The sequence below is a fragment of the Pogoniulus pusillus genome, chromosome Z (assembly GCF_015220805.1).
Source record: "Pogoniulus pusillus isolate bPogPus1 chromosome Z, bPogPus1.pri, whole genome shotgun sequence".
NCBI lineage: Eukaryota > Metazoa > Chordata > Aves > Piciformes > Lybiidae > Pogoniulus > Pogoniulus pusillus.
This window is the reverse complement of record NC_087309.1, coordinates 76,114,780-76,232,863: the sequence shown is the minus strand read 5'-3', so window position 1 is coordinate 76,232,863 and position 118,084 is coordinate 76,114,780. Positions and strand designations below refer to the sequence as shown.

General features: G+C 41.0%; 1 protein-coding gene across 4 annotated transcripts; it reads left to right on the top strand.

The window, feature by feature from the left end:
• The first annotated feature begins 7,184 nt into the window (after positions 1 to 7,184).
• Positions 7,185 to 68,763, top strand: AGTPBP1 (ATP/GTP binding carboxypeptidase 1). Of its 4 annotated transcripts, XM_064176420.1 has the most exons (29): positions 7,185 to 7,328; positions 12,856 to 12,993; positions 15,152 to 15,277; positions 16,300 to 16,370; positions 18,609 to 18,739; positions 19,263 to 19,330; positions 19,732 to 19,795; positions 20,138 to 20,284; positions 20,548 to 20,679; positions 22,509 to 22,602; positions 23,996 to 24,033; positions 25,528 to 25,736; positions 26,187 to 26,364; positions 30,358 to 30,455; positions 31,473 to 31,589; positions 32,178 to 32,887; positions 36,288 to 36,371; positions 38,184 to 38,270; positions 38,356 to 38,504; positions 39,442 to 39,529; positions 41,448 to 41,592; positions 43,904 to 44,057; positions 44,864 to 45,044; positions 46,448 to 46,577; positions 46,912 to 47,043; positions 48,421 to 48,486; positions 48,659 to 48,835; positions 54,589 to 54,749; positions 68,062 to 68,763. In XM_064176420.1, exons 4-29 carry the CDS (start codon positions 16,339 to 16,341, stop codon positions 68,237 to 68,239), a joined length of 3,750 nt encoding a protein of 1,249 aa, XP_064032490.1. In that variant the 5' UTR covers positions 7,185 to 7,328; positions 12,856 to 12,993; positions 15,152 to 15,277; positions 16,300 to 16,338; the 3' UTR covers positions 68,240 to 68,763. The 4 variants fall into 4 exon arrangements, with proteins under 4 accessions (XP_064032490.1, XP_064032491.1, XP_064032492.1 ...); XM_064176421.1 differs by lacking the exon at positions 48,421 to 48,486; XM_064176422.1 differs by lacking the exon at positions 54,589 to 54,749 and having other exon boundaries at positions 68,062 to 68,179.
• The last annotated feature ends 49,321 nt before the right edge of the window (positions 68,764 to 118,084 follow it).

The following is a 118,084-nucleotide window of genomic DNA, read 5'->3' as shown; positions in this document are numbered from 1 at the left end:
TGAGGTTGAGTTTGGTACTGATTTTACACGAATTTTATTATTACTACTTACACTAAAAAAGTAGTTTTCCAATCCTTAAGTCTCCCTCCCTTACTTTCCCTTTCTCTTCCCATTCTAGAAGAGGAAAGGGATTAACAAAGAGTGTCATTTTTGTACTGGGTGGTCCTGCCCAACCCTTGACAGAGGAACTTGCTTCGGTATTAGTTGTGGAGTATCTTTGTTCCTGTAACAACTCATTGTCAAATTTGACTTAAGTAGGTTGCTCTGTCTTAAGAATCTTATCTTCAGCTAACTGTATACCAATTCTGGGTGTTGTCAGTTGACTGCCTTCTGTTTCTGTCTTTTCAGCCTTCTATTTCTGTCTTTTCAAAATACTATGTTAATTTTGAAGGTACTGATGTATTTTGTATGAGTTTGTAATAGCATCTATTTTTACACGGCAGAAACTCATGGTAAGGTATTTTAATTTTTTTTCCTGAGGAAATGAGCAAACTTGTCCTCTACTGTTCAGCTTAAGAAAAAACAGCATTTTGACTAGCATAAGCAAAAGTTGTCTGCAGTCTTAGAAGTACTGTGTACAAAGAAGTAAATATCAAATAGAGAAATGTAAGCTACCCACAAGTTTTATCTGATTATAATACATTCTTTTTTTTGAAACATGTTAAATAAATAGCAGATTCAAGAGTGAAGTCTCATTTGTTTGCTTTAAGGATCAAGAGTCTTAAATGTGTAGCATTAGATACTGACCCATTTGTACATAATTACATTATCTGCTTATGATTTTCTGAATAACGGAGAACCCACTTTTCCCTCAGGAAGTGTCTGAAATCCATTGTGGAAGGAGATCACCTGCTACAAGTTACTTTCAGTTTGCTTTCCTCCAGGAAATAAGCACCTCACAGTAGCACTTCATAGTAATTAAAAAAATTACTTTGCCTTGCTTGAAGTATGGCTGATTTTCCGGAAACTTACTATTGCCTTGAATGCCCTTGTTAATGGAAGCAGTTGGTGCTGGGAGAAAAGGAAAATGGAGATATGTAAAAACATGCAAATACTTTCATAAACAGAAAGAATGTGACCTTCATCCAGACCAAATTCTATTTTAATTCATGCTGTTCTTTAGTGTGCTTGTATATGAAGGAATTTCCCACAGGCTGTTCCAGACCAAAAGCCTGAAAAACTACCCCAGTTTGTTTGCAGCCTCATAGTATTTAGACGACAGTTTTGTCCTCATACAAGCTGCAAAAATCTGGTGCACTGATAAAAATAAAAATACCTATAACAGTAGTCAGGATATGAAGAAGTGTCAATGTACTACCTGCAGTGCACAAGTTAAATCGCATACATGAATTCTGTGTGTTTTTGTTTTTTAACTATCAGTATGGAGGTTCTTGTTTGCCTGTAACACAAGATTTCCTCTTGGTTTTGTCAAGCATTTTTTTTATTGTTAATATGTGATTGTCAGCATATGTAAAAAAAGTGGCTTAGTAAGAGCATTTGAAAGCGGATGATTTGTATAAGCATTTGAAACATGGTGCATCACTTCAGAAATTTCTGCCCTGAAAATCAACATCCAATCTTTGCCGCCCTCAATCCCCACAGCATCTAGATTAAAATATCCACCAGAATACAGACCTATGTGATCTGAGTTACTCTGTGTTGATGATTTTTTTTTTATTTTTTAGAATTTCATAAGCAAGAGTAGTGGAATGAACCATAGATGTGAAGTTGAACTGAAATGCTTCTGGATCCATTGAAATACATGTAACAGAACAGAGATCATCTAAAAGGTGACAAGAAACAGAGGCTATATTGGAAAACTATCAAGTGTTTTAGTGGTTAGGGAGAAATGCCATATCTTGGAATCATAGAATCATTAAGGTTGGAAAACACCTTAAAGATCACCAAGTCCAGTCAAAACCCAGCTACCACTGAATGACATCCTCAAGTGCTACATCTATATGCTTCTTGAACACTTAAAGGTGTGGTAACTCCACCACCTCCCTGGTTCCAAAGCCTCATTACTTGCTCGGTAAATAATTTTTTCCTAAGGTCCAATATAAATTTTCCCTGGCACAACTTAAGCAAATTTCCTCTTGTCAAATTTCCTCTTGTCCTGTCGCTATTTACTTGGGATAAAAGACCAACACTGGTATCACTAAAACCTTCTTTCAGGTAGTTGTGGAAATTAAGTGAGATTCTCCCCTACCCTTCTCCAGCCTAAACAACCATGTCTCCCTCAGTGGCTCCTTGTATAACATGGCCTCCGAACCCCTCACCAGCCTTGTTGCTCTTTTATGGACACACTCCAGGCCCTCAATGCCTTTCTCATACTGTGCTGCTCACAACCAAACCCAGTACTCAAGCTGTGATCTCACCAGGGCCCAGTACAGGGGCACAATCATGTCTCTGCTCCTCCTGGACACATTGGTTTTGATACAGGCCATCATGCCATTGGTCACATTGGTTCATTTTCAGTCAGCTGTCCACCAGCACCCCCAGATTGTTTTCTACCAGGCTGCTTTCCAGCCACTCTTCCCTAAGCCTGTAGTATTGCTTGGAGTTGTGACCAAAATGCAGGACCCCACACTTGGTTTTGTTAAGCGTCATTCAGCTGAACTCAGCCCATTGATTTAACCTGTCCAGGTCTCTGTGCAGTGCCTTCCTACCCTTGAGCAGATGAACACTGCTGCTCAATTAATCTGCAGACTTGCTGAGGGTGCACTCAATCCCCTCATCCAAATAATTTATAAAGATATTAAACAGAACTGGCCAAAATACTGAGCCCTGTGGACACCGCTCATGACCACATGCCATCTGGATTTAACTGCATTTACAGCTCTTTGGGCCCAGGCATCCTGGCAGTTTTTTATCAGAAGAGCAAAACCAAAATTTTCCATTGTGTTTGTAGAGATGAAGCTTGGCTTTCTAACGAAGGTGTGAGATTACTTCTGAGAGTCAGGGAGAGCTGGTAGCCATGTTCATTATCTGAAGCTGACCAGGTATATTCAGTAGGTAGAAATATAGAAACAGAAACTTAACAGGAAACAATAAGCCAAGTCACAATTATGAGGGAAGAAGATGGGATCTAATAATGCTTGCACTCTGCTACCCATTAAAGTAATTTGAAGAGCTTTTTCTTACTGCCTTTCCTGGTCCCAGGGGGGATAACTGTTAACTTTTAGAAGTATGTGTGATTATTTTAGCTGTATGTCTGATGCTAGAAGTCACATCATACTGCTCACATAGCAGTAAATGTTGATTTAATAGATTGCAAATGTACATTTTTGAGTGGGAAGCCTGTCTTTGTCTGAGAAGTTATATCTTTGCATAAATGACAGCAATCTACTTTTAAAATCATTGCCTATATTGCCTTATCAGAAATACTAAATGAATGCAATATGATTTATCTAAACATAGAAGCTGCTTTTTTAGTTTATGATGCTGGGCACCTCTGATGTCATCATCTTTCCATATTGTGTGTCTAGATTGACATATATTTGTTACTTTTTTTTCCTGAGCGCTTAGGTTGTCCTATTAGGTTGTATACCTATGATTGGATTCCCTACAAATATCAAAAACAAATACCTGCCCCGCCCCCCCCCCCCCCCCCCACTTTGGAAATCACCCAGACTAGACTTAGACAGCTCTGAAAATTTAATGAAGCTTAGTATTTACAGCTTAGCACAATACACAAGCAGATATTTACAATATATACAGTTATATACAGAAATATACAAGGTAAAAGGTAATACAAAACCACAACAGCCCTCCCAGAAACCTGAGTCCCCAGGAGGGGCTCCCAACCGCCCTTCCACCTTCTCCCTCCCCTCAACCTTACCCCAGACATTGTCTTGTGCCCCATGGAAGAATGAAGGGTCGGCCAGGGGGGTTAAGAAGCAAGTGGGTTAATCAGGGAGACAGAGGGTGAGGTTAGAGAGAAATGCAGCTCAAAGCCCAGGCAGTGCTTGAACGCCCGAATGCCCTATCTATGTTTATACTCTTGTTTTTATACATCTCAGCAAGCCTATGAGTGAAGTGGACATCACCATTGTTTCTGTTTCACAGACTGTGATCTAATCCCTCTCACCAAAACATTCTAGCTAGCTTCAAACTAGCACAATGTAGTATTTTGTAGAACCCATTTTGCTCCACAGAGCAGCTGCTGTTATTCCTGCTGTTTTCAGAGAAGTGTACCTGGATCTCAAATAAACTTTTACTTAATGGCAGTATAATTTGCCACCACCTTATGTTCAAAACACCACAATTTTTTAAAATTTCTCTAGCTAAATGAAATGGTAATTGCAATTCTTGCATGCCAAGTAAAGGATGTTACTTGAAGTGCTATAAATTTTGTGAAAATAATAATGAATTGTTATATTAATTTCATAGTATGATATAAATGTTTAGAACTGCATTCTGTTTAATGTGATTTCTAAGCATTTCTTTCCAAAAGATTCAGTGGATGAACTACCCACTTTTGCACAGTTACGTGATTGAAAACAAAGCAAGCTAGGGCAGCTTCCTGCAGTCTCATATAAGTAAATTGCATCTGAATTGGCAAGAATTATTATGTAAATATGAAAAGTGTGGCCTACTACTGCATTTGTACACCAGACACAAGTTTTCTAAAGGTAGTCTTGTTCTTTGTAGAATAAATCCTAAACTTGGAATTACTTTACTTGCCAAATAAAAAAAAAAAAATCAGTAAAATCTGGGTTTAATCAATCAATGACCCTTAACTTCCCACAAACAGATGTTTTGCTTGTGAAAATAGGAGTTCTGCACAGAACAAACTTTGAGTGAAATGACTGTCTTCTGCACTCTGTTTCCATCAGCAATGAGAAAAATGAATAGATTTCTATTATAACTGATACATGTATTTATATATGCAAGTTACTATAACTCATTTTTTCTTAAATGAAATTACAGTCTTTGCAAGTCTTAATTGGATCTACCCTCCTGTGTTCTCTTCATTCTCATTCAGGAGAGAATTATTTTTCATGGATTTTGCATTTTAAAAATATTATGTGCAAGGACACATATAGAGCTGTCCAAACCCATTATTTCCTTAACTAACTTAACTGACTTTGACTTCAGCTTTAAAAATTTGAGTGATTTTTATGTACACTCCCCCCACTTGCTCTTTACTTGCTAGAGCTGCCTGATCTATTTTTGTCTTTGCCTGAGTCATAGTTGAATTTGTCTCTTCTGCTTCACTTCAAAGTTATGCATTTAAAATAATTCCATGAACAGAACTTTACAGAACACTTAATGTATCTGTACAGTTTGCTGTTTTAAGTTTTCTTGCTTAATCGTTGTCCAACTGGACTGTTACAGAACAAGGGAAACTGTTCCTACTAGTTGCCAGTGTGCTGGTAAATTCCTGCATTCTGATTGTCTGCATTGCTCTCCTGTGATATGTGAGTGGAGAAACCTGTAAGGTAGGAGAGCAAGAAATCTCCTTCCAAATATATGTGTATTTTTTTATCTTAACCCATAGGTTTACAAGTTCTAGGAAGCACAGTTCATGTTAAATTATTTGCTGGAGAAAAAAAACATGTAAATAATAAAATCAAGGATGACTGGTTATGTGACTTACTCATTGCTAACCCATTCATGTTACTATGGTATGGACTTTAGAAAATGTAATCATTTATGTCTAAATTATATAATGAACTACCCACTTCAAACATGAATTAACACCACCAAAACACTGGGTTACTTTCTTGAGTGATGGGTAGAAATTGGCTAATGGTAAGTTGCTAGACACACTGTATTTAACCAGGCCCGGAAAGGAGGCCTGCTGTCATCTGGCATAGATACACAAAAGTAGTCCTTTGCTCCTAACTTGTGTAGTTTCTGCTGACTCGCAAGTAAAGCAGCTTTGTCATGTCCAGAATGTATAGATGCGTATGTCTCTGCACAGTTAATTTGTGGGCCACTGCATAGATGATAGACAGAATTTGCCTTTCTAACTTGATTTAAAAGTGTAACAAGAAGTAACTATAAGCAGTCTTTTCAGGATAATCAGCCCTAAGGAAGAGCTGCCAACTGTCACCCAAAATGCACAGCTACTTCCGAGCAAGTAGGAAAATTATTTGGTATCTTTGTTCTTGTCTATGCGAGTGCTGTAAGACAGCAGTTCTAGTGTGTTAAGACTGCAATTGTTAGTGCTGTAGCCAGATGAACTTAACTCTGAAAGGCAAGAAGAATAAAACTGTAATTAAAGGAACCAAAATCTGCTTTTTGTGGAAGAGCAATCACAAGGTGTAACTTGATGGTTACACAGTACTACTGGGAAATGAACTTTGCGTATTTATACTGGATATTGTGCCTTTATCATTAGCTGGTTTTGGTAGAAATTATTTGAACCTGATTTCAATTTATCAGCCTTCACTAAGGGGATGATTCTGCTTTTAAAGTTTTATTGACTATCAGCATATAGATTTGACCACGGAATTCTGAGCAGTTTTCTGTCTTCACTTGCAGAACTGAATGATAATGTTACTTCTTGGTTGTTACAAATTAACAGCTGTGGGGAGATTAAATTCCCCACTTCAAGAAGTCATTACCGATGCCATGTAGGTCTAATGCAGACACATAGAGGTTAATTTGCCGTAAAATATAATTGTTTTTAAGTGTATAGCGCATTGTTTCCTTTTTGCATGGGTCTAGAGGGCAAGAAAGAGGGAAAAGAGATGTGTTTCGCTTTTACAGAGCATTAACCTGACACTGCTTCCTCGGCAGTGGGGAACCTGTGGCTTCGCTGCAGCTGCCAGTACTTACCCGCCTAGAAAACTCGACTGTGAGAGGGGGACAGCTGGGGCGCGAGCGGCCGCTTCAAGGGCGACGCCGCCGGCGAGCCCCGTTCACGCGCTCTGTCACGCCGATCATGCAACCCTGTGATTCTCACACGCCTGCCAGAGGCAGCCCGCAGCCTCCCCCGCTGCCTGCCGACGGCAAAGCCCGCAGCAGTGTGTGAGGCGGGCCTGTGGCCAGGTGAAGACCTCACCGGCTTCCTGTCGCGGCTTCCCCGGCACTGCCGAGATACCCTGCCCGGCTGTGCCCCTGCGCCTCCAGGCAGCGGGGGGCGGGGGCGTGCCGCCGTACCACGCGAGCCGGGCACCGCGCTCCTTCCGGCGGCGCGGGGCGCCTGCGCGAGGCCGGGGAGCGGCGGGGCCGTGACGCGCTGCGGTGTGGGCAGGTTCCTGCTGCCGCTCGCGTGAAGACGCTGGGGCCGCAGCGCGGAGCCGCCGCCCCACCCTGAGCGCTGTGGGCTAGCCTGCCTGCCGCCTCGCCCGTCCCTTAGAGGGGCTACGGCAAAGGTGAAGTCCAGCGGACGGGTATCACCCTCGGTAGCGCGGGTCGGGCAGTAGCGGGGGCAGGGCTAGGCGATGTGAGGTGCGGCGAAGGTCCGCGGGGAGGGGCCGAATGTGAGCCGACAGGGGTGCCAACGAATCTCCCTTGTGCCGGCTCCCCCTTGCCAGGCGGCGGGCCCTTCTCTGCTGTCGAGCGACGGTTGTGCGCGGGGACACACAGCCACAGCAGCTCTCATCGGCAGCCGCACCCTGCCCGTCCCCACCTGCGGGGACGATTACGGGCCCTACCGTAGGAGCAGTGCATAGTTTCAGGGCCTGGCCGGATGGTCAGTCAGCCTCCGACGGAGCGGAGCCGATAGCTTGGCGGCGCGGAGCTCGCCGGTGCCGCAGGGTGCGTTTCTTGGTCGGCGCTCCGTACTGCGGACGCGTTACAGCAAAACTACGCTTCGCGAAGTGGAAAGGGGATGCGTGGCCCCTGTCATGCTGGCCTCGTAAAGCCCTATCGAGCGGGATAACCTTGTGTGGGAATTGCGTGGAAAACTCGGCGGCTGGAATAACACTTGCCGTGCTGTGCAGCTTAACGCTCCATGGGTACCAGTTTATTACAAATTGGTGGTTTTTAAATTTTTTTTTCCCCTCGGCTCTTGCCTCCTCTTCACAGTTGAAGTATAGCTTGGCGACTGTTTCTCTAGGTGTCAGTTCAAGTGCTTGGCACAGAATCTGAGAAATAGGATGCGTGTCGGGGGATGAAGGGGTGTTCTTAAGCATAAACTGTTTTCAGAGGCTTATCTTTGTCAGATGTTTAGGAATCTGACCTGAATGAACTTTTGTTACATGCAGTTGCAGCTGTAAGCTTTCTGTGGTATGTCGTAGACAGGTAAATTTTTTCTAGGTACCTGTATGGTGTAAAATCATTATGAAACTTCTGGATAGCCTTGTGCTGTGAATGTTGATTTTTTTTTTTTTTTCATTTTTTAAGAGAAATAAATGTGTGAACTACCTTTATGCGTTATGTTTAACCAAAACGGCTTCCCTGTGTTGCGGGTAGCTTTCAGTGTGTATTTTGCAGCTGCTTATATTGATGTGTAATAGGATGCTGCCGATAGGATAGCCCCACCTTCTGATTAATCTTTCAGTGAAATCGTGCCTGGCACCGGAGAGTTTTTACTGGAAATTATGGTGTGCGTTACGAGTGCTAATGCAAGTCTACACTGGAATATCATTTTTCTTTTGGGGGCTGAGAAGTGACTAGATGATCTTTTCTGGAGAATATTTCCTATTTAACATCAAGATAATTTTAGTACATGCCCCTGTTTCATCAGGACAAGATATTTTAATTGTCAGATTCTTATGTCTCAGTCCACTACTCTGATTTCTCCCCCCTCCCCCCACCCTCCCGATAAATAAAGGGAAGTGCCTTTTAAAAAAAATTTATAAAAATAAGCTTTTTTTCCTGCCCCCGCCCCTCCCCCCCCAAAAAAAAAAAAAAAAAAAAAAAAAGAAAAGGGGGAGGAAAGCATACCAAGCCAAAAAGTATTCTTAGTGGGTGAAATAATACCATATCCATGTTTGCATTAAGTGATTATTGGTCTCAGGGTTATTATTCAGTTCTCATGGCAATGCTCACTGTTTTCATATTGAAACAAATCACAGATTGTCTTCCAAATGAAAGCTTTTGAACCAGAAAAATATTCAGTTGTCTTTGTAGTAGATTTAAACATACAATCAGCAGATTTGTATTAATTACCTTGCTACTACTGGCAATAACTTCCTAAAATTATGTGTGAGAAGCTACAGTTAGAGAGTAAAAGCCTTGCCGGAGGCTTTTTAAAATCCTTTTGGCTTACAGAAGGAAATTGCTATTTGGCCTTGTGTTTAGGTTTTAATCTAGGGAAGACATTCAGCTTGTCACTCAACTTGGTGTATCTTACGATTAGAGACTTGTCAGGCTTTAAAATTATGGTGATACTCTGATGGACATACCTGGGAGCCACCTGTTTTTTGACTCTCAGTATGTTACTTGAAACTTTGTGAAGTATCTGTGGGGTGCCTGCACTTCAGAGGTGCTCCTATGATACTGATTTATAATGTCCAAAAGAACTGAATGTGGCTCAAGACACTCTGGCCATGGAGTATAATTGCAGTAATTAAAGACTTTGAACTCCTTAAAGAACTTAGAGAGGAAGTCAGGTTTCTTGAAATGTTGATCAAGGCAGCTGCTTGTACTGAGTGATTAGGAGGGATTTGCAAGCTGCAGTGTATCTCTGGGTATGTTTCAAGTGCTGCCACTATCCACAGCTTAACTGTCCAATATCCTATGCTAATCATGAAGAAGATTATGAGCTGTTCAGTGTGTGTCCTGGATACATGGATGATTCAGTATGGTTTACATTTGGAAATACTATTCTCTAACTCTTAAAGATATAAAGTTGTAGAGGAGGAGGGGAGCACCGAACATTCTTCTGTAGAGCAAACAGCCTTGAAGCTGTCATCCTAAAAGCTTAATGCATTTTAAAGCACATGTTCACTATCTCTTTAAAAAAACCTTACCGTTTTTGAGAGGCAGAATGTCCAGGGCTTTGCATATTGCAGGTAGGTAACACTGATTTAATGGCTTCAAGTATAATTCATAAGCTAAATGGAACAAATCAGGTACTGATATTTTATGGATTGTTAAGTAATTATATTTCTGACTACTAATGATGCTGAAGAGTTGGAAGTATATTTGAGTAGATAAAGGAGTCACAGATTTTTTTTTCCGCTGGATTAAAGCCAGACTTGAGGGTTTGGTTTAACTTAGCTAGTGAGTTAGCATATGGTGGAAAAAAAGGTTGAGGAGCAGTCAGCATGGATTCACCAAGGGGAAATTATGCCTGACCAATATGGTAACGTTCTGTGATGGTGTGACTGGCAGGGTTTATGAGGGGAGAGCACCTACCTTGACTTCAGCAAAGCTTTTAATTCTCTCTGTCATAGCATCCTCACAGAAAAGCTTAGGAAGTGTGAGTAGACAGTGAGATGACTGGAGAACTGTCTGAGAAATAAAGCTCAGAGGGTTGTTATCCGTGGTTCAGGGCCTAGTTTGAGGCCTGTAGTTGGTGGTGTTCTCCAGGAGTCAGTACTGGGTCATCTTGTTCAACATGCTCATCAATCACATGGGAAAAAGGGCAGAGTGTACCCTTAGCAAGCCTGATACCAAAGTGGGAGAAGCGACTGTCTCACCAGAAGTCTGTGATGTCATTCAGTGAGACCTGGACAGGCAAGAGAGTTGGGCAAAGGGGAATCTCCTGAAGTTCAAGAAGGGTCCTACATTAGGGGACCAGCAGGTTGAGAGAAGATGTCTTCCATCTACTCTGCCCTAGTGGGGCCTCTTCTGGAGTACTGTGTCCAGTTCTGGCTTCCCCAATTTGATAGAGACAGGAAATTACTGAAAAGAGTATAACAGAGGGACACAAAACTTTATGATTAGGGGAGCAGAGCATCTCTCTTACAAGGAAATGCTGAGACACCTGTGTCTATTTAGCTGGAAGAGAGTCCGAGGGATCTTGTGGATGTTTGTAAATATCTGAAGGGTCAGGCTCAAGGGAATGGGGCTACACTCTTTTCAGTGGTGGCCAGTGATGGAATAAGTGGCATATACTGGAACATGGGAATTTGCACCTAAACATGAGGAAACCCTCTACTCTGAGAATTGGAGAGCACTGTAACAGCCTGCCCAGACAGGCTATGGAGGGTTCTTCCCTCTAGATAGGTGGGTTCCCAGAACCCACCTGGATAACTTCCTATTCAGCCTGCTCTAGGTGAACCTGTTTTACCACGGGAATTTGACTAGATGATCTCCAGAAGTCTCCTTCCAACGCTTTTCATTTCTGTGTTATTAGCAAGTTTAGATGTTTTGATTTCTTCACAGACTGTCCTAAGCCATCAAGACAGTGTAAGTCAAAAGAGCTGTCACCAGAATAGGTGCTGGACATCACCTCTGACATTTAGCACTGCATCTGTGAAGCACTTCCAAGAGCTAAGGAAACTGTCTGGATTTCTGATTCAGTTTTTAGTGTAGGGAAATACTTTTCCTTCTGGCTGTTTTTACTGTGTCCTCTCTCCCTGTGACATTCACCTTCTACCAGATAAAAGGACTATACTAGGCAAGAATTGCTGACTTCTGCAATATTTCTGTCAATTCATAGAAGCTTTGAATGTGGTGCTCCATGAACCTGATGTCAGGTTTGTCATGTCTTACAGAGTAACCTTGTGCTTGCTGTACCAGCCCTTCCTTCCAAGCAAGAATTGGGGTGCTTTTTTCTTATTTTTCATTTTTCCTGATAAATCATTATTAGGTATTTACAGCTTATTTTTGCCTACTTATATCAGACTTTTTCTCACAGATGTGTGAGCTGGTGGTAATAAACTGCTTGATGTAATTGGCAAGCTGCTGAACAGGTTTTTGGTGTTTCTTCTACAAAGGTGTATGTGTGTAATTTTGAATGTCTGATCATACAGTGTGGTTTATCTGGTCAGGTCAAAAAGTCAGCACTTTGCTGCAGTGCAGCAATAGGTAAACTAATCAGCATCCTTTTTTTTGGCTTCCTGCTATAAACATTTTTAGCAGAGGGTACAAGCAAAAGGCAGCATCTGATTTTCAGAAGCATTTTTTCTTTTATTAGTGAATGTTGTTAGCCTTTTCATGTTATTTTGCATTTGAAGATTAGATTATTTCATAAAAGCTTAAATTTGTGGTTTTTTTTTTTTTTTGTTGGTTGGGTTTGGTTATTTTTTCTTTTCTTGCTACATAGAAGAATTGATCAGTTTTAGTCATTAGATAAAGGGTTATTTTCTGCCATTTCCACAGAAAGTTTTACAATTACTTTTGGAAGAAATGTATCACTATCTTTTGTATTATCTTCAGCAAAGTTTTTTTTTTTTTTTCTCATGAAATAAGTACCCTTAAGAGAGAGATACTGCCATTTTGCTGCATATTAAAGTATTGGTAAGGGATAACTGTTTAGCATGTACTCAAAACCATTCTGTCCTAATTTACAATTTAATTGAAGAAATAGCTGGTCCTCTCTGGGTTATTGACTCGGACTTTAATTCCTATGAAACTTCTACAAAGTGAGATTGGGGATGGAGTGAGAAGTCAGTGTTGTTTCCTAGTGCTTGTAGGAGCACAGATTTTTCACTGCCACTTTAGTTATAACTTTTCATGTATATGGATTCTGTTTACTAGGTTGTGATGAAGTATAATGTTGTTTGGGATTTGGGAGTGGGTGGAATGTGTTATGGAAAAAAAAAAAGCAAAGCTACCTTAAATTTTTTGGTTACAGTTTTACTTCCAAGACAGGCACATTCCTTTTTAAAGTATTGTGGTAAGTGAAGCATACAAATTCTGCTTATGTAAACTCAGAATGCCTTCCAGCTTCAGTAGGGGAAACATCATCCTTGTTTTCACTAACAGAGACTTCTAATAGCAGTGTTCTAGCATGAAAACTGTTTTTTTTTTTTTTTTTTTTTTTTTGTTTTGTTTGTTTTCCAGCCTCCTTTGTCTCAGGAGAGGCTTTATCTGAGGTGCCCTGTACAAGTTGCTTCTGAGTACATCAGGTTTTTTGTGATGAAATAATTTTGCCCTGACTAATGCTGCTTGCTTTGCTTGCCATGAACTTCCCAGATACTGGTAGGTGTATCTTTAATTTTTGTTTAAATTGTTTGAAGTCATACTTTTTAGGGAGATTTTCCATTACAAGAAAATAGGGTTGATGGTAAGACAGTGGTGACTATGTATTATACTTTATTTTACTGTGATTGTAAATTAGAGTAAGGATTGGAGTTTAGTTTTGCATCTCCTTCTTTACAGTGTTGATTAATGGGAGATTAAAGGGAAAACAACTTTGAGTGAGTATACTAAGCTGCAGGTTCCGATGCAGTTGAGGCATACAGAGTCACAGAAAAGATCTGGTTGGGAGAGACTACAAAGGTATTCAGTCCAATCTTTCACCCAGCACTGAAATGGCAATCCTAAAACCATGTCGCTAAGCACTAGGTCCACACATTGGTTAAACACCTTCCGGGATGATGACTGTCTGTCCTGGACAGACTATTCCAGTGTTTGATAACCCTCTCTGTGAAGAACTATTTCCTAGCATCCAGCCTGAACCTCCTCTGGCCCAGGTTGTAAGCATTTTCTCCAGTCCTGTCACTTGACACTAAGGACAAGAGGCTGCCCCCTCCTCGCTCCAATCTCCCTTCACGTAGTTGTAGAGACCAATGAGCTGTGGCGACATCAGCCTTCTCTAGACTGAACAACCTGAGCTTCCTCAGATGCTCCTTGTAGCCCATTTTTTTCCAGACTCTTCACCAGCCTTGCTGCCCTTCTCTGAACGCGCTCCAGCACCTCAAGTGTCCTTCCTGTAATGAGTGGCCCAGAAATTAACACAGTACTCAAGGTGTGGCTGCACTAATGCTGAGTTCAGGAGGATGATCACCTACTTCTTCTGGCTGGCCACACTGATTTTGATACAAGCCAGGATGCCATTGGCTTTCTTGGCCACCTAGATGCACTGCTGACTCACAGTTGACTGTCAACACATACCCCAAGGTCCCTCCTAGAGTGGCAGCTTTACAACCACACATCCCCAAATCTGTAGCTTGCCGTGGGTTTGTTGTGACCCAGGTGAAGGACCTGGCACTTGGCCTTGTTAGACACCCTACAATTAGCATTGACTTGTTGGTCAAACTGTCCAGGTCCTACTGCAAAGTCTCCCTACCCTCTAGCAGATTGGCACAGCCAGCCAGCTTGGTGTTATCTGCAGATTTACTGAGTTTGCACTTAATCCTCTCATCCAGATCACAAAGATATTGAAGAGGACAAGCCCCAGTACTGAGCCCTGGGGGACACCACTAGTAACTGGGTGTCTGTCAGACTTGAATCCATTCACCACCACTTACTGGGCCCTGCCATCCAGCCATTTTTTAATTCAGTGCAGAGGACACTTAGTCCAAACCTTGTGCCATGAGTTTCTAAAGGAGAATGTTGTGGGAGACGGTGTCAAAGACTTTACTAAAGTCTAGGTAGATGATGTCCAAGGCACTTCCCTCATCCACTAGGCAGGTCTCCTTATTGTGGGAGGAGATGAGATTAGTCAGACAGGACCTGCCTTTCATAAACCCATGATGACTGGGCTTGACTGCGTAATTGTAAGTGTTGTGTGATGGCACTCAGCTCCATGACTTATTCAGGTTAGACTTCTTCAGGTTAGACGATGTTTTACATGCAGAAGAACTGGTGCTAATTTACCTTCAGACCACTGGCAGGCAAGTGACACTAAATGTATTTAAAAAGTATGTCTAAACTGAGACTAATGCACCTTCTGCCTTTAAAATTCTGTCAACTTGCTGAATTGCTGATTGATGTGTTTCTTTTTCTTTTTTCCCTCTGCTCATTCTCAGGTTTTTTGTGTTTTTTTTTTCCCCAGAAGGTTTTGTCCTTTTCATATATGTGCATCTTTTCCTTTGATGTGTAGCATTTGCACACTAGTGCTTACTGAAGTACTTTCTGACTAATTTAAAGCAATACAAGTTAAGACCTTGACGTTCAAGATACAGCTGGTTCCACTTGTGCAGCAATTCAGTGCTCCACAATATGTAGACACTACCGGCACTGGCAGGCTATTCATTATCTGTCTGACAGTACATCAGTGCTGCAAGCTAAAGGACACTTGGCAACTTGAATTGAAGAATCTATTTTCACACTCAGCCCCTCCAAGTAAAACTTGCAACTTGATTCTAGTGATCCAGATCTTATAACTACTTTAACTATTCATTTTCTTTTAAAGAAGTTTGTACTTGAAGGCTACTTGGACAAATTTTGGACACCTCTTAACTTGAGTCAAATTTGAATTCTTGTGAATACCTAAACATTTGCTTCCTGGCTGCTGGGGAAAAAAAAAATCTGTTTTCAGGTAAGGCTGGAAATAAGCTTGCTTCATACTTCATCTACTTTAGGCTTTTAGTAATTGCAGAGTGATATTTACGAGTAATAAAGACTGGATTTCTTCATACTGGAAAGTAGGAATTTTTGAGAAATCTTGCAAATTGTTCCTTGGGAAAATGGGGAGAAAACTGCCTGTGTGTGCTTGACTGAGTTTCTTGTCTACATTTCCAAAGATAACAGGTGCTTTATCTACTTCATAACTTCTTCATTCTCATCACTCATCTCTTTGACCATCTTTTTCCCCCATTATTCTGTTTTCTACCTTAAAACTAACCACGTACCCTTTGTGGACACTTTTTTTTCACAGTGGAAGTACGTATCACTCATACTAGATCTCAAATGTAAGTACTGAGGTTCAGTTAGTGGTCCTGTAGACCGCAACCTTAATTGCTTGGAGGCACTGTTTGAGGAAGCAGTGTGCTCTGAGGACACTATGCCCTTAAAAGGATAGGAAAATTGAGTCCTTAGCATGATGTGGTTTCTGTCCAAGAAGAGTATTCAGGTCTTGCTTAAATAGGAACACCAAACTCTCCATGTTTCTCAATGTGCCTCTCTAGTCCTACTTACCCTATAGATACTTATTTCTGGATGCCATTTCATGTATATTGTGGTTTATCACAGCACTGTCAAGTAAGTTTCAAGAAGTGTATTTAATGACTTCAAAAGTTTTGTTCAATGTAGTTATATCCTGGATGTGAAAATATTGTCTATTAAGTAACTATTTCTGTTTTATTAGGATTAGACTGACTGAGCTTAGTAAAACTGAATTATAATGCAGACTCCTAGTCCTTACTTAAACTGCAGTAGTTGTTTTAAAAGCTGGATTAGATAGATTGAAGCAAAAAGAACTTGTGTCAGTATTCAGAAATGCAATTGATGCAAATTGACTAACTTAGTATTTCTAATGTAGAGATACCCAACATGGTAATACCATTTTATCATTAAAGAACAGATGATGTTGATAACTGGTAGTTATTTAATATCTTCCAGGTTATCAGAGATGGTGATTTGAAGAATCAGGTTTCCGATATGAACAAAGTAAAAACATCATCTGAAAAAAGGTAAATTTAAAACTGTAGTGACTCTTCAACATCAAGCTATTTAAGATTTGTCAAAGACAGTCTTTATGTTAATAACAAGATAAATAAAATATACATTGTGGGTCTCTAGAAGGATGTATAAGTTGATGTCTTGAAACCCTGAATGAGTCAATATTGATTAGTCTAAAGTAGCTTCATGCTTAATCACTTCCTAAATTTGAAATTTTCAGTATGTTGAATCATAAAATGTCAGGGGCTGGAAGTGACCTCGAAAGATGATTTAGTCCAACCCTCCTGCCAGAGCAGGATCAATTCATTCAAATGTTAAACATATATTAAATTTAACTGGAAAAAGTATAATAGCATGATTTTTTTTCCAAAATAAAATTATTTTTGAGGAAACTGAAGGGCAAGTTTATCACACTGTATAAGAAGCCATGAATTCTTCATAAGATGTATGTCATTCTCCAATGGTTCTGCAATGCAACACACAGCCAGGACAAGCGAGAGTTAAATGACAGATTCCAAGAGTTGAAAAGTTGTTATTTTCATGATAATTTGTTTTATTACGTGTGACAGGCAGCAGGTCTGTTAAGCATCAGGAAACTACTGAAAGGCTTTCAGCCTAAAACAGGTTCAACCACCTCTTTATCAGATTAAAACCAGTTCTAAAGGTGGCAATACAGGGACTTACAGCTTCAGTCTTAATTCTTTGAAATACTAGTTATTTTCTAAATGAGTGGATGATTCTCTAAATGAGTGGATGGGTTTGCATGACGGATGTGTTCTACTGTATGGATTAATTTTATGTCTTGGGATGGATTTAAAATTAATTTGAAATGCTTGCATGTAGAATCACATTTACTTCTGCTGACTTTAACAGTGGAACATCTTACCAGAGACTGGTTGTTCCTATTTGTGTGAGAGATGGATAAAAATACTATGTTTAATTTTTAGTTCCTTGGGCATTGTGATAATCAATGTCAAACTCTGTCAGCAGCGGAAATCATGCTAAATCTAACACATAGTGTATACTGTAACAAAGAATATTGGATTTTTTGCAGAGTGAGGGAGAAACAATACAAAAAATTCCAAGTTAAGACAAAAAAAGGGAGATGAGAATTTACTGATCAAAGTCAGATAATCGTAATACAAATGCACAATTACCTTAGTGTTTTTTTCAGAAAAAGTGCAGAAGAAAGCAAACTAAAAATACAAGTCAGAGAACTACCCCTCCCTGTCCTGCTGCCATCTCAGTGGAAGACAGACAACACTCAGATCCACAGTACCCAAAAGCAGCAACCAGAACAGGAAGCCTCTCATGGTAGAATCGCAACTTCATGCCCCATAATACTTTGCTCCAGTCAGCACTTCGATCTTGAAGCTGGCATAAGGCTGAATGGTTTCAAGTAACAGCAGCAGATTAAAGCTCAGCCTATGGCAACGTGAAATACAAATCAATGAGCAACATTTCGTTGTTGTAATAAACAAAACTGACATTACTTATGAAACTAATGTTACACATTTTAGTTTTACTGCAGATAGAGAAATAAGTTTGTAAAAAGATTAATTGTTGATTGTTACAGGACTCCAAAGATACAAAAGGGGAAAGTTAAGGTAGTTAATCACTGGAAATCATAATTTCCTATAGTAAATGACATGACTATAGTTCAGATGTTAAACCTTTGTTAAACAGGCCAGAATAGTCTTGTGTTCAAAATTACTGTAAACTCTGATTATAGCTTTGGACAGCTTCTGAAGTTTTTTCTTCAAAATTATATTATTTTTCTTCATCTGATAGGTGCTAGTTTGTTCCCTTCAAGAACGATATTATTTTCTTTCTCTTGCAGAACACCAGCTGGCATAACAAAGAGTCTTTGGGACTGTAGCCAGTTTTTCCTTGAATGGCAGGCTTCATACAGTGTCTTGGCATTTAAATTCTGTTCAATAGAATTTAGTCTAATTGACATAAACAATTTTTGTACCTGTATCTCGATTTTATTTGATGCAACCAAACTCCCTGTTTACGGTTGCTCTTGGAGATACTGCTGTATATCATAAGTCTGCTGCAGTGCAAGCTTTACAAAATCTTTTAAATCTGCCAGAATTAAGGAGAATTACAACTGTTTTTCAATTGAGATAAAATACAAAGGTGTATTAGCTAGTTCTCCTACTTGGACATGGAATTTCTGTTACTAGTGTTTTTTTCAATGGCATCTAGATGGAAAAGTGGATCTAAAAAGATAATCTCTCTTGTAGTGTTTCCACCAGTTCTCGGACTGTGTCTCTGCTGTCACAGCTGGAGAAGATCAATTTGGGCTCTGTATTAGGAGAAGCAGACAGTGCCAGATATGTCACCTCAAAGATCCTTCATCTGGTTCAGAGTCAAGGTAAATGTTCTGTGGTTTTGGTAGTTTTCATTTTGAACTTTCCTTCTGGTGTTTCTTCCTTGCTGGAAGGAAATTCTCTCTTTTTTTTTTTTTTTCGTGTGGTGAATTTGAGTATCCATCCATTTTTGTCACTTTTTCTCAAAAGCACCTAAGGCCATATTTAGTGCTATTTGGTGTAGTACTGGTAATGCTGTGTGCATTTTGTATTGTCAAACAGCTATGATTTAAGTAATATTTCACAGTATATAGGGGGCTGTGTGTGTGTATGTGTGAGAAGTAGAAGCATCTGGAAGAGAGGGGCTTTTGTGTTTTTTTTTTTTTTTTCCTACGAGATGACAAGATTGAACAAATGATATAATCACTTAAATATTTTACTTAGTTGCTCTTAAAAATCTTTCTTTTTTATTAGGTTTTTGTGTTTGCAGTGTAAATTTTGTGATTAATCTGTATATGATCACTTCCCCCCCCACCCCCCCAACAAGCTAGTACATTAAAAGAGAAATGGTGTTTTTCTCACTGGCAGAAAAAACCAGGAAGGAGATGACTTCTAAAGGTTCCAATGGAATAGACATAATCCTGGCAACCCTAGAGGTAAAACATTCTAATATATGTGCCTATGGGTACATGGCAAGTTTTTCTTGTATTGTTAGGTCTGATGTTAGTAAATACTTCATTATCCTGCTTGCTTCCAAAACTTGCATAGGACTGTAATGATTAGGTACAGTTTTGAAGTACATAACCCAGTGAAAAATTCTCTTCATAATTTTCAAAAGTGTTAAGAAATTGTTTGTCAGCTATCAGTTCTAATTTATATGCCATCTTACAAACTAAATTTCAATTAGTTTTGTGATTAATTCAAGCTGCTCATGAGATAGTTAGCTGGGTGGTTATGTATTTAGTTCTATTTGATTTAATGGTCACAGTTTCTGTGAGCTTTAAGTGTCCAAACTGCTATATTCTAAATTAAATAAAGAATTCTTCTTTTATTGCAGAATACAAAGGATCCTCAAACTATTTTAAATATACTAAATATTCTCATTGAGGTAGTCTCAGTTGGTAAGTTCATTAAGGAGCAATTTGTGATTATATGCCTGTAGTCTTCTGCAGACTTTTATGGGTTGGGGGATTGGGTTTTTTTGGTGTTTATATGGTGTTTTTGTTTTGTTTCTGATGTTGGCTAAAGTTGATTTGGATGCCAAATGAAAAAAGCTGATGTTACCCTCCAAGTAATTATGCAAAAATAATTTTGTGCTGCTATAAGTCTAGCATATTCTTGCATAGTCAGTCACATGTGAAGAAAATGTTCCTATTCTAATGACTTTTTTTAATGATAGCTGTAGCTTAGATAACTAATTGTTCTTTTGCTTTTGGCGATATCAGTTGAATTCTAATTTCTAGGTGGGGGTCGGAGAGCAAATGTCTTAGTAACTAAAGGAGGGACACAGATCTTACTACAGCTGCTTTTGACTGCCAGCAAAGACACTCCACCAAATGAGGAATTGATGGTGCTTCTTCATACTCTTCTTGCAAAAGTTGGTCCAAAAGGTGATAATGGTGTACTTAAGTAATATATCTTAATGCTTCACAGTTTTGTAATTGAAACTTAAGAAAAAAAATTTGTATTGTATAAGCATCAATGTACTCAGAATTGGTAGGGGAGAACAAAAAGAGGAGTAGAATAGAGAGGGAAAAATGGTGAAAAAATGATTGGCTGAGTTGACATTATCAGTGAAAGGAATTAACTGTTAACTTTTAAAAATAATAGTTTCAATATTAATGTGATTGATCATGTATTTTTTTGATGTTAGACAAAAAGATTGGCATGAAAGCAAGAATTAATGGTGCCCTAAACATAACATTGAATTTAGTGAAGCAGAATTTGCAGAACCACAGGCTAATATTGCCATGTCTTCAAGTATTAAGAGTTTACTCAACCAACTGTAAGTATCACAGATAATTGCTTCCTTTCCAATATGATACATTTTTTTTTTTAACTTACATATAAATGTTGGATATAAATGCTTGTTTAATGTTACAATATTTGATTATTTTTAGCTACGAATTTGCTTTTATATCATTAGCTTAAATTCTAATAAAAGCTGTGTTGTTTGTACTTCTTGAGTATCTTTGTTTTTAATTTTGCGTGTGTGTCTGTTAAATAGTTGGGGGAGCTTTAACCAGTGTGATTAGATTTGTGGAATTCTGAGTCATCTTACTCGCGTAAATGCTTATGCTTTGAAATATAAACTAGAAGTGATAGCGTTTTGCTTGCAAAAGCAATTAGAATTCAATGTAAGCATTGCTACGCATGCTTATAGTTGGTGTGATTTTTTGCTTTTTGTTACTTCTTTCTTGCTAATTTAAAAGTTGGGTCACACTGGAAATACTTACTTACTTAAACTTCCCCTTATTCCTTGTGCTGAAGTGCCCAACTAATATTATTTCACAAGAGCCTAATTCGTTGTTTGTGCAGGCAATAGGAAGTCAGTGAAAATATTGTGATTCTTGCTCTGTCTCTGCTGCTGGTTGGATGCTCGCAAGTTTTCTTTCCCTTAAATAACTGAAATGGAAAATATAACCACATTGCTCCAAGAGAATTGATTTGATGGTCTGTAAGGTTATGTTTTCAGGGTGCTCACATGAGTACCTAATTCATAAAGTTGCAAATCTCTTAAATTGTGGAAGATTTATTTTTATTGAGCTGTTTGGTAAGGAAGTAAAATACTTCTAATTAGAAAAGTTAAATACAGAGTTAGATAGCTCAGCTGAAAACTTACTTCATCCTAAAAACAGAATATTGAGCAGAGCTCTGATTTAAATTCTGCTTAGATCAATTTTATCTTACCATATTTCCCTCTCCATATAAACAGAAAAAGGAGTAGCGTGTTACATTGTGGTAGGCAGTACTACTTAGATTTGTGTACAGTTGCTACTAGAATAGAGTCCAAACTTTTCTTAGATTCTAGCAGTGCAGTGTTGCTGCTGCTATTGAAATTGCAGCTTGGTTTCAAGTACAAATTGTATACTAATAACACCATTTGTTATGTTTAAGTCAGTTCTTATCTGCTCTCATACTGCTTTGTTGGAAGTGCATGTTGTTAAACTCAGTCAGGAATTGAGTTTCATTGCATGTTTCAGCAGTTTAACTTTTCAGTGACCATCAGACTTGAGCCATGTATACATCCAGTGAGTGTTTCTCAAGCAAGCTTAGGCCTTAGCATAATTTCTTTCAATTTGTTCCCTTTGAAATAGATTATTTTTGTAATTATTTTTCTGAGAACCTATATGCCTAATATGTATCTCAGCAAAGCTTATTCTTACTGGCATTTTCAAATTTTTACAGAGAATGCTTGGTGGACATAGCTGTTTATTCCTATAGGAAGGGCAATAGCAGGTCATGGCACTTCCTAGACTTGAAAGTTCAGAAACTTTCCTCTGTTGATAAACTGAGATATTTGGCCTTTTTTTTTTTTTTTTTTAAAAAAAAGGTATTTTAAAGATACATCTTAATACCAATGGAAGCAGAAGCATGCACTGGAAGTACTAAGTGATTCTATTTGTAACATAATACTTTTTCAATATTTATCAGGATCAGGTTATCACATTGTGTGCAAAGTTGTATCTGCTTGTCACTGTATGTCTTAAAGCACTGCTGTCTAACATTGCTTTGTACTTTGAAATTAATTCACATGGATTTTTAGTTTGAGCATATTGATATACTTATATCTCTTTTGCCTGCCTTAAAATGGATTGTTTTTAACTCTTCCAGCTGTAAATGCAGTGTCCTTGGGAAAGAATGGAGTAGTAGAACTGCTATTTAAAATCATTGGCCCTTTTAGTAAAAAGAACACAAGCCTTATGAAGTAAGCAAAGTCTCTTTAATACAGTATACCAGAAAACGTTAGATAAGTTTCAAAACTTTGAAATGAAAGCTAATGTTAGAGAAAACAAATAGAACTTGTGTTTGAAAGTTAAAATGGGTAGAGGTGGGAAGGAGAATCACAAATCTGACAGTTTAATTTTATGTGGTAGACTAATGCAAAATATTTGAATATCTAGTCACAGTACTGGTAAAAGAATATAAGGGCTATTTTTTGCCTTATATTCATGCATGGAAACTGTTCAGTGATTAATCCCCAAATCAAGACAAACAGATATAAGCCAATTTAACAAATTTAAAAATTACATCCTTTGTGTTTATAACCATATTATCTGTACTGTTATTATAGACTCAGAGTGAAAACATGTAGAAAGCACCATCAATACCTGTCTATCTACTGTGTTTAAAAAAAAAACTGTACTTTGAAGTGATGACATTAGATCCCCTCCCCACCCATGCTGTTTTCGTTTTCTTGCTTTTTTAAAGTGAGTTTAGGGATAAAATAGGTAAGTTGATCTAACTGCCACCTTTTTGAAGTACATACTTGTGGGAAACTGAACTTTTCATCTAGTTAGCAAAACAGTCTTGTGTTGTTCATATATTAACTTCAATCTACACACACAAAAGTAACACTTTTTGTATGTATGTTACTGGAGTTTTTGTATGTTACTGGAGTTTCCTTTTTTAAAAAGTGCCTTGTCCCTTTATGCCTCAGCTAAAATTAGGCATATCAACTTACTATCCTGTGATGTGAGTAGTCATTATCCTTGTTTATGGTCTATGGTCTAAGACTAAATGTGTGGTGTCTGTTTTTGCAAAAGGGTAGAAATCAGTATGTATTTCTAGTTTAAATATGTATCTTCTAGTTTTACATCTTGAGTTAATTGAGACAAAGTTTTTGTGTACAGGAAAAATGTTGCACTGATAATTACATATTGTAATACAGATTGGTGATCAGTACTCCTCAGTATATTCATACACCACCAGGTTTGACCTACAGTTTTCTAAAATAGCGTCCTTTGCTTTGCAGAAATATTTGTTCTGTATAAAAACCATGGTATCGTCCAATAAGTATGGTCCATAAACATTATGATGTCATTTTATGTATTTTTTTTTCCTTTGCAAAGGCTGAAAGATTGTATAGCCATTGCATCGATATTTTTAAAGTTCATAATCAGAGTTGAAATTTAGCAGGCATGAATAGTATTTTAGTAAAACCATATTTTAAAAACAAAGTCTGTGACACAACACAACCAGAAAAACATGAGGATAGATGATAAATAATTCTATTAGTGGTAAATATTTTGGTGTATCTTTTCGGTATTGTAGATTAAGCTAACTGGTTGTTGGTTTGACTTTTCTTGTTATGTTGACAGGGTTGCTTTAGACACACTTGCTGCGTTGCTAAAATCAAGTAAGTGTTTAACTACAAGAAACTAATTGTCTAGTTGAAACGTGTGTGTGTGTGTTTGTTTACACACACAGAGACAGTGAGACTGACATTAAGTGTGTGGCCACAACAGAGTCAAGGCTAGGAGAAGCAGAAGTAAGGCTACAGTTTTATCTGCGTTCTGTGGTTCTTCAATGTTTGTGTGGTATATACAGATATGTTCAGTAAGTAAGTACTGTTTTTTCAATTACACAGCAGAAAGGCTATGCTGCTTCTGCAGAACTGATGTAGATCCAAGGTGGAGAAATAACCTTTTACAATCACGTTAGCCTTTCAGTAAAGGACACCTATAGCTTAACTCCTGTGTGTCTTCTGTACACATGTATAAACATTGGAAAATATCTGTTGGATGGCAGGAATAAATACAGGGTTTCATTAGGTACCTTTCTCAAAAAATGAAATCTCAGGTTCTAATGACAGGTCTGTCAGAGATGTTTTGGAGGTGTAAACAAGAGTTAGGAAACGGTGATCTGTACCCACACGCCGGCTATCTTGGCCAGCAGCAGTGGATCTGGATGAGTCTTTTGTACTGTGATTGTGCTGACAAGGAATTAAAAACTCATGCTCTCCAAACAGTTTTATAAAAAGTACAGTATTCCTACTCAGTTAGTGGAGTTGGATAAGAACAGAAGCATGATTAGATTTGCAGCAAACCATTTTAGCCAAATTACAAGAAACTCCTATACCAAATATTGGAAAGGACTGAGTTTTCTAGTGTTTGATCAGTCTGCTACACAAATCTCCAAGGTATTTCCTGAGTTTTTTGTTTCTTCTCCAGAAATGTAGAAAAAGAAGTATTTTAAAATTATTGTCAGTATTCTGTTCTTTAATGCTTGGGAAAGAACTTAAGTTGCCAACTTAAAATGTGTGTTTAAAAAGTGTATCTTTAAAATAAGAGGCCTTATTTATTTTGAGATGTCTTATTAAATTTAGAGGAGCTTAGGTGTTGTAACTTCACGTACTGTCGTATAAGTAAAGCTTTTCATAAAAATAATAATCTCTGTTGTGTAGAGCCCAGTTCTCGTGCTGATTACCCAGAATTTGGCATAGAGGTGTTTTAACTTTATAAAAACTGAGCAATACTTGCTGCAAAACTGTATGGTTTGCAAGCAATAAGAACCTTGTTTCAGATCTTTTATTCACACAGTGTGTATGGATAGAGATAGATATGCTTTATATAAACATTATGTTTAACTTGCTAGCTGACAATATCTTTCATGGCATTTTAAAATATTTGTACATTATTATTCTGGTAAACCATGAGAATTGCATGCAATGTTATTCTGAAAGATGCAGTGTAGCCTACTGGCCTCAGTTATTTCATCATCAGTCTATTAAATGTGGCTTAATTACTGCTTTAACTGAAACAGTTCAGTTACTTGGATAAAATACTAATTTTGCATTGGTGCAAAAACAATTTTAAATTTTCTTTCCTAACTTTTTTTTTTTTTCATAAAGAAACAAATGCCAGGAGAGCAGTAGACAGAGGATATGTGCAGGTGCTTTTAATGATTTATGTTGATTGGCACTGCCATGATAGCCGACATCGATACATGCTTATACGGAAAGGAGTTTTGCAGTGCATTAAAAGTGTTACAAACATCAAATTGGGGAGAAAAGCATTCATTGATGCTAATGGAATGAAAATTCTTTACAACACTTCACAAGTAAGTTTTCTGCAGTTGGTGGTTGTGTTTTCATTGTGGTTTGTGTCTCTTTGTCTTGAAAATCATATCCAGACTCAGTTTTTTGTTGTAGTTCTTTTATAGTATTCATGGTCACTTCTCATTACAGGGGTATGGACTGTTTTCTGTATTTGACTAAAATAGAGCGAAATAGTACAGAGTTAAACTAGTATTTGCTATTTCTTGGCTGTGACTGTCTTGGGGAGGGGACTGTTAAACTTTGAGGCTTGGTTTTTTGAAAAACATGGTGAGTTGGTAAATGGTGAGTTGGTATGGTATAAGTTCTAGCCTTCAAAGGAAATATCAGAAAAATTTATTGTAAACATATTACTGTGCTGTTAGTGAATTTTAGAAATCTGTAAACCAAATTTTAATTTGACTGATAGTTTGAGGAACACTTCTCTATTGTCTGTGTTATTTTCCTGTAAATAGGAGTGCCTTGCAGTAAGAACTCTCGATCCGCTTGTCAACACATCCAGCCTAATAATGAGAAAATGTTTTCCTAAAAATCGTCTTCCTTTACCAACTATTAAAAGTGCTTTCCATTTCCAACTCCCAGTTATTCCTGCCAGTGGTCCTGTGGCTCAGCTGTACAATTTGCCTCCTGATGGTATGGTCATTTTCTAACGTTTTGTCTTTGACTTTGTCACTTTGTGTGAGGTGGAGTCAATTGCAGTTATTTGTGTTCTCCCCTAAAATCTCGACTCTGAGACTCAGCTAGGGAAGGCTTTTGAGACTCATAGTAGGGAGCACTAATTTCTAATGTCAAGTTTTAACTGATGAAACTTCTGTCTACATGTGTGTTTAAGTTTTAGGTTTTATCTCAGAAACAGGAACTAAAACTTAAGTGTGGAGCGTAGGCTATGCATGCTCCTCTACAAACTTAATTGGTCTGTATAACTCGCATACATTGTTCCAGGTTGTAATAGGTTAAACCCTGAGAAAGAGTTAACCTATCTGTTCCCCCTACCAACAAGTGAGGGAAAAGTAACATACAAAAAAACTCTGGATTGAGATAAAAAGTTAAGATAAGACTTTACCAAATAAATGAGATAATAATACTAACATGCATAATTAGCTTAGCCTACTTGCAGAAAAAGCACAGTGAAAAGCAGAGCTGCTTAATTGGATTGTGGCAATCTCAAGGCAGCTCTTGTTTGCAATGCATTTGAATGGTGCTTTGTGGGAAATAGATTATTCTACTGTGAAGACTTTTCATTATTTTTGATTATTAATGTTTAATACCTTTTCATACAATGTGAAACAGCTTGGTACCTTGATAAGCAACTAACTGAGCTGCTGTCAGAAAGTTACTCTGAAACAAAGAGGCAAAATTAGTGTTTTTAATACCCTCTTACTTATAAAATATCATTAAACAGAATGTAATCATAGTCTCAAAGAAGACAGCTGTCTGGATTTTGTATGTGTCAGACTTGAAGTGCAGACTTTTAGAGGTTTTGTCTTCATAGTAGAAAATATTTAAAATTATGTTTAAAAATATCCGTAATTGGAACCTCTACTTAATAGTGATACTTTTGGTGCTTAATAATACTTAGAAACTTCCTATTCCATTGAAATACATTACTCATAGTTTTGTGGGATTGTTTTTTTGTGTGGTTTTTTGCTGTCTTTCTTTGTTTTAATAGGTTTGTTTTGTGTTTGAAAAAAGGAAATAGGTTAGATAGAATTGTTTTTAAGGAAGAAGTCACTATTGAAAGGTATGGGGTGGGTACACCTCTGTCTTTATTAAAAATATAATCTTATAGTTGAAATTGTAAAAGCAATATGTGAAACACTCTGAATACACTAGAAAATCAGTATAATATGTAGACCTCTGAGTGAGCTTTTTACTGAGAATCAGTAAATTTACTGTGTAGAAAAAAAGCAACACCCTCATCACTAAAACGGCATAAGATTTCTACAAAAAGGCCCTTTTTGCTGCTAGTAGGCAGTGTCTGCCAGGAAAGTGTCTGCTGAGCCCCATCCTCTTTAACATCTTCATAGATGACCTGGATGAGGGCATGGAGTCAGTCATCAGCAAGTTTGCAGATGACACTAAGCTGGGAGCAGATGTGACTGGATTGGAGGGCAGAAGGGCTCTGCAGCGGGACCTTGACCGCCTGGACAGATGGGCAGAGTCCAATGGGATGGCATTCAATAGCTCCAAGTGCAGGGTGCTGCACTTTGGCCACAACAACCCCATGCAGAGATACAGGCTGGGGTCGGAGTGGCTGGAGAGCAGCCAGACAGAGAGGGATCTGGGGGTACTGATTGATACCCGCCTGAACATGAGCCAGCAGTGTGCCCAGGTGGCCAAGAGAGCCAGTGGCATCCTGGCCTGCATCAGGAATGGTGTGGTCAGCAGGAGCAGGGAGGTCATTCTGCCCCTGTACTCTGCACTGGTCAGACCACACCTCGAGTACTGCGTTCAGTTCTGGGCCCCCCAGTTTAGGAAGGACACTGAGATGCTTGAGCGTGTCCAGAGAAGGGCGACGAGGCTGGTGAGAGGCCTCGAGCACAAGCCCTACGAGGAGAGGCTTAGGGAGCTGGGGTTGTTTAGCCTGGAGAAGAGGAGGCTCAGGGGTGACCTTATTGCTGTCTACAACTACCTAAGGGGTGGTTGTGGCCAGGAGGAGGTTGCTCTCTTCTCTCAGGTGGCCAGCTCCAGAACGAGAGGACACAGCCTCAGGCTGCGCCAGGGGAAATTTCGGCTCGAGGTGAGGAGAAAGTTCTTCACTGAGAGAGTCATTGGGCACTGGAATGGGCTGCCTGGGGAGGTGGTGGAGTCGTTGTCCCTGGGGCAGTTCAAGGCAAGGTTGGATGTGGCACTTGGTGCCATGGTCTAGCCTTGGGCACTGTGGTAAAGGGTTGGACTTGATGATCTGTGAGGTCTCTTCCAACCTTGGTGATACTGTGATACTGTGATACTGTGACAGATGGGCAGAGTTCAATAGGATGGCGTTCAATAGCTCCAAGTGCAGGGTGCTGCACCTTGGCCACAACGACCCCATGCAGAGATACAGGCTGGGGTCGGAGTGGCTGGAGAGCAGCCAAAAAGAGAGGGATCTGGGGTTGCTGATTGATACCCACCTGAACATGAGCCAGCAGTGTGCCCAGGTGGCCAAGAGAGCCAGTGGCATCCTGGCCTGCATCAGGAATGGTGTGGTCAGCAGGAGCAGGGAGGTCATTCTGCCCCTGTACTCTGCACTGGTTAGACCACACCTTGAGTACTGTGTTCAGTTCTAGGCCCCCCAGTTTAGGAGGGACATTGAGATGCTTGAGCGTGTCCAGAGAAGGGCGACAAGGCTGGTGAGAGGCCTTGAGCACAAGCCCTACGAGGAGAGGCTGAGGGAGCTGGGGTTGTTTAGCCTGGAGAAGAGGAGGCTCAGGGGTGACCTTATTGCTGTCTACAACTACCTAAGGGGTGGCTGTGGCCAGGAGGAGGTTGCTCTCTTCTCTCAGGTGGCCAGCACCAGAACGAGAGGACACAGCCTCAAGCTATGCCAGGGGAGATTTAGGCTCGAGGTGAGGAGAAAGTTCTTCCCTGAGAGAGTCATTGGACTCTGGAATGGGCTGCCCAGGGAGGTGGTGGAGTTGCCGTCCCTGGTGCTGTTCAAGGCAAGATTGGACGTGGCACTTGGTGCCATGGTCTAGCCTTGAGCTCTGTGGTAAAGGGTTGGACTTGATGATCTGTGAGGTCTCTTCCAATCCTAATAATACTGTGTGATACTGTGTGTGAAAACCAGTTAATAGCCACTTCTGCGTCAGCTCAATTCCCCGTAGTCTTGTATAAACAACCAATTTCCTTCCTCTGGTTTTCTTTTGTTATAAAAGGAGAACATCCTAGATCATTCAGTATAGTGCAGTTCTAAGTCAAGTAGAAATTGCTCTACTACTGTTCAAATAGTTTTGTACACCTGAAAAGATAACATCTTGCTTTGTGTTTTGTGGATGAAATTTAGTTCCCTCTGTCCACACCGAGGAGTTACAATGACAACTCTTCTTTACTATTTTTCATACTGGTGGAACCTGGAGTGCTTTGTTTTGTTTCCCCACCCACACCTTTTTTTATTAGCTCCATTTAAGCAAGACAAAAAACGTGAAGAGTGGCGTTTTATCCTACTGTGTTGAGACATCATTTGGGGGTGGGGAGGGGATGTGGTCATTTTTACTTGCTTTGGGAAAATGTGTCAGAATAATCTCATTCTGTGATGAGATTTTCTTGACACATCCACATTATAAAATATTTCTGGTGTCCCTCTGCTATCTTGCTGGGGTTTTTTGGGGGTGGGATTGTGTTGGGGTATTTTTTGGCTTTGTTTTGTTTGTTTAAATCAAAGATCTTAGTTTTGGCTTAAAACTGGAGGAAAATGTAGTAAATCAAGTAGCAGTATTATCAAACAAACATATTGTAAATCTGGTAATGGTAATTAATTTTTACTAGTTGCCACTAATTGTTTTCACAATATTTTTTTCTTTTTTTCACCTACCACTTAAAAAAGAGTAAGTCTAGAAGACAATTTTTTTTTTTAAGCATTATGTTGGATTAGGTGTGTGTATATATATATATAATCTACTTTGCAAAACTTTTTTTTTATTGTAGTGGATGATGTACTAGATGAAAGTGATGATAATGACGATGCTGAAACAGAATCAGAAATTGAAACTGAAAATGATGATGACAAGGACCAACAGTTTAAGGTTGGTATGAGACCAAATTAACAGGCAAGAATCAAGAATGATAGGGTATTAATTTCTGAAGTTCCTTTAATCATTTAATAGAGCTCTATGTTTTAGGTGTTAAAAGGACTTTGAGGAGGTTTTCAGGGCAACCTCTAAAATTAAAAAAGCTTTTGCAACTTAAGGACGGTGAATGCTACTTGAAAATACCAATCTTTGTTGTTTGGACGGCTTCAGGATTTTTATGATTTTTTTTGTCGTGTTTGATGTCTCTCTTCTACAGTGGAATGTAACTCAAAACTCCTCTGTCAGTGTTCAGTTCACAACTTGGATTTCTGTCAGTCTGCTTTTCCCACGTGTGTTGCTAAGGACATAGAGGCTGCTGTAACTTTTTTCCTGTCGTTCTAGACTAGAACTGCCTATGTCGCTATTTAAGCAAGGTAGCTTTGAAGTTCAGATAATTGTAGAGGCAGAGATCAGATTTCACACTGTTGTGTCGCTTTAGGAATATGGTAGGCTTTACAGCTGCCAGTCAGAACATGGAAGGAAATTTGGTCAGAACTAACTTGTTCTATATACTAATGTTATACAAAAGTCCCCTGATGGTAGTGTCGGATTCTGTTCAAGGCTTTCACGACGTGTGGTGAAAGGAGTATTGTCCATAGAAACAGTTATTTCTATGTCCCTGCAGTCAGTTGAAATTCCCACATTCCAGATTTCAATAGTTGGACTATGCACAGTTGTGACATAGAGTGAAGTCTGGTATCTGTGCATAATGCATTTGAATGAAAGCAAGAAAACTGAGGTGTTAGTGACGTTTTGTTAAAGTGGGGGCTTTGACATGCTAACAAAACTAGGGTGCTTAAACCTTCTTGGTGAACAGTACAATGCAGTGCTACTTCTAAAATGCAGATAGTCAGCTTTTAAAGCATGACTATGTCATATAGTCATACATGTTGTAAGTAAAAAGTGAATGCAGTTGTTTTAGAAGTTCACTAATTCTGGATGCAAGTTTAACCTGTTCTGGTGCTCTTTCAGAATGATGATATCGAGACTGATATTAATAAACTGAAACCCAGACAAGAATTGGGAAGATCCATAGAAGACCTGAAAATGTATGAGCAATTTTTCCCAGAACTGTCAGAAAACTTTCAGGTAAAGTATTTAATTCCCAGGACATTCCTCACCATGGCAGATTGACTTGGAATGGAGTACACTGGAGCATTTTCTTAGGGGTTAACAGTTTTCTAGCCAAGAAATGAGTCTGTAGTTCTAGAGCTACCTATGAGAGTGCTGTATAGTGAATTACTTAGTTACACATTCTGGGTAGCTTCAGTCTATTTAAGAGGGAGATTGTGGGCCAGATACAAAGGAAAATGAAATTCTGATGTTGGTCTTGCCCACACAGAAAATAAAATAAGAAAGGATATTAGATTTCTGACAGTTTAATTGTATTAGATGTGGTTCAAATATTTGGGAAATTTCATGGACTTAATAATTTATTATTGATTAGCTACTTGTTTGTTGCTTTGATGCTGTCTTATGGAAGTTGAAACTTCACTGCTGTGTTTGTCTAAGTTTAAAATATAATTACTGTCATATTTTAAATTACACTTTCTTTAGATGTACAAAACATCTCAGAATCATTGAAAGAGAAAAGTTACTAATATCGATGAAACTCTAGAAATGCTTTACTTTTTTAATTAAATCCTTTAATTGTTTTTATCTTCTTTTTTTTTTAAGGGTTGTGACTTGGTTTCCAAGGAACCAAAGCCTTTCGTACCTGATGTGAATTTGAGTGGACCTATTGTTGTTCCTACAGCAGGAGAGGAACACTCTGTTGAACCAAACCAGTCAAGGAAAGAAGCTGCTTTTAAGGAGAGCAATCCTTTATTGACAGAGGAATACAACAGGAGGCCAGTCTTTCTGGAACTACCAAAGAAAGGGAGTATTAAAGACAGTAGTTTACATCAGCAAAATGATCAAGGAAACCTGCTTCCATCATGCCAGTGTCTAAGCCAAGAAATTGTGAAAGGCTTGGACAGAATCAGTTTGCAGAACAGTCCAAAAAATGATCAACATTACAGTACGGGGTGTGAAATAAAGAAAGAAAGCAAAACTAATCTTACCACACTTGCTTATGGTAAACCTTGCGAACATGTTTCACCCTGTGGCAGTAGCCTCTTTGAAGGATCATCTGTCCAACTGGGAAAACTCTGCTGTACTGGAGTAGATTCGGAGGAGGAAGATACCAGGTCTAGTTCATCTGGGGAGCAAGTAGTACTTGAGGTTTCTGATGTATCACCAGTTCATGATTGTGATCTTTATATCGAAATGGTAAAGACCACGAAGTCCATCCCTGAATATTCAGAAGTGGCCTATCCAGATTATTTTGGCCATATTCCACCCCCTTTTAAGGAGCCTATTCTGGAAAGGCCATATGGGGTGCAGAGGTGAGACCGTAATCTATTGTTATTTTCCTTCCCTTGAGAAACAGTCTCTGGGATGAGAGTAACAGGCACATGTGCAGTGTTTAATTTAGCATCTGAAATTGTGTTCTATGAAAAACGGTTTGGAGGTAGGTGAGTAGGTACTAAATCAATGCAAAGCTGTTGGCAAGAACACAAGCTGATGCTGCAATTGCTAATTAAGTTTCTAAATACACAATTTATAGTCTCCTCTTCTGCCTTCCCACCATCCCCCATCTAAATTTTATCCTTTGCGTGAAAAACCAAACAACCCTGAAAAAAAACCCAATCAAACAAAACGAATATTAGAAAAATATCCATTACACACAGAAAAAAAATAACAGAAAGCCTACAACAAACAAAACAACCCACAAAATATCCTACTTGCATGCTTGCTTCACACCCTAGCAGAGGTAGGACAGTTTAAAGATACTTCAGCTCTTCTCTTTGCTGTGCTAACAAAGCTGTCTTTCAGGAAAATGTAGTAGGGAAAGATGAAAAAATAATGCACTTGTTTTTAGTGTTTATTCTGCCTTTTTTAGTGTTAGTGCTTGTTTTTCGTGTTTGCAGTATAATAGAGTTTAGAGACAAGAAAGGATAGGGACACAATTTAGGTTAGGTCATGCAGAATGACCCACAATAAAAAGTAAACTAACAAACCTGCACTTCATGCCCATTTCTTCACTAAGAGATACTAGGAGACAGTGAAAGATGATGTGAATTCTACAATGATTTGCAGAGGTGACATGAAGTGTTTGCTCATATGCATAACAAATTACTATGAAGACAAATGAGCATCTTGGGAGAACATACATGTAGGCATAACACTTTGCCGCTTAATTACTAGCACAAATGTTTTCAGCTTTATATTTAAAACTTCAACCAGTTCCTGACATTCTTCTTGTACACATTTAGTTATTAAGAGATTATTGTGCCTTTAGGTTGTGTAATTAAAACACTTTAGCTCATTCATGTGTGTTGTAAAAAAGGTGATTTTTCCAGTGAAATGACCAGATGTTGAAACACTCATGACATAATGAATACACTACTACTAGGAAGTGCTATTCAGTGTTAAAGGAGAAAGATCTGGTTTTATTTTCAGACAGATTCAGATGATTTAGAAGGCAATAGTCCTAAGTCAGAAAGCACCCAAAAACTTTATGAAAATTTAAGAAAATCTTGCAAATGTTCATTTATGATTTTGTGGCACTTAATCATTCTGAGTAGTACTGAGTTGTCAGATAAAATTTGTTGTTTGAATGTGTCTTGTTCTTAGATATAAAGCACAACATTAATTCTGACTTTGAACCAGCAAACCTACTTGCATGGTTATGCATAGATCTGATTTCTGAAGTGTAAAAATAATTCTAGAGTATATTCGAGTTAACTTCAAAATGTTTTATTTTTGTTGTATTTTCTATGTTGAAAATAACCTCTTTAGGTCTTGTGTGATACAAGACTGAAATACCAGGTAATCTTGCTAAACAGGAAGGAAAATCCTTGCAACGCAGGGTCCTTAGACTTCAGTTTTCTACAAATGGCTCAATATGTTACTGCAATGTAACAAATTTCAGGGAGAAAGATGATGAGAATTAGTTTAGTAGGGAACATGGAGAAGCTTTTAGAGTTTACGAAGCTGTGCATGAACATTTTTGGCATTCAGTGGGATTTATGGTCTTTAAGCAATTAGTTACTGCTTGTCAGCTATGTCTGCTTTAGAAAAATAAATTATTGCCTTCATCTGTGTAATGAAGAAAACAGTGGGGCACAAGGTGGGGTGTAGGTGTGTTTTCTTTTTACTTTTATTAGATGTGTGGGGTTTCAAGAGGGATTGTTTTAGTCTTGCAGTGTGCTAGGAGATGCAGTGGTTTTTGAATTTGTGCTTTGGAGCGCTTTTGCCTTTTTTTTTTGTTTTGTTTTGTTTACATTTAGTAACACAATTTTTGCCAAATGTCTTCTCGTTATTGTTGTTTGGAAGAATGTCATTGAGAGTAACTGCAATGTTCTGTATTATTCTGTCTTTTAGGGAAGAAAATTACTATATCATTCAGTATGTTATAAATTTGGATTTAAATTTCTACTCTTCTCAGTGCTTACAATCTTAGGTTGGTTTTTGCTATGCACTTCAGCATTTTTCAATCATTTCAGTATTTTCTAGTCATCTGACACTTAGAAGTTATCAGTTCCACATAAACAGTGTAGGTGTTTTCACTTTTTCCTTTAATTACTTTGTACAGTATCTATTTTCTCTCTTTTTTTTAACCTGAAAATTTCAGCTACTACTTTTCGTTTTCATGTGCAGCATGAATACCATTTCTTCCTTCCTTATGTCTGCATTGGTTATTACAATGGTATCAGAATGCCTAATGTTCATTAATGGATGTTGTCTTGGCAAAAATTCTGTGATGACAGCAAGTATTATGACTCTTTAGAGATGAGACATACTGAGATCTAAGGAGTCATGTAGGAACAAGTGCAAGATCAAAAATCTGTAGTTCTGCTCTTAACTGAAGCTGATGAGATAGGTTTTGGTGAGTCAGCTTTTTTACAGCTTTGTTAGCTTGTGATTTGTTTTCTGTTCTAGTCAAGTTTTAATGTTAGCTGTTAGAGTTGTGCATTTACCTTTTTTTTCCATTTGTTAACAATATTTATTTTAATTAAATGGACAATTTCCCTCCTGAACGTACTTTACCACTCTGTTCATGTATTCTTCATTGTTAATCTGCCTCCTTTTCTTCTTATTGCAGGTGCTGTGCAAGCTTTTCTACACAGCTCTGCCATTATATTTCATTCTTGAACTGCAGCACATATTTACTTTTCCAGACCAGGACCTAGATACTGCCAGTTGTACAATGGTTTTATGATCTGGATAAACATACAGCTGACATTTTGGCTGACATCACCAAATTCATTCTTATTTGTTACCTAGTCGATAAATGAACCTAGATCTCAAGAGGTGAAAAGCTAGTGCACTAACACACTCACTGCACGACCTACTCTCTTAAAACTATTTAATTTTAGTTATTCTAGGACTTCTTTAAGTTACTAATGTTATTGAGTCCTGTCCTTGATTAAAGCATTAACATAAATAATGTTTGAGTATGCAATGGTGCATTTTTTCCCATAAGATACAACCCAGTGGGTTGTGTGCATGAAAACTCAGTTCCTCATGTACAAATATTGGACTTAGCTGTGAATGCAGGTGTTTAAACTTAAGTACACTTATAGTTTGTGCACATAAATGGGGGTGAGACTGAGGTCTCTGAAAATCTGTCTCACTGTCTTCATGTCAACTTTGTTAGTTTTCATTGTTGTATGTAGTAATTCCTCCTTCATAATTGGAAACAAGGTACAAGTTTGAAGAACTCTTTATTTTTTTTTCTAGGACAAAAATCTCTCAAGATATTGAAAGACTGATTCATCAGAATGACATTATAGACAGAGTTGTGTATGATCTTGATAATTTGAGGTAAGGTTTTACCCTTCTGAAAAGAAATTTCAGTGAATACTTTAAGCCAGTTCTACCTTTTCTGTGATATGACTTGTAGTATTTAAAGTGCTAAATGTAAACTGCTAAATATGAAGTACTCCCATGACAGACTTCCAAGGAAGATTGAAATCTGATGCAACAGTGTTTCTGCTATCTAGAGGGACAGTCAAGTGAGGCCTGAGATAAATGTAATGGGCTTGTTTTAGTTAAGTTTGTTTTGTTCATTTTGATCAAACTGTTGGAGTGAGTCCAGAAGAGGGCCTCAAAGATGATCAGAGGGCTGCAGCACCTCTCCGGTGAGGACAGGCTGCGAGAGTAAGGGCTCTTCAGCCTGGAGAAGGGAAGGCTTCAAAGAGACCTTGTAGTGGCCTTCCAGTATCTGAAGGGAGCCTACAGGAAGGCTGGGGAGGGACTATTTCCAAGGTCTTGTAATGACAGGATGAGGAGTAATGGGTTTAAACTGGATGTTAGGAAGAAGTGATGGTGGTGGAAACACTGGCACAGGTTGCCCAGAGAGGTTGTGGATGCTCCCTTCTTGGAGGTGTGCAAGGTGTTGGGGAGGGAGAATTAATTGATGCAAGATGATATTTTCCAAGACTAATACTGTTTATTAATTTTGCTATTCAGAACTCTTGCCACCTCCAACCACTAATTTTAATAATATTTTGGTTCTTACACAGTTATGGAAACATTCTGTGGATATAATCTACATCTAACATAACCAGCAAAATATATAAACATCAGTTGAACTGGAAGAGACTATTCCCGCAGTCAAATGCCGCTTGTGGCCAATATGCCATTTGCCCAGTAGGCTCAAGCTCTTTCTGCTCTATGGCAGAAGGCAATAGAGAATTACAAAGAGGCATTTAAGCATGTACTCACAAATTATGATTACCAACTCGCAGGGGCTAGCCACAGTCCAGACAGTGCCCAAATGCTTTCAGGGGACTCTGTCTTGTTGGACGTTGAGGCTTGAATCTTCCCAGCTTCTGGGGAAAGGATGCAGACAATCTCTGACCTTGCCTCCTGGCTTCTTCTGGACAATCTGTTATGTCCAGGAACTCTAGGCAGGACCTTCAGGTGCAGAGGCAGATGTTGTGCAGTCTTAGCACGATGTCACACTGGCCACACAGGCCGATCGCGTGCAGACATCCAGGGTCTGCTCCTGGTAGCTGGTGGTGGTGGAGTTTAGCAGGCAAGCAATAAGGCAGTGTGCAATAGCAGCATGGCTGGGACCAGCAGAGAGGGAAGGTAAAGAGCAGGGGAGCAAAGCAGGGAAGCAAAAGCACATTGTTCACCTGTGTATCTCCTTTTATCAGTGTGGGCTGAGATTAATTTCATGTTGAACACAAGAATAACCAATCAGGATGGCAGTTAGCCAAACCATACCATATTAGGCTAAGCCACAGGCTCAGTTTTCCCTAATTTGGGAAAAGCACAGGCCTTGCACTAGGCAGGCACAAGCTAAGTGCGTGTATCTTACACCACAGGACCCTGGGCAGCCCAGACTCTGTGGCTCCAGGTTTTGTGTCTGTTTCCTGCACTTGCCTCTGGTGGAGCAGAAAAACATGCCTAGGCAAGGCAGGACATGTGTAAGCCTATTTTGGGCCTATCAGGCCTACCACAACACAGGGCTAGGTGGGATGAGACCTTGAGTGACCTGTTCTTGTGGGAGGTGTCCCTGCCAATGGCAGGGGGGTTGGCACTAGATGGTCTTTGAGGTCCCCTCCGACCTAAACTATTCTATGATTCTACGATAATTGCTCTCTATTGTTTTTTTCTAATTCACAGTTGTGTAGTACCAGAGGAGGCAGATGTTTTGAAGTTTAACTCCAAATTTGAGTCTGGAAACCTTCGCAAAGTTATTCAGATCAGAAAGTAAGATATTTCTTTTAACATGTAACGGCTTTTCTGTTTCTTAAAAAAAAAAAAGAGATTGATTAGTTGTTTTTTTTATCTTTAGAAATGAGTATGATCTAATTCTGAACTCGGATATAAATAGCAATCATTATCATCAATGGTTTTACTTTGAAGTAAGTGGAATGAAAACTGGCATTGGTTATCGGTTTAACATCATCAACTGTGAAAAGTCAAACAGTCAGTTTAACTATGGTAAGATACAGTTCCCATAATGTGAGATGAAATAGATATCTACTGGACTGCTCATCTGCTTCTTTCTCTGCTTCCTGCTTTTATTGGAACATTCATTATATCAAATCAGATTCTTTTTAATAGTATTACTGGAAAATGTTTTGGCAAGATTCAGTGAAAAAGAAAAAAAAATCAAACCTGTCAGTTTTTAAAATTAAGTTACTGGTGGCTGCAGCTAAAATTTGTCCTAAAACCATGGTTGGGAGACAATTTGAAAGCCTGCTGATCCATGTGGGTGCAAGAACAGTGGTAGCTGTCATTATTAATCCTTTTCTGAACAGACGTGTATTTTCAGATGTGAAACTCTCAAGCAGTTTTGTCTTATTGGAAAGAGAGGAAAATATCTTGAAAAGGACAAGTGAAACTCCTCCGAAATGCTAGTCTCTGTAGGTGACCCTGATCCTTGCAGTCTCCAAAAATACTGGCTTACTGAATATGCCTTTCTTCCACTAGTCACAAGTGGGGGAAAGGGGTGTTGTCATTGAACTTTAAACTGTTTTGTGCATTGGTTTTTTGCCTGCTGGGTTTTCTAAAATTCATCTTCTAAGAAGGAGGAGAAGACCTTCTCTTCCCTCCCTTCAAACTGTTGGAACAGAGTAACGTCATATTCTGCTCCATCATAAGTGTACAATTCACACTGATAAAATCCAAGAGTATCAGGTAGTTTGACCAATAATATGCTTATCTCTATTAATCATCAGTAAACAATGTTTAAATAATATGCATTCTTTTCTGCTTACCTTAAGTATAGTCTCAAAAAAATAGAAAGGTTCAGTGTTATTTAAAAAAAAAAAAAAGGTAATTCTGAGACATCTAAGTGTTTTTGTGCTTTTAAAGATTTTTATGTTTAACATTAGTGAACTGAAATAACTGAAATGCTTTTTTTTTTTTCTGTAAGGTATGCAGCCCCTCATGTATTCTGTTCAAGAAGCATTAAATTCTCGACCATGTTGGACTCGTGTTGGGACAGATATTTGTTATTACAAGTAAGTACACTAATCGACCATAGAGCATATTTTAAACTGAAGATTAGTATGAGGTACAATTTTTTTAGGAGAGAGTTTTCTTGATTCTGTTGTAGTAGTTACATTTTCTTCCCGGGGAAGTTTTCCTGTTACTATGGAGAGGAACAGCAGCGATTGAAGTGTATAAGGTCTGTCTTTGTTAGCACAGTAAGATTTATCTTCTAAAACTCTGTGACAAATTACACTTTTTGGGAGAAGCCTTTAAAGGGATCTATATATGTATGCCTACTTGGTATTTTAATAGTGACTTCCAATGATACTGATCACGTGGGTGCTGGTAACTAGGTTCTTGTATTCTGTGGTACATGCATTGTAGAGCAATCGTTGAGATGGTACAGAGTATTTGTGCGTTACCTTTCTTGGTTAGCAACTGTTTGCTTGCCTTTTTTTTTTTTTTTTTTTTAAATTTTTGTTTACTCCTGCTTTCTCAGTATTAATGAATTTGTATCACTGCTATAACAAAGTATCTTTACAGATAGTGGGAACCAATGTATTTGTGGTAGTATTGTTATTAAATATCAATTGTGATGAGGCCGATATCAAACATTAAATATTACTTACAGATACTAAAAATCCCCGAAACTTTAATTTACAGTCCATACACAAATTCGGTTATTGATCTGGGAAACCTGGCTTTGCAGGATGTATATCCAGGCAATTGGAACAATTTAAACATTAGAAAATTTAAAAACAGTAATCAGTTGAAAGAAGTTCTTGCGGTGCAATACACCCCTTGCCCTGTGGGGTAATCTTAAAGGAACTTTAAAGTTAAACGGCAGGGACAAACTTTATAAACTTTAAAGAGTCAATTTACTCACACTCAGTGTGCTGTGATTTCACTATTGTTATCCAGAATAATGTGTGGCTGCACAAACAAGGATAGTTCTGACCATGCAGAGGCTTTTCCACGTGGTGCGGGTGGGATGCTGCAGAGCCTTGTGCAGTTCAAATAGGGCGCATCCTCTCCGGCGTTCATGGGCACAGCGTCCTCAGCACAAGGGCGACTCTTCTCGCAACCGGGTCAGCCATCCGGCCACCAAGATGAGGCAAGATCCAGGCTTACGGGCTGGAGCAGTCCGGTAGATGCTACACACGGGGCTGGCTCCGTTTGCAGTTGGCAGGAGTGGTCCCCTACGTCGCACGCCGATGCTGTCAGGCTGCAGCTCAGGTCGAGCAGTCCGTAGCCCGGATGAGCTCAGGCGGGCAGCTGCTTCCCGGGGTGGGGGAGTAGTTCCAGACTTTGGCTCGTTTCGGGAGACGGGTAGTTGCCAGCGTCTTCCGTTCCTGGGCAGAGGCAAGCCCTCAGCTACAGACGCTGTAAAAGCAGGCAGGCAGGGGCAGGAAGCCAGGAAAACTCAAGCAAACACTGAACAAACAAGCAAACAACTTGTGTAACAAGTCTGAATTTAAGCATTTTCCCGAGGGAATATTGGTCTGATAGGAACAGATAAAAGACAACAATTATCCAACCCTGGGTTATCCACACCAAAAATAGAAGATGCATGTGCTCAGCATCATCTGTCCACAGGTGACAACATGAATTCTGTTTAATAGAACACAAAGCAGGCTCAAAAACAAGTCCAAACATGATGGTGTTGTCTAGACTGACAGGTGCCATGGCTTTTGTATTCTGTCCCACCCTGTCCTAGCCCAGGAAATGGGGTGGTGCGGGGCAAGGTGAGTATGTTTGTCTGTTTGGGACATGCCCTGGATATGTGTTTTGAGCATAATTTTGGCCCTTCTACCACGGTATTTAACCTTGATTTGCACAGGGGAAATAACCCACTAAAAATCTTCCTGGCTCTTAATATTTGTGTTCAGGAAAAATAAACTATATGAAAAAAATATTCAAAAGAATTTATTATATTTTTACTTGTAGGAATCACTTTTCAAGAAGTTCAGTTGCTGCTGGAGGTCAGAAAGGAAAATCTTATTACACAATTACATTCACGGTGATTTTCCAACATAAAGATGATGTCTGCTACTTTGCATACCATTACCCATATACATACTCAACTTTAAAGGTGCGAAGTTTCTAGTCTGTTACATAAATATTTGTCCTTGTGGACAGTGGGAAATTCAAAATTATTTATTCAAAATTACCCTGATAATGGAGAGCTTTGGAGGTGGGAAATAGTAGTGTTTAGACTGGCATGGTGTGTAGGCTGTTCTAAAGAACAGTCTCTGGAAAAATAAAATTGGTACTTACAAACTCTTACAAACTAAATGGATTTTCTGGTAATCACAATTCATAACTGACTAGAAGTGGTGATAACTGGATGAAATATTTATGTTCCAGTCAAATGACTCATATCCTGCTGTTCTACATACACCTCTTCCTAACTAATCTATTCAAGTTACTGCTTTTGAGATAATCAGAGATGTTTTTAGGATAATGAATTGGCTAAAGAAGTATTGTGAAGCTTTTTAGTATTAAATGATACTTGAGCTACAGTGTCTGCTGGTTGTTTCTATCATAGCAATAAAAGCAGACTTGGGGATTCATTGGCCAGTGTGTAGAAGTGTTTTACTAAGTACACTTGGTCTTGAAAGAAATGTTAAAGGATGTTATAAGGAGCTGCTGCCTCCAACAGCTCTGAGGCCTGGCACATCTGTTGCTTAGCTACTGGAGCCCAGCCAAGGAGCAGGCTGCGCAGAGAGGTGATAGTGTCTGGAGTCATTCAAAGCCTATCTCGATGCCATCTGGGGCAACGTGCTCTAGGGGAACCTGCACTGACAAGGGATTTGAACTAGATGATCTCTAGAGGCCACTTCCAAACCCTGTCATTCTCTGGTTCTCTGACTTAAGGGGCTCTGTTGCAGGTCAATGGATATGGCTGCTGCTTTCCTCTTCACTTACTGGGTTCAACCACTAGCATCTCAATGTGTATTTCAGAGAGTCACAGAGATATTCATACCTACACACAGGCTAGCACAGGCAAGGTGCAACTGTCAGCAGCACCTTGTAACACTTGTGTGTAACACTTCCAGGACTTGTTTAAAAGAATGGTAACTTTCCTCCTCACCATCTGGTAAGAATTGCTGTTGACTAGTAGAAGTGCACACCTATCTGTACTCTCTGAAATCACAAATAGACACATTTTTGTGGACAGCTGGCATGGTTTGTGCCATAGCCCTACCTGGATCCCAGTCTCTTACCTTGAAGGTGCAGTCCTTCAACTCGCGGTCTAGTCCAGCCTGATTCTCCCTAGCAAACGTGTACTTGCACACTCATCTTGCAGGCACTTGCCAGCATGGATTCTGCCCATCTCATACCCCTGCCTTGACCAGAGCCCTCGTATGTTCTGGATAGTCCATGCTGAAGTTTGCTAGCAAATAGGATATGCACCAGCCCATGCACAGAAGCTCCAGGGAAAATGCATGTGCTTGCCTCACAGCGGCTAGTATCAGGCATGTGAGCTTGTAACTCATGTTCCTACTCTCGATGCTCGTACTGAGACAGCCTTCCTTGCTTCACTCACCACCCCACTAGCTGTTTTTTTTTCTTTTGGAACATGCACTGTTCTTGCTCCAGTGGCTGGACACCAAGACCCTTACCCACACTCCCCTGACACAGGCTGAAGAGTGCCTATGCTGCCAACAGCTACAGCTGCTGGCATGAAATCCACAGCAGTAGTCGGTACTTTGGACATAAAGTATGTGATGCTTCCAAGAGGTGCAGACTCTCCAGCTTCTGAGGCCAAGACATGATTTGATGACCCCTAAATCCATTCACAGCTGTCTTGCTAGTAGCATCTAGTCAACACACCACTTGCATACATAGGATGGAAAGTGAGGCTGCGCAGAGAGAGAGCGGAGGGCAGACTGTAGAGATTAGGTGCAAATTTCCTATAGTCCCATGACTCCCCTTGAATATTCCAAATTTTCATGTTCCTGTTGCTTATTCTTATCCATTGGGTGGCCTACTCCAAAGCTTTGCCTATGCATTCTCAAAGGCCCATCAGTTAAAGGCTGGAGATTTTTATCTTCGCTATCATTCTTGTTTTGTCTACCAGGATTATAGCTCTCTTCCCTGTTTATTGCTTCTCCCTTGTTATCCCCTTCTGCACTGAAAACATCCCTGATAGATAACCTCCATGAAGCAGAAGTTCTTAACTTAACATACTCACAGTATTATTTGGCAGAAGATAATGTACCCTCTTTGCCTCCATATTCCTTCAAGCATTTGGAAAAACAGAATGGTGTGGCCAAAATTAACAATGGAAACTTGAACATAGTTTAGGGGAAAAAAAATTATTAAATAGTACCTGTGAAATATACTGTTATGTGACTGCAAAAGATTTAAAGTTTGTTTTCATTATTTTTGGGATGAAGATGCATCTTCAGAAGCTGGAATCTCTGCACAACCCTCAACAGATCTATTTTCGACAAGATGTTCTCTGTGAGACCCTAGCTGGCAATAGTTGTCCCATAGTCACTATTACAGCCATGCCAGAGTCCAATTACTATGAACACATCTGTCACTTCAGTAAGTATGAATTCCTTTCTCATCAACTGAAATAATGTAAACCCTGCTCTTTGTGGAAAAAAAAAACCTAGTATTAGCTGTTGTGTATGGTAGAAATAGCAAAATAAAATAGGGTTAATGAATTTCTTGAAGTTAAGACATGTCAGTATTGAGGATTTGTGTTGTATTTAGTGTTCATCTGTGATAGTCAAATAAAGGTGTTTATATTTGGGTATATAAGGGTATGTATATATCCATATATTTTAAATTAGTTGCTAGATAGAGGCACCGTCCCTGGAGGTCTTCAAGAAAAGACTGGATGAGGCATTTAGTGCCATGGTCTAATTGACTGGCTAGGGCTGGGTGCTAGGTTGGACTGGATGGTCTTGGAGGTCTCTTCCAACCTGGTTGATTCTCTGATTCTTTGAAAAGAATACCCGCCTTCTAAGAAATGTGTTCTTCAAATGTCCAGGTTGTTGATTTGAAGTGAGCTTAAGTTATGACAGCATTCCTTAAGTTATTCCAGCATCTTTCTTGGATATTGTAATAAGAAAAAAAATCTATCTAACCCTCATATTATGATTGCTAGCTTAAACTAGGGACTTTGTCATTTTCTGACAGAATTTAAAGCTCCATTGTGAGAGCTCTGTAATTAGCAGTCCTTACAAGAATGTTCTGGAATGCTCTATCAAGAATACTAATACTCTCCCAAATACTGTGTTTTTGCGTTGCAGTTAAGGAAACTGGCCACTGCCTCTTTTTTTTTTTTCAGTTAACAAACTGTTTACTCAGTGAGAATCACGTTACAACGTGCATACTTCTTTCAGGGAATCGTCCTTACGTTTTCCTATCTGCTCGTGTACATCCTGGAGAGACTAATGCAAGCTGGGTCATGAAGGGAACACTGGAATACCTTATGAGCAATAATCCAAGTGCCCAATGTTTACGAGAATCTTACATTTTCAAAATTATCCCCATGCTCAATCCAGATGGTGTCATCAATGGAAAGTAAGCATAAGTTTACTCACAAGTATGTGATCTGTGCTACTAAGTCGTTGGCTCTTATTTAAAAAAAAAAATCCTAGAAATATAAAAGTGCCATAATTGATATGGAAAAAAAACCCTAACTTATAAAATAGCTGTGACTTCTTTTTCTTTACTTTCTCTGTAATTATTTTTAAAGGCAGATAATGAATTTTGTTTTTATAGAAAGCATTTTCAGTTATGTGATTTAACCTGGCATTTTAATTTTGTCTCTGAACTACACCGTGGATAGGTGTGCACTGCTTTTAGAAAAAGCTAAACAAGTTCATGGTTCTCATGAAAAAAAATGATTGTTGTATATGGGAACACTAACTATGAAATTAAAAAAAATAACAGTTTTTAGATGGATCATGTGGAAGTGGCTGGTGTGAACTGTTACTAAAAGGTGTGCAAGAGAGGGTAAGAGATTATCCTAGGTTTATTAATAATAACTAATATTAACAGTAAATTTATAAATTATTAATAATAATTCTTTCACTGCCTCTTTTCTAAAACGTTTTAAGGAGTATTTCAGATCCATCTGAAGCTGGTACAAGTAAACATTCAGCAGTCTGTTTACTTGATTACAGGGAATTCATATGAAATGGAAATTTTGTTATGGTGAAGCTACAGTTTCTTTCTACCTGGTTGTGGGCAGTATTTAAAAAGATTCTGTGAATAAAATAATAAAAATTGGACTAGTTATGGCCTTGTACATGTAAAAGCATGTCTGTAACAGAACACCTGTAATTAAATAATTCAGAATATGAGGGAAAGTTCATCTGTCACAGCAGATAAAACCTAAAGACAAATGAAGCTTAAAAGCTCTTTCTGGTATTTGGCTGAATACAGAGCTGAGTCTTATTTATTCACTGGGGGCTCTTTTTGGTGGTGATTGTTTGGGGTTATTTGAGCTGGGTGGGAATTTTTATTTGCTGTTTTCTTGTTTTTCTTGTTTTTCTCACAGCTGCTTGTCTCTCTCCAACAAATTAATGTTTCAAGTCTTAGATTTCTGTTTGGCATTAGTCTTTATATTACCATAGGCAAGACATCAAAACTGTAAATATTCCATATGTTCACAATGACTGATTTTGAACTAGCATTTTAATAGAATTGCAAACCTTCAAATTCAACAACAGCAAAACAAGACTAAACTTGACTTTGAATGAGAATCTACTTCCCAATTATTTTTAGGTTTTCTGTAACTTAACTTTTAAAAAACCCAAGCACTTCTATTATTAGGCATCCAAGAAAACTGAAGTTTGTGTCTTACCAAGCACCTTCCAAAGAGTCAGTGGTGATGAGGAAAACTTGAGGGGGGGAGAGGCTTATTTATAAATATGATAATACAGACTACATCATGCGTTTTTCCACCCCCCCCACAATAGCCACCGTTGCTCTTTAAGTGGAGAAGATTTAAACAGACAGTGGCAAAATCCAAATCCAGATCTGCATCCCACTATTTACCATGCTAAAGGGTTACTGCAATATCTGGCTGCTATAAAACGTTTACCATTGGTGAGTATTTGTCTGTAAGCAATTATGAATCTTTTTAACCTTGTCTCTGTAGCTAGTCTGTAAACATTTTAATTTGGTCTTGTAAACTGTGTCACGCTTAAATTTGAATTGAACAACTGGTCGTCTGCAAACCTTTAGACCTAAATCCTTCTCCTGTGCTAGGGTAAATCATCCTTAGATCAATACCTCCTCCTTTTTTTTTTCTTAATGCACAAGTTAATTATGTAAGGAGTTGCATTCCCTCATTCTTTAGAACGTTCAACAGTAAAAGTATTTATTCTCAAGTGTTAATTCCCCATGCCTTGTCTTTATTTTGGTGAATGATTTGTTCTAGGTCTACTGTGATTATCATGGTCACTCTCGTAAAAAGAATGTATTTATGTATGGCTGCAGCATCAAAGAGACAATGTGGCACACAAATGTTAATGCTGCCTCTTGCGACCTAATGGAAGACCCTGGTTACAGGGTAAGTTTCTTGTTTGAATCTTTTTTTCACTTGGCATGAATTTAAGATATACTTTAAAAATAACTTCCTAGTATTATTATTCTGTGCACTCAATGACTTTATAGCATAAGCGGAGGCTTATTTAGAATTAATCTCTTTTTACTTCATAAGTGTACTTCCAAGTGTTTTGAGAGCTTTAAACATTGCACAGCTATTACGGTGAAGGGTTCACTGTTAATACGGTGCTTTATTTGAGGCGGTCTTTATGCCACTACTTCGTTATTTGTGTCGAATGTTACCATTATAGCAAATACATGGAAAATACAGTTCTGTGCTTTTGTAATTACTGTGTAAAAAAAGGACTAATTTAAACAACGTTCTATCAGGAAGAAAATAAAAACCACTACATCTGGAAATACTAATTTTTCTATATGAAAATGGAAAAAGTTCCTCTTAAAAAGATGTGTTGAGATACATGTCCCTGGTGCACGCACTTAATAAACTTGCACAAGCGAAATCCACTGCGCTGCGGACGCGTTACTTGTTTGTTCTATGTAATTCCTCTGCCGCCTTGTGGCAAGTGCAACTCTGTGCAACCAATGCGTCCGAACTCCGTGGTTTTTTCGTGTGTGATGAGGCTTCACCGGTACGTGATTGCACGTCAAAATGCTTGTTAGGAATCCCTGGGTGTCCATGAGTACAGACACTTTCAGATTTTTGTTTGTTTGTTCTTAAATCTCCTTCACTATTAGGAAGAAAATAAATTCTTGCTTGATTTTCTTGTGTGGTTCCCCAGATACTGAAGCCTAAGGCCATTCACCTCTGCTGCTCAAAAGGGTCGCATGCCTGTGTGATGTCACATCCCCATGTGAAGTTTGCCTCTTTAGCTTGGGCTACTATAGCACACACAAGACAATAGTCAGTAACAGCTGTAGGAAAAGTCTTATAATTTCAAAAAGACGAGTGGAATTTTGGGCAAGCTTACACTAGTAAGGGTGTATGTACTTCTGAAGTAGTAAATTCAAAATGATGATGTACTTTGGCTTAGCTGATACACGCTGGAAAGAGTGCAGTCATTTAAGATTAGTCAAATACCTACATTTCTATAACTCTTGTCATTTTCCAAATACGTCATGTAAACAGTCATATTAAACAGTTAAATATGCACCTAGTACTTTACTGAAAGTAAGTTAATTTTATATGCTAATGAAATAGGGCCTGTGTTAGGTCTTCTTGTTGGGTTATTGAAATGGTTGGAAAATAATTTAAAATAATTACATGGGGTATGTAATACAATTAATTTGAGCAAAATTATGTTGGTGAATAAGGAGGAGATGGTGAGTACTTGGAGAGCTCTTTTGTATCCTGATTCTTAACCCACACAACTCACAATTTCAGTGTTTGGACCTGAAGAAGAAGATTTTAATAAGTAGGAAATGGCAAACCTGTTGTCACTTGAACACAGTGAGTTTTGAAAAGTGAACATGGAGAAGTATTTTCATTCTTTTTCTTCTAATTCTTATTGCAGCAAATTTTTCTGATAATGGTTTGTGACTGCATATTCCTCTTCCTCCTGATTGGGTGACATAAGGGAATAATTGTTTGTATTTTTTTAATCCAAATTACTGTCCTGCAGACACTCCCAAAGATCCTGAGTCAAACTGCCCCAGCATTCTGCATGGGCAGCTGCAGCTTTGTAGTGGAAAAGTCCAAGGAATCAACAGCGCGAGTTGTTGTCTGGAGAGAGATAGGAGTACAAAGGAGTTACACAATGGAAAGCACATTATGTGGATGTGACCAGGGAAAATACAAGGTAAGAAAATACATAATATAATATAATTTCTTGCATTTTCATTGGTTTCTTTTTCTGTAACTCCACTTGCTTGCATTAAACTTGCAAAACTCTTCAAAGATCTGTGTGTGCTAATGTTAGAGTGAAATTATGTAATTTACAATATTATAGGCTGCGTAACAGTTTTCATCTGTCACTTAGCATCCCTCCCTCATAGTATGTTAAGCTTATTGGCTGTTTTAACAAGATTAATTACTGCTTGTAACACATATATGCATGTAGTTTACAAAATTAAACTGTTCTTTCCAGTAGATTATTAAAATGGGATAGAAGTAAATGCATAATGATACATGTCCATACTAGACTTAAAATTTCCTTCACACATTGCAATTTCAGACTTCACCCTGGCAGTTCATGATCCTTCAGCAGATACTTAGTAGTGGTTCTTACAGAATTTTCCTGTGTGATTGTAAAAAGCAGGATTATAAATCAAAACACTTTCATAGCAGGTTAGCAGAACTACAGATTCCACATCTTTGCAGTTAGCATAGTTGATGACTACTTAAAATTGTTAACAGGGATGGATATTTGAAAACAAAAGGTGACCCTATTCATAGTTTTTCACTAGTCAAAAACTTAGTTCAAAGAAAATATTTGAAGAACCACCACCCTAACAGCTGATCTTCAGCTTTTGTCACTGTGTTAAATATAACTACAAATCAAAGCTGATTTTTGAAATGAATGTTCATGGACAAAGAAAGTTTTTTTTTCTGTGCATGAAAACAGATTTTTTTTTTTTAAGTGCTAGTTAATAAAATGACCACAAGTCTCAAATAAGGTGGTGGAAAAAAATTGAGTCAGAAGGCTTGGGTCAAGTGAAGTGGGGTAGGAACAAGAACAACAACAAAGTTAGAACAAGGTATATTTAAGGTATTAATGTGTGCTCCAACAAACATGGTTATCTCCCTAGACAGATATTTTAGCAAAAATTTCCGTAAGTGTGTAGGTACTAAATGAGTGAGTTACTTTAGTCCATTAACAGAAGCATTCCTGCCATTGTTGGAAAATTCCATTATTTCTCAGATGATATAATTTTTTAGCTTTAGAAAGCCATAACTCATACAAGCTGCTTATTTTGAAACTTCCAGAATATACTTAAACATGAAGATAACATTAGAAAAAGGAAGAACAGGGAAGGTGTGAGGCCACTGCTGAACAAGGAGGCAGTCTTGATAACTGAGGATGTGGAGACGGCAGAGTTGCTGAATGCCTTCTTTGCTTCAGTCATAGAATCATAGAATCAATCAAATCTTGTGGCCAAGAAGGCCAGTGGGGTCTTGGGGTGTATTAAGAGTGTGTCCAACAGATCAAGGGAGGTTCTCCTTTCCCTTTACTGTGCCCTGGTGAGACGTCATCTTGAATACTGCGTTCAGTTCTGGGCTCACCAGTTTAAGAGGCATCTGCTGGAGAGGGTCCAGCAGAGAGATACAGGGATCATTAGGGGACTGGAGGGCATGGCTTATGAGGAGAGGTTGAGGGACTTGGGGCTTTCTAGTCTGGAGAAGACTGAGAGAGGATTTAAAAAATGCTTATAAACATCTGAGGGCTGGTCAAGATCAGGGGGGGACAGGCTCTTCTGACTTGCTCCCTGTGGTAGGACAAGGAGCAATGGGTGTAAGTTGCAGCACAAGAGGTTCCACCTCAACACAAGGGGGAACTTCTTTGATGTAAGGAGGTCACAGAGCATTGGAACAGGCTCCCCAGAGAGGTTGCAGAGACTCCTTCCCTGGAGACTTTCAAAGCCTGTCTGGATGCATTCCTGTGTGATCTGTGCTAGACTGTGTGGCCCTGCTCTAGTAGAGGAGTTGGACTTGATGATCTCCTTAGGTCCCTTCCAACCCCTAATATCCTGTGAACCTTCATGGTTTTAGCAACATTGCTACAGAAAAGTGAACTGAAGATGCTCTGTGGACAAACCTTTGAGATGGTTAACATTGAAAGCCCTTCTTCAGTAAGAGAGGGAAGGGAATGCCTGAAATGTCTTGAGAAAAACATTTACTCCAAAAGGGAAGAACATTCTTCTATGCAATAGAAACCAGCTGATGAGATCAAATTGCTGTTTTGTCATTCATTTTATTTGAAATAAAATAATTTGTGAGGTCTTAGTCATCCTCTAAATATATACAGAGAGATTCTTAATTTATTTTCTTCACTATGATAATGCTGACACCTAAGAAATTTTATTTAGAAGGCAAAAGTGACTAGGCAAAAAAAAGCCTTTTTTTTTTTTTGGGGTGGATGGAGGTGGAGCCAACAATTCTACAAATACACTTATGGTATAAATTAGATGACTCATTTCACAGTATTTTGTTTCAAAACAGAGAGGAATTGAACTGCCTTCTGAGAAATTCTCCCAACATACTTCTCACCTCCATGGACATACAGTTCAGATCTGAGGGACTGGACTGCATATCACGTAAAAATCTGAAGCACTTTTCCAGTTTTCCTTTGACTTGGCATCATTACTGAATTTTGTTCAAAGCACAGAGAGGATTATTGAACAATTCTGTTCTTTGTGGAAGAAATGCTGAGTCTTTACTAAAGCTACCAAATATGAGAACATCAATTTCTATTATTTTTAATTTTGCTCAGATGATGGTGATGCTGGACTACTTCCAGACAGGAAGCTTTTGAAATAAGTTAGCAATTCTTACCTGAATTTAGCATCCCTGGTTACAGTTACCTCTGGAAGCAATCTTGGTTTTAACTGCTTGCATGGAGTTTTGGGAGTGTGTTGAGAATTAGTGCTGCAAATATTGTTTAGTCATCTGTTATTCAAGACACTGAGAAACAAACATTCAGGTGAAAAGATTCTCTAAGATTTGTTGTGGATAATAATTAAGATGACAGACAAAAGAACAAATTCTTCAGTAACTCAAACCACCTGAAAACTGAAATCAGTCCCTTTTCTGACAGGAGATTAATAAGTGTGGGAGTATTGCTTGATTTTAAAGTTTATTTAAAATATTTTATCTAGCAATTCTTTTTAATACTTTTTTTATCATCCATTTATGTCTGTTTTGTTATATCCTTTCCCCACCGTGCTGGAAATAGCAGCCACGCACACGCTATTTATCTCTCTAACAGTTGTTTCTGCACTTCCTTCTCTTCTCCTTTTTCAACTTAGAGCAACTCCTATTTCATTGTCTGTAAAGAATCTGCCAACTAACAATAACCTCTTCAGCAATGGATACAGACAATGACTGGAAAAGTTTCTGAACCATCAAGTAGAGCACATTATTAATCTTTGTAACAGTGAGATTACTCTTACCCTTCTCCTTCTGCATACTTATCACCTCTTATCTTTAATGTTATTTTAATCTCTTTAGGGCAAGGGCTGTGTCTTCCTGTGGTTAGGATAGTGGAGCACCAGCTGTGATTGGGGTCTTTTGAATGTTACTGATAAGAAAACAAAACAAAACCCAAAACAAACCAAATGTTAAAAAAAAAAAAAAACCAAACAAAAAGCCAAACAACAACAACAAAACCCCCTAAACAACCAAAACCCCAGAACTTTCCTCTGTGGATAAGGTACTGCTCTGTAAGTGAGGAGAGCTGATTTCTGTTCCCAGCGAGGTCAGTGACATGCTGTGAGACACTGTACAAATCGCTTCAACCCTCTCTGCCTGCATTTCCTCATCAGTAAGGCGAGGATAATTCTTCCTTTATTATTAAAGTGCTTTGAAACCTACAGCACAAAAGCATTATGAAAGAGGTAAGTAGTGTTACTATTAACAATAATATTCAAATACCCAACTCTTGTTCGCAGCTAACAAGTTTCTGTACCATTTGGATGGAGAATGGCACTGCCTAGAGCAGTGGATATAGCATTTCTTGTTATTAAAAACCACCTTGTTCATGAATATTACCTAGGAAAAGAAAGAATTAAGCTTCTAAATTTTCTATTTATTGAGTATGCACATGTTCAAAACACACAAAGAGCATGTAACTGTACCATTTCTGGAGCTGCATAAGGCATACTTTTGAACATTTCATTTTAAAATACAACATCAGCGTGTCAACACAAAGCTTGTCTGTGTGTCTTCCACCTTTTTCTGCTCCATTTTTCTGCTTCTGACAATTTATCTCACCACCAGTTCATGGTTCTTCTGCTTCCCTGCTTGTTTTATCAAAGCCCATTTTAAAATGCTCTTTACCACGACAGACCCAGAAGATCCAAACTAGGATCCTTTTCAATTCTTCTGAGATACATATGTTGCAAAGGGGGAGATTGAGTTGGCTTGTGACACTGAATTTGTTACTGTGTATACAGTCACTACTAGCCAATTCCACAATTGTTGAGGGTCACTACGGAATATCATTCTCTTTTCACAAAGTATTTGAGGTCAGAGATTCTGTCTAGGCATTCTACACTTCTGGCTAAATTGAAACTGTAAAGTATTTGATGGGATGCGTTATCACCTATGGAGACATGGAGAATGTTACCTAAGTCCTACCTTCTAAGTACTCTTTGCAGAGGAAAATGCCTTGCTGTATTATTTGTATTAGAGAACAGCTATGGCTTTTAATACTTTGTTGTTTCCAATTAATAAAAGTGTGAGCACACACGTTCAAAGTTAGCACATGTAGCCTCTAACAGACAGGAGGGGAGGAGATGTTTGTGTCAAGGAGCAGCTTTATTGCCTTAAATAGTCTTAATTATGTATCAGAATGTAATTAAGAGCTTGATCACAGCTATAATATGAATTCATTCTTTTAATTTGTTTTTCCTTCTGATGGAACTTCTGTGATGGTTTAGGAGTTAATATGCCCCCCCTCACACCTCAGAAAATCACCCAGACTAGACTCAGCTGGCTGAAAGTTATGGAGTGAAGCTATATTTACAGCTTAGCACAATATACAAGCATATATATACAATTATATACAGGTTAAAAGTAATAGAGAAACACAATACTTCTCCCAGAAATCAGAGTCCTCAAGAGGACCCAGTTCCCCCTTCACTTTCCCTCTTTCCCTCCCTTCAGAAATAACCAGATAAATCCATATATATCTTACATGATAAATACAGAGATCTGAGGTGAGATGTCAAAAAAAAGACAAGGAGGTTAGAGGAAAAAGGGTTAGATTGGATTAGAGTTAAGGGAGAGGCAGCCACAGGGACCAGACTGCCAGAAAGAAGGCACCACTAGAAGCAAGAGCTGAGTAGTGTGTGAGAAATGGCTTATCTATATTTTGGCTAGTTGCGTTTCTCAGCACAAGAATGGGTGATATAGATTACTCTTGTTTTTTTTTTCTTTCTTCTCACAGATAAGGATTTAATTTCTCTCAGTAAAAACATTCCAATTAGGTTCAAACCAGCACAAAGAGTCTTGCATTTGAAATCTTAATATGTGAAATTGTTGTCTCAGGTTTAAAAAACAATTTATACTTATAAACTTGGAAATGATCTTTGTCTATCTTCCAGTGCCCCTGGGTAGAGTCCTGTTAATATTGTTGTACTAGAAGTGTAGACTAGGAAGCTTTAAAGAAATGTGAAATTGTCCAGAAATGTCTTTTCAGCCTTAGAGGAATTGCATAGTTACTCTCAATTTTTTCATGTGAAGTATTTATTCTCCTATCTTTGTACTTCCTTTAGAGTAAGAAAGTGTGTTAAATGAAATAATGAAATGTGTTTTCAATTGCAATTTTGCAGTATGTGTGGGTCCACCTGCATGTATGCATTTTTGCATTTTTAAATCTTATTTTTAAATTAGGGATTGCAGATAGGGACAAGAGAACTGGAGGAGATGGGAGCAAAGTTCTGTGTTGCCTTACTGCGTTTAAAAAGAATGACATCACCCGTGGAACACAATTTGCCTTCTAGTCTGTTGGATATTGAAAATGAGCTGATTGAGTCAAGCTGTAAAGTCACAAGGTAGTACACATTTATTATGTTTACTTTTTTTTTTAGCAAAAATTGCATTTTGTCAAGTGATTCTCTTGAAAATGATCTTCTCATCTTCCACTCGAAAATAATGTTGTTGCATTGTGCTCTGTTAGTGTAGCAATATGAATATCTTGGAGACCTATAGCATCAACTCAATTGCTTCCAGCATGTAAAGAAAACACATTTAGGCTGCATATCGCATGTGACATTTGTGCTAGGATGAACAGTGGCAATTTTGCTGTGTTGGTGTAACGGGCTATATGCAGTAAAATTCAGTAGGTCTCAATTGTCTCTTTGCAAGCATTGTTTTTCTTTTATTACTGGTGACAGTATTAAAAATCTATTTAGACAAACATAAAGTATGTGAGCATACATAAGCACTGTAAGATTTCTTTCAGTTTGGATTTTTTGAAATTTTGTTTCTTCATTCCTATGGTAGAGACACATAACTACAGCTAAAGAATTTTAAATGAATGAAATAACCTTTGGGTGACAAAGGAGATTAACTGTATCAGTAGCTAGCTTATTTTGCTGCTTAAAAATCTAATGCGTACTAGCACATACTTCCGTTTGTGCTATTTATCACTGAAGTATCCACTTGTACCTGGTAACTGGGGCTGCACATCAGATAAGTGATTGCATATGCACATGCATCTCTGTCTGAAAATTTGGTTAGAGATTAGGTAAAGCAGAGTTCTAGACCAGAAAAGCATTATGTTGGGAAAGAATAAGATTTACACATTATAATGTCACCATTTGGCATACTTAGACCTGAAAACACTTTTATAGTGGCCTTTTATAGTGGCCCAACTTAGTTAAAGCAATGCTGTGGAAATTTGGGGAAAACTGGTATTTATTATTGTTACTGTGCAACTGAGAGGAGGAGGTGCTTGGGACTGAGACTTTCATTTTATGTTAGATTACTGAGATATTTGTCTGTAGACCACAGAAAACCTGCAGAGATATGGAAAGGGCATCTGTGGTGCTCTGTGGAAGAGAAAGATGATATTTAGTTCCAGTATTTAAACATGAGGGTTACCAGTATTTGGACTGTTGAGAAGGACTGGAGCTTGTATTCATGATGATATAGTAATGAAAAGTGCAGCATGAGCTAAAAGGTGATGAGAACAGTAGAAACAACTGTAAGAGAGTGACTTAAAGAAGTAGTTAAAAGTGTGTGAAGAACAGTGGTGATAGCCTGTATATGTCACTCCAGAGATGGCTGGATCCCCCAGAATCATTTGCTCACTAATAGCATCAGCATGCTTATTAGATTGATTTTTTTTTTCTTTTTTTGTTGCCAGATCAAGTTTTGTGCTTGGGTAAAGCTGAGTTAGTGACCCCTGGAAAAGGCAGGATCACAAGGCTTAGAGTAACCCACCTCCACCAGTGTGTAAGCCTCACTGAAATTTACGTAGGTCTGCAGGAAGAGAGAGAGAGCTCTGGAAAGAAAATGGCAGAAAGTGCTCTGCAGTTGTTGAAATGACATTAGTGTGGTGTCTCCTGTGCAGGAAAAGTGCAGGATTTTAATCACTAAGAATGGCTTGGTTGTTGTTTGCTAACATAATATTGATATCAAAACAATGGTAACAGCAATAAGCAGAGCTCAGCATTTGTAACATGTTGTTCAGTATATGACTAAATCTTCATTTAATGTATGAATTACTGTCAGCCTTGTAAGATGTAGTTTGAAAATGTGAATAAAATACCAGTGTCCTTAATTTTGCAAGACTAGAACCATATTTCACTGTCTCTTTGGTGTACTTAAAATAAGAGAAGGGCATGGATAGACTATGAATGGTTTTGAACTCCTTTTTATTTCTTGTTGGCAATTAGAATGAATTTATATAATTGTCTGCTTTGTCCTAAAAAAATCTCTTACCTGTCCATTTGTGTGACATGGTACTTTAATGAGCGATACAACAGAAAGATGAGCACAGAAAATGTGCACCCACTGCTGCTATGCTGGAGGCTGATAGTTAATCATTAGGTAGCTATGGAAAGCAACTATCTTGTCCTAAAATTTTGGATTGGGAAAACACAGATTGAGTGGATTTTGTCTCATGGACAAGGATTGTCAGCCGAAGGAGAAACAAAATTGGGTTTTGTATGTATAGCTTTATGTGTCTTGTGAAGGATTCTGGATATGTATTGCCTGAAGGTCATCTGTTTAGGGTTCCTCTTAAAATACATGAGAAGCTTACTGACTGACAGGTGTTTCAGTTGTTCTTTGGGATTAAATTTAAGTGTTGACAAAACTTGAGAATTTTTTTTTTAATTTGTTGACAAAAGAGACTTGAGGGTATGGAGAAATTAATGTAAACTGTAAAGGAAGTGAAAAAGGTTCTGTAATGCACCACAAATAGATTCCTTAAAATAAAGCTGTGGAACAAGGGACTATGTTTTACACTGTAAATCTCTTAGGAGAAATCATTGAACAGAATTCCATGTTTGACACGGGAAGTCTTACTACAGTAAATAAAATTAATTGATTTTTATACACAAGGCCATTTTCAAAATAGAAAGGAAAAGTAGGAGATGGAGAAGAAGGAAACAGTATGACAGTTGCCTGTAAACACAAAACAACAAATGCAAACAATCTGCTCTCCCTAAGGCAGACAGGAACAGGAGTAATTGTCCTTAAATTACAAGGAAATTCAAGTCTAGACTTAGGTAAAAATTCTATACATCAAGAAAAAATAAAGTTCTGGAATAGTCATCTGGGCAATCTACAGAGTCTCCACAAGAGACTAAGACTAGAACATACAGGTTTCAGCCTACAGTGGCAGTGTGAATAACTAAATTAGCCTTAATGCGTGGAGGTGTACAAAGCAGCTGTGGGAAACTTCTTCACTAATTACTGTACTTAAAATAAGTATGTTTTTCATAAATGCAAACTACTTAAGCCACTTTGACTATTCCAAAGCATTGCTTTATAGCTTTCTCTTGAGTATTTGCATGTAAGCAAGGAAGTGCCTATGAGGGACCATATGTAAACACCCTAGATGTTAGGGTGCCTTTTTGAAGTGCCTGCACACTAATGCATGCATATAGCATGGGGAATAAATATGAGGAATTAAAGGTCTGTGTGTAGTTGCAGGTTTGTCATCTTGTTCAGGTCACGGAGATGTGATGGGGTGCTTCACACAATTGGAGTGCAGCAGTGAAGAGACACAGGCTCTATAAGTAGGGACAGGCTGGGAAAACAAAGAGGATGAGTTGCCCTTTATGTCAGAGAGCAGCTGGAATGTGTGGAGGTTGCCCTTGGCATGAGTGGTTAGCCCAACAAGAGCTTGTGGCTGAAGTTGAAAGAGCAAATAATTTTCATGATATAGTAATGGGTGCTGTAGGGTGTCTCATCAGGAAGAACGAATGGAACAGGTCTTCTACAGCCATCTAGAAGCGGCCTCATATTTGCAAGCCTTGGTCTATGGCAATCTTTAATCCCCATCTGTATCTGCTGGCAGAAAAAAATCTGCAAGACATGTGATCCCCAGAGCTTCCTGAAGAGTACAGATGACAACTTCCAAACCCAAGTGATATAAGAACCGACAAGGAGAGGTGCTCTGCTGGATCTGGTACTCACAAATAACGTTGTGCTGGTTGGGATGTCAACATTGAAGGCAGCCTTGGCTTCACTCACAGGGAGATGATGGAGGGAGCAGGGCAAAGGTCACAACCCTGGCCTTGAGTAGAGCATAGTTTTCTCTTCAGGGATCTGCTTGAAAGGGTCCTGTGGAAGTAAACAGGAGAAAAGAGGGGCTGAACAAAGTTAGTGGGTGTTGAAGAATCATGAGCAATCCATCCCCATGAGCAAGAACTTAAGCAAAAGTGCTAAGAAGTCTGTATGGGTGAATGAGTAGCTCATGACAAAACTCGAGCATGTAAAGGGAACTACATAGAAGGCCAAAGCACAGACAGATAACCTGGGAGGAATGTAGACACCAGTTATGCAGAGATGTGGTTTGTCCATCTGAAGCTGAATCTGGCATAGGAAGTCAAAGGCCACAAGGACTTCTATGAGTATATTAGTAGTAAAAATAAAACTAGGGTAATTATGGTCCCACTGTTGAATTGGGCAGGAGCTCTGTTGACACAAGACATGAAAAAAAAAATTGAGGGACTGAATGCCTTCTCCACATTACAGCAAGACCAGCTTTCAGTAATCTAGGAACCCAGAGATTAGGTTAAAACAGTGACAAGAAGCACTTACGGGGGAAGACAAACTGGTTAGAGAATACTTCAGCTAAGTGGACTTGAATAAGTCCATCGGTCCTGATGAGATGTACCTACAAGTGCTCAGGGAGCTCAATCACTGCAAGGCCAGTCCCAGTAATCTGATTGTTGCTGTTTTCTTTTTGATATCAAACTCAAGTAATGCTATATGAGAAAAGGAACAAATGGAAAGTTGTGTTGTTTTCATGCTAGGAAATAAAATTGTGGAGAGATGGATATGAGTAGACATGCATAATTTGAACTTCTTTGTCTAGCTAAAATCCTTCATTAATCCAGCTAGAAAAACAATAATGTAGCAAAATACATGACATGTAAAGTACGAGCATTCTAGAGGAGGGAAATAATTGCCTCTAACAATTTATCTTATGTTGGTGGGAGTGAATGGTGTGGGGATTGTTTCATGCAGAATTTTCTGAAAGCAGTAATTAAAGATTACTGCGAAAACACAAGGTAGTTGGCATGGCAGATTTGAGCATGGATGAATAATGACACGACAGTCATAATAAAGTTAATATTGTTGAGACTGTACATGGAAATGTTTATAACCATGTTTGGTGAAGAAGGTAACTGATACTTGCAAACTTCATGAAGCAGGAAGGTTCAGTCTCCATCCCAGAAGACCACATCATGAAAATCACAGAAGTAATTGTGCTGCAAGAAATTCTTTTTTATCTGGGGAAAGAACATTGAATAACTTCACTCAGTGAAGAACTCAGCTGCATTCTGCTATATACCATAGGCCAACAGATGGCTTTCCTCAGTTGAGAAAGTCCACATAGAGCAGTGCAGTTCTAATCTGCTCCCCAACAAAAATGCCTATATGACAGCTGGGCCAAGTATAATGAGGTTGAAGACTCCTATCTGATAGCACTCAATGCATGTCTCTGCAGAAGGGTTCAAAAACCTGGACTGTCTCTCAGTGATGATACTCAAGGAATAAGTCTGTTGTTATTCATTTTTAGGAACTGGCTTATGTTGAGAACTGAAACACATACTGTAAAACAAATTATATATAAAGGTCAGCTTTTTTTTTTTTTTTTGAATAATTGAGATAACATGTTTATCTATTTTGGATATTATTAAAAATAAATTTTAGTAGTCTTTTTCAACTCTACTGAAACTGACTCTGTACTATCTCAGAAAGTACCAGAAAAAGAACAGCTGAAAAAAAGTGGTTCAGCATTGATTTTCCTGTGTTCTTTCACGATGGAGATTTTTTTTGAGGTATAGTCAAGTTTTACATAGATAGTGTTTTTGTATGGTCACAAGTTTTCAAGGCTATGCTGTATTTCTCTTGTACAATGAAGAAGGCTGGATACTGCCTTAAGATAGTGAAGTTCATTTGGATTCCATAATATTTTTTCATGTCCTCTTGGGGATGTGAAAAAAAATCCAGAAAATTTTCCTAGAATGCCATGACTACTTTACATAGATGTGATGTGTATCAGCTCCTAGGGACACCTCTAATAAGGCTGAGCAAACTCTCAAGCTCTCCTTTTCTCACTTCCCAGTCCAATGATAATGTGAATCATGTTTCCAGGTACTGTTACAGCTAAAGCACAGGAGAACTGGTTCAATTATGTGTTTGCTTGGTAGGGTTTTCTTTCTTCCCCCTCAGTAAAGTTCTGTTTGGTTTTATGTGCAGCAGAAGCTCATAATTAAGAGGAAATAAATTTTCCTTCAATTTCCTCCTCCTATTAATGCCTTAAAAAACAGACATTTATTATCAGCTCTTGACACCTGTATGCCAACCTGTAAAATGTGTTGTCTGTTTGCCCTTTGATTCCGTTTTTATATCCAAAGTACTGAAATTTTAGCATATCTCTGTGGTTTTAGACAAGTTATTAAAAAAAAAATATCTGTCATCTGAGGTACTGGTTTATTAGCTATCCATTCATTTTAGTGCTGGAAATATACAAGGAACCTCATGAGTAAACGTTCTAAATGTAGGCATCCATTTGGACTATTTATAAGCAGTACTTTTATTATCTTTCTTCATACTTAGATGATTTGTGGCTTACTACTTATCATTAGAGGTGAATGAGAAGCTACCTACAGAAAATGCAAGTAAAAAATGTATAAATAATGTAGTTAAATAGTATAGTTAACTAATAAATAGTATAGTTTTTACAGCAGTAATGCATCTGAAATGTTAGAGCAGAACAGTGAATGAGGCTGTAGTTATTTTCTTTATATTTTGGATGTTTCTGGTGTTATTTTTAATGAAAACACAATTCTAATGCTTTGAAGGATAAGCAGGCAACTTCAAACCTTCAAGTCTAAGTGTACAGAAACACTGCTTTTATCTTTTTCAAAAGATTTTTGAGGTTTCTCAAATTGGTTTTGGATCTTTGTTGTACTTAAAATGATCAAGTAGATGTTAATATTTTAAAATATGCCTCCAGTATTTCATTACACATAGGCTCAGTTTCCATGAGTTCATGTTGAACTATGTCTGAAACATTTGCCTTAGGAAAAATAAAGTAGTAAGTAGATTTATTTCCCTCTGGCAGTGCACTTTAACATGTTAAGTGATGAAGGAAACACTTTATTTTTCTTTAATTATTTCAGATACATTTGCCAGTGCTTTTCCCCCAGTTCCAAATGGAAAAGATTAGCCTAAATGTTATGTTAGCCTTTTAGTAAGAATTATAGTTGTTATGCTGACAGGTTTGATAGAGCCTGTATGCAGTGAAACCAAAACACATGACTGCAGTCAACTGTTAGGACTTACTGGAATTCTCCTTTGTGGAATAACTTGACCTCTTTCGGGAAATTCTAGTAATATCATTGATTATTTTGAGGCTCATTGGTGTGTTTTCATTTTTTAATTTGATTCAATTATAGCAGCGAAGCAGACTGAGCTTTTGGGACCCAGTGGGTCTAGAATGCTGTAGAAAAAAAACAGGCAAAAAGGGCTGTGGGAAAGGAAAAAAATACATGCAAAATCCGTTTCCTGCACTTAGTCTTACGCTTGAGAAAAAGTGTCAGACTGGTGAGGCATGGAGCAAGGACTATGTGCAATCAGAATGTGTACAAGATCATCTTTCAAAGGCTGTCTCTCTAGACTACAAGAAAAGAATGTCACAGGATTTGTTCTGCTGTATTTCTCTCGCCCTTCATAATTCTTAAACTTTGCCCAAACATTTGTATACTTTTATTCACAGGTGAAGGAGATTAGAAGTTTCTTACTACTCTCCTGCAACACTTGAGCTTTCCTTGGCCTTTCCTACCATATCCCGAGAGTACAACTTAGCTGAAATAAAGGAATCCTGTGCTGCAACTTTTTTCTTATCTCCCTTTCAGAAGGATGGAATTAAAAACTATGAAAGATGAGACTCAGAAATTCACTGATAGGCCTGATGGCAGTGTCCATGCACCAAGACCCTCCTCTGGCCTAAGCTGGTTTTGATTCTGTGTAGACTGTAGCATCGGAGTGCTGTTTATCATCACTAAGGCAAAATAAGGAAACTAACATCTTGGGGAGGGAGGGGAGAGAAGATATGAGGAATATATAACCTGGTCATCATGTTATTTTTCCAAACTTTTCTTCCTCTCCTGGTGGCATAATCCAAATATTCATGTGAGCTACAGCCAGTGATTGTGGAATCCAACTAATTTAATCCAGGTTTGAGTTTCACAAAAAAATTGAGTGATAACAAAGAAAGTGTTGAAATGAGGATTTTTTTTATTAAGCTGTGGAATGAAATTTACTCTAAAAGTGGGGATATTTATTTAAAAAACAAGACTTAAATTGGGTTTGAATGAGAAGCTTCTTATGGCTTAGAAAAGAGTTGGACATGTTATTGTCCTCTTTAGCCTTGGAAGTTCCCCATAGGAAGTATCCCTACTCCATGTTAAAAACACATAGCTGCTTTGCTCCTGAAAAGGACAGCCAAAGTAGCTGCATGTGTGGTCTTACATACTCATGCAGATTGCTGATACCTGAAAGAGAATATAGACCTTAAAGGGAAAATGTAAAGGAAAATTACGGAGAGATTCATGATTCTTCCCGACTCTTTCGACGCTGTTTTTTTTCCTCTATACTAACAATACAGTTTTAAAAAGAATTATTAGTTCTTCACATTTTTCTTTCTTTCATTTCTCATGTAGCTGCAAATCTTCATAGTTTTGCAGGGAATATTTCTCAGTTTTTTTTATTAAGAGTTTTAGAATGTATTACGCTTCCCATATATTGTCAGAAAACTGCCAGTCTTCATGGGGTTTAAATTAGTAATGACTATGTCTGGCTTGTGGATTGATTTCTTTGAGTCATATGGATAATGAAAATTACAAGTGTGTTTTTTTGAGAGAGAAATAAAATTTTAGTTTGAAAAAATACACCGTGGTAGTGATTAGGTTTGCTTTTTAAATAGGTTTGGAGCATTAATGTATATTAAAATAAATTGGTAAGTTACTGTAATTTTAAAAATAACAATGAAATTAAGTTTTAGGAATTGATACAATTTTATCCCTAAATTCAGTGTATTCAGTGGCAGATGACGTAGAAAATGTTTTGTTTATTTTACAGTGAAGAGAATATTGTTAAAGTTATCCATAAACTTCAAGCCCACAGTGTTGTATTTGGTATATTAATCAGGTATTTAGCAGTTCATACTTTTACTCACAGAATGTCGTCGTGTAAAATATGCAAAACTTCAGGTTTTTTGTATAGTATGGTCTCTATATTCTCTTTCAACTGCCATGACTTCAATGAAAATGCATGGATTATAGCACCTCTTACAATACAGAACTGTATTTGTGAGATAGACAACCCTTGCTAACCTGATAAAAGTAATGGTTTCCTTTTAAAAGGAAAAGCAGGAGGTGTAGGGGTAGAGGAAGAGAGATTATTGAGGAAGTTAATTAGAAACAGCCCAAGGGAAAAGTTAGGAAATGAAAACCCATAGAATCGGTGTGATGGCAGCTGAAGATATATTGTCACATGATATGCCAAGGGTGGGGAGCAGCAGGGAGGCAAATGAAGAATTTGATTAAATGGCAAGGCACTTTTTTTTTAGGTGTTTTGATTTCTACATTTTTTTTGTGATCCGGCTTCAGTTAAACTTCCTCTTACTTACTTGCTTCATTACAGAGGAGTAATTACATTGCTGTTGTAGTTTTTGTTTAAGAGTGCAACTGTGATTATTCTCCTTTACTCTTTTAAGGGGGGGGAGGGGCAGTAAAATAATAACACTCACTGAATTGTAGAAGCATGCAGACAGACTGTACTTTAAAATGTGCAGGAGAAGATACGGCATATGTGAATCCTTAACACCTCATACAGGATGAATTCCCTCAAAACCTTCCCCCCAAGCAAACTTGCACCACCAAAACCCCAGTGCTCCTTTTTCTCCCATCTCCCATTGTCTCCCAATTAGGCTCAAGCAGTTGGAAGTTCACTTTAGTGGTGGCCTTGAAGGCTGCTTACCACGGGGTACCCCTACATAGTTACCTACATAAGAATCCATCTGGAGAGCTGGAAAGTGAGGAAGAAAAGAGAACAAATTGACCTTGCTGCTTACTTTTAAAGTGTTTGCAGGCATTATGGAATTGAATAACAAAATTACAGTATCTAGGGGCACCCAGACTGTCCCCTGTGACAGATCTTGGTCTCTGTAGGTTTTTTTAGGAATCCTGGAATAACCTGGGACCCCTCAAACCATGACAATTGCACAGTTTCATACTAGTCTGTAGAGTAAAGATTGCTGGAAGGTTAAATACTCATAGTTAACATTTGCTGCATCAGGACACAGCGTAACTGTGGTAAAGCAAATGTATATGAGTTGTGTGTGGCACAAGTTTTTTTCTCTGAACATAGAAAGCACTTGGAAACCATTTTGTGAAGAATGAAGACTTGAGAAATGGAAAGCAAAATAATGATGTTAATAAATATTTACTTTCAGTAATAAATGAGAAGTTGTCATTGTTGTAGATGGTAGTAGAAAGCTTATTATGAGACAAGTTTAGAAGAGTTTTTAGATTAAAGCATTACATAGATCTGTCGGTCTAGTCTAATGGTACTTTTTGTGAATGAAGAAGGTAATTTATAATGTGGATTTTTGTTAAATGGGAAATATAAAAAGCATCCTTCAGTTTCAGATGACAGTTTTAAATGTGCACATGCTACAGTGAATGTCTGAAGTGTCTTGCATCAGACATACTGTGCACAGTGGCTGAATCTCTAGAAGTTAGGAGCATACTTACATAGAACCATAGAATCAACCAGGTTGGATGAGACCTCCAAGATCATCCAATCCAACCTATCCCCCAGCCCTAGCCAGTCAACTAGACCATGGCACTAAGTGCCTCATCCAGTCTTTTCTTGAACACCTCCAGGGATGGTGCCTCCACCACCTCCACATGTGAAAAAAATATACAAATATAATAAAAATATATACTGAATACATATGTATCTGTTTTTTTGCAAGAGAGTGTAAAATAGGACCTATTCTATGAACTGACAAACCACTATGAAGAGGTAAACTCTGGTTTGCCTGTGTGTCCAGTGCTTTGTTTTTCCCTTAAAACAGATTCTTTTTTGGTTGCCTTTTTTTAACTGAATCAGCAATGTCAGTTTAATTTCCAAATGATGACACTTACTAAAAAGAGTGAATAGTTGGGGTTTTTTTTTAAGACCTTTAATATTCTATACTATAATTCCTGAGCATGAGTTTTTGCAAGTGCCTCCTCCTAATGCATTAACATACATTATCAGTGGTTAATAAAATATGTGTCATTGATACAGCTCATTGTAGTTTTCTGTTTCAGAATTCAGAATTACTGGTTAATACTGGGCCATCATTCAAGTTTTTATGGCTTTGTTTCCTGTGAATTGAATTACAGTCTGTCCTGTAATTGCAGTGTGGATTTCTTGCCATACAAAAGCTAACAAATCGTTATCTGTGTTAAGCAATTAGAAGCAGAAGTTGTAAAAAAAAAGAAAAGAAAAAAAGGCTGTGCATTTGTTGGAACGTGATACAATTGCTTAAGTTCCCTTCATTTTGTTCTGTAAATAAATAATGTATATAAACTTCTTCCCCACAGCTTTGTTTTCCTTAGAAGATGTGTTGGTAGGTAGTGAGTGGCTAAGGTGGAAAGCATGACAAGACTCAGAAAAACTGTATTCCTGTGCTGATTCTGCCACAGATATGTGGCAGATACAGATATGTATCCTTATGGTATGTTAGGTTCCCCTTCCATAACACGAATGCAGCTTTTTAGCAAAGATTGTGGTTTCTTCACTGTCTCTCTTCACAATCTCTTCAAGATTGTTGTGGAAACAATCTTCTGTAAACAGCACCGTCCCTGGGGGTCTTCAAGAAAAGACTGGATGAGGCACTCAGTGCCATGGTCTAGTTGATTGGATAGGGCTGGGGGATATGTTGGACTGGATGATCTTGGAGGTCTCTTCCAACCTGGTTGATTCTATGATTCACTAACCAGCATAGAGGGTGGCTATCCTGGTTACAGCTTAAATAATCTTTAGAAATATTTAGTATTGTGGAGCACTCCTTTTTGCATGGCTTAATGAACATGAGCTTATTTAGTGAATGATAATACAGGTTGTTTTAAAAGGAAGTCAGACACTGTAACCAAATTAAATTTTTAATAGATAATTTTATTATTATTTTCTGACTATTGTAGATGACTATTTTTGATTATTTTCTAACTCTTTAATTTTTTTTTTTTTTGGTTGGTTGGGTTTTTTGGTTGTGTGTTGGTTTCTTTTGTTTTTCCCTAAGCTAGAAAAGCTAGCTATGGGAAAAACTAAGTATTTGAATTAACTATCAAAAGCACAAAACATTGCAGTGTAGCATGCCATGTACCTGGAGCACGTAGCTCCAAGTAGATGAATACTGTGGAATTTATCTATATCCAGTAGACATAGCACTGCAGACTTCAAGAGGTCCACGTGCTCCTAGAAGACCTTTAGAAAGAAACAGTGATTAATCTTTTTAATTACAAAGCCACAGCCAAGGTAGACTGCTAAGACAAAATATATCAAAACTGGTGCACAGACATTTCTACAAGTACCCTGTGGTCTTTCTCAACATTCTCACTGTTTTGTGTGAATTCTGTATGTTGCTTGTTAGGTAAAAACCACCACAAATGGAGATTAAATTCTTAGAATTTAATTTGACTATAAAGTCTCACAAATACTTAAGACTGTTTAGTGCTTTTAGATAGATTTTCCTATCCCAGAAGAGGTTAGTAGGACTTGGTGTGGAGAACATTTTTTTCCCCCTCTCTGTCTCATGGAGGTTGTTTGTTAACTTCAGTTAACACTGAAGGTGTTAGTCTTCTTATTCTTGGAGACCATTTGTTAATGGCATAAGCCATGCCATTGGGCAGTGGGTGTAGCTCGTTGAATCTACTGTCTCAGAGTTGCAAGGCTTAACATAAAAGTTTAAACTGCATGAAAGTATTCGGTGAGACACAGCAATAACACAAGGAGCAATAGATACAAATTTGAACATTAAATGTTTTTCACCTCAACATGAGGAGAAACTTCTTTACAGTGAGGCTGACAGAGCACTGGAACAGGCTGCCCAGAGAGGGTGTGGGGTCTCTTCCTCTGGTGACTTTCAAAACCTGTCTGGACGCATTCCTGTGCAAACTACCCTGGGTGGCAGGACAGGTTGGACTTTATGATCTCTGGAGGTCTCAGTGCTTTTCAGTAGAATTTTTTTAAAATACGAAGATTTCTCAAATTTTAGACTATTCTGTTGTTTGTTTTTTCTCTCACAGCGGTGGCAGTTTTTCTGTGCTCTAGTATCCTCCTGCAAGAGCTTCTGATACTGGTAATTTTGTGAACTTCTCGCAGGCTGTTAGGTCTACAATGTGTAGCTCATCTGTCAGAATGCATTTGGATAACAAGTTGCATATGGCTAAGTAATGTGTTCAGCATCTTACAAAGTTGGTTTTGGCACCTACTTGTTTTACATGCCATTGAAAAGGTGAAGGATTATTTCTGGATTGTTATGTGCCAGGGTAGGGACAGTCTGATGGCATTGCTCCAAGTAAAACTTTTAACAAGATTCATTAAACTTGTTTGTTATAGCCCCACTACATATGTTTTGGATGAAGATGAGCCTCGCTTCCTTGAAGAAGTTGATTACAGTGCAGAGAGCAATGATGACCAAGACGTTGAACTAGCTGATAATGTCGGTGACTATGAGGCAACTAATCATGAAGATGGACTTTCAGACTCAGATTCAACACGGATACTGCTTTCTTGAATGATCTTTGCAGCCAGTAATGTGAACATCCAGGATACTTAATTTCCTAGTCAAATACTTCCTTGCTCTCTTCTAACATGGGGATAAGCTTAAAGAAAACACAGCTAACTGGAGTCTGCCTAGCTCAAGGACAATAAATATTTCTAATAAATAGGCATTTATTTAAGGAGTTCTGTGTTTTCTTTTAGCACACTAAATAGATAACTTAATGGTACATTTTCTACTAAATAGCACTGCATGGTGTTTCATGTCCTTAAACTTTTTGTCTTCAGAAAAATGGATTATAATTTGTGGTCTGAGTACACAAACTAATTCTTTGTGGTACAGTTCTTTGAGTTACTTCCTGAAAAATACATATGTACAGGTTTTCTAAATTAATTTATGTGTGTATGTGCCTGAATATGCTGAGTTGAAGAGGTTATTTTTCATCATTATTTCAAAGATACTTGATTGTGTTTGAAGTAGTGCCTGCTTTGGAGCCATTCAATGATTACTAAATTAAAAATGAAAAGGTGATGTATGAATTGTTGCACTTATTTCTTGCTTCTGAAGATTGTGTGGTTTTATCACAGTACTAGGTGAAAAGTAGGAATGTTGCACAGTAGCCAATGCAGCCTGTGCTCACAAGAGCTAGACAGTTGTATAAAACATTTTCCCATAAAATAGGCATGGGTTAACATGAAGAGGTTCTCTTTGTTTATTTGTTTGTTTTAAATGTACACATGACTTGAAAAGTGGTTAGCTATGTATACAGTATGTGTGTTCAGCTACTCAGTTTTTCTCATCTTACTTAAAAAGAGTTCAGTTTATGGGGGCACATTAACTATATACCAAATTCAAATCCATTAACAGTGAAGGCACATTTTGGTTGAACATCTTTTGCCTGGTGTCAATCCAGTGTCAACCTTGCTATGAGAAGGAGATGGCACTGTGACTTTGTCAGGTCTGTTCCAGCCTGAATAATTACTCTGTGTATTCAACATGTTCAAAATTGAGCTGCAAGACATGGTATTTACATTTCTTCATCTTCTCTTGTCATCTACTAATTCTTACTCCCTCTTGCTGCTGGTTAGAATAAGACCTAATAGAGAGATAAAGTTGCACCCCATTGATAAAGAACTGACATGTTTTGCAATGAAAAAATATTTTTCCAAAATTACTTTTACTTGATGTGACCCAATTGTAGGATTTTCTGCTGCATGTGCAAGGGCTATAAGAGTAACATTTTTAAGTTATGGCAGGTTTGTAATTGATGAGAGCTTTGTATGTGTTTACTGTTGCAAATAAAACTGTATTTTGGAGGGAAAAGGTGCCTTTGGTAGAAGAATTAGAAAAACTCAGACAAAAAAAACCCCCACAAACCTATCAGCTGTATTGATGTTTCTCAGTCAGGGGATTAATTTTCACCAGAATCTGCTGTTTGAAAAGCAGCAGTTTGTTTATACTTGTTCATGCCGTTCTGAAACTGGGAATGGTTTCTCTTATGCTCTTATGATTCTCTGTGATACATTACTACGTTTTTGTTTCAAGGCTTGCAGTTATATAAATAACCACATTTTTTTTAGATGTAAAGGTATAACAGAAGCATTTACATTATTCTCCCTTGATAGGTTTTTCATTCTGGCCAAAGTTACCATTCCTTGTCTTCTGTGAACTGCGTACTGTAAATACGAAAGCTGATTTTAATACCTTGTTGAAGAGGAGCCCTCTGTGTCAAAACTGTAGAGGGTTTTGGGAATCTAAGTGGAAGGATTAACCTTGCTTACAAAATTTGAACTGTCTTTAAGTCAACCCAATGAGAGCAGTGCAGAATGTTCATATGACTGTGTCAGTCTTACACTAGTTATCTGCATTAATGGATTTTCATCCCTAAGTACTCATACTTCAATACCTCACATAAATGTGACTTAAAGTTCAGGGCATGCAGGATGCCACCTAAGTTGCCCCCATTGTGCAATTCTTCTTAGTTTCTGTATGAATCTCTGTTAATCCTAAAACACTTGCTTTTATACCACAGGCAAGACTAGACATGTGCTTCAGCCATTTACAAAGGATTGTGTTTTCATCCTGAGTATATGTGCATATATGTTCTTCTCATGCCTTCTACAGCTTTTAGCCTGTGCAAAGAAGGAGTTATCCATTATTTATGGCTCAGGGTAACAGGCACTTTCCTAGAACAGTAATAGTATGATTATACATCCAATTCTAACGCACTTGTGCATTAGATTAGATATGTGTTAGAGGAAATAAAATGCCAGTCTGGCACTTGTGGGTCTGAACTTTTACCAGTGCAGTTCCAATGCAAGAATGAAACTTTTTCCTTACCTTGCACATTGTTGAAAATGAAAAGGCAATCATTACCTTTTATGATGTATTTTACAGCACTTCTTAAGGCACTTTCTGAAAAACAGAGTAGCCATTGTGCTCACAGAGATGCCACTTCATGGGAATAACTCCTGCAGAGGTAGCTGCCTCACACTGTTTATCCCCTCTCTGCTACTGTTGCCATTGTTGCAGTGGTGTTAGCAGACACATGCTGGTGTCCTCTTTTTTCTGTTTTGGTTGAAATGCTGATGTTTAGCTAAAAATAGAATAGCTGAGGCACACCACTGTGTTAGTACAACATTCACACCGAATGAAAGGGCAGAATGGATAGCAAACAAAGGCAGCTTCTCATACTGTTACAAATCAGTCATCTAGTATGGCCTGTCCCAGACAACTGACTGTTCTTTGTTTTTAATGCATTGGCATTCCAATGTGTTTCTGGTTTTAAATGCTGATCTTTACTATAAGCATATCAGATTCTGCATAGTACATGAAAGTAATTCTATCTTTTCTCATTCATAGCATTATAAACAATGGCATCTGTATTACTTACTGTCTTGCTTTCAAATAATTGCTGGATAATGCAGATACAATTCAAGTAGCAGCGCTGATTTTGGTATTCTGTCTCCACCAGTGACATCCTCTGGTGTCATGTACCTTACAGCTAAGACTGGTGTATGCCAAAATCTCACCCCATCAGTTTTGGAGGTAGATTACTTTATCAGCCTGACCTATCAGACAGAACAGTTTTGAATCTCAAATTAGACTGCAGTAGCAGTAAACACGGTTCACAAAATGTGACAATTCAAGGTTTCAGATAGCTTCTCTTGTAATGCTGTGATAGATATAATTGTTGCAGTGTTATGCATGTCCCAAATAACAGTACTTACTAATAAAAGTACATAATAAAGAAATAATAACAAACACTTTGCTGTCCCCATTATTGATTAATAATGTTAAAAGAATTTCTCATAGCATTTGCAGCAGTGTACCTACCTGTAAGAACTGGAGAGTTCTTAGCATTTCAGAAAGGAGGGTATTTTTGTTCTGTCCAAATCAGTATGCTGCAGGCTTTGAGTACTGATTGCATATTAATAGATTGAATTAGAGCTCTATAAATCCTAATCATAGAATCAACCACATTGGAAGAGACCTCCAAGATCATCCAGTCCAACCTAGCATCCAGCCCTATCCAGTCAACTAGACCATGGCACTAAGTGCCTCATCCAGGCTTTTTTTGAACACCTCCAGAGATGGTGCCTCTACCACCTCCCTGGGTAGCCCATTCCAATGCCAATCACTCTCTCTGGGAAGAACTTCCTCCTGACATCCAGCCTGAACCTGCCCTGGCACAGCTTGAGACTGTGTTCCCTTGTTCTATTGCTGGTTGCCTGGGAGAAGAGACCAACCCCCACCTGGCTATAGCCTCCCTTCAGGCAGTTGTAGACAGCAATAAGATCACCCCGAGCCTCCTCTTCTCCAGGCTAAACAACCCCAGCTCCCTCAGCCTCTCCTCATAGGGTTTGTGTTCCAGGCCCCTCACCAGCCTTGTTGCCCTTCTCTGGACATGTTCCAGCACCTCAACATTTCTCTTGAATTGAGGAGCCCAGAATTGGACACAGCACTCAAGGTGTGGCCTGACCAGTGCTGAGTACAGGGGAAGAATAACCTCCCTTGTCCTACTGGCCACACTGTTCCTGATGCAGGCCAGGATGCCATTGGCTCTCTTGGCCACCTGGGCACACTGCTGGTTTATCTTCAGCTACTATCTACCAATACCCCAGGTCTCTTTTTTCCTGTCTGCTCTCCAGCCACTCTGTTCCCAGCCTGTAGCAGTGCTTGGGGTTGTTGTGGCCAAAGTGCAGAACCCTGCACTTGGACTTGTTAAATCTCATCCTATTGGCCTCTGCCCACCCATCCAGCCTGTCTAGGTCCCTCTGCAGGGCTCTCCTACCTTCCAACAGATCAACACCTGCTCCGAGCTTGGTGTCATCTGCAAACTTACTGATGCTGGACTCAATGCTCTCGTCCAGGTCATCAGCAAAGATATTGAACAGGACTGGGCCCAGCACTGACCCCTGGGGAACACCACTAGTGACAGCTGCCAACTGGATGTGGCACCATTCACCACCACTCTCTGGGCTTGGCCTTCCAGCCAGTTCCTGACCCATATCAGAGTGAATCTGTGGAAGCCACAAGCTGCCAGCTTTGCCAGGATCTTGTTGTGGCAGGTGGTTTCAAAGGATTTGCTGAAGTCCAGGTAGACTACATCCACAGCTTGCCCCACATTCACCAGGCAGGTAACCTGATCATAAAAGGAGATCAGGTTGGTGAGGCAGGACCTGCCCTTCCTAAACCCATGCTGGCTGGGCCTGATCCCTTGGCCATCCTGTAGGTGCTTTGTGATGGCACTCAAGATGACCTGTTCCATGACCTTGCCTGGCACTGAGGTCAGGCTGACAGCTCTGTAGTTTTCTGGTTCCTCCTTTTGACCCTTCTTGTGGATGGGCATCACATTGGCCAGCTTCCAGTGTTTGGAAGCCACTTCAGGAGTCCAGCTGTCCTGGTGACAACCTGTCCCACTCTTGAAGATTGAGGCAAAGAAGGTGTTAAGCACCTCTGCCTTTTCCTCATCCTTTGTCACTATATTCCTCTCTCTATCTAATAAGGACTGGAGGTTGTCCTTGCCCCTTATCTTGCCATTTATGTATTTATAGAATAATTTTTTATTCTTCTTAACAGCAGTGGCAGCCTAAGTTCTAAATGGGCTTTTGCCTCTCTTTTTCCTACAAGACTTAGCAACATCCTTGAACTCTTCCTGGGACACCTCCCCCTTTTTCCAGAGTCGATACACCTTCTTTTTTATCCTTAGTTCCTTTAGCAGCTTGTTGGGGTTTGAGCAGAATTGAATAGTCTGAAAATAAGGATAGCAGATAAGGTAACGTTAGGTCATTCTGACAGTGAGCACAGCTGCAGGGAAGTGGCCTTGGGAAGACTGGTGGAGAAGCTATGGAGGTTAGTTGTCTGTAGCTAGCTGCGCGAGGGGGCCTTGAAAGGACAGGTTGGTCAGCTCTGCCTCTCTGCATGTGGACAGCCCATGTTCTGCTATCTAACCTATCGAATTACACACCTTGTATTAGCCATTATATAAGCATCACTCTTAACTTCAATAAATGGAATTGACTTTATCCATCATATTGGTGAGGCTGTGTCATTCTGGTTCCTTGCACAGAACCTGAAGAGAGGAACACACGTGGCAGCAGCTCCTTGCTCATCAGCCTGGCTGCCTCCCTCGTCAGCTCCTCTTCTGGCTCAGTGGCACAGCTGCTTGTGGTGGAGGGGCTGCAGCCCCAAAACTGAGGCTTCCCTATACCTCTACATGCCTGGACATGTTTTTCTGCCAGGACCCATGGTAGTAAACAGGTTGTGTAACACACACACACCCCCAGTCTGTGTATCCCTGGGGTGTGCCCAGGTGAACCCCATATTTGGGAGGGTCCAGGCAAACAGCTTCTGCCTATTAAGGTAAGGTTTGGCTTACTGCCAACCTGATTGGTCACTTTAGATGGCCAAAAGGGGCCATGAATCTCGGCCCACAGTCTATAAAGAGGGGTGCAAAGGAGCACCACGAGTTCAGAGGTTCAGACTCAGCTGCTTAGACTCAGCTCTCTATCCACATTACAGCCCTGACCTGCTTGCATGGCCTAGACACAGGATCTGGCCCTCACTTGCAAACCTTCCGAGGCTCAGACCTCTTGCGTTGATCTCAAGGCGCAGTTAAGCTGTCTGCGTACCTTTGGAAGCAGAGCACATGCACGCCTGCACTTGATACATATGGGGAGCCGAGAGCCCCCTGCTTAAGCCTAGAGCAGCTGTACATACTGGCTTGCTGTCCTGCATTTATCTATGGAGCTCAAGTCTCCCTGCAGCCGGGCACACACTGAATGCCCACTGCTATAGCCTGGAGTACCAGGTCAGCAGACCTTCTAGATTGTCTGCAAACCCACAAACTCAGCCTGCTAGCTGTGAGAAGACCGAGCCAGAAGCGGCACGGACAAATCCTTCTCCTGTCCCTGGAATTCTGACAGCTGAGCATCCCTGGACATGCAGCATCCATAAAACCAGCAGCATCGAGGCAGAGACCACCTCACACCAGGAGAGAAGGTTAGAGAAATCCTGTTTACCCCAGAGAATGGGAACACTTATCATTCACCTGCAAGCTGGGAAGATTCCAGCCTTACAAAGATCTGGATATACTGGGCACTTGCTGTGACACAATCCCGAGAGGGTGATTATTAATTAAGGGCAACACATCTAAATAGGCTTTGATTCCTTTGTAAAATAAGTTATCTCTGCCTTAGAGCAGACACAGCTTTCAGCCCCTGCTGGGCAAACAGCATAGCTCCTAAGCAGGCATTAAGCCTAAGGAAATCTCTCTCTGTCTATAGTTGATAATAATTTCCAGTTAATAATCAAATCTCTATAAATATATCATATCCTAATTGTTTTCATAACTTTGCACTAGAACTATATTTAATTACACAGTGGTTGGGGTTGGCACGAATTTGTAAATATTAATTTTAATAAATAATTCTATAAAAAATTAATACCACCTAAAATTAATTTCTCACCTTCCCCTAATAGGGGAGGCATAGAGAAATCCCCCTCTGCAACACTGCTCCTCCGCCTTCAGGAGTTCTTTCTTGAAGTAGGTCCAACCTTCCTAGACCCTTTTGTTTCTAAGGGCTGTTTCCCAAGGAAATTTCCGGGTTAGTTCCTTAAATAGGCTGAAGTCTGTCCTGCGGAACTCCAGTGTGGAGGTTCTGTTGATGCCCCTCCTGGTTTCTCCATGTATTGAAAAACCTGTAGTTTTGTGGTCACTGGACCCCAGGCAGCCTTTGAACACCACATCCCCCACCAGCCCCTCTCTATTTGTGAGCAGCAGGTCAAGCAAGGCTGCTACCCTGATGTCCTGGAGTCCTGTACCCCTAAATGCCTCTCCTGCCCGGATTTCAGGGGGAAAGGGGAAAAGCCGCCTGGTTTCCCTCCCCCCTCGCCTGCCCTGCAGCTGTGAGGGGGGGAGGACTGCCCCGTGAGTTCCCGCTCTGGAGCCAGGCTGGGATTGGCCGTGCGCTTTCGCGCCTAAGGTGTGGTAACTCTGCCCTTTGTCTAGCGAAGGTTATAAATACTGGGGGTCTTCCCGCCTTCGGGGTTCCCGCTTTGGAGTTTGCCTGTGCCTGGACGTATGTGTCTGCCTGAGCTCACACACTCCCCTGTGCCTGGACTGCAGAGAGACCTTCAGGGATTTGCTTTCCTATTGACACCTTTGTGTGCCTAACGACCCTTAACGACCTCTTAAGGATTCACCTGCAGCCGCTGGAAAAGAAGAGGAAGACAGACCGCAGGAGTCAGCCTGAGTGAGTTATTTGGCTTAGCTTAATTTAGTAAGAAACTGCTATTAATTAATAGCTAACGCCTTTTCCAACTTCTGACTTCCAAAAATAGTCAGATTATTGATAGTATCCCTGTAGTTTAATTCTCATGCAACCGAATCTGCATATTAAACTAAATTAACCTTTGTGTATATAGTTGTGGGGGCAGGTTTTTGGGAAAATAAAAAATAACTATTTTTGATAAATTCCCGACTTGGCCACATATTAATTCCTGCTCTCCACAACACCTGGTAGGCTCACGTAACAGCTGAGATAAGAAGTTGTCCTCCACACACTCTAGAAACCTTCTAGAGTGCCTTTTCTCTGCAGTGTTTAAGTCCCAGCAGATATCTGGCAGGTTAGAGTTGCCTGCAAGAACATGGGCAGGTGATCTTGAGGCAGCCTCCAGTTGCTTAATGAGTAATAAACCAACCTCTTCAACTTTCCTCCGCACAGCACGGTAGGTGTGGGACAGGACAGCACCCCCCAGGGCTGTGCTGTGTGCAGATGCAGTACTGCTGTGTGAGATCATGAACACGGTTCGGGTCTCAGCACTTGCTCTCATGTTATGGTGAGGGCTGGCTAGGTGCTGAAGGCCATGATTGAGCGTTGCTTCTGACCTAGGGGATAGGGTTCTGGTGCATCTGTGAAAGCATCCCTGCAGCAGCACATAAAGGACACTGGAGGCAGGAGCAGGGTTGCTGAGGATGGCTAGGGGGGAGTTACCAAGTGACCACTGCCAGTGTGTAAGCGGCAGGTTCCTCTCTGTGGGGCTGTGCATCCCAAGGAACCCACATTTCTTGTGGGACCAATGCCTACCTTACTGAGGGTGATCAGCACACTAGCACTTTGCCTAGCAGCTCACTAAATCCTGGCTGCCTTTTGTGCATGCAACCAGTGACTAAATGCTCTATGCTTTTATGTTGTGTGCACGTCCTACTTGCAGCATCTCTTTGCACCCATAATAAGATATGTGCACAAATGGACGCAATAGAAAGAAGGATCTTAACATGTCTTACAATCACTGATCAGCCTACTCGAGTGACTTAGACAAAGTTTTATTCCTTTAGGAGCAGAGCAGTTGGCAGATGCAGGATCCTTGGGTGTATGGCTCTGTAAGCAGGCAGGTCAGGTATCCTAAGTACTTTTATGCTTGTAGGCTATAACTTCTATGTTCTATTTCTACTTCTCTTTGTCTGTTCACACAGATCTTTAATTATTGTCAGCCATGACACTAATAATCTGACAAAACAAGTTTGTTCTGCAAAAGTGGGATGTAAGCTTTCACTTAAAATTTCAAATCATCATCTTAAAAGTAGCATCCACCTACAAAATTATCACAAGGATTTATGTTCACCCTTAGCAGGTGGTCATGTGACTGAATTCATATTGTGGTGGTTTAGGTGTACCCCGCCCCCCACACACTTTAGAAGCACCCCACTAGACTCAGCCAGCTCTGGGAATATAAATGAAGCTATTTATTTACAGCTGGCACAATATACAAGCAGATATTTACAGTATATACAGTTATAGACAGAAATATACAAGGTAAAAGTAATACAGAAACACAACTCCCCTCCCAGAAACCTGAGTCCCCAGGAGGGGCTCTCAACCACCCCTGCACCTTCCCCCTGCCCCTCTCAACCTTACCTCAGTCCTAAGGAAGAATAGAGGTTCGGCCAAGAGGTTAAGAAGCAAAGGTGAATGGCAGGTGAGGTTAAGGAGATGCAGCTCAGTCAGAAGCCCAGCCCGAAAGTGAGGATAAAATGATGAGAGTGTTATCTAATGTTTACTTGCTTCTTGTTCAGCAAGACTCTGAGGGAAGGAGATGAGATATCACCATTGTTTTCCTTTCACAGCCTATAATCTACTTCTTTTCACCAAAACATTCTAGCCTGCTTCAAACTAGCACACATATAAATGCAGTACCTTAACAAAACTTAAATTGTTTGTCAAATTGGAGGGTGGAACGAAAGCATCTGAGACCCCAGGTTTATGTGCAGGAAGCCTTGCTGACTGAGCTCTGAGGTGTGCACAAAGACATTTTAAGTTGTGTATGTCTGCTTGAGGCTGAGCAACTCTTGGGAAATTTGGAAAGGCACTTTTGCATTCCCACCTGAAAGGATCTATATGTCTTTAAATGCTAAGGATTTAAATTACACCAAAAGGGAAAGAGGTTTTAAATGACAAACGTTTGGAGATGGCCAAGAGGTTTCAAATAGCTTAAACATACTGCTTTTCAGTGCCAAAGCAAAAAGGCAGAGGGTAACAGGACACAGTTTAGGCAGAACAAATTCACTATTATTTTTGCGGAGTTTTATCTGAATTTCTAAAATCTAGGTTCTCAATTTTTAAACTAAATAAACTTTGGTTTTGTCTTGATAGGGAAGACTTTTTCCCCTGATATACCAACAGAAGCAGTTCTGTTTCCTATCAAACAGTACCTGCCACTTCAAGGCTTCAATCACATATAACACAAACTTAAGCCCTTCCTTTCTTTTTTTTTTTAGTGATGTCCTTCAAAGCTTCATTCATAATGCAGGTTAATACTGTGAAAGAAATGTACCATTCCCTAGCCCAAGGTTTGTAAATTAGAAAGGGCATTTCCACTGCCTCATGTAAGGATGTAAAATATTGATTGTAAAATATACCTGTACTGTAATAAAAGATATAATGACTGGTAGCACACCTAGAATGCATTGCCTGATAGTATTACCTATGTAAAAGATTCACATTCTCACACGAGGTCTTTTCCAACTAAAGTAATTCCATGATTCCATGATGCCATGTATTAGAGTGACCTCTTGAGAAAGCTTGTAAAGATGTGTGAAAGCGATCCATATGGGATTCAGCAAAACGTGGCATGTTTCAAAGCTGGAAGAGTGTTGTAAGGAGAAGATGTATTTAATTTTTACATTAAAAATGCCTTTTAATTTTCACTGCTTTCCCCATACAGATCTGGCTGCCAGTTAATATAACCAAATATACAGCAGAAGACTGCACACTGTAGCTGTGGTAGTAGCGGAGGAGAAAAACAAATGTTTGCAGGCAGGAGCCTTTCCCTGGCAGCCCTGTGAATGGCAAATGAAGATCATATTTATATTAAGTTCCTGATGAGTGCTTTTTTTCAATGGCTGTCTCGTTAGGCCTTGCCCTAATGAAGTAGTGAAGGAAATGTCCTTCAGTAAGTATTGAACATGAAATGCTACCAAGAATCACTGAAATATCTTTTCCTGTACCTTCTTTCTCTGGTTTTGTAATAATTTATGCTGTCCTTTTATTGATTTAATAGTCAGTGATTAATCTACGAAGAAGATTGTACCTGAGGTACCTGCATTACAGAAAAAAGTATCCAGTACATTTCAACATACTGGCACATTTTCCAGGCTAATTTTCTCTTCTTGTGGACTAGAAAAGACATAGGACCTGGGAATGGGTTTATAACCTCTTCTTGGCAGTTTTAGCCTTGTGAATTTCTTGTGCTATTAATTTTTCTGTCATAGGGAATGTTCCCTCTTTGCTGTGTCTGAGATTGTAGAGGGCCACAGCCCATGCTGTATTTATAGGTGGAAACAGCTATAGTCAGAAGCCAGTGGAAAACCAGAGTGCCTGTAAAGATTTAATAGATTTTCTAATGATTCCATTAAACTGTCACAGTGAATGCAGTGTTAACAGGTAGAAATCTTTGTCATTGCCTACTTACAGTTCAGAAATCACTACAGGGAAGTCATCCTTCAATCTTCTCTTTGTTGAAGTGAGCAGATTGCGCTTCGTCAGCCTGCTATCCTGTATAGCTGTCGTGGGGGGCCTGTGGGCCTGAACAGAGGCTTCTTTATGCCTACATGCCTGGACATGTTTTTCTGCCAGGACCCCTGGTCGTAAACAGGTTGTGTAACAAACACACACCCAACTCGTGTATCCCTGGGGTCTGCCCATGTGATCCCCATATTTGGGAGGGTCCAGGCAAACAGCTCCTACCTATTATGGTAAGGTTTGGCTAACTGCCAACCTGATTGGTCACTTTGGATGGCCAAAGGGCCATTAATCTTGTCCCACAGTCTATAAAGAGTGGTGCACAGGAGAGACACGTGTTCAGATTCATCTCAGTTCAGATCTGTTCAGACCATCTCTGACCCTGCCTGCAGTTCAGACTCAGCTCTCTGACCCACCTGCAAGGATCAGCTAAGCTCTGACCTTCACTTGAAGCGCTCAGCCGCTCATACTTACATGCTCAGAAGCCCTTGCATAGCTCTGATGCCCTCTGAGGCATAGACCTCATGCTTTGATTCAAATCACAGCTAACCTGACTGCGTACCTTAGAAGCAGAGCTCATTCAAGCCTGCACCCATTTATATATATATGAAGCCGATAGCCTCCTAAGCCTGAAAGCCAGCTGTGCATATTGGGAAGCTATATCATTTATCTACAGAGCTCAGGCTCCCAGCTTCTTAGCCTGGTAAGAGAACCAGGAGGCAGACATCTGGACTGTCTGCTAATCCACACACACACGGCCTGAAATCGCGTGAAGGGACCGTGCCAGAGCCAGCACGGACATTCTTCTCCTGCTTCTGGAATCCTGCCAGTTGATCATCCCTGGACACAGTATCCAGAGGAACCCAGCAGCATCGAGGTAGAGACCATCCCATGTCAGGAGAACAAAGGTTAGAGAAAGAAACCTGTTTACCCCAGAGACTGGGAAGATTTATCATTTCCCCCTCAAGCCAGGAAGATTCTAGCCCCAAAGGTCCACGGGCAAAGATCCCCTGAAGTCCAGACATTGGGCACAGGCTGTGACACAGCCCCGAGAGGGTGATTCATAATTAAGAGCAAGACTTCTAGAAAAGCTTTGATTCTTCTGTAATATAAGTAACCTCTGCCTTAGAGCAGACAGAGTTTCAGCCCACCCTGCTGGGCTAAGAGCATAAGTTCCCAAGCGGCACTAAGTCAAAGGGAAATCTCTCTCTGTTTGTAGTTAAATGTTTTATTGGTTATTGACCAGATCCCTGTATATATTATATTTCTAAATTGTTTTGATAACCTTGTACTAGAACTAAATATTGATACACAGTGGTTGGGGGTGGCAAGAGTTTGTAAATAATAATTTTAATACATTAAATTTTATAAAAAATTAATACTGCCTCGAATTAATTTCTCACCTTCGCCAAATAGGCGTAGGCATAGAGAACTCCCTCCGCAACAATAGCACTCTCTACAGCTTGGATTCATTCTCACACCTTCTTCTGAGTGGTTTCTGAGTCAACAACTTTTGTTCAGGAGTGGTGATGAGTGACTGGTAGCCCTGCAATACACACAGATTCTCTTATCCTGTGGGCAACGACATTCCTACTTTTCCTCTTCTGCTAAACCTTCTTCTGGACATAGGTCCAAGTACATCAAGGTCTCTGCTCTGAGATTTTGCAGTCTAACAGCCTTGAATCTAACATCTGCCTATGCTATTTTTCTCCAAAATGATATTCACTGAATTCACTGTTCCAGAATGTTTGGTGGGTTTTTTTGCTGTTTTTTTTTTTTTTTTTTTTCAGACATCTGACCTTGAACTTCTGTGTAATTTTCTATATGCTTTCAAAATCTGCCTGTTTAAGATTCATTGTAAACTTGCAACAATCTAAATTTAGGTAGATTGTAGAAGTGATCAAAAGCTTTGACTTTCATTTTAATATTTAGTAACAGAGCTATGGACTAGTGATACACAAGAGTTAGTATATTATAAGTGAGCACAGTGTAGGTAGGAAGGACCCCTCCCTGTTGACCATAGGATTTGTGTGGCAAATAAAGCACAGATTAATCAACAAACAAACAAAAAACCACAATCAAACAAACAAAAAAACACAGTTGTTAATGACAGCCTGAAGATCTAGATTTGCTGTGCACTTCTGCCTCTGCTTTGTGAAGTTAGCCAGGTCTTTGCCTCTGACTTCTTGATGGCTGGTGAGTGTCAGCCTGTAAGTGCCTGACTGGAGATGACTGAAAACACCAGCTGAAACTGGTGGCAGCCAGTTCTGAATATATGAAGTAGAGTATAATGCTTTGCATTTCTTAAAGGCCATCTCACCACTCCAGGTCTCACTTGATAAAAAATGGAGGAACCACTCCCCCCACCCCCCTCCTTTCTTACATAAACTTTTTTAGTTCACTAAATAGAAATACAAGGATAAGCACCACTGTACTTTTAAACATTTGTTTCTACAAACCATGCAAGAAACATCAAGATTTTTTGCTTCAGAAAATTTTGGACAGAGTCAAGTGAGTAAGGTAGAGGATCCTGCACTGAGTAATACGGATGTAGCAGCCTGTCAGATAGGTGCTTATTAAGGGTACAGAGACTTTTCCACTAAGTGAACAAGGCACAGACATAAGGAAGAAAAGGAGTTTATGTCCAAAGACTGCAGTGTTGGGGGCTGAGCAGAATCTGTACAGGTGACTTTGAGGTTCTTGAATGCAGCCTTATTCCTACATAAATGTGGTTTTACTTGAAGTATACTATTAGGTCTTCCGCTGCACTCCAGAAAATGCTAAATGCTGTTTCAAACTCACTGTCTTCAAATGATTCCATCATGTCATACATGTTGGAAAAAAAGAACAAAAAAATCTGACAAGAGCTTTTTCATCTTTGTATTAACGTATGTAGAGCACATAAATATTTGGACAGGGTAACTGTAAAGTAGAATTGGTTTGTTTATATAATAAAATAGCTCAAAAATCTCTAAGATATCCCCATGCAAGAATTCAAACATCTGTTTTTATCTTGTGTTTATTTTCAAAGGAAAGTGTGCACAATGATTATGTGTAATGCAGGATGAAAAAATAGTAACTAGCCAGAAGAAAACTTACTTCTAGTATTAAAGCACTCACTCGCTTTGAACACAAATTTCTTTTATTTAAAAAGTTTTTATGTGTGCTGCTATTCATAGTTTATTTTTGCTCTTTATGTCAAAACAAAATTGGACACAAATTTCTTATGTGTAAAAAGTTTTTATGTGTGCTGTTATTCGTAGTTTATTTTTGCTCTTTATGTCAAAACAAAATTGGACAAATGACTTCCTCTCCCGTCCCCTGCCCCAGGACTTTAAAGATACAAAGTTCCAGAAGGCAGAAAGAAGATTGCAAGCTTTTGTTGTTTGGGATCATAACTGAGGCTATGAAAGATTGAGTAGATTCTTTGAATGTCAGAAATGGTTAAAAAAAGGGTCATTCGTGACCTCATCAGCCTAGAAACGGACCACAGAATGAATTAAGCTTGGGGTGCCTGTAATGTGAAAGTGCAAAATATTTTTTTTTCCCCTACAGAAATTGCTGAAAGTATGAGAGAAATACAGATGAAGTAAAATTATGAAACTCTTTTTGGTGATTCATCTTGTCTAAAACCCAAGAGTGGGATCATTTGTGGCTTTGTAACAAACAAACAGAAAACCACGACAATTGCTGTCCTCAGCTTTTCTCAGTTCTGCAGAGGACACAACATCCTGTTATAGGTGCTCTGAATGAAAGTAGAGTAAGCTGTTTCCCCTGAACTTAGGTCCTGTACCCAACTTTTTAAATTCTAAGAAAGAGCTTTTGCTTTACTTACAAGATCTTCTGTAACCTAATGGATTATAGTATGAACTACCCACTGTGGAAGATAAGATTTGGAATAATGTAAGTTCCAAAGTTCTCAGCCTGTTTTTCACAGGTTAAATGTTCTTTTCATCATGTTCCTTCCTTTAATGTACTTGGTTTAGTACTCTCTTTAATAAAAAAAGAAAAGAAAGTGGAAAAAACAAAGTTGATGGGTGTCAGCCATGCTCTAAGCTGGTTTTCACAGTGTAAAGCTGTGTTCTTTGTCCGCTCACACTGAAGATGTCCTAACAGATGCTGTCCAGTGGCCCAGGGCACATGCTGAGAGCCCAGTGCTTTGCTATTCTGGCTTTCCAGACACATAATATCCATCTTGGAAGAGGACAGAGCAGCCTTGAGGCAATAACATGCAGAGAAGGACACAGCACAGATGACAAGTGTTGCCCACCCTCAGGTCCTATGCATTGCAAGCTGAGCAGGTGTAGAAAGAGAACTGTTGGGCAGCTAGAATCAGGATTTTGGAGACAGTGAGTATCAAGTGCCAGGGTCAGAGGTGATTCTGCATAACTTAGACATCCAGAAGAAACTTGGAGAGAAGAGTAGAAAGGTGAGGCTCTGCAGGCAAGCAGGCAGAAAGCAGGAAGAGTAAGCCAGACCCTGCCCCTCTAGGACTGCACAGAGGAGCAGAGATCTGTTCCAGGAGAAGAACCTGACTGCTAGACACTTCTTTCTCTCTGGAAACAGAACAGCTACTTTCAGGTGGCCTCTTGAGGTCTTACCACACTCCTCAGGCTCAGGAAACATTCAGAACTGCTTTTATATTAATCTTCATCAGTGTGACACAAATTAATAACTTGTTCTGGATGGGAAGCAGCTCCCTATTTATTTTCCTCTGGGTTTGGGGTATCTTGCTTGTTTGGGGTTTTTGTTTTGGTTTGGTTTTGGTGGTTTTTTTTTTTTGTTGTTGTTTGGTTGTGTTTTTTTTTTTTTTTTATTTGTTTGTTTGGGGCTTTTTTTATGATTGTTTGTTCATTTGTTTTTGTTTTGCCAGTTCTCCCTCTCTGTTTTTTATGGGAAAGATTAAATTAAACCCAACCAACTACCAAATGATGACAGAAGCCAAGCTAAATCACTCTTGAGACTTTTACAATCTTTACTCTGTTAGATATAAGTGGTGCACCAAATGTGTATGTGGGGTTTTTGTTGCAAAAACTGATTTTGAACAAGAAAATTAACTGAAACTGCAGAAGTTTTGCCAGAGGCACGAAAACCACAGTGCACCTTTAAAATTACAGCTGTTGCCTAATAGATTCTTGGATAGCGGAAACAGATATTTTATGCCACCTAACTCCTTTGTAATAGCTTCCAAATATATATAGGCTCATTTTACTACATTAATTGTTTAATCTTGTTCTACAGCATGCTGCCTAGATCTGTGATAACTTCTCATCAGGCAATAGCTGATGTCCCCAAGGAAAGTTGAGATCTGCCACCAGCCCTGTACATTATAAAGTTGTTCATGCTACATGGAAATGTGGTGCCCTAATGCCACAGGAAATGCTCAGAACCAAGGATGAGACATGTCAGAGCAGCAAGAGGGGCACTAAATCTCCTTCTATCTTTTGGGATATACAGCTGAATAATTCTCACCACTTACAGCAGTCTGTGAATGAACTGCAAGTTCTTCTCTTCACAAACATTTCCTCCCCTCACAATAATTTTAAAGTCAGCTGTCCTTGCAGGACACCACAAGCATGCAGTCAGAATAGAGTTAGTCTGATCTTGTACTGTGAAGTGAGACTTTATTGCACAGATTCTGGTTTTCTGCTGAAGAGCCAATTTTTTATCATTCCTCATAAATCTAAGTAAGTATATTTTTATGTTATCAGATCAGCTCATTCTGAACTCCCATTGAGTGCATCCTTTCTTATACTGACTTTTAATTATTTTCCTTATTTTTTTTTGGCTCACATCCTAGTGGCTACTGTGTTCACTTCTTGAAGCACTCTCTTGTTTACCCATGTTTGGACTTAGCCATTGTTAATGGGGGAAACAGCACAGTGAAACCTCTGCACAGCTGAGCTATACTGTGCCCTGAGATAATGGCAGGTGATAAGAATTGCAGTATCTCTGATTGACTAGAAAGAACACTGACAGGAAAGCTTTGGTTAATCTACTAAACTACCAGATTTGCAATCTGAGAAATAAACCTGTTGCAAGTGCTGGATAATAGTGCAATGAAGAAGTTTGAAGGTTTGAGGATGATTCTGCTGCAGAATAGAATAAGCCTTGGTCCTAAGCAATATCTTGTAACCCTACCATGTTGTTAGATTAAGCTTTCTCATGAGAACAGAATTTATTTAACTATCAACAGACATTGTGCCATCTAAGCCACCACTCATAAACCCCTGCATACCACAAGTAAACAGCATCATAGAATCATAGAATCAATCAGGTTGGAAGAGACCTCCAAGATCATCCAGTCCAACCTATCCCCCAGCCCTATCCAATCAACTAGACCATGGCACTAAGTGCCTCATCCAGGCTTTTCTTGAAGACCCCCAGGGACGGTGCCTCCACCAGCTCCCTGGGCAGCCCATTCCAATGGGAAATCACTCTCTCTGTGAAGAACTTCTTCCTAACATCCAGCCTATACCTACCCTGGCACAACTTGAGACTGTGTCCCCTTGTTCTATTGCTGGTTACCTGGGAGAAGAGGCCACGCCCCACCTGGCTACAATGCCCCTTCAGGTAGTTGTAGACAGTAATAAGATCACCCCTGAGCCTCCTCTTCTCCAGGCTAAACAGGCCCAGCTCCCTCAACCTCTCCTCATAGGATTTGTGTTCCAGACCCTTCACCAGCTTTGTTGCCCTTCTCTGGACATGTTCCAGCACCTCAGCATCTTTCTTGAATGTACTGCAAAATGAGAATTGCTCCAGTTTGGTCTAGACTCAGGAATTTTTTTTTCAGGACTTCTTGAAAGTGCATTTTGAAAAGAATTATCACAGTTGCCACAGCTTTTGTAGCTCTGTGGAATCTGATTATTTTAATACAGCTCCATAAACCATGCATATATACTTTAAGACACGTAGGATATGTATATCCTCATTAACTTCCCTGTCTTTTCTTTCTTGACATTCCTGCTGCAGATATTTAATATTCTCTTTTATAATGTCTCTCCTGACTGACTGATGCAGGATTGCTGTCCTAATTTAATAGTGGATACAGGAAAGTAGCAGATGCTGGTTGTGACATTGCAGCTGTAAACGTTTAGAAAAGTGGTGAAAAAAGAGAAAACACCTTATTCATCTACAGACAATGATGTAATTATCTGTGATGGATAATGTGAGTTGGTGGGAAGGCTCTGTCCTTCATTTAGCAGCTGTTTTAATATCGCCCTTGGGACAGGAGATTCCACAACAAACCATGTCTGATGCCAGGAAGGGGAGACAGAAGCTGGCTATTCCACTTGACCATTTGCAGGTTTTTTGTACAGACATGCAGAGCAGGGGGGAATGTGATCCAATCAGTCTAAAATTGACAACAGCATCACAATCTTCTTTACTATCTGACATTTTGATAAATCACTGATCCTTTTTGATGCTTCTCTGTTAGCTCATTAGCTGAACCCAGTGGTTTACTTGTCTTAGCTATGTAAACCAGATAAAAAAGGTGCACAACTAAAATTTTAGGGACAGTTAAAATGTGTGTGGCAACAGATGTAGTCTAATGTGAGTAAAAATTCTCCTAGAATTATTTTGTTTATTTTATGGTAAATAGAAGCCAAACATTATCTCAAGTACTTGAGGAAATTGGATACTGGAATGGGCTGCCCGAGGAGGTGGTGGAGTCGCCATCCCTGGGGCTGTTCAAGGCAGGATTGGACGTGGCACTTGGTACCATGGTCTAGCCTTGAGCTCTGTGGTAAAGGGTTGGACTTGATGATTTGTGAGGTCTCCTCCAACCTTGGTGATCCTGTGATACTGTGAAAATGCCAGAACTGCCTATTTCTTGCAGGAATGTGATGATAAGCTACCTCTGCAGAGACCATCGGGAACTACAGCTGCTCCTTGTGTTCACAAAGGCAAATCTAGGAGGTTGTAGCTTTTAAACATTTCTAAAACTGTTGTCTTGATCTCTCTATGGTATAAGGTGGTCCACCTGAGATCAGACTGTGTCTATTACAAATATTTTCTTATGCTGTTTGGCTTTTCGATGACCAAGGGATGGAGAGCACTACTTGGCTCATTGTGCTGGTTTGAAGCAGAGTAGAATGTTTTGCTGAGAAGAACTAGATCATAGGCTGTGAAAGGAAAACAATGGTGATGTCTGCTCCCCTCAGAGTCTTGCTGAACAAGAAAAGAAAAAATTAGATAACACTCTCATCATTTTGTCACTTTCTGGCTGGACTCTGACTGAGCTGCATCTCCCTAACCTCACCTGCCACTCATCTTTGCTTCTTAACCTCTTTGCCGAACCTCTATTGTTCTTTAGGACTGGGGTAAGGTTGAGAGGGGCAGGGGGAAGGTGCAGGGGTGGTTGAGAGCCCCTCCTGGGGACTCAGGTTTCTGGGAGGGGAGTTGTGTTTCTGTATTACTTTTACCTTGTATATTTCTGTCTATAACTGTATATATTGTAAATAGCTGCTTGTATATTGTGCCAGCTGTAAATAAATAGCTTCATTTATATTCCCAGAGCCCGGCTGAATCTAGTTGGGTATTTCTAAAGTGTGTGTGTGTGTGGGGGGGGGGGGGGGGGGCGGGGAACACCCAAACCATTGCACTCATGTAAGCTGCATGTTTTGGATCTTCTCTCTGACTGTGATTCTGTACTAAGAATACCCTCCAAAACACAGGATTATTAGCAGTGATAATTACTGTTCAGTTCAGATACCAACACTAACCTTCCTGTGTCTGATTCTGGCAAATCACTGAAAAAAGATAATCCTTATGTGCACGTATTGTGTGTTTAAGTGTTGCTGCATAAAGATGTGCCTGAGTCCATTTCTTCAACACTGATGTTTTCATAGACGTAGGTTTTCCTACATCTATGTCCTATGTTTTCAGGAACATTCACAGAAGCAGCATCATTTTGCCTTCCTGGGATGACAGGCACAAACTAACACGCTGTTTTGGTGCCACAGTATATAGCTACAAAAATATCTTTGCAGAACCCTTATTAATAAAGGAAGAAGAATCAAAATCACAGGAGTTTGCACCTAATGTGAAAGTATCACATGAATACAGAGTTTGTGAAATACTTGTGTTAGCTAATCTTCGTGTTTCCCAGCTATAGATGGAAATCCAGTTCAGCTCTTCTACAAGAAACACCTTGTAGAAGAGGAAATAGGCTCTGTGATGATTAATACAGACTTTTGATTTGGTGGTAAATGAACAGAAGGTTTTGAAAATAGATCTCATGAAGAAAAAAAATCCTTCTCTACTAATCAAAACAAGATGTCCACACTCTGCAAGTTGGTTGGGCTTTTTTGTTGCTGTTTGCTTTGTTTGTTTGTTTTTAAGTAAGAGTAACACAAAAAGTGTTCTCAACATTTAAAACCAAATTACTCCATTCTGGGTTCTTTTTGAAATAATGTTAGTGGATATTCGTTATGAAAACTGAATATTTCTGTAAAATGTTACTGTTTTAGGCAACTGATAACTTCTAATGTGGAAAAAAATCCATACTGTTAGGTTCTGATTATCTGCATACAGCATGATTTGCAAGTAAGTGGCAATTTGTGGGATGCCATAAAAGTATTTAACAGTTGAAGGAAGAAGTTTTGATTCAGGTGAGGCCTGGAGAGAAAATTTGGTCCAAATTTTATTTTACTAATTATTTTACTTAATTGCTTGCTGGTTGTCTCACTCAACCTTCTCCAGTTTCATACTGAGTGTATCTGTAGGCTAAGAAAAGTTTTGTTTGTCAGCGAAGTAAACCCACTGCTCTTTTTTCCTATGAGAACGAGATATAACATATATGTAGGGCAGAATTACAACATCCTTTGATACACATCAAAAATATCCCATTGTTATGTGACCTGTCCTGCATTTCCATCAGCTTAGGCATACCAAAAGAAGCTTTCTAGGTAGTGCAGAGGATTGTTAATGGACTAAGCACTTTTTAAATGTAGCTCCTCATTTTGGACTACTGGCCATTTTTAGCTATTATGGTATAATTCCTTGGCTTCTTTGTGATTTTTTTGCTGTGAAGCAAATTGGTAGTTGTAATGGATTGGGTATTACCCACCCCCCCACACTTTAGAAAATCACCCAGACTAAACTCAGCTGGCTCTGGAAATTGAATGAAGCTTATATTTACAGCTTAGCACAAATACACAAGCAGATATTTACAGTATATACAGTTATATACAGAAATATACACGGTAAAACAGAAATATACACGGTAAAACAGAAACATAGCAGCCCCCTCCAGAAACCTGCGTCCCCAGGAGGGGCTCCCAACCTCCCTTCCACCTTCTCCCACCTCTCTCTACCTTACCCTAGATGTTGCCTTGTGCCCAAGGAAGAATGGAGGATCCACCAAGGGAGTTAGGAAGCAGGTGGATTAATCAGAGGGGAGGCAGGCTAGGTTAGAGAGAGAAAGGCAGCTCAAAGCCCAGGCAGTGACTGAATGTCTTATCTATACTTGCATTCTTGTTCTTATACCTCTCAGCAAGCCTATGAGTGAAGTAGACATCACCCTTGTTTCTGTTTCACAGCCTGTAATCTCATTTGTCTCACCAAAACATTCTAGCTAGCTTCGAACTAGCACAGCAGTCTCAAGAGAAATGCCAGGAAGAAGGACTGCAGTAAGAAAATTCACTAGACCAGATCAGGGATCAGTGCTGGGCCCCATCCTCTTTAACATCTTCATAGATGATCTGGATGAGGGCATGGAGTCAGTCATCAGCAAGTTTGCAGATGACACCAAGCTGGGGGCAGATGTGGGTGAGTTGGAAGGCAGAAGGGCTCTGCAGCGGGACCTTGACCGCCTGGACAGATGGGCAGAGTCCAAGGGGATGGCATTCAATAGCTCCAAGTGCAGGGTGCTGCACCTTGGCCACAACAACCCCATGCAGAGATACAGGCTGGGGTCGGAGTGGCTGGAGAGCAGCCAAAAAGAGAGGGATCTGGGGGTGCTGATTGATACCCGCCTGAACATGAGCCAGCAGTGTGCCCAGGTGGCCAAGAGAGCCAGTGGCATCCTGGCCTGCATCAGGAATGGTGTGGTCAGCAGGAGCAGGGAGGTCATTCTGCCCCTGTCCTCTGCACTGGTCAGACCACACCTTGAGTACTGTGTTCAGTTCTGGGCCCCCCAGTTTAGGAGGGACATCAAAATGCTTGAGCGTGTCCAGAGAAGGGCGACGAGGCTGGTGAGAGGCCTTGAGCACAGCCCTACGAGGAGAGGCTGAGGGAGCTGGGATTGTTTAGCCTGGAGAAGAGGAGGCTCAGGGGTGACCTTATTGCTGTCTACAACTACCTGAGGGGTGGTTGTGGCCAGGAGGAGGTTGCTCTCTTCTCTCAGGTGGCCAGCACCAGAACGAGAGGACACAGCCTCAAGCTATGCCAGGGGAGATTTAGGCTCGAGGTGAGGAGAAAGTTCTTCCCTGAGAGAGTCATTGGACACTGGAATGGGCTGCCCGGGGAGGTGGTGGAGTCGCCGTCCCTGGGGCAGTTCAAGGCAGGATTGGACGTGGCACTTGGTGCCATGGTCTAGCCTTGAGCTCTGTGGTAAAGAGTTGGACTTGATGATCTGTGAGGTCTCTTCCAATCCTGATAATACTGTGATACTGTGATACTGTGATACTGTGAAGATGCAATATCCTGGCATCTTCAAAGAGTTGCATGCAGGCTGAAATCCACCTCTCAGATGAGGGTACTCCTGTAAAAACTAGTTTGTTGGGTCCCCATTTCCTCAGGAGCTCCTATCAATGAGACTTCTCATGGAGATGCAGCTGCTGCATGGCAGCACTGGCCAGATAGAGCTGTCTGTAGGAAAAGAAAGCAAAGTGGATCCTGAGCAAGGCTGAGAATTCTCCAAGAAAGTGATGTGGTGGCTCTCCGCTGGGAGAATGAGGTTGAGCTGCAGATGAAGTGTGCCTGGGGCCAGCTAGTGAGCTGAAGGAGCTGTGAATTGCTCTGTCTTGCTTGCTTGGAACATGACAGAGGAATCAGGAGTGGATCTCATGCTTCAGAGGAAGTCTCACATCTTCCCGTAAAACTGATGTTTTCACTGAATCAATGTTCACTCAATGTTCACAAGCATGACAACACTTACTTAACTTCCTCGCTGGTACATGTTTACTTGTCCTCACAGTAAGAACAAGTTAGGGTTTTTTTTTTTTTTTTTTTTTTTTGGTTCTAAGCTTCTCAGATGTTGTGTGAAGTGAATCCATGACTGTTCTGTGTGAATGAGGAAAGTGCATGGTTTTCTATTTCCCTTTTTTTCCCATGCATGTGGGGGAATTCTGTTTTCTTCCTCCAGGCAAGCCTGGAAAATTTCTGACTGAAAGGTACAAGCTATAGAAACTTTCCTGTGACTGATAAGAAAGGTTTATGACAAAAGTGGTTCAATAAACTTGATTCTGTTAGTTGTGGTCTCTGCAGGTTCAGCAATAGTTCAGTACTTCATGCAGTACTAAAACACATTTCTGGGGAACTCAAAGAAGAAACTGTAATACATAGATGCCTGAATGTCTGACTTAGAATGACCACAAAGGAATCCCTTAGAATATAGAATCATAAAATCAACCAGGTTGGAAGAGACCTCCAATATCATCCAGTCCAACATATCACCCAGCCCATATGACTAAGAATTAAGTGAGGTATCTCTCATCTCCATCTCTGCTGGAATTTGTGTGTTCTCAAGCACTTGCATTATCCTCCTGTTCCTGATTCCAAATTATATTATTATTCACCCTGAGCACTGTATGGATATTCTCATTCCAGAAGGATGAAGGGATCCCTGTGTCAGCCACAGGGACCCATATACGATTCCTGTTGTTTATGGGCTCGATGTTCTGCAGGGGAAGTTGCATCTTGGATTCATATGCCTTAAAGGCGAAGCTTGGGGTTTGAATCTAAATAAGCTGTGCAGTAGACATGCCTCTTAAGGGTCTTGTTGCTAGGGAAAACTATTTTGGTTTAGAAGTTGGAGCTCTGATGCAGTTTTTGGCAGGATGTGTGATGAACTAGCTTTCACAAAATAGGCAATAAACTTCTTGGCCTACTTAACAGTAATATCTCTGATGAACCTACTCCTGCTACAATTTTCTACCCTTTATCAACCTAGAGATGAGTGACAAGTTTGCAATGGATTCTGTGGCTGCTTTGCACCCCAAAATGCAGAAGAAAATTACTTTTCATTCCCAGATGTTTGACTCTCTATTCTGTCATGAAAATATTATTTAAATTACTCCAGCCATGAATGGAAATGCTAGCAATAAAACTTCTTCTACTAAAAATTATACATCAAAGCAAATTCCACATTATTATTGTTGTGATTTAGTTCTAGCCAGCAGCTGAGCTCTGTGCAGCTGCTCACACAACTGCACTCCCATCCACCTCCTGGCCTAGTGGGATGGAAAGAAAAAATCAGAAGCAAAATGCAAAACCCTGGGGTTGAGGAGTTCAATAGAGTAATCTAAAGAACAAATAAGTGAGAGGAGTATCAGCGATACTAACGACATTACACATAAAATTAGTGATACAGAACATGATGCTCTCATCCAGCCCTATGTATGTCAAAAACTGCCCCTGCTATTGCCAGTCCTCCCCTTGTGCAGCAGGCAAGAATTCAGTATGGAATGGAATACTCCCTTAGGTCTCTCTCATCTTCCTCCTGGAAAATTAACACTATGCTAGCTGAACCTGGGCACTTACTCATTCACCACTGTAGTGACTAATGGGGGATAACTGGGCCCAAGTTCCCTAATGCAGCTAGTATGTCTTTGGGATTTCAAAGAGTGTTTTTTGCAACCTAATACTTGAAGCTTTATTTTTACCCTGCTACACGCAAGGAAACTTTCTGGTTTGTGTGAATGGTAGTTCTCCCACAGATACTCTCTAAGAAATATGACAATAACTGTTGCACTCATTTGACTCTTGTTTTCCTGCAAGTGGTATTGAGGTAAAAATCCCTGTGTATGTGTTGGAAGAAGAAATATAGAGAAGCTATGCAACGACTTGATGGTTCCAGAAGCCAGCCTGAGCAGACTGTACCCCAAATTCAAAAAGAGACTTTCCCAGATAGTTATGCAGAAAGAATATATCCACGTTTCTTGTCAAAATGACTTTTGGAAGGAAAAGTTTCTTCAGATGTTGCAATCTCAAAGGCGCTCAAGTAGGGAAGTAAAATAATCGTGAAGGAAAGCAGTGCTGAGCTGCAGAGAATGGCCCTAGACGGTAAGCACAATGGAAGCACCTCCTGTGAAGTGCCACTAGCTCCTTTGCCTTCAGAGGAAAATATTCTTGCAAACTCAAGATAATTTCCTTGCTTTTTGACTATAACAAATGACTAAAAAAAAAAAAAAACCCCAAAGAAAATCTAAAAGAAGCATAATTGACAAACCACACAGAAGTTAATCCAAGTCCCGGAGAACAAAGGATTCTGTCCCTTTTTGAGTCTGATGTATTCAGCGTCTGATGATTGGTATGAAAAACAAGAAACGTGGCTTTCATTACTCCATCGTGCCTTTGATGTATCTCCTCAACTGTTACTTGTTTGTTTGTCCAAGCTTTCGTGACTCTGAGTCACTTGTGATGTGTTGTGGTGGAGGGCCACATAGGCCCAAATGACCGTGTTTACAAGCCTGTTCTTGCCTGGACATGTTGTCGTCCGTGTCCCCCCCCCCCCAAAAGGTGTTGCCCTGCCCAAACCTGGGGAAAACAAATCAAGGGGGACAAAGGAGCACAATAGCACTGGTGCCTTCGAGTCTGGGCTGCCTGCTTGCAAGGTTGAGGTAAACAGGTTGTGTAAGCTCACGTGCCTAGGGTGGGGACCCACCTGAGCCCCCTCCATATTTGGGGGTACCGGACCCGTGGATTTCACCTTATTTGGCATGTTTTGGCCTGCTGCCAGACCCTTATTGAACAGAATTGTGGCCAAAGGGGACCATCAATCTCGGGCACACATCTCGTAAAAGGGACAATTCAGTGTTCCTGCCACCCTCCTCCACCCGCCTCTCCTAGCCGCTTTGCCGCTTTTGGGACCACTGCCACAGTATCACAGTATCACAGTATCACCAAGGTTGGAAGAGACCTCACAGATCATCAAGTCCAACCCTTTACCACAGTGCCCAAGGCTAGACCATGGCACCAAGTGCCACATCCAACCTTGCCTTGAACTGCCCCAGGGACGACGACTCCACCACCTCCCCAGGCAGCCCATTCCAGTGTCCAATGACTCTCTCAGTGAAGAACTTTCTCCTCACCTCGAGCCGAAATTTCCCCTGGCGCAGCCTGAGGCTGTGTCCTCTCGTTCTGGAGCTGGCCACCTGAGAGAAGAGAGCAACCTCCTCCTGGCCACAACCACCCCTCAGGTAGTTGTAGACAGCAATAAGGTCACCCCTGAGCCTCCTCTTCTCCAGGCTAAACAACCCCAGCTCCCTAAGCCTCTCCTCATAGGGCTTGTGCTCGAGGCCTCTCACCAGCCTCGTCGCCCTTCTCTGGACACGCTCAAGCATCTCAGTGTCCTTCCTAAACTGGGGGGCCCAGAACTGAGCGCAGTACTCGAGGTGTGGTCTAACCAGTGCAGAGTACAGGGGCAGAATGACCTCCCTGCTCCTGCTGACCACACCATTCCTGCATTCCGACCCATGGCGCTTTGCACCAGCCCAGGGGAAATGGACCAAAGCGCTCCCGGCCAGCCGCCGCCCCAGCCTGTCATTCCCAGCTCAGTCATGCCCGTGGAGCCTTCAGACAGGGCGCCGCAAGAACACCTGAACCCAACTATTCAGACCCACGAGGGTCAACAGTGTGGCTTTTGCTACGTATATTTGGGATCACTGAAACTGTGACTCCAGCCAGTGAGTAACTGAGCGGTCTCGATTCGAGCAGCATAGACTTACAGTGACTTTATCTGTGGCACTTTCATGCCGCGAGACTCTCTCTACCCAAACCTTTCCAAACGTCTACTAAATTCCTGATTTCTGCTGTAAATAGACATTCTGTAAAGCAATTTCACAACTGCATACAAAGAAGGTTAGCTGTATATAAGATTGGGGAAGGGGGCGGGGGGGGGGGGGGGGAATTCCTTGTGTATATAATATTATTTAAACCCTTTTAAATTCAGCCTCATATTTAATCCCCCCAAAACCCAAACAAAACCCCTTCACAACATGTGTGCAGCAGCACAGCTCTGAGATGGCTGGCAATAGTTCGTAAGTGATCCCCCCTAAATGAAATCAAAATGTAACTCTTCTGACGGTCTTGTTTGTCGAGTGAGAACACCAGAAAACCTGCCGCTTAGGGGCTGTGTTTCCTGCACTGTGCTCATCCCAACAGTGAGCCAATCTAATACACAGACTGGAGTACTCCTGGGGGTGTATTACAGAGCATCTTTGATTTTGCCCTCTGGGACTTCCAGAGAAGGGCAACAAAGCTGGTGAGGGGCCTGGAGCACAAATCCTATGAGGAGAGGTTGAGGGAGCTGGGCCTGTTTAGCCTGGAGAAAAGGAGGCTCAGGGGTGATCTTATTACTGTCTACAACTACCTGAAGGGGCATTGTAGCCAGGTGGGGGGTGGCCTCTTCTCCCAGGTAACCAGCAATAGAACAAGGGGACACAGTCTCAAGTTGTGCCAGGGTAGGTATAGGCTGGATCTCATTATCCTTGCTCCCACTAACCTTGCTCCCTAACCTCTTGGCTGCACCTCTATTCTTCCTGAGAACTAGGGTAAGGTTGAGAGGGGCCAGGGAAGGTGTTGGGATGGTTTGAGAGCCCCTCCTGGGGACTCAGGTTTCTGGGAGGGGAGTTGTGCTTCTGTATTTTTCTGTATATAACTGTATATATTGTAAATAGCTGCTTGTATATTTGCTGCTGTAAAATAAATTGCTTAATTTATATTCCCAGAGGCCGTCTGAGTTAGCTGGGGCAATTCCAAAAGTGTGGGGGGGCGGGTAAGAGCCCAAACCATCACAAATGGGCTGCCCAGGGAGGTGGTGGAGGCACCATCCCTGGGAGTCTTCAATAAAAGCCTGGATGAGGCACTTAGTGCCGTGGTCTAGTTGACTGGATAGGGCTTGGTGCTAGGTTGGACTGGATGATCTTGGAGGTCTCTTCCAACCTGGTTGATTCTATGATTCTATGACTTTTTGTTTCACAAAGATCGTGATTTATCCTTTCTTGTTCCTTTTCATCCTACATCTTCTCCTCACAAAGTATTTGGCCTCTCTGCCAGCAGGATACCAGTCCTCCACATGCCCCCACTCCCCAGTTTACACCACGGCAAACTGAAAGTCATTGTCCTGATTTCTTCAGTACTCTTTATTCTGGGTAAGGGATGCATAACAGCAAGCTTAATAACTAGTTAACAAAGCAACTAATTATACATGCTTAATATAGCAAGAACACAAATAGTGTTACACAATTGTCTTTTGTTTTGAAAAAGAAGTTTCTAGCTAGCAAGTCTGAAGAGTAGTTCCTCCAGCAGATAAGAGGATAACAGCTTATCTGGTAACAAGCCTCCTATTCCCTCTGTCTGCAGAGGACTGGAATAATCCTTCCTGCCTGGTGGTCAGTAGTCCTTTCAAGAGCTGACTGTCAGCACAAATATTTAAAACTATGATGACAGCTGAAATGATGAGTAAGGCAAATGGGAATTGCTGGTTTTTGACTTCAGCATGTGTAGATTGTGGGAAATATCCTCTGCTCCTTCCTTCCTCTACTTTTGGAGATATTTTATGCCAGCATGATGTAGATATCTAAACTGGAAGAACTGAGGATGAGGGAACAAAGGTCCTCTTCTGAGTGTTCTGAAGATAATAAAGGTCTGACACCTTCCATCAGTAAGAGATAATTCTGCACCAATTTCTGGCTTTCTGGCCTGAATTTTATGAAGGTATATATATATATATATATATATATATATATATATATATATATATATGTTTGTTTATTTTTAAAGAAGCTTTTGACCCTTTTTGTTGTTTAAATTCTGAGATTCATTTTGGTTTTGCAGACTCCACAGTGTTGGAGAATTCTTGTTAGCAGAGCACACAAGAATTGATAAACATGAGCAACCCGTGCTGGGAATGTCCTTGAATCCATCTTGGGAGTTTAGATAGCAGGCACAGGGTAGCTTCCCCCCACATGCGGCTGCAGGGGGTGGAGTGCAGCTGCAGGTGGGCAGAGTTTAGCCAGCCCCAGAGGCTGACCCTCAGATTGTTGTGGTATGCTGACCTATTGATGCCTTACAAGTAACTCTGGACCCTCTGACTGTAACCAATCTTAAGCTGAGCACGCCTCTTGCTAGAATGCATATAAGTCACTGTATCACGGAAATAAAGTGGATTTGACCATCTAACCATATTGGTGAACAAAGAGTCATCTTCCCATAGCGCTCCACCGAACATGTTTTCCAACACCACAGAATAAATGGTGGGCAGTTTCTCACCAAGGTAGGAGAGTCTGGTAGCTAAACAAGAGCCATTTCTGGAAGGTCTGGTATACCCTTGCAGAAAAAAACATTCTCTTTGTGTGAAACTGATGGTACATTTCCTTGCTGACTGCTTCACAATGGCTGCACTGAAGAGGATGTCACTTGGCTCCATGCAATGCAACCATGGTGGAATAAAACTCTGTTTCCCCATTCCTTTCCACCTAATGTTTGAAGGACTGTCTTGATGCAGAAAAAGAAGGGTCTTATTTTGGAGACAGCAGATCCCACTGGATTTGCTGTGTAATTGAGTGATCCTTGCACTGGCCTTTTAAAACATATATAAGTGTTTAGTGTAGTCAGTGATGCATGCTTAGCACAGGTAAGAGTTGCTAATGTGAATGGTCTAAATGATTTATTGTTGCCCCTGTTTGAAAAGGGGCAGAAAACATCTGCTCTGAACAGGAGAATCTCAAATGCTGTGTTTGTTACAAGATCCATTAGGAACAGACTGGTGTAAGTTCTGGAGCCAAACCCCTGCCTAATCTAATTTCATTGCTGTCCCTTTGATTTATGGTAGACATGAATTTATTCTGTTGTCTTTTTTTTCCCATACTATTATTACTTGCAAGTTTGGAAAGTAAACATTTTCCCAAAGATCTGAGACATTTTCCAGCTTTTTGGGAAATGTCCCTTACTACTGCATATATTAAAGCATCAGGGGACCAAGCACCTGAGGATGGTCATTCAATTGAAACAAAGCCAACAGTGTAACTATATATTTTTTAAAAATTCACTGACAATTGTTGGCAGACAAATAGAGATGAAACAGTTAAATATTGAGATATGTTTTTTCTAGTTTGGAAATATTGACTTCAACACGTTGGTGGATCACAGGATCACAGCGTGTCAGGGGTTGGAAGGCACCCAAAGAGATCATAGAGTCCAACCCCTCTGCCAGAGCAGGACCATACAGTCTAGCTCAGGTCACACAGGCCTTGAAAGTTTCCAGAGAAGGAGACTCTACAACCTCTCTGGGGAGCCTGTGCCAGTGCTCTGTGATCCTTATAGTAAAGCAGTTCTCCCCTGTATTGAAGTGGGACCTTTCCCTGCCATGGGAATAGCCGCTCCCAAATTGGGAACCCAGTTCCCAGCAGCACTGGGAGTGGCAATGAGAGCACAGACAAGCAAGGGTGAGCACCAGTCCTGCACTGTGTGGATGTGGTCTCTGCCCTATCATCCCTATCCCAGGAGAGGCTCTGGAGCATTGCACGACCAACCCCTCCAGCTTGCTCCTCCAGTGCCCATTGCAGCTGAACCGAGACCAGACCCACTCCTTGTCCTCTTTGAGCCTAAATAAAGGCTCATCTGAGGCCCAGTGCTCACTGTCTGTGAGTAATAACAGGAAGTGAAAGGGAGACCTTATATGAGGGGGAAGACTTTGTTGCTCCGTACAACTACCTGAAAGGATGCTGCAGTGAGATGAATGCTGGTCTCTTCCTCCTAGCAACAAGTGATAGGGACCAGGGCATATTTAGATTGGATATTAGAAGAAACTTCTTCACTGACAGGGTTATCAAGAACTGGAATAGGCTTCTCTAGAAGGCAGTTGAATCCTCATCCTTGGAGTTGTCTAACAGACTGTAGATGTGGTGTTAAAGGACATGGTTTAGCACCAGGCTTGGTAGAATTAGACAATGGTTGGACTCAATGATCTTAAAGGTCTTTTTCAACCAAAACAATTCTATGAATCTATAACTATATGTGATGGTTTGGGTGTTCCCCGCCCCCCCCACCCCCCCCCCCCACCCCCTGCCCCCCGCCTCACTTTGGAAATCACCCAGACTAGACTCAGCCTGCTCTGGAAATATGAATGAAGCTTATATTTACAGCTAGCACAATATACAAGCACCTATTTACAGTATATACAGTTATATACAGAAATATACAAGATAAAAGGTAATACAGAAACACAACTCCCCTCCCAGAAACCTGAGTCCCCAGGAGGGGCTCTCAACCACCCCTGCACCTTCCCCCTACCCCTCTCAACCTTACCCCAGTCCAAAGCAAAAATAGAGGTCCGGCCAGGGGGGGTTAGGAAGCAAAGTGGATTAGTCCAAAATGGAGGGTGAGGTTAGAGAGTAAGAAGCAGCTCAGCCAGCAGCCCAAGTGAGAGTGGTTATCTGTGTTTTTATTTCTTGTTCACATACATCTCAGCAAGCCTATGAGCAAAGTAGACATCACCATTGTTTTCTTTCCACAGGCTGTAATCCAGTTCTTCTCACCAAAACATTCTAGCCTGCTTATCTAAAAGGAAGAGATGAAAATGACAATGATCCAAAGAATGTAATATAATTATTTTTTCAAAATAGTTATAAAAATTACACTATTGTAATAAATCCATGATCACTCACTCACTCCTTTGCTTGGGAAAGTAAAACTGTTTCTGAAATGTCTGTGACTTTTTCTCATTAAGCCAGAAGAGCCATAAGCTGGATCCTTTGAAATCATAGAATCATAGACTCAAACAGGTTGGAAGAGACGTCCAAGATCAGCCAGTCCAAACCGGATGATCACCCAGCCCTATCCAGTCAACTAGACCATGGCAATGAGTGCCTCATCCAATCTTTTCTTGAACACCTCCAGGAACAGTGACTCCACCACCTCCCTGGGCAGCCCATTCCAATGGCAAATTATCTCTCTGGCAAGAATTTCCTCCTAACATCCAGCCTAGACCTCCTCTGGCACAACTTGAGACTGTGTCCTCTTGTTCTGTTGCTGGTTGCCTGGGAGAAGAGACCAATCCCCACCTGGCTACAGGTTCCCTTCAGGTAGTTGCAGACAGCAATGAGGTCAGCCCTGAGCCTCCTCTTCTCCAGGCTAAACAACCCCTCAGCTTCTCCTCAGCCTCTCCTCATAGGGCTTTTGATCTTGACCCTTCATCAGCTTCTTTGCCCTAAGGAAGCTTTCTTGATTTTGGTTGTGTGTCGGTTTCTTAAAGTTTTGGGTTTTCTTACTCTTATTCCTTTATTCTGTTTTTGATGTACATACAGGAATAGGGGAAATGGAGAAACAGTCTTGTGTCTGGGAAGGAATAATAAACTGAACCAGTACAGGTTGGTACGTGATCTGCTGGAAAGCAGCCCTGTGGAGAAGGACCTGTGAGTCCTGGAGGACAACAGGTTATCCATGGGACAGCAATGTGCCCTTGTGGCCAAGAAGGCCAATGGGATCCTGGGATGCATTAAGAAGAAAGAGAGGTTCTTCTCCCTTCTACTCTACCCTGGTGTCACCTCACCTGGAATACTGTATTCAGTAGTGGGCTCCCCAGTTTAGGAGGGACTTGAAAGAGACCACTGGAAGGCTACAGATTGAGAGAGGTTCTTCTCCCCTTCTACTCTACCCTGGTGTCACCTCACCTGGAATACTGTATTCAGTAGTGGGCTCCCCAGTTCAGGAGGGACTTGAAAGAGACCACTGGAAGGCTACAAGGATGATTAAGGGTCTGGAGCATGTGCCCTACGAGAAGAGGCTGAGAGACCTGGGGGTTTTTTGGCTTGGTGAAGAGAAAACCGAGAGGGCATCAAATAAATATTTATAAATACATGAGGACTGGGTGTCAAGAGGGAGGGGACAAACTCTTCTCATTTGCACCCTGCAATAAGGGTGCAATGGATATAAACTACAGCACAGGAAGTTTTACCTCAACGCAATGAGAAACTTCTTTCCTGTAAAGGTCATGGAACACTGGAACAGGCTGCCCAGAGAGGCTGTGGAGTCATCTCCTCTAGAGACTTTCAAGACCCATCTGGATGCATTCCTGTGTGACCTGCACTAGATTCTATGGTCCTGCTCTGGCAGAGAAAGTCGACTTGATAGTCTCTGGAGGTGCCTTCCAGCCCCTAACACCCTATGAACTGTTAGGAGATACAGTATAGCTACCCTGTGTTTTCAAATACTCTACCTTCCCTTTGAAGTATGCATTTGTTTTCTGATGCCTCATATAAAAATTGAGTTATGATTTTACATCTAAACTTTAGCATGCAGACATTTGTGTATTTAAAATCATAATATGTAGCCTTTAATAATAGCAAATGATGGCTCATCATATTTGAAAAATCAGTGTTTTGATTTTGTACACAGAAAAGTACATCTTGGCTTCTTGCAGCAATTTGAAAGTAGCTGAGTCTTTGTTTATAGACAGGGGTACTGAAAAGCAGAAGGGTCAAAGGATTTGCAGGAGGGATTTACATCCACTGGGAGTAAAACTTAAATTTCCTGACCAGGCACTCTGTTATAATCAAAATGTAAACTTTTCCCACTTTTGAATCCTGATATTTCTGAACGGACAAGCAGAAACCATTGTCAGATAAAAAAAAGTGATACTGACACTTCAGGGCAGGTGATGAAGAAATGTCACACTCTCTGGAAAAAAAAATTACCTAATGAAAGGAACTGGAATGAATTTTGACTGTTAATGCAATGCACGAGATGGTAGTTGCACAGTTGTTTTTATGTATTTCTCATAACATAATTTCTCCCTGTGTTCTAGCTGAAACAATAACTATGTATACTTAAGAGCCTTAAATATACAATATTTAGTTATGAATTGGTGAAATACATGGAGGGAGGATCTCTCTTGGTAGGCTGTACTGTTTGTCTAGTGGTTATTTCTGAAGGCTGGGCTTTGGTTTTATTGTTTCTGTTTCCTGAACTTTTATTTTTCATATTGCATGTGAATGGTTGTTCTGTTTTCTCAGCTGAGAAGCAGATTTGCTTGTCTCAGCTGCAAAACAGCAAAGTGAGAGCAGGATGTTTCTTGCAGACTTCACATGGTCACTGCATTGAATGTGATTTCCTGCCAGCTCATCTCTTCCCCAGCCAGGGGAACCTTTCTGGGTTGGCTGCAAAGGCAGTATGCTGCTGAGTGGTGGAGGTCTGAGTGATGGGTCATTGGTAGGGAACAGCAGCCTCTCACAACTGTCCTGGCAGCACCGGCAGCTGCAAAAGGAAGAAAGCTCATATCTGAGAGACACCTGCAGTAAGAAAAGGCCTATTGATTCTGGAAGACTTTACATAAAAGGCAGAAATATAGAGACTTTCCCAGGCACTGTCTGATGAGACAAAAAAGACTTCCCAGCATCCTTACACCCCACTTCTGCACCCTCAGCTGCAGATCTGAGCCTCTGAGGTGAGGTGCTGAGGTATGTGTACCCACCCCACACGCATACAACCAGCATAACATCAGCAGAGAGAGGTCTGAAATTGCTCATGCTACGGCAAGAGCAAAACTCAAATTAAAAATAAAGCATAAGGCAGCTGTGGCAGGACATTGGGAGACAACCACCTCTTGAGACCTGGTTTTGCAAAGAGACTGTGAAATGCCCAGCAAACACAGGTGGGCTCTGCCTGTGCGGCTCACTTCTTGTGCTTTGCGCACAGCTAGTAGGTGCCTACAGCGACCACGTGAAATGGGCATTACTTTATACTCAGGTGGGTTTGTTCAGAATATTGGAGGTTTTATGATTTGCTTTCTGGAAGTACCCAAGAGAAATGAGTTAAATATTAGATGGAAGCATGTTTATTTCGCCTTTCATAAGTACATGTGCATCTCTACTCTCTTGTGTTCTCTTTTTCTCTCTCTATTGTGTTCACATTCTCCCAGACAGTTCTTGTGCTCACAGCTTTCTCTAACAGGGCTGGTTTATTCTTTATAAAATCTGGACTTATAAAAGAAATAAATCTCATTATCGTTCTCCTGGGGTGCAGCTGTGTTAAACTGTGATCATGGGAGCTGAAACAGATTTCCTTTCACAATAACATTTATATTTGTTTCCTGACACTCTTTCCTAATAACATGAGTGTCTTCAGCTGACCAAGGGGAAAATAGCCCTCTGATGAGCACTTCTGAAGGTAAAAATAATGCTTGTGAAGTGCAGAGTAATTGCTGCTCTATTATAGTGTTTCTAAAATTTTGTTCCACTGGATAAAGATCCACTAGATCTCTGATTTCCAAGTTAACATTTCCCACTTCCCCCTGTTTCTCCTCTGTCTCCTTTCTGCTACACTGACACATCTTTTTGCAGTGACAATTAATTAAGCCAGGCCTTACAATCTGCTTTACCTGCCCCTTGTAAAGTCTCATAAAGATGGAAAACTAAGAGACTTCCAGCTCATTGAGGCACTTCTTCTGACATCTGTGATTATGAGTAAACCAGGTATCTTTGTATTTCACCTTTTCTGCCTGTAAAAGATATTAGAGTAGTAAACCAAAGTTATCTGCCACTCCTCTCTATATCCAGGCTCTCAGATCACATATTTGTCTAAATTAGTCTGATTTTTATGAGTCATGCATATATGAATATGATACTCTCAATTTGGAGAACAGATGCTAGAAATTGATACTGGATATATTTTCCTTCTTTTTGTGTGTGCATGTGGTTTGTTTCTTTTTTTAAAAATGTTATTATTATTTTGTCTTTTTGTTGGTTTGTTGGGTTTTTTTTTGGTGCCAGTTTCAGGTTGGCCGGTACTTTTAACAACCACAAAATTACAGATCTCCAGGAGCTGGAGCGTCCAGACGGTGTACTGGAAAGTGTGATCTTTCTATTTCTTCCTATAATCTTGCATCCCTATTAATTTGGTTGCAAAGTCAGTATCTGCCCTTTTCCTTTTCCCTTCTCATCTTTCTCTTCCCAAGAAGGATGCCCAAGTTCTTGTCTCCTGTGGAGGAGAGATGCCTGATTGTTGACTGTTTTGGTTCTAATTTAAATTCCCAGAGACTCAAATATGTTTCATAGAACCAGTAACAATTTATAGAGCGCCCTTCCATCTTCCCCCTTCTTTCCCAAAAGAAAGGAATTAGATGTAGAGAGAGGAAAGGCAAAGCACACCCAAATAAATAAATCTCACTCTGATTTGGAAGTTAAAAGAAGAAAAGTTAACAATAAATAAAAAGGTATCTGAGGTAGGGAAGTTACAAAGGTATAGGGAAGGGAAAACAAAGTACAAAATGTGTAAATACAACCAGAGTTTGATGATAATGGGTTTGTCAGCCTTGTGGGTGATGGCCATGTGGTAAAATGAAGAGGAACAGGATGGTGAGGCAGGGAGTGCAGAAAGCAAGTAAACAGGAAGTTGTGTCCCCCCTGTTTCCCTTCCCCCTGCCCCATTTTTATGGATCTTTAGACAGGAAGGGGGAGTGGGCTAACCACGAATCACCTGATGGTGTTCAGACAACTCCTGGGGAGGAGTCAAGACCACCTAGGGTCAGGTTCAAGGTCACTCCCCCTGGAGGGTTAACCCTGCACATTCCACCCCTTGGTTAGACCATTTCCACCTTTGTGCAAACAGTCTCATTTTCCAAAGATGGGAAAATGTGTCAATGGATTAAGAGTTCTTAAGTCCTTCTTGGTCCCTGCCTGTATCCCAAGGTGATGTGCTTCTCCAGTGCAAGTTGGTGAGGTGAGATGTGAGCAGGACAGGAATGTGGAGGAAGAATCAGTGAAGCAGGAACAGTTCTTGTGGGAAACTCAGGAAAAAGGTATTTTTCCTCTGGAAGGAAAACATCAGGAACAGTCTTTCACTGTAGGACATAGAATCATAGAATCATAGAATCAACCAGGTTGGAAGAGACCTCCAAGATCATCCAGTCCAACCTAGCACCCAGCCCTAGCCAGTCAACTAGACCATGGCACCGAGTGCCTCATCCAGTCTTCTCTTGAACACCCCCAGGGACGGTGCCTCCACCACCTCCCTGGGCAGCCCATTCCAATGGGAAATCACTCTCTCTGAGAAGAACTTCTTCCTAACATCCAGCCTATACCTACCCTGGCACAACTTGAGACTGTGTCCCCTTGTTCTATTGCTGGTTGCCTGGGAGAAGAGGCCAACCCCCACCTGGCTACAATGCCCCTTCAGGTAGTTGTAGACAGTAATAAGATCACCCCTGAGCCTCCTCTTCTCCAGGCTAAACAACCCCAGTTCCCTCAACCTCTCCTCATAGGATTTGTGTTCCAGGCCCCTCACCAGCCTTGTCACCCTTCTCTGGACATGTTCCAGCACCTCAACATCTTTCTTGAATTGAGGGGCCCAGAACTGGACACAGTACTCAAGGTGTGGCCTGACCAGTGCTGAGTACAGGGGAAGAATAACCTCCCTTGTCCTACTGGCCACACTGTTCCTGATGCAGGCCAGGATGCCATTGGCTCTCTTGGCCACCTGGGCACACTGATGGCTCATCTTCAGCTTACTATCTATCAGTACCCCCAGGTCCCTTTCCTCCTGCCTGCTCTCCAGCCACTCAGTCCCCAGCCTATAGCGCTGCTTGGGGTTATTGTGGCCGAAGTGCAGAACCCTGCACTTGGCCTTGTTCAATCTCATCCCATTGGCCTCTGCCCACCCATCCAGCCTGTCCAGGTCCCTCTGCAGGGCTCTCCTACCTTCCAACAGATCAACACCTGCTCCTAGCTTGGTGTCATCTGCAAACTGACTGATGCTGGACTCAATGCCCTCGTCCAGATCATCAATAAAGATATTGAACAGGACTGGGCCCAGCACTGATCCTTGAGGAACACCACTAGTGACAGCTGCCAACTGGATGTGGCACCATTCACCACCACTCTCTGAGCTCTGCCATCCAGCCAGTTCTTGATCCAGCACAGAGTGAATCTGTCCAAACCATGAGCTGCCAGCTTGGCTAGGAGGTTCTTGTGGCAGACAGTGTCAAAGGCTTTGCTGAAGTCCAAGTAGACTACATCCACAGCCTTCCCCACATTCACCAGGCGGGTAACCTGATCATAAAAGGAGATCAGGTTGGTGAGGCAGGACCTGCCCTTCCTAAACCCATGCTGGCTGGGCCTGATCCCTTGGCTATCCTGTAGGTGCTTTGTGATGGCACCCAAGATGACCTGTTCCATGACCTTGCCTGGCACTGAGGTCAGGCTCACAGGTCTGTAGTTTCCTGGCTCCTCCTTACGACCCTTCTTGTGTATGGGAATCACATTGGCCAGCTTCCAGTCTTCAGGGACCTCTCCAGTGAGCCAGGACTGCTGATAAATGATGGAGAGTGGCTTGGCCAGCTCAGCTGCCAGCTCTCTCAGCACCCTAGGGTGGATCCCATCCGGTCCCATGGACTTGTGAGGATCCAAGTGACTCAGCAGATCCCTTACTGCTTCCTCATGGATTAGAGGGGGACTGTACTGGTCCCTGACTCCATCCACCACTTCAGGAGTCCAGCTGTCCTGGAGACAACCTGTCCCACTAGTGAAGATTGAGGCAAAGAAGGTGTTAAGCACCTCTGCCTTTTCCTCATCCTTTGTCACTATGTTCCCATCTCTATCTAGTAAGGACTGGAGGTTGTCCTTGGCCCTTCTCTTGCCATTCATATATTTAAAGAAGCACTTTTTATTTTCCTTGGCAGCCGTGGCCAGCCTGAGCTCCAAGTGGGCTTTTGCCTCTCTAATTTTTCCTCTTGTTGCAGAGGGCAGGAATATGTGGCCGAGTCGAGAATTTATCAAAAATAGATATTTTTTATTTTCCCAAAAACCCGCCCCCACAACTATATATACAAAGATTAATTTCGTTTGATAAACAGGTTGAGTTGCATGAGAATTAATCTACAAGGATACCATCAATAATCTGACTATATATTTGAAGTCAGAATTTGGAAAAGGACTCAGCTATTAATTAATAGCGGTTTCTTACTAAATTAAGCTAAGCCAAATAACTCACTCAGGCTGGCTCGTGCGGTCTGTCTTCCTCCTCCAGCGGCTGCAGGAGTCGTTAAGGGTCGTTAAGGGTCGTTAGGCAGACAAAGGTGTGCCTAACAGTAACGCGAATCCTTGGTCTCTCTGCAGTCCAGGCACAGGGGAGTGAACGAACTCAGGCAGACACATACGTCCAGGCACAGGCAAAATCCAAAGCGGGAACCCCAAAGGCGGGAAGACCCCCAATATTTATAACCTTCTCTAGACAAAGGGCAGAGTTACCACACCTTAGGCGCGAAAGCGCATGGCCAATCCCAGCCTGGCTCCAGCGCGGGAACTCACGGGGCAGTCCCCGCCCCCTTCACGGCTGCAGGGCAGGCGAGGGGGGGGGGAAACCAGGCGGCTTTTCCCCTTTCCCCCCGAAGTCCGGGCAGGAGAGGAATTTAGGGGTACAGGACTCCAGGACACTCTATAAGACCTAGCAACCTCCTTGAACTTCTCCTGGGACACCTCCCCTCTTCTCCAAAGGTGATACACTCTCTTTTTAATCTTTAATTCCTTCAGCAGCTCCCTGCCCATCCAGCCTGGCTGCCTCCCTCGTCGGCTCATCTTCCGGCTCAGTGGCACTGCCTGCTCCTGTGCCTTCAGGAGTTCTTTCTTGAAGCAGGTCCAACCTTCCTGGACCCCTTTGTTTCTAAGGGCTATTTCCCAAGGAACTTTCTGAATTAGTTCCTTAGATAGGCTGAAGTCTGCCCTTCGGAAGTCCAGTGTGGAGGTTCTGTTGATGCCCCTCCTGGTTTCTCCATATATTGAAAACTCTATAATTTCATGGTCACTGGACCCCAGGCAGCCTCCAACCACCACATCCCCTACCAGCCCCTCTCTATTTGTGAGCAGCAAGTCAAGCAGGGCTGCCCCCCTGGTAGGCTCACGTAACAGCTGGGATAGGAAGTTGTCTTCCACACATTGCAGAAACCTTCTAGACTGCTTCTTCTCTGCAGTGTTTTAAGTCCCAGCATATGTCTGGTAGGTTAAAGTCGCCCACCAGAACAAGGGCAGTTGATCTTGAGGCAGCCTCCAGTTGCTTAAAGAGTAATAAATCAACCTCTTCTTCCTGGTTGGGTGGTCTGTAACAGACTCCAACCAGGATATCAGCCTTGTTGGCCTTAGCCTTAAGTCTCACCCATAATGGCTCAACTTGAACATCTTTGATTTCTACCTCCACAACATCCAGAGCATCCCTAATATACAGAGCCACTCCCCCGCCCTTTCTCCCTTGCCTGTCTCTCCTGAAGAGTCTGTAGCCATTGATTACAGCACACCAATCATGTGAGCTATCCCACCACGTTTCAGTGATGGCGACAATATCATCGTTTTCCTCCAGCACCAGAGCTTCCAGCTCCTCTTGTTTGTTACCCATACTGCGTGCATTAGTGTACATGCACTTCAGCTGGGCTGCTGTTTTTACTCCTAGCTCTAGCCTACCATCCTCAATTCCCTTTGATTTATCTCTGGTGCTGTCATGTTTAACCCCCTCCCCCTTCCATTCTAGTTTAAAGCCCTCTCAACAAACCCAGCCATCTTATGTGCCAGGGTCCTTCTCCCCTTCTGTGATAGTTGTGTCCCATCTGCTGATTGCAGACCTATGGCAAGATGAAGTTCCCCAATATCAAAGAATCCAAAGTTATGTTGGATGCACCAACCTCTGAGCCACTTGGTCATCAAATACGCTTTCCTATTCTTCTCTGTATTCCAGCCTGTGACTAAGGGTATAGATGAAAAGATTACCTGTGCCCCTGTTCCCTCAACTGCTTTCCCCAGTGTCTTAAAGTCCCTTTTGATAGCTTTTAGCCCTCTGTTATTAATCTCATCATTCCCTGCCTGTATAACTAATAAGGGATAGTAATCAGAGGGCTGCACTACAGTAGGCAGCCTCCTGGTAACATCCCTGACCCGGGCTCCAGGGAGGCAGCAGAGCTCCCTGTGGAAGGGGTCTGGCCGGCATATGGGGCCCTCTGTTCCCTGCAGAAGGGAATCACCAATAACAATTACCCTCCTCTTTTTCTTCTGGGTACTTGTTCTGATGCGAGGGGGCAACTGATTTGTCTCAGTTGCCCTCCCAGCCGGTGATGCTTCTGCCTGCTCCAGGATCACCTCATCCTCAACCTCTAGTGCCCTATATCTGTTATGTAAGGGCAGCTGGGGATGTGAAGATGGCTGGAAGGGTTTCCCCTTGCCCCTTCTGGCAGGCACCTGCATCCATTCTTCTTGGTTGCTCTGTTCGTCTCCCTCTGGCAAGGGGGACTGCAGAGCATGTTGCTCTTTTGTACCTTCCCTTTCAGCCTTCAGTCGTTCCACCTCTCCCTTGAGTTCAGCCACCAGGTTAAGCAGACAATCAATCTGCTCACACCTAATGCAGCCATTGCCTGTGTCGAGTGCCAGGCTCCAGCACTCCTCACATCCAGATGTCTGGACGCCTGCACTCCTACAGGTGGGCTCTGTTTGGGTGCCCACAGTTTTACAAGTATTATACAGCTTGGACCTAGTTCGAACCATGTCTGCTATCCTGAAGGTCCGCTGCGAGCTGTTAGGTGTGGTGGTTTGTTTTTTTTTCTTCCCAGCGGCGCACGCTGCGCTGCGCTCAGCAGAGACAGCAGTGAGCTCCTCGTTTAAATGTGCCGCTCGCCAGGCACCGCCCTCTGACTCACCTTCCTGCGAGCACTTAGCGCCTGCTTGCCGCTCCCTGCCTCCCTCTGGGCTCCTCAGATCGAGAGAGCCTCAAGAAAAGAGGAGAAAAAAGGCTGCGAGAAAGCGCGTTTCAGCTGAGCTAGCCTGGGTCCTGCACTCTTGCCGAACCAGGCTGTGGCTTTGCCTCTGCCGCTCCTCGTTTAAATGTGCCGCTCGCCAGGCACCGCCCTCTGACTCACCTTCCCGCGAGCAGTTCGCGCAGCAGGGTGGGAGAGAAGTGGCACCACATTTCCTGGGAGCACCAGGCTGGATCTCGTCAGGTACTCATGAGTGCTGGGATGGTGAGGGTAGGAAACAGGGAGTAATTCCTGCACCTCCCCTCTCACAGCCTGACTGGTACATCAGGGAAACAGGTGTAGGTGAGATGGTTGTAAACATTCTCTGGAAGGAAACCAGGAACAGTCTTCTGCAGTAGCGTATCAGGGAAAAACAGGTGCAGGGTTCAGTTGGACACCTTGTTGTGATGATGTAGAACTCCTCTGAATCACTGATTGCATGGTGTGGGTTCTGTTGGACGCTGTGTTGTGCTGCAATGCTGTAGAATTCCTCTGGATTGCTGCTTGTGTGGTTTGGATTCTGTTGGATGCCTTGTGGCGAGGGTGTAACTAGAGAAGAAACTTGTAACCACTTATAACTATTATACAATTATTACACAACTATTAAACGACTATTATACAACTATTATACAAGATTACATGGAACCAACTCTGAGATTTAGATCTTTTCAGCTAGAGTGAGGTTTCTCTGGGGCACACACTCAATAGCACCGGTTTCAAGCATCACCCAGTATGTGTGACCAGGACCCTCTGCAGATGCAACTCCTTTGATAGGTTTGCTCCCAGAAGCAGGAGCAACCCACACAGTTTTCCCCAGCAGATTCTTTTGCAGACTACAGGAGCTCCATCTCCCTTAGCTATGGGCAATAGGGCAGACTGAGCAGGACCAGCTCTGTTGACTGATCCCCTGCTGTTCACTAACCAGGTGGCTTCTGCTAGGTGTTTCTCTCAGTGTTTGAAAGTTCCACCCCCCATAGCTTTCAGGGTGGTTTTCAGCAGGCCATCGTGAAGCTCAATCTTTCCTGCAGCCTGTGGATAGTATGGGGTGTGGTAAACCCATTCAATCTCAGGTTCTTTTGCCCAGTTGCTTATGAGGTTGTTCTTGAAATGGGTCCCATTGTCTGACTCTATTCTCTCTGGGGTACCATGTCTTCACAGGATGTGACTCTGCAGACCCAGAATGGTGTTATGGGCAGTACCATGAGGTACTGGGTAGGTTTCCAGCCACTCTGTGCTTTCCTCCACCATGGTTAACACAACTGCTTGCCCCTGCAAGACTGAGGCAGAGTGATGTAATCGATCTGGCAGGCCTCCCCATACTTGTATTTTGACCACTGTCCCTCATACCACAAAGGCTTCATGTGCTTTGCTTGCTTTATGGCAGCGCAGATGTCACAGTCATGGATAACCTGAGCTATGTCATCCATGGGTATGTCCATGGACCTGTCACAGGCCCATTGGTATGTAACATCTCTTTCTTGGTGGCCAGAAGAGTCATGAACTCACTGAGCTAGGAACAGTTCTCCTTTGTGTTTCCAGTCCAAGTCAGCTTGGTGGTTGTGATGTTGTTCTTCAGTGGCTCTGCTCTTGGGGATGTGAGCACTGATGTGTCTGATTTTAACTGGTAGCTTGGCCAGACGTGCAGAAATGTCTTGCCAGAGGTCAGCAGCCCAAATAAGCTTCCCCTCTCTCTGCCAGTCATTTCACTTCCATTCCTTCAGCCACCTCCATAAGGCGTTTGCTACCATCCATGAGTCAGTGTAGATGTAGAGCATTGGCTACTGTTCTCATTCTGCAATGTCCAGGGCCAACTGGATGGGTTTTATGTCAGCAAATTGGCTGGATTCACCTTCTCCATCTCTTGCCTCTGCAACCCTGTGTGTAGGGTTCCAGACGGCAGCCTACATCTCTGCTTGCTGTTTACCAGATGGCAGGATCCATCTGTGAACAGACCATATCCCTTTTCCTCATCAGGAAGGTCATTGTATGGGGAGACTTCCTTGGCACGGGTCAGTTTTCTCTTCTGATGGTTTTCCAAAGTCAGTGCCCTCTGGCCAGTTGGTGATGACTTCCACAATGCCAGGGCGCATAAGATTCCCCATCAGAACTCTCTGAGTTATCAGAGCCATCCATTTACTCCAAGTGGCATCTGTGGCATGGTGCGGAGTTGAACCCTTCCCTTTAAACATCCAAGTCAGGACTGGAAGCTTTGGAGCTAAAAGGAGTGGTGACTCCGTCCCAGTCACCTCAGAGGCAGCTCTAACTCCCTCATAGGCAGCTAGGATTTCCTTCTCTGTAGGGGTATAATTGGCCTCTGAGCCTTTGTACACCTTGCTCCAGAACCCGAGTGGGCAGCCTCGTGTTTCACTAGGAGCTTTCTGCCATAAGCTCCAGCTAGGACCATTCCCACTGGCTGCAGTGTAGAGAATGTTCTTAATCTCTGAGTCAGTTTGAACTGGCCCCAAGGCCATGGCATGGACCACTTCTCGTTTTATTTGGTCAAATGCCACCTGCTGTTCAGGTCCCCACTGAACTGGAGCTCCAACATATCAGGCACAGCTGTGCTGATTGGAAGAGTCACTTCATTCAGGCCCCTGAAGTCCACAGTCAATCTCCATTCCCCATCCTCCTTTCACGCTGGCCATATCGGGCTGTTGAAGGGTGAGTGGCTCTTGTTTCAGGCAGCGAATCAGCTGCTGTATGGGCAGCAGGGAGTCTCTGTTGGTGCGGTATTGCCTGCGATGAACTACACGAGAAGCAATGGGTAACTTAACATCTTCCACCTTGTGGGTACCAACCACGGAAGGGTCATCTGACAGGCCAGGCATGATAGACAGCTGCTTTTTATAGGCAGTCTCTACAGCTGCTATGCCAAATGCCCACTTGTTCCCTTTTGGGTCTTTAAAGTACCCTTCCCGGAGAAAGTCGATTCCCAGGATGCAAGGTGCATCAGGGCCAGTTACTATGGTGTGCTTCTCCCACACATTCCCGGTGAGGCTTATCTCAGCCTGCAGCACAGTCAACTCCTGAGACCCCCCTGTGACTCCTGAGATGGTAATGGTTTCTGTCCCCCTGTGGCTGGACGGTATCAGAGTGCATTGGGCACTGGAGTCTACCAAACCTTGATACTTCTCGGCTTCAGAAGTGCCAGGCCATTTCACGAACACATCCCAATATGCTCTGTTATCCCTGGCCTCCGCCTGGCTGGAGACAGGGCACCTCTAATGCTGAGCAGTGTGACCACATGAGGCACATGGACCTGAATTACTGGCAGGACCACCCCTTGGGTGAGAGGGTTGCCTGGGGGACAATGGAGAAACTCCTCTTCTGGAGAAGGTACTCCCTGTGTTTGCACCCTGCAGTTCCCTCACTTTGGCCCATAGAGCTGAGGTGGGCTGGCTATGCCATTTGTCCATATCTTCCCCGTGTTCACTCAGTGTTCCTCCACAATGAGCCCCTAGGTGTCCCCTGTCTGCTTTGGACTGGTCTCCTATGAGGAGGAGGGGGTGCAAAGCAGTGTGTGTTTCTAATAGCTGAGACTTGTACCCATTCAGAAGGTGGAGAGTAATCATCCTCTGCCTTCTGCAGTTCAGAGACAGAGGCCTTAAGTTCATTCATCTCTTGGGTATGGGTTTCCACAGCTGATATCAAGGCCTTTCTGGAGACATTGTCTTCATACTGCCTCAGGTCATTAACAAATTCCCGGACAGTTGGAAGGTCGTTCAGGTCTTTGCCCAAAAGCAGCCCTTCAAGTGTGTGTGCATATGTGGAAGGGGCACCTTGGGTCGATTTCTTTAAGAGGGCTGGCTTCATGTGGACATCATCAGGGTTCAGAGGCAGCTGGCCATTTCCATAGATTATCTCTTGTACAGCTATTTGTCTGAGGCATGTGATCCCCTGTTCCATATTTGCCCACTTAAGAGGGTGGAAGATCATATCATCCTTGGAGGGGTATCTGTGTCTCACAGCTGTGAGAAGTCTGTCCCAAAGTGTGTGTTTGTGCCATCCACCCTCCCCAGCTCTTGTCCACACCCCATCCCTTGACAAGGACCCCAGCTGCTTAGCTTCCCTTCGATCTAAACCCATGGTTTCTGCTCCTCCATCCCAGCAACTAAAGAGCCAGGCTAAAAGAGATTGCCCATTGGCTCTGGCATACTCCTGCCGAATTTGCCTGATTTCCTTTCTGGACGTAGATGTGATCATTACCACCTCTCTATGAGATCCATTCCCATCTGGTGCATGTTGCTGGAGGGTGCTGGTTCTCACAGAGCTTCCTTCCACTGGATCCGTGTCTGGGAAAGGTCTCATCTTTTGTAACTTAGTTCTGTAGGTAGTCACAGGGGCGAGAGTGAGAGCGTCAGAGATCGTTGTCTGTGAGGGTTGAGCCCAGGGCAGAGCTTGGGGCAGGACCTGGGGCAGAGCTGCGCTTGGGGCAGGGACCGCTCCAATGCAGCCCATTGGTGCACTCACAATCAGCGAGTCAGGGCCAGTCTGAGAGCCTCTGCAATGACATCCCCCACAGTGGCAGGTACCAGGTGGGCCACCCCTCACCCTGCTCATCTCTCTCCCAAAAGTCCTAACGGCTGCAGCCAAGCATGGCTGGCACATGGTCCAGGCTAAAAATGCAATAAAATCTCCTTGAATCAAATTTAAACACAATTAAAATGTTGCTGGGAAGTACCATTTCCCCCCAAAAACATCTGGACATTCTATGTCCCAGCACACATTCTCAGAGTTGTTCCAAGTTTCAGGGACATTACCAAAAGCAGTTAAGTTTCCAACAGGATCCAGTAAATACCTGTGCTAGTTTGAAGCAAGCTAGAATGTTTTGGTGAGAAAAAATACATCAAACTAACACAATACCCATACACTTGCACAGGTAACAGCTTACAGTATTCCCACACCACATCAATCATTATCCAGAAAACATGATATGTTATGAACTTATAAATCCAGGACCAAAATAACCATTCTAATGCTTGAATTATTAAAACTCTGAAAACATAAAATTTTAACTTCCAAATCTTGTCTGAAATAATTATTTTCTACCTAGCCCCACGTCGAGATCCCAAATTAATTATCTTGGTTCTAATTTAAATTCCCAAAGACTCAAATATATTTGATAGAAGCAATAACAATTTATAGAGTGCCCTTCCATCTTCCCCCTTCTTTCCCAAAAGAAAGGAATTGGATGTAGAGAGAGGAAAGGCAAAGCACACCCAAATAAATAGTCTCACTCTGATTTGGAAGTTAAAAGAAGAAAAGTTTAACAATAAATAAAAAGGTATCTGAGGTAGGGAAGTCACAAAGGTATAGGGAAGGGAAAACAAGATACAAAATGTGTACATACAACCAGATTTTGATGGTAATGGGTTTGTCTGTCTTTGTGGGTGATGGCCATGTGGTAAAACAAAGAGAACCAGAAACAGGATGGTGATGCTGGTAAGCAGGGAGGCAGGGAGCGCAGAGAGAGAGATCAGCAAGTCCTCCTTGCTTTTATAGATCTTTAGACAGGAAGGGGGTGGTGTTCAGAACCACCCCTGGAGAGGGGTCAAGACCACCTAGGGTCAGGTTCAAGGTCACTCCCCCTGTAGAGTTAACCTTGTACATTGACCTTGATGATGCTTCTAGTTTGGCCTGAAGTGCCTTAATTGAGGCAGACATAATTGAGCCTAGAGCAGCCAAGCTGAATTCTGCGCATGGCATGGGGGTAGAGAGGAGGCATTTGGGCCTGATATTTCAGGTTTTGTGTGAAATTTTGGCTTAATGAGATTGTTGTAAACCCAGGTAGTAGAACTGGGCCAAGGTTGGATACGAATTTGTGTATTTCATATGCTTTGCTATGCTTACCACCATGTAGAGCTGCAACATTACTACTTGTGAATTACTTCTCTGTTTAAACTTTCTGATAATTCTCCAATCCATTGCATGAGTGTTTTCTTTTGCCCCTTTTGGAGCAATAGAGCAATCTGCCCGTTCATTAAACCATGATGTTGTTTTTTTCATGTGCCCATGAATAAATGATGTTTACAGAGCAGCCAAGATATTGTAAATATTGCTTAAAACAGGAAGGAGTGGGCTCTTTTCACTTGTCTTATTTTATTTTTCATTGCAGAAAATGTTGCTATGGAAAGCAGTATCTGCTTTAGGTAAGTGTGAAATGACATACAGAAACCCCATTTTTTGGGGGTTTAGTATTTGTAACTGATGAACTGTCTTTGTTTGTGTATGAGAAAAATTTCCATGCCCTTCAGGAAAGCCTGTATTAAGTATATACAAACAAACCAGCCCCATGTTGTGTTTGCATCTTCCACGTCTGCCCTGCAGCTGACACAAGTCTCTGTATGGTTTAATGAAGACTAAAAGCACTGGGTGCCCTTGTTGTTTTAACCTTTTCTTTAGCACAGGGGGGAGCCTGGATCCGGTACTGACTAAAAAAGAAAATAATAGCAGAAGATGCTCGATGTTATTGTTGGTTTTTTTGTGTTTAGTTTTTTTTCATGGGAAGCAGGGTCATTGTAATCCACAGGATACAGGGACTGCGTAAACTGATTTTGTGGAAGGGCCTGCAAATAGGAAAAACATCTGCAAGAGGCTCTGCACTATCTCACCCTCACCATGTCTCTGTTACTAAACACCAAAGAGTACTTTTTGGAAAAGTGCTGTCACAGACGTTTTGCTGAATGTAATCTTTTAAAGGCAGTCTCACAGAGGATATCTGACCCAGCTGGTAAGTACCTGTATAAGTGGCTCGCACCTCCTCTTCTCATTCCTTCCCTCTGCCCACAGCTCCATGGGAAATTAATTGTTTCCAGTGGTTAGCAATACAGTCAGGTAGAAACACGAATCTTGTAAATGCTGCCCATAGATATTTTGATTCCTTCCTTGTAATTTGACCAAGTGAAAAACAGCAAAAGAAAAAAGGAGAAACTTAAAGTTTGAAAAGGATAGGTCATAGAATGTACTGGTTTGATGGGATCTTGTCAAGGTCCAGAGAACAGAGATTAACAACATATCTGTCCAGAGGAGCAAGATCTGTTCTTGTGGATTTCCATGTTGTGAAATTAAGGTGCAAACGAGACCATATATCACCACGAAACCATTTATTAAAGGATAAGGTTGGACAAAACAGAGGGAGAGAAGGGGAAGGGGGAGAGAGAGAGATAAAGAGAATGATGGAGAAGGGACGGGGAGGGGAGGGGAGGGGAGAGGAGGGGAGGGGAGGGAAGGGAAGGGAAGGGAAGGGAAGGGAAGGGAAGGGAAGGGAAGGGAAGGGAAGGGAAGGGAAGGGAAGGGAAGGGAAGGGAAGGGAAGGGAAGGGAAGGGAAGGGAAGGGAAGGGAAGGGAAGGGAAGGGAAGGGAAGGGAAGGGAAGGGAAGGGGAGGGGAGGGGAGGGGAGGGGAG

Excerpts from the sequence above, each read along its gene's own strand:
- AGTPBP1 (XM_064176420.1), top strand. The coding sequence starts at position 16,339 with ATGAACAAAGTAAAAACATCATCTGAAAAAAG. Across the intron at positions 22,603-23,995 it reads AAGAACACAAGCCTTATGAA|GGTTGCTTTAGACACACTTG; the intron begins GTAAGCAAAGTC and ends TTATGTTGACAG. Across the intron at positions 30,456-31,472 it reads ACAAGGACCAACAGTTTAAG|AATGATGATATCGAGACTGA; the intron begins GTTGGTATGAGA and ends GTGCTCTTTCAG.